The sequence below is a fragment of the Colletotrichum orchidophilum genome (assembly GCF_001831195.1).
Source record: "Colletotrichum orchidophilum strain IMI 309357 chromosome Unknown Scaffold_58.1, whole genome shotgun sequence".
NCBI classification, from domain to species: domain Eukaryota; kingdom Fungi; phylum Ascomycota; class Sordariomycetes; order Glomerellales; family Glomerellaceae; genus Colletotrichum; species Colletotrichum orchidophilum.
Genome location: NW_019173014.1, coordinates 1 through 139,145, shown reverse-complemented (window position 1 = coordinate 139,145; position 139,145 = coordinate 1). Strand labels below are relative to the sequence as shown.

At 43.8% G+C, this 139,145-nt stretch overlaps 36 protein-coding genes across 36 annotated transcripts; 18 read left to right on the top strand and 18 right to left on the bottom strand.

Annotated features, from left to right (window-relative positions):
- Positions 1-35,702: 35,702 nt before the first annotated feature.
- CORC01_07312 (uncharacterized protein) lies at positions 35,703-35,852 on the top strand (the record flags this gene model as incomplete). Its single annotated transcript, XM_022618949.1, has 1 exon — positions 35,703-35,852. A coding segment is annotated over one exon (150 nt), but the record flags the coding sequence as incomplete, so codon positions are not given.
- Positions 35,853-36,305: 453 nt separating this feature from the next.
- CORC01_07311 (uncharacterized protein) lies at positions 36,306-36,509 on the top strand (the record flags this gene model as incomplete). The annotated part of the gene is made up of 1 exon (XM_022618948.1): positions 36,306-36,509. A coding segment is annotated over one exon (204 nt), but the record flags the coding sequence as incomplete, so codon positions are not given.
- A 2,187-nt stretch (positions 36,510-38,696) lies between these two features.
- On the top strand, positions 38,697-40,948 carry CORC01_07310 (ubiquitin family protein; the record flags this gene model as incomplete). The annotated part of the gene is made up of 2 exons (XM_022618947.1): positions 38,697-38,981; positions 39,038-40,948. 2 exons carry the CDS (start codon positions 38,697-38,699, stop codon positions 40,946-40,948), a joined length of 2,196 nt encoding a protein of 731 aa, XP_022474559.1.
- Positions 40,949-42,099: 1,151 nt separating this feature from the next.
- CORC01_07309 (uncharacterized protein) lies at positions 42,100-43,032 on the bottom strand (the record flags this gene model as incomplete). The annotated part of the gene is made up of 1 exon (XM_022618946.1): positions 42,100-43,032. The coding sequence occupies one exon, from the start codon at positions 43,030-43,032 to the stop codon at positions 42,100-42,102; it is 933 nt and encodes a 310-aa protein (XP_022474558.1).
- A 4,129-nt stretch (positions 43,033-47,161) lies between these two features.
- CORC01_07308 (ssh-4) lies at positions 47,162-48,738 on the top strand (the record flags this gene model as incomplete). Its single annotated transcript, XM_022618945.1, has 3 exons — positions 47,162-47,417; positions 47,473-47,778; positions 47,849-48,738. 3 exons carry the CDS (start codon positions 47,162-47,164, stop codon positions 48,736-48,738), a joined length of 1,452 nt encoding a protein of 483 aa, XP_022474557.1.
- Positions 48,739-50,468: 1,730 nt separating this feature from the next.
- Positions 50,469-50,657, bottom strand: CORC01_07307 (uncharacterized protein; the record flags this gene model as incomplete). Its single annotated transcript, XM_022618944.1, has 1 exon — positions 50,469-50,657. One exon carries the CDS (start codon positions 50,655-50,657, stop codon positions 50,469-50,471), a length of 189 nt encoding a protein of 62 aa, XP_022474556.1.
- Positions 50,658-51,936: 1,279 nt separating this feature from the next.
- Positions 51,937-53,326, bottom strand: CORC01_07306 (FAD binding domain-containing protein; the record flags this gene model as incomplete). The annotated part of the gene is made up of 2 exons (XM_022618943.1): positions 51,937-52,966; positions 53,031-53,326. The coding sequence occupies 2 exons, from the start codon at positions 53,324-53,326 to the stop codon at positions 51,937-51,939; spliced, it is 1,326 nt and encodes a 441-aa protein (XP_022474555.1).
- A 2,303-nt stretch (positions 53,327-55,629) lies between these two features.
- Positions 55,630-57,168, top strand: CORC01_07305 (uncharacterized protein; the record flags this gene model as incomplete). The annotated part of the gene is made up of 7 exons (XM_022618942.1): positions 55,630-55,769; positions 55,929-56,011; positions 56,138-56,292; positions 56,354-56,391; positions 56,454-56,591; positions 56,644-57,063; positions 57,117-57,168. The coding sequence occupies 7 exons, from the start codon at positions 55,630-55,632 to the stop codon at positions 57,166-57,168; spliced, it is 1,026 nt and encodes a 341-aa protein (XP_022474554.1).
- Positions 57,169-59,317: 2,149 nt separating this feature from the next.
- Positions 59,318-59,572, top strand: CORC01_07304 (uncharacterized protein; the record flags this gene model as incomplete). The annotated part of the gene is made up of 1 exon (XM_022618941.1): positions 59,318-59,572. One exon carries the CDS (start codon positions 59,318-59,320, stop codon positions 59,570-59,572), a length of 255 nt encoding a protein of 84 aa, XP_022474553.1.
- Positions 59,573-60,802: 1,230 nt separating this feature from the next.
- On the bottom strand, positions 60,803-61,255 carry CORC01_07303 (uncharacterized protein; the record flags this gene model as incomplete). Its single annotated transcript, XM_022618940.1, has 1 exon — positions 60,803-61,255. One exon carries the CDS (start codon positions 61,253-61,255, stop codon positions 60,803-60,805), a length of 453 nt encoding a protein of 150 aa, XP_022474552.1.
- A 714-nt stretch (positions 61,256-61,969) lies between these two features.
- On the bottom strand, positions 61,970-62,080 carry CORC01_07302 (uncharacterized protein; the record flags this gene model as incomplete). Its single annotated transcript, XM_022618939.1, has 1 exon — positions 61,970-62,080. One exon carries the CDS (start codon positions 62,078-62,080, stop codon positions 61,970-61,972), a length of 111 nt encoding a protein of 36 aa, XP_022474551.1.
- A 3,534-nt stretch (positions 62,081-65,614) lies between these two features.
- Positions 65,615-65,929, top strand: CORC01_07301 (uncharacterized protein; the record flags this gene model as incomplete). The annotated part of the gene is made up of 1 exon (XM_022618938.1): positions 65,615-65,929. The coding sequence occupies one exon, from the start codon at positions 65,615-65,617 to the stop codon at positions 65,927-65,929; it is 315 nt and encodes a 104-aa protein (XP_022474550.1).
- A 502-nt stretch (positions 65,930-66,431) lies between these two features.
- CORC01_07300 (uncharacterized protein) lies at positions 66,432-67,037 on the top strand (the record flags this gene model as incomplete). The annotated part of the gene is made up of 1 exon (XM_022618937.1): positions 66,432-67,037. The coding sequence occupies one exon, from the start codon at positions 66,432-66,434 to the stop codon at positions 67,035-67,037; it is 606 nt and encodes a 201-aa protein (XP_022474549.1).
- Positions 67,038-67,653: 616 nt separating this feature from the next.
- Positions 67,654-68,087, top strand: CORC01_07299 (uncharacterized protein; the record flags this gene model as incomplete). Its single annotated transcript, XM_022618936.1, has 2 exons — positions 67,654-67,759; positions 67,795-68,087. Coding segments are annotated over 2 exons (399 nt in total), but the record flags the coding sequence as incomplete, so codon positions are not given.
- Positions 68,088-68,721: 634 nt separating this feature from the next.
- CORC01_07298 (uncharacterized protein) lies at positions 68,722-69,327 on the bottom strand (the record flags this gene model as incomplete). The annotated part of the gene is made up of 2 exons (XM_022618935.1): positions 68,722-69,045; positions 69,286-69,327. 2 exons carry the CDS (start codon positions 69,325-69,327, stop codon positions 68,722-68,724), a joined length of 366 nt encoding a protein of 121 aa, XP_022474547.1.
- A 4,503-nt stretch (positions 69,328-73,830) lies between these two features.
- On the top strand, positions 73,831-76,156 carry CORC01_07297 (uncharacterized protein; the record flags this gene model as incomplete). Its single annotated transcript, XM_022618934.1, has 6 exons — positions 73,831-73,940; positions 73,988-74,287; positions 74,338-74,565; positions 74,625-74,661; positions 74,728-75,713; positions 75,853-76,156. The coding sequence occupies 6 exons, from the start codon at positions 73,831-73,833 to the stop codon at positions 76,154-76,156; spliced, it is 1,965 nt and encodes a 654-aa protein (XP_022474546.1).
- A 5,703-nt stretch (positions 76,157-81,859) lies between these two features.
- CORC01_07296 (uncharacterized protein) lies at positions 81,860-84,797 on the bottom strand (the record flags this gene model as incomplete). Its single annotated transcript, XM_022618933.1, has 3 exons — positions 81,860-81,961; positions 82,015-84,630; positions 84,696-84,797. 3 exons carry the CDS (start codon positions 84,795-84,797, stop codon positions 81,860-81,862), a joined length of 2,820 nt encoding a protein of 939 aa, XP_022474545.1.
- Positions 84,798-87,527: 2,730 nt separating this feature from the next.
- CORC01_07295 (uncharacterized protein) lies at positions 87,528-88,021 on the bottom strand (the record flags this gene model as incomplete). Its single annotated transcript, XM_022618932.1, has 2 exons — positions 87,528-87,773; positions 87,842-88,021. The coding sequence occupies 2 exons, from the start codon at positions 88,019-88,021 to the stop codon at positions 87,528-87,530; spliced, it is 426 nt and encodes a 141-aa protein (XP_022474544.1).
- Positions 88,022-88,833: 812 nt separating this feature from the next.
- CORC01_07294 (tRNA (Adenine-N(1)-)-methyltransferase) lies at positions 88,834-90,293 on the bottom strand (the record flags this gene model as incomplete). Its single annotated transcript, XM_022618931.1, has 3 exons — positions 88,834-89,823; positions 89,909-90,144; positions 90,203-90,293. The coding sequence occupies 3 exons, from the start codon at positions 90,291-90,293 to the stop codon at positions 88,834-88,836; spliced, it is 1,317 nt and encodes a 438-aa protein (XP_022474543.1).
- A 1,620-nt stretch (positions 90,294-91,913) lies between these two features.
- On the top strand, positions 91,914-92,918 carry CORC01_07293 (uncharacterized protein; the record flags this gene model as incomplete). Its single annotated transcript, XM_022618930.1, has 1 exon — positions 91,914-92,918. The coding sequence occupies one exon, from the start codon at positions 91,914-91,916 to the stop codon at positions 92,916-92,918; it is 1,005 nt and encodes a 334-aa protein (XP_022474542.1).
- Positions 92,919-93,475: 557 nt separating this feature from the next.
- CORC01_07292 (uncharacterized protein) lies at positions 93,476-94,237 on the top strand (the record flags this gene model as incomplete). The annotated part of the gene is made up of 1 exon (XM_022618929.1): positions 93,476-94,237. One exon carries the CDS (start codon positions 93,476-93,478, stop codon positions 94,235-94,237), a length of 762 nt encoding a protein of 253 aa, XP_022474541.1.
- A 315-nt stretch (positions 94,238-94,552) lies between these two features.
- Positions 94,553-95,140, top strand: CORC01_07291 (uncharacterized protein; the record flags this gene model as incomplete). The annotated part of the gene is made up of 1 exon (XM_022618928.1): positions 94,553-95,140. The coding sequence occupies one exon, from the start codon at positions 94,553-94,555 to the stop codon at positions 95,138-95,140; it is 588 nt and encodes a 195-aa protein (XP_022474540.1).
- Positions 95,141-95,738: 598 nt separating this feature from the next.
- On the bottom strand, positions 95,739-96,712 carry CORC01_07290 (uncharacterized protein; the record flags this gene model as incomplete). The annotated part of the gene is made up of 2 exons (XM_022618927.1): positions 95,739-96,178; positions 96,250-96,712. The coding sequence occupies 2 exons, from the start codon at positions 96,710-96,712 to the stop codon at positions 95,739-95,741; spliced, it is 903 nt and encodes a 300-aa protein (XP_022474539.1).
- A 932-nt stretch (positions 96,713-97,644) lies between these two features.
- CORC01_07289 (ubiquitin carboxyl-terminal hydrolase, family 1) lies at positions 97,645-98,699 on the bottom strand (the record flags this gene model as incomplete). The annotated part of the gene is made up of 3 exons (XM_022618926.1): positions 97,645-98,565; positions 98,611-98,624; positions 98,678-98,699. The coding sequence occupies 3 exons, from the start codon at positions 98,697-98,699 to the stop codon at positions 97,645-97,647; spliced, it is 957 nt and encodes a 318-aa protein (XP_022474538.1).
- Positions 98,700-99,182: 483 nt separating this feature from the next.
- On the bottom strand, positions 99,183-101,362 carry CORC01_07288 (permease; the record flags this gene model as incomplete). The annotated part of the gene is made up of 8 exons (XM_022618925.1): positions 99,183-99,507; positions 99,555-99,679; positions 99,726-100,206; positions 100,252-100,719; positions 100,773-100,866; positions 100,920-101,007; positions 101,055-101,144; positions 101,195-101,362. The coding sequence occupies 8 exons, from the start codon at positions 101,360-101,362 to the stop codon at positions 99,183-99,185; spliced, it is 1,839 nt and encodes a 612-aa protein (XP_022474537.1).
- Positions 101,363-103,823: 2,461 nt separating this feature from the next.
- CORC01_07287 (uncharacterized protein) lies at positions 103,824-104,340 on the top strand (the record flags this gene model as incomplete). Its single annotated transcript, XM_022618924.1, has 2 exons — positions 103,824-104,107; positions 104,235-104,340. The coding sequence occupies 2 exons, from the start codon at positions 103,824-103,826 to the stop codon at positions 104,338-104,340; spliced, it is 390 nt and encodes a 129-aa protein (XP_022474536.1).
- Positions 104,341-104,367: 27 nt separating this feature from the next.
- Positions 104,368-104,709, bottom strand: CORC01_07286 (uncharacterized protein; the record flags this gene model as incomplete). The annotated part of the gene is made up of 1 exon (XM_022618923.1): positions 104,368-104,709. The coding sequence occupies one exon, from the start codon at positions 104,707-104,709 to the stop codon at positions 104,368-104,370; it is 342 nt and encodes a 113-aa protein (XP_022474535.1).
- Positions 104,710-106,654: 1,945 nt separating this feature from the next.
- CORC01_07285 (uncharacterized protein) lies at positions 106,655-108,679 on the top strand (the record flags this gene model as incomplete). Its single annotated transcript, XM_022618922.1, has 4 exons — positions 106,655-107,060; positions 107,118-107,382; positions 107,433-107,944; positions 107,994-108,679. 4 exons carry the CDS (start codon positions 106,655-106,657, stop codon positions 108,677-108,679), a joined length of 1,869 nt encoding a protein of 622 aa, XP_022474534.1.
- A 4,516-nt stretch (positions 108,680-113,195) lies between these two features.
- CORC01_07284 (G-protein coupled receptor) lies at positions 113,196-114,629 on the bottom strand (the record flags this gene model as incomplete). The annotated part of the gene is made up of 3 exons (XM_022618921.1): positions 113,196-113,997; positions 114,042-114,308; positions 114,355-114,629. The coding sequence occupies 3 exons, from the start codon at positions 114,627-114,629 to the stop codon at positions 113,196-113,198; spliced, it is 1,344 nt and encodes a 447-aa protein (XP_022474533.1).
- A 5,781-nt stretch (positions 114,630-120,410) lies between these two features.
- On the top strand, positions 120,411-121,196 carry CORC01_07283 (uncharacterized protein; the record flags this gene model as incomplete). Its single annotated transcript, XM_022618920.1, has 1 exon — positions 120,411-121,196. The coding sequence occupies one exon, from the start codon at positions 120,411-120,413 to the stop codon at positions 121,194-121,196; it is 786 nt and encodes a 261-aa protein (XP_022474532.1).
- Positions 121,197-121,602: 406 nt separating this feature from the next.
- On the bottom strand, positions 121,603-122,787 carry CORC01_07282 (fibrillarin; the record flags this gene model as incomplete). Its single annotated transcript, XM_022618919.1, has 4 exons — positions 121,603-121,661; positions 121,723-122,383; positions 122,440-122,555; positions 122,619-122,787. 4 exons carry the CDS (start codon positions 122,785-122,787, stop codon positions 121,603-121,605), a joined length of 1,005 nt encoding a protein of 334 aa, XP_022474531.1.
- Positions 122,788-123,546: 759 nt separating this feature from the next.
- On the top strand, positions 123,547-124,444 carry CORC01_07281 (ribosomal protein L22; the record flags this gene model as incomplete). The annotated part of the gene is made up of 3 exons (XM_022618918.1): positions 123,547-123,549; positions 123,818-124,219; positions 124,286-124,444. 3 exons carry the CDS (start codon positions 123,547-123,549, stop codon positions 124,442-124,444), a joined length of 564 nt encoding a protein of 187 aa, XP_022474530.1.
- A 618-nt stretch (positions 124,445-125,062) lies between these two features.
- On the bottom strand, positions 125,063-127,729 carry CORC01_07280 (F-box domain-containing protein; the record flags this gene model as incomplete). Its single annotated transcript, XM_022618917.1, has 1 exon — positions 125,063-127,729. One exon carries the CDS (start codon positions 127,727-127,729, stop codon positions 125,063-125,065), a length of 2,667 nt encoding a protein of 888 aa, XP_022474529.1.
- A 1,398-nt stretch (positions 127,730-129,127) lies between these two features.
- Positions 129,128-130,048, bottom strand: CORC01_07279 (malate dehydrogenase; the record flags this gene model as incomplete). Its single annotated transcript, XM_022618916.1, has 3 exons — positions 129,128-129,182; positions 129,236-129,788; positions 129,841-130,048. The coding sequence occupies 3 exons, from the start codon at positions 130,046-130,048 to the stop codon at positions 129,128-129,130; spliced, it is 816 nt and encodes a 271-aa protein (XP_022474528.1).
- Positions 130,049-131,892: 1,844 nt separating this feature from the next.
- CORC01_07278 (uncharacterized protein) lies at positions 131,893-134,212 on the bottom strand (the record flags this gene model as incomplete). Its single annotated transcript, XM_022618915.1, has 3 exons — positions 131,893-133,823; positions 133,870-134,037; positions 134,089-134,212. 3 exons carry the CDS (start codon positions 134,210-134,212, stop codon positions 131,893-131,895), a joined length of 2,223 nt encoding a protein of 740 aa, XP_022474527.1.
- Positions 134,213-134,798: 586 nt separating this feature from the next.
- On the top strand, positions 134,799-138,479 carry CORC01_07277 (uncharacterized protein; the record flags this gene model as incomplete). Its single annotated transcript, XM_022618914.1, has 3 exons — positions 134,799-134,964; positions 135,018-135,427; positions 135,477-138,479. 3 exons carry the CDS (start codon positions 134,799-134,801, stop codon positions 138,477-138,479), a joined length of 3,579 nt encoding a protein of 1,192 aa, XP_022474526.1.
- Between the last annotated feature and the right edge of the window lie 666 nt (positions 138,480-139,145).

Genomic DNA, 139,145 nt, shown 5'->3' with positions numbered 1-139,145 from the left:
ATTTATTATATAAACTTTAGCTTTTTAATATTAATTATTTTAGCCTGTTAAAGGCTTTGTATAATAAAAAAATTGAAAAGATAATACGGATATAAATTACGTATATTTATTACGACTTAATACGTATTACTAAACCAAGGCCTTGCTTTATAAAACTTACGGCGGTTACTATACTATATATATAGTAGTAACGGCTCTCCTTAGGATAAAAGAACTATAAATAAATTATATAACTATAATCGTATAATAAAATAAAAAACGGACGCTTATAAATAAATAAAACGGGCGATTATAAAAATATAAGATGGATAACCGTTTAGTAAACCGTCGGATAATAAATAAATAAAATATTATAAAAAATATATTTATAATTAAAATTTATATATAAAATAGCCCGAGCTAGGCTTAAAAATAAACTTTTATAACTTTTTTAATAATTAATTTTTATATTAAATCTAACGATCGCTTTTAACTATTTTTATTAAGAACTTTATTAATAAGATTATAATTAATTACCAAAGCTTTTTTATTTAATAATTTATAAATAATAGTTTTTTTAAAACTATTTTAATAACGACTATTATTTATAAATATCGTAGCCCCGACTTCTATTAATATAAACCTTATTACGATTAACTAATTATAATATTTTAATTATTTTTATTTAATAAGTCGACTTTATAAAAACTTATTAAATAATACGAATAATATTTATCGAATCCTTTTTTAATAAAAATAAAAAGCCCTAGGCTTTAAATACCGAGCTAACTTAAGCCGAAAGAAATATAAAAATACCCGATATTAAATATAACTCTAATAAAAGCGCAGTCTTTAATAAAATAATATATATTAAAATACGCCGCGTCGTTAACTAAAATATTTAATATAATAAAAAACTAACGGACCTTTTTAATATTATTATTATTTAATTAACGGAAGCTTAAGCTAAGAACGATTATAATATCGCTTATATATAAGGATTATTTAATACTACGTTTAAAAGACTCGATATTAAATATAAAAAAACTTTAAAACTTACTAAATAAGTAAATACGCTTCAAAGCGCCGTTAATATTATTATTATCCTTTTTATTAAAGGATAATAAAAGCTTAAATTTAACATACTTATTATTTTTAACAATACTTTTAAAACCCTAAAAGGATTTTTAATTTAAATTAAAAACTTTTAAAATTTTTATTAAAAAGATTTTAATAACGAAATTAAAAAAGTTATATACGCCGTTAGCTTTTTTAAAAGACGAGTTTTTAAATAGTTCGAACTTTTTTAAAAAGAATATTTTAAAAAGGAAACCCTTAATAAATATTTTATTAAAGTATAAAATATTTATTATAATTTTAAAAGATTTAAAAAAGTTTTTAAATTGCTTTTTTAAAATTTAAATTAAAAACGATAAGCCGAACGCGATATATTATAACTCCGATAAATTAAATTAATAAAAGACTATTTAGTTAAGTTTAAATAACTTAGCGTTTAATTTAATTTTATTAATAATACTAAGGTTTTTATATTTTATTAAGGATTAAAAAACGAAGTTAAAAACGAAATTATTAAACTCAATAAGCTAAAAGATTTTTTTTAATATACTAAACTCGTAATTAAAATCGATAATCGCTTTTATAAAAAAAAAAAAAAAAAACGATAATAAAAACTTAATTTAAAACGTAAATATTAATAGCAACCTTAACATAACTTTAATTAAAAAAACCGTTATAATAGGAATAATAATTTTTAATAAACTACTATTTATAAATAATATAACGGATATTACGATCGGCTAGTTGTAATAAGGTTTATGTTAATAAAAGTCGAGGCTGCGATATTTATAAATAATAGTCGTCGTTAGAATAGTTTTAAAAAAGTTATTATTTATAAATCGTTAAATAGAAAAGCTTTAGTAATTAGTCGTAATTTTATTAATAAGGTTTTTAATAAAAATAGCTAAAAGCGATCGTTAGATTTAATATAAAAAGTTAATTATTAAAGAAGCTATAGAAGTTTATTTTTAAGCCTAGCTCGGGCTATTTTATATATAAATCTTAATTATAAATATATCCTTTATAATATTTTATTTATTATTATTTAACGGTTTATTAAACGGTCGTCCGTTTTATATTTTTATAATCGTTTATTTTATTTATTTACGAACGTCCGTTTTTTATTTTATTATACGATTGTAGTTATATAATTTATTTATAATTTTTTTATTTTAAGGGGAGCCGTTTGTATTTTTATTATTATATATATAATATAGTAGCCGCCGTAGGTTTTATAAAGTAAGGCCTTAGACTAGTAATGCGTATTAAATCGTAATATCAGCTCCTCCCTTTAAAAATCTAATCCCTAAGCTTATAAATAAGTTATTCTTTCCTAAATTAAGGAATTATTAAATATTTTTATTAAAATATATTAACGCTATATTAAATCGAATTAAAAAATTAAAATCGTAAATAGCTATATTTTATTACCGTTTATTATATATTATTCGTTTTTTTAATAAAAGTATAAAAATAATACCGTATTTAAATTATTATTTTTGAAATATTTGTTATTTAGTTTTTTTTAATTCCGATATTTATGGAATATGCTATTGTTTAAGTATTTTATACGATATTTTTATTAATATTATTTATATTTATGAGTTTTTAAGGACTATTTCCTATAGGTCCCGATTAATAAGTATAATAAATCGTTTAATAATAGAGTCCGATTATTTTAATTATAAAAAATAAGTAGAGGAGTCGCGGTTTTAAAAAAGAGTTATAAAGCTATAGAAAAAAGCTAAGGCTTATTAAAAAACTTAAATTAAATTAAATAAATCGTTATTTAAATTAGAACGCTTTTGTTTTTAAAAATAAATAGTGTTTAAAAAAAGTCGTATTATATTAAAGGAATTTCCTAAGGATATTAAAAGCGTTTCTTTAGTAGCTTGGGAGGCGTAAGTTAATAGTGCTTTTAGCGTTATCGATTAAGACGCCGTAATAGTTAAGAGTTTTAGGTTTGAGTTTAATTTTAATATTTTTCGAGAAGTTATTAAGAGTTTTAGAAGTTTGTAACGGGTTTTTATATATTATTTTCGTATCTATAATCTTTTTATTTAATAAGGTACTTTTTATATCTTTTTTTAATTCGGTAGTCGATAACTCGTTCGACTTCGTATTTTAATTTATTAAGTTTAATAATAATGCGATTTTTAATATATAAACCCTTAGGTATCGGCTCTAAAAGTAAGATATAAAAAACCGGGTAATATCGTATCGTATTTAGGAGTTTTAATTTAAAATTAATTAATAAAACTTTTTCGATAATTTTAAAGGGTTTAAGTTTTTTATAATTTAATTTATTACTTAGTCGTTTTATTTTAATATTATGGCGAAGGAAATATATGCTATTTCTTTTTTTTAAAATTAGTTTATTAATTTTTAATTTATCGGCGTATTTTTTTATACGCTACTATATAAATTTAAAGTCTAAAGAGGCTTCTTTTTAGATTTTTTTAAATTTATTTACGTCTACTACGGCTTTTATAGCCTATAGTCCTTCGCGTGCTTTTCTATATATAATTAATTAAAATCCATAGTTAAAGTAAAAAGGGGATTTTTTTATATTTTCGCTAACTGCGTTATTATATATAAACTAAGCTATTAGTAATAATATTATTTAATTATTTTGGTCGTAATTTATATAGTAACGGAGGTATATCTTAAGAATTTAGTTAATCTTTTTTATTTATTTATCGGTTTATAGATAGAAAAAGGTTAATAGTTTATAGTTTATACTAAGCTATAAGATTAAAAATTTTTAAAACTTAGCGGTAAATAGTTTATTTTTATCGGAAACTATTTCCTTAGGTAAACCGTAGTTAATAATAACTATTTTAAAGAAAGTATATATTAGTTCCTTAGTATTGCTTACTTTTTTATATAATATGAAATAGGCGAACTTAGTAAGTCGGTTAATAATAATTAAGATATTATCGTATTATACGTTTATTAATAGTTCTTTAGACTTTAGTAGTTTGACGATGAAGTCTTAGGAAATTAAATGCTATACCTCTAAGGGTATTAATAGTGGTTATAATTCTTTATAAGGCTTATAAAGGCTATTTTTATTTTTTTTATAAATATTATAATCCTTAATAGCCTTAGCAACTTTTACTTTTATAGCGGTTTTATTATAATATTAACGAATCCGTTTCTATATTTTTATAATATTTTAGTGGCCGTATACTTAAGTATTATAAATTTTTATAATAAGTTTAGGAGTTATTTTTCTAAACGGGCTAGTATTAATTTTTTTAGTTATTATAAAGAGTTTTATAATAGGTATAAAATTATTATTATCGTCGTACTTAAAGATTATTTATATTTCTTTAAGGATTATAACTTCGTAATTAAGCTGTCTATTAAAAACGTCCGCTCTACCGTTTTCTAAACCTTTTTAATAAATAATTTGGAAATTAAATTTTAATAAAAATTCGTTTTATTTAATTTATTATTTATTTAGATTTTTATTTATCGTAAAGTTCGTAAGGTTTTTATAATTTATATAAATAATAACTTCGTATTTAGTTCTTAAGAGCTATAGTCTCTATTTTTTAAAAATTTTAATTATAATTATTAATTTTTTGTTATGAATTTACTAATTTAGTTCTATTTTATAAAACGTTTTAGAATAGAATATATAAAAATAAAATACTCCTTATTAATCTTATTATTTTAAGATAGCTCTTATAATAAAGTCCGAGGCGTCGATCTCGACTTCGAACGGTTTCTTTAAGTCCGGAATTATAATTATTAATTCCGAAGTAACTAAGTCCTTAACTTTATTAAAAGCTTTTTTATATTTTTTATCCTAAATAAAGGTTATGTTTTTCCTTATTAAGTTATTAAAAGGTTTAATAATATTAACGTAGTCCTTAAGGAATTGCCGATAAAAGTTAACGAATTTTAAAAATAATTATACGTTTTTGATGCTAGTAAGTATAGGCTAGTCCTTAATTATTATTATCTTAAATACTTATATATAGATTTATTTTAATATAATCGTATAGCTAAGGAAATCTATTTTCTATATATAAAATTCGTATTTATTAAGCTTAGTAAAAAGCTTTACGTTTTAGAGTTTTTAAAATACTATATAGACGTATTTTTTATATATTTCGAAATTAAAGGAAAAAATAAGGATATTGTTAAGATAGACGATTATAAAAATATCGACATACTCTTTAAATACGTAATTAATTATTATTTAAAATATAGCGGGTGCGTTAGTAAGTCTGAAAAGTATAATTAGGTATTTATAAAGTCTTTTATAGGTTTGAAATACCGTTTTTTATTCGTCTCCTTTTTTAATTTTAATTTAATTAAATATTCTTTTAAGGTTTATTATAGTAAACTATTAAGCTTTATATAACATTTCTTTAAATTTTATAATAAAGGGTAATAAATAGTAATTTTTTTTAATAATTTCGTTAAGTTTTTTATAATCGATTATAAGTCTAAGCTTTTTCTTATTTTTCTTAAATATAAAAAAGATTAGTATTCTTATTAAAGAGGATAATAGTTTAATATAACCTTTTTTAAGTTTATTGTTAATATATTTGTTAAGTTCGTTACGTTTGAATTGATTTATAAGGTATAATAGATAGAACTTAGGTTATATTCCTTTTTTTAATTCGATTTTTATATCTTAACTATTATATTTTAATAGCCTTATTTTTTCCTTTAGGGTAAATAGTTTTGTATAAATCCGGTACTCCTTAGGTATAGTTTAGAATAGGTCCGATCCTCGATCGTTTATACCGGGTACAAATATCTTAATAAGTTTTATCGTTTTAATAAAAGCGATATATTTAGTTTGTTTTTATTTATTAGGTATTACATAAAACTTATTTAAACCCTTTTTATTAAGTCGTTTAGTAACTAGGTTTATTTAATAGAATTAGCCGGTTTTTTAATTTATTTATAGATTATATTTTCGTAACCATAAGATTCTTAAAATAACGTCGGTATTTTTAATCTCTATAATATTGTATTTTAATTATTTTAGTTAATTATTAATATATGTCGTGAGGTATATAATCTCCTAGTTAATATATCTATCGTTATAATTAACTTATTTTCTTTTTATTATTCGTAAAGTATATAAATTCGTTTTTTATACTTATAATAATTTATATTTATTTACCGTTCTTAATAAAATAAAAATTCTTTAAACGCTACTATCGATAATAGCATTTATATTATATTTATTTATTTAAAATTTAAATTATAAATATTCCTTATTAAGGAATATTATAAAATATAAAAACTTATTTATTTTAGCCGCTTTTCGTCGTTCCTTTACGATTAATATATTTAGTTTTTTAATATCTTAAAAGCTAATACCTATCTTTTTTTTATAAGCCGTTCGTAATTAGCTACTAAATCGGGATACTTTTATTTTTTAATAAGTAAATATAATACGTTAATAATATCGTAAATATCGTTTATTTTTTTATTAATAAGTTCTCTCCTTTTAAAAAATAATTTATAATTTTTAAATGTTTTAATATTAAATTATATATTTAGAATATATCGATTGTATAGGTAGTTTTTTAGGTCCTTAGTAAGCTAATTTAGTTTTTTTTAGAAGCTTATAGATTTTTATTATTTTAATTACCTATTTAAATCGGTTTCCTTTTTAATAATAAAATCGTTAATATTAAGTAATATTTTATAATCGATTTCTAACTAAGCACGTCGTTAAGCGACGTCGTAAGGTTCGTCCGAGTTATAAAGTAATTATTAGCTTATTAACTATTCGTAATTTAATATATTAATATTATTTAAAAAAGGGTCGTAATCTAGTCCTTTAATACTAAATTCCGTAAATATATCGTCGATAATTCTTTTATTTAAGTCGTCCGGTTTAATATTTTCTTTAAACATAAGGAAATTTTATTTTAAATAAAATATATCGTTCTTCGTTATTATTTCGAATTATTTATATATTCGCTATTTTAAAATAATAAGGACTATTTTTATAATTAAATATTAAAGAATATAAGCGTTTATTATATAATAGGCCTCGTTTAGTTTTTTAATACGTTATTAATAACGTTCTTTTAATATTTAAAGTTTATAAACTAGATTTATTTTTTTATCGATTTTATTCTTTAGCTGGAGGAGGTTTTTTTTTATTTTAGTTTTTAGCCGTTTTTAGAGTCGTTATTAGAATAGGGCGAGTATTACTTTTACATTTAATCGTTTTTTTTTTAATAATCGGTTAGTTTTATAATAGCTAATTAAAATATAAATATAGTTTTTATTATAATTTTTTATTATTAAAAGGCGTTATTTGTGATATTAAATTATTTTATTAAGTATTTATTATATTATATAAATAGATTTATTTAGAATCTATACTTTACGAGCTGGGATTTCCTTTTTTAACTGAAATAGGTTATTTTTGTTTTTAATTATTATCCTTTTTTCTAATTTACTTTTTATTATTATAAGGGTTTGCGCTCGTTTAGGAAAATTAATAAGTTATATTTTAATTATTTTGTATATTATTAAGAGTATTCGGATATACTTTTTATTATAATCTTCGATAGTCTTAAGGCGTTGAGCTACTTTTTATTTATTTATTATAATAAGGGTTCTACTAAAGGGCTTTTTAAAATATTATCCTAATTATTTTTTATTATCTCGATAGGTAAAGTAATTATTGTTATAGTATATAGTCTATAAAAGCGATTTATAGGGTACTTTTTTAGAAATAATATTAATCTGCTTTTTAGGGATAGGTCGTTATTAAATTCGTTTAGGTTATTTATAATTTTTAATTATATATCTTAACTTATCGTAATTATAATATTTAAATTTTTTTTTTTAATAGGATTAGTTTTATTTCGCTATATTAAGGTCTATAGGTCTATTATATTATTTATAAATAATAATTTATTAAAGATTATTATTTTTATTATAGCGGTTTTTTTAATTAAAATTATGTTAAGGTTATTATTAATATTTGCGTTTTAAGTTAGGTTCCTATCGTTATTCTTTCTTTTCCTTTTTTCTTTTATAAAGGCGGTTATCGATTTTAATTACGAGTTTAATATATTAAAGGAAATCGTTTAGTTTATTAATTTTAATAAGTTCGTCCTTAACCTTATTTTTTAGTCTTTAATAAAATATAAAAATCTTAATATCGTTAGTAAGATTAAATTAAGTACTAAGGCGTCTAAACTTAGCTAAATAGTCTTTTATTAATTTAGTTTATTAGAGTTATAATATATTACGCTCGGTTTATTATTTTTTATTTAGATTTTAGAAGAGCGATTTGAAGGCTTTTTTAAACTTGTCGAAATTATAATAGATATTTTATATTTCGGTAGAGTATTTATTAAAAAACTTTTTTTTAAAATATTCTTTTTAAAAGGGTTTGAACTATTTAAAAACTTATCTTTTAAAAAAGCTAACGGTATATATAACCTTCTCGATTTCGTTATTAAAATCTTTTTAATAAAAGTTTTAAAAATTCTTAACTTAGATTAAGAATCCTTTTAAAGTTCTAAAGGTCCCGTTAAAAATAATAGGTGCGTTAAGTTTAAGTTTTTATCGTCTTTTATTAAGAAGGGTAATAACGATATTAATAATATTTTAAAACGTATTTATTTAATTAGCGAAGTTTAAAGCTTTTTAATATTCGTTTTTAAATTTTTTAAACGTAGCGTTAAGTATTTTTTATATTTCGGTAATATCGCGGTCGTTTTTAATTTAAATTTTTATTAATTAAGTAATAATAATATTAAAGAGGTTTATTAATTTTTTATTATATTAAATATTTTAGTCAATGACGCGGCGTATTTAGGCGTATATTATTTTATTAAGGACCGCGTCTTTGTTAAAGTTATATTTAATATTGGGTATTTTTATGTTTCTTTCGGCTTAGGCTAGCTCGGTGTCTAAAGCCTAGGGCTTTTTACCTTTATTAAAGGAGGATTTAGTAAATATCGTTCGTATTATTTAATAAGTTTTTATAAAATCGACTTATTAAATAAAAGTAATTAAAATATTACGATTAGTTAATCGTAATAAGGTTTATATTAATAAAAATCGGGGCTACGATACTTATAAATAATAATCGTCGTTAAAATAGTTTTAAAAAAACTATTATTTATAAATTGTTAAATAAAAAGGCTTTAGTAATTAATTGTAATTTTATTAATAAAGTTCTTAATAAAGATAATTGAAAGCGATTATTAGATTTAGTATAAAAAGTTAATTACTAAAAAAGCTATAGAAATCTATCTTTAAGCCTAGCTCAAGCTATTTTATATATAAATCCTAATTATAAATATATTTTTTATAATATTTTATTTATTATTATCCAACGGTTTACTAAACGGTCGTCCGTTTTATATTTTTATAATCGTCCGTTTTATTTATTTATGGGCGTCCGTTTTTTATTTTATTATATAATTATAGTTACGTAACTTATTTATAGTTTTTTTATCCTGAGGGGAGCCGTTTATGTTTTTATTATTATATATATAGTGTAGTAGTCGCCGTAGGTTTTGTGGGGCAGGGCCTTGGACTGGTAATGCGTGTTGGGTCGTAATAATGGACTTATAAATCTTAATATAATAAATCGAAACTAATCCCGTTTAAAAAAAAATTTAAATATTATAATTACGATAAGCTAAAATATATAGCTAAGGATTATAAGTAACCTAAACGAATTTAATAATAACCTATCCTTAAAAAGTAGATTAATATTACTTTTAAAAAAGTATTTTATAAATTACTTTTTTAAACCGTATATTATAACGATAATTACTTTATTTACTAAGATAGTAAAGAATAATTAAGACAGTATTTTAAAAAACCCTTTAATAGGACCTTTATTATAATAAATAAATAAAAAGTAATTTAATATTTTAAGATTATCGAAGATTATAATAAAGAGTATATTTAAATATTATTAATAATATATAAAATAATTAAGATATAACTTATTAATTTTTTTAACTAAACGTAAACCCTTACGATAATAAAAAATAAATTAAAAAAAAAGATAATAATTAAAAATAAAAACGACCTATTTTAATTAAAAGACGAGATCTTAACCCGTAAAGTACGGATTTTAAATAAATCTATTTATATAATATAATAAATATTTAATAAAATAATTTAATATTACGAATAGCGCCTTTTAATAATAAAAAATTATAATAAAGATTATATTCGTATTTTAACTAGTTATTATAAAGCCGGCCGATTATTAAAAAAAAAACGACTAAACGTAAAAATAATATTCGCCTTATTTTAATAACGACTTTAAAAACGATTAAAAACTAAAATAAAAAAAGACCTTTTTTAATTAAAATACAAAATTAATAAAAAATTAAATATTATATACTTAATATACGGACTTTAAACGTTAAAAAAACGTTATTATTAACGTATTAAAGAACTAAACGAGGCTTATTATACGGTAAACGTTTATATTTTTTAATATTTAATTATAAAAATAATCTTTATTATTTTATAATAGCGATTATATAAATAATTTAAAATAATAATAAAAAACGATATACTCTATTTAAAATAAAAATTTTTTATATTTAAAAAAAATACTAAACTAAATAATTTAAGTAAAAAAACTATCGATAATATATTTACGGAATTTAATACTGAGGGACTAAATTACGACCCCTTTTTAAATAATATTAATATATTAAATTACGAATAATTAATAAGTTAATAATCGTTTTATAACTTGGACGAACTTCGTAACGTCGCTCGACAACGTACTTAATTAGAAATTGATTATAAAATACTATTCAATATTAACGATTTTATTATTAAAAAAAAAGCCGATTTAAATAAATAATTAAAATAATAAAAATTTATAAACTTTTAAAAAGAATTAAATTAGCTTATTAAAAACCTAAAAGACTACTTATATAACCGACATATTTTAAATATACAATTTAATATTAAAATATTTAAAAATTATAAATTATTTTTTAAAGGGAGAGAACTTATTAATAAAAAAATAAACGATATCTATAATATTATTAATATACTATATTTATTTATTAAAAAATAGAAGCGTCCCGATTTAATAATTAATTATAAATAGTTTATAAAAAAAAGACGGGTACTAGCCTTCGAAATATTAAAAAACTAAATATATTAATCGTAAAAAAATAATAAAAGGTAATTAAAATAAATAAATTTTTATATTTTATAATACTCCCTGACGAAAAATATTTACGACTTAAATTTTAAATAAACGAATATAATATAAACGCTATTATTAATAACGGCGTTTAAAAGTTTTTTAATTTATTAAAAACGGTAAATAAATATAAATTATTATAAATATAAAAAACGAACTTATATACTTTACGAATAATAAAAAGAAAATAAATTAATTATAACGACGGATATATTAATTAAGAGATTATATACCTTACGATATATATTAATAATTAATTAAAATAATTAAAATACGATATTATAAAGATCGGAAATATCGATATTATTTTAAAAATCTCGTAATTACGAAAATATAATCTATAAATAAATTAAAAAACCAGCTAATTTTATTAAATAAATTTAGTTATTAAACGATTTAAAGAAAAAGGTTTAAACAAGTCTTACGTAATACTTAATAAACGAAAATGAATTAAATATATCGTTTTTATTAAAATTATAAAACTTATTAAGATATTCGTACTTAATATAAACGATTAAGGATCGGACTTATTTTAAACTATACTTAAGGAATGTCGGATTTATATAAAACTATTCGCTTTAAAAAAAAAATAGGATTATTAAAATATAATAACTAGGATATAAAGATCGAATTAAAAAAAAAGAATATAACTTAAGTTCTATTTATTATATTTTATAAATTAATTTGAATATAATAAACTTAATAAGTATATTAATAATAGATTTAAAAAGGGTTATATTAAATTATTATCTTTTTTAATAAGAATACTAATCTTTTTTATATTTAAAAAAAGTAAAAAAAAGCTTAGACTTATAATCGATTATAGAGGACTTAACGAAATTATTAAAAAGAATTATTATTTATTACTTTTTATTTTAGAACTTAAGGAAATGTTATATAGAGCTTAATAGTTTATTATAATAAATTTTAAAAGAGTATTTAATTAAATTAGAATTAAAAAAAAAGACGAATAGAAAACGGTATTTCGAACTTATAAAAGACTTTACGAATATTTAGTTATACCTTTTAAATTTATTAACGTACCTGTTATATTTTAAATAATAGTTAACTACGTATTTAAAGAGTACGTCGATATTTTTATAATTGTTTATTTTAATAATATCTTTATTTTCTCTTTTAATTTTAAAACCTATAAAAAATATATTTATATAATATTTTAGAAATTTTAAAACGTAAAGCTTTTTACTAAGCTTAATAAATACGAATTTTATATATAAAAAATAAATTTCCTTAGTTATACGATTACGTTAAAATAAATCTATATATAAATATTTAAAATAAAAATAATTAAGAACTAGCTTATACTTATTAATATTAAAAACGTATAATTATTTTTAGGATTTATTAACTTCTACTAACGATTCCTTAAAAACTATGTTAATATTATTAAACTTTTTAATAACTTAATAAAAAAAGATATAACTTTTATTTAAAATAAAAAATATAAAAAAGCTTTTAATAAAGTTAAGGATTTAATTATTTTAAAATTAGTAATTATAATCCCGGACTTAAAAAAACTATTTAAAATTAAAACCGACGTTTTAAATTTCGTTATAAGAGCTATTTTAAAATAATAAAATTAGTAAAAAGTATTTTACTTTTACGTATTTTATTTTAAAGTATTTTATAAAATAGAACTAAATTAATAAATTTATAATAAAAAATTAATAATTATAATTAAAACTTTTAAAAAATAGAGACTATAGTTTTTAAATATTAAATATAAAGTTATTATTTATATAGATTATAAAAACCTTACGAATTTCATAATAAATAAAAATTTAAATAAATAATAAATTAAATAAAGCGAATTCCTATCCGAATTTAATTTCCGAATTATTTATTAAAAAAGTTTAGAAAACGGTAAAGTAAACGTTTTTAATAAACGACTTAATTACGAAGTTACGGTCCTTAAAAAAACATAAGTAATTTTTAAATATAACGATAACGGTAATTTTATATTTATTATAAAACTCTTTATAATAATTAAAAAAGTTAATATTAGCCCGTTTAAAAAAATAACTTTTAAGCTTATTATAAAAGTTTATAATACTTAAGTATACAATTATTAAAATATTATAAAAATATAAAAACGGATTTATTAATATTATAATAAAACCGTTATAAAAATAAAAGTTACTAAGGCTATTAAAAACTACGATATTTATAAAAAAAGTAAAAATAACCTTTATAAGCTTTATAAAAAACTATAATTACTATTAATACCCTTAAAGGCATAGTACTTAATCTCTTAAGACTTTATTATTAAATTACTAAAGTTTAAAAAGCTATTAATAAATATATAGTACGATAGTATTTTAGTTATCGTCGACCGACTTATTAAGTTTATTTATTTTATACTATATAAAGAAGTAAGTAATATTAAGGAATTAATATATACCTTTTTTAAAATAGTTATTATTAACTACGGTTTATTTAAAAAAATAGTATTTAATAGAGATAAGCTATTTACTATTAAGTTTTAAAGATTTTTAATCTCATAGCTTAGTATAAATTATAAATTATTGACTTTTTTTTATTTATAAACCGATAGATAAATAAAAAAAATTAATTAAATTTTTAAGATATACCTCTGTTACTATGTAAATTATAACTAAAATAATTAAATAGTATTATTATTAATGGCCTAGTTTATATATAATAGCGTAGTTAGCGAAAATATAAAAGAATCCCTTTTTTATTTTAATTACGAATTTTAATTAACTATATATAAAAAAGCACGCGAAGGACTATAAGTTATAAAAGCCATAGTAAACGTAAATAAACTTAAGAAAATCTAAAAAGAAGCCTTTTTAAACCTTAAGTTTATACGGTAGCGTATAAAAAAATACGCCAATAGATTAAAAATTAATAAACTAATTTTAAAAAAAAAAGATAGCATATATTTCTTTTATTATAATATTAAAATAAAACGACTAAGCGATAAGTTAAATTATAAAAAACTTAAACTTTTTAAAATTATTAAAAAAGTTTTATTAATTAATTTTAAATTAAAACTCTTAAATACGATGCGATGCTATTTAGTTTTTTATATTTTACTCTTAGAGCTAATATTTAAAAGCTTATACACTAAAGATCGTATTATTATTAAATTTAACGAATTAAAATATAAAATTAAGTGAATTATTAATTACCAAATTAAAAAAGGATAGGAAGAATATTTTATTAAATAAAAAGATTATAAATACGAAGATAATATATAAGAACCCGTTACGAACTTTTAAAACTTTTAATAGCTTTTTAAAAAGTATTAAAATTAAATTTAAATTTAAAACTTTTAGTTATTACGACGTCCTAATCGATAATACTAAAAATATTATTAATTTACGCCTCCCGGGCTATTAAAGAAATACTTTTAATATCCTTAGGAAATTCTTTTAATATAATACGACTTTTTTTTAAATATTATTCGTTTTTAAAAATAAAAGCGTTTTAATTTAAATAACGACTTATTTAATTTAACTTAAACCTTTTAATAAGCCTTAGCTTTTTTTTATAACTCTATAGCTCTCTTTTAAAACCGCGACTTTTCTATTTATTTTTTATAATTAAAACGATTAAACTTTATTATTAAACGATTTATTATATTTATTAATCGGGACTTATAAGAAACTATCTATAAAACTTATAAATATAAATAGTATTAATAAAAATATCGTATAAAATACTTAGGCAATAATATATCCTATAAATATTAAAATCGAAAAAAACTAAGTAACGAATACCTTGAAAACGATAATTTAAATACGGTATTATTTTTATATTTTTATTAAAAAAGCGAATAATATATAATAAATAGCGATGAAACGTAGCTATTTACGATTTTAATTTTTTAATTCGGCCTAATATAATATTAATATATTTTAATAAAAATACTTAACGATTCCCTAATTTAAAAACAAATAACTTATTTATAGGCCTAAGGACTAGACTTTCGAAAAGAGGAGTTAATATTACGATTTAATATATATTACTAAACTAGGGCCTTGCCTTATAGGACCTACGGCGGCTACTATATTATATATATAATAATAACGGCTCCTTTTAAAATAAAAGAATTATAAACAAGTTATATAATTACGATTATATAATAAAATAAAGAACGGACGCCCGTAAATAAATAAAATGGGTAATTATAAAAATATAAGACGGACGATTATTTAATAAACCGTTAGATAATAAATAAATAAAATATTATAAAGGATATATTTATGATTAAGATTTATATATAGGATAGCCCGAGCTAGGCTTAAGGATAAATTTTTATAGTTTTTTTAATAATTAATTTTTATATTAAATTTAACGATCGCTTTTAGTTATTTTTATTAAAAACCTTATTAATAAGACTATGACTAATTACTAAAGCTTTTTTACTTAATGACTTATAAATAATAGCTTTTTTAGAGCTATTTTAACGACGACTATTGTTTATAAGTATCGTAGCCCCGACTTTTATTAATATAAACTTTATTATGATTAGTTGGCCGTAATAATATTATTAAGGACGACTTTTTTTTTATTTTTAAAGTAGCCTTTTTTATTTTAATAAGTAAAGAAAACGTATAAGTTAGTTTTAAATAGGCTAGAATTATACTTTTTAATTTAAAAATAGTTATTTCTTACCTAGATTTCAAGCTAAAAACGCTAATATTATTTAACTTACGTTTAAATAATTAAGGCTTTTAAGACCTAAAAATATTAATTATAATATATAACGCCGTACGAAGCTCTATTTTATTTAAAAAACGGATTTATAACTATTAATATAGCTTACTAATATATTTATATAAAGTTGTTAATTTATAAGCTAAAAGTATTAATAAGTTAGTGTATAAACTAGCTCTTATTAAAGCTAAGTACCGCGGGCTTCGTACGGTAAATAAAATATTAAATAAACGCTAAAAAGCTAAAAAAAACATAACTACGTTTTAAAGGCTTACTTAATATTACTAAGGCCGAAGTAATCCGAATAAAAAAAAGGGTTATTAATATTAAAAGCGAAAATATATATTAAAAGGATATTTATATAAAGGGGGTTAAATCGCGCGGGCGGTAATATAATAACTACGGAAAGACTAAATATAATATATAAATATATTAAGTAATTTAAAAGACTTTTAAAAAAGAGGTTGATAAGTAGTTTTAATTAATTTTGTACGATATAGCTCAATTAACTTATATAAATAGTAGGAGGGTATTTAAAAGTAGGCGACTCGCTATGATAGGCGACTCGCTATGTATATACGTTAATAATTTTTTATATTAAATTTTATAATAACATTATAATTATAATCGTTATTATCTTTAATACATAATTTTCGTCCGTAATATTTTAAATTATTACCTTAAAGACGTTTATAAATTCTTTAAAATTAATATTTTTTAATTTATTTTTATAAAAAAACCGCTCTATAAAATCGAGTTTTTTAATAAATAGTCGTAAAAGCGTATTTAAAATAACGTTAAGCTTTTTTAAAATATAAATAATTTATAATTTAAATTAAAAAAGTAATTTACCGCGTTTATAAATTTAAAGTTAGCTTTATTAAAATTTATTATTTATAATAAAATATAAATAATAATTTTTTTATAACGGTATAATTAGTTAAGATATTTATTTTATAGTAATTAAATTATATAAATTTCTTAAATTTTTTAACGGCCTATACGATTACGGCTATTTCGGCCTTTATAACGCTATATTATTTTTTAATTATAGTTATAAATTAAAAAAAGAATAATACCGGCTTAATATATTTTTAAATAAGATTTTTACTAAGGATCTTTTTTTTATTTTAATTAATATTTAATTAAAATATTATTAAACCGAATTTTAAAAAATACGTATCGATTTTAAAAAATAACGGTTTTTTTAAATTATAATAAATCCTTTTTATTTAAATATAAAAAAAGTATTATAAAAAGTTTTATATTTTGATCTCTTTTAATATAGGTTTAAAAGTTTTTTTTATAATAATCTTTATACGATAGGCGCGAATTTATTTATTTTTTAATTAATTTTATATATAAAGGCTAGCGTTTAGGTATATTTTCCGCTCGTTTAAAAAGTATAATATTATATTATATTAAAGGATCTTAATACGTAGCTACTTTATTATATTAAAATATATCTCGAAATCCTTAAATACATATAAAAAAATTAACTTTTTAAATATTTATATACGGTCGTCCGTTTTATAAATCTTATTATTATTTATAATATACTTAAGGAATACTACTTTAAGAAATTTAATAAAAGATTTAACTATATTAATATAAATACGGTTTTTATTAAGGATATCGATAACGATTTTAAAATATTCAAGGTATTTTATTTCGTTATCGCTAAAAATTACAATATTATTAATATATATTTATATAAAATACCGGTATTTAAAAAATAATCGATTTATAAATCGTTAAATATATATTAAAGCGTTTTTAAATCTTATTAATATTATATTAAAATATTTTAACTTATAAGGGCTAATTATAATTATATAATCGCGGTATTTTAAATATATATTTAATTAATAAAAAAACCTTAATACGTTAAATATAGATATTACCTTCTTTCCATATAATAATTTTATAATATCGTCTTAATCCGATAGGAAATAAATATCGGGTATTATTTATTTATTAACCGGCCTTATATTAATTACGATATACTTTTTAATTTTATTCCTATTCGCGTTATACTTTTAAATAATAAAAAAGAAATAAATAATAGCCGCGGGCCTTATTATTTACTTAGCTTTATTTAAAGCATATCATTTCTTAAGCTTAATATTAATAAACGCTTTATCGATAATATTTAATAAAAACTTCTAGACCGGTTATTTTTAATTTTATTATTTATTTAAAAAGTTAATACGTATTTTATTTTTATTTAATATAAAGATAACCTTATAATCGTAATAAAAATCGACTTTATTAAATACCTTAATAAACTCGCTAACGTAAAACTAATTTTAATTATATACCTCGATACCGTATTTATTTTTAGTCGTTAATATTAATTTTAGTTTTAAAATCCTATATATTAATACGTCTTTTTATTACTTAAGTACGTTATAGTTAGCTTTATTTATAATTAAAAAAACGTATTTTTTTATTAATTTATATAGTTTCTTTCCTTTAGTATATATAAATAAAAAAAAGATAATATTATTAATTATTTATATTACTTCTTCGCTATCGTTATAAAGCACAATACGGCTAAGTTTTAAGCCTTATCTAATAAAAATTAATTTATTAAATTAATTAAATATTAAGACGGCGTATAAACTAATATAGTCATAAATAGATTTTAATACCGTAAGATATATTAAATATAAAATATATTTTATATTTTCGCTATTACTATTTTTATATTTAAGTAAGTTAATAAAGTTAATAAATATAATTTTACGCTCGTTTAATAGAATTATATAACTATTTATTATAATAACTCTACGCATAATAAAAAATCGTTTTTTAATAAATACGTTTAAAATAATATTATACGCCGAGCGGAGGGTAATTATCCGTTTATTAAAATTTATTATAAACTTATATATATTATAAAAAAGAATATTAAATAGTACCCACACCACGAGGTTATTAACGATCCCGGTTATAATTAATAAATAAGTTTTAACTTTTATTTTATAAATAAACTTAAATAAATAAAAGTTAAAAGTAGCCTTTTTTATAACCGTGAATTCTTTATTAACTTTTTATATTTTTTTTATTTTTATCGGCTTAATTACCGGCTTTTTAATATATTAAATAAGCTATTATTGGTTAATAAAAATAATTAACGCCTCGGTGTTTATATATATAATATAGTTTTTTACGTTTTTATTAGTACGGGCTTAGATTTAAAAATATATCTTTTTTTTTTTATTTATTTTAATAACCGGTTTCGTTATAGCCTTAATTATTTAGTTTATAACGTATATAAAGTTAATATCGTCTTTATATAAAGTAGTTCCTTTATTAAAAAAAATAAATATATCTTTTTTAAGGATTTTTTTATAATCCGGGCTAAGGCTTTTAGCTAAAAAAATAAATATATCGACATTAAGATTATCTTTTTTATTTAAAATAAGCTAATCGATATATTTTTTTATTTCTTATTATTATATAGCTAAGTTTTTTATATTAATAATATTTATCTCTTTGCCCGCGGGGTTAGGTTTAGTATTTAATAATTTTAATACTATTTAATTAATTTCCGTTATTATTATCGTTTCTATTTTATAATCTAATATATAATTAAATATATATTTTTTATTAATAAGTTTATTAATATATACGTTAACGTCTTTTTTATATTCTTAAATAAGTTATATATTTATATCGTTTTAAGTATTACGTTTAGAGAATTAAGTACGTCGGCGCCGTTTATTACTTTATAATAATTTATTAAATAATCGTTTAATATTAATTTAACGCCGTGATTCGTTTTTATTATATATTTAGTCTCGGCGTTAAAAGTTTCCTTTTCTATAAGTATTTTAATTACGCCCACGTCGATTATTATAAAATAATTATAATAATTAATTAAAATAATTTTATATTTAGCAGTTAGTTTTTTAATATATCGAATCTTTATTTTTATTTTTTTTTAAATCCTTAGGTTATTTTAGGTAAGTATTATATACGTACTTAAAATTAATATTTTAAGGATTAAAAGCTTTTTATAAGGCTCGTCTTTTTTTTTTTACTTAAGTTATATATTTTTTAAGTATATTATTATTAATAGGCTTATATAATAAAATATATATTTTCGGAATAAGATTATAATAAAACCGTATAAATTATTACCGAAATTCAATATCTCTTTAAGTTTTAATATATTAAAAATAATTTTATATAAAGGTTTAAATCTTATTTATATTACGTATTTTAGCTATTATAAAATAGTTTATATAAAACTACTTTTTTATGTCGGTAAATAAGGCCCCGAACCGGCTCCTAAACTTTTTATGGATCGCTAGCTAGTTTTTATTATATAAGGCTATTTTTTTAAATTTTAATAATTAATAATCTTATTATATTCGTACGGCTTTTCGGAGGCTTAAGTAAAATTTTAAAATAACGGATTTTATAATATATAAGTCGGTTATAAACCTTTTTACGACTTAAATCTACGTTTTAATATTTTAATAAAAATTATTTAGGCTTTATTAAATATAAATTTCGTACTATACTTCGATTTTAATAGGTTTAATTAGAATAGCTTTATATCTTAAAGTAATATAGGCGTCGCTAAGGGCGTAGCCCCTCGGGCTCTTAAGTTAATACTTAATATTTAAGTTAATACTTTTATAAAACTATTAATAATATCTATATTATTTAATAGTAAAGGGGTATAATTTAAATAAAGGGTTAATTATATATATTATAATAAATACTCTTAGTAATAGGGGGGGTATATTAAGTTTTATAATAAATATAATAAGTACTACAGTTAATAAATTAGGTATTATAATAAGTATATTAAAAGCTATAGAATATATATTAAAAACTATAAAATATATACCGGGTATTATAATAAATATATTAAATCTTATAATAAATATAAAAAGTATAACGGTAAGTATACCGGGTATTATAATAAGTACGTTAAATATTAAAATATATAAATTAAATATTACGGTAAATATACTAGGTATAGCGATTATTTAGCTATTATAAAATATATTTTATATTAATATAGATATATAAGTTATTAATTTAAATACGATAAGCTTTTTATATTTATACCGATGGGACTCGTTTTTATTAATATAAATAACGGTATTATTATATTAAATTCTAAAAAAGTCCGGGGTTCCGATAAGTTTTTAAAAAACGGGGCTATTAAGGCCGGCCCGGGCATTTAACTTATAACTTATATTATTTATAAAGCTAAAGTTTTATAGCCGGCGTATTTATAATAATCTTTATAATATCCGGGATTTAAAAATAATATTTTATACCCCCGGTTTTTATTAAAATATAAAACCTTTTTCGCTATTAATAATAATAATATAAAAAGAATAAGTCTAAATATCGGGGGTATATAATTTTTAAAGAAAATAATAAGGTTATATATAAAGCTATTAAAATAAAAATTTTTTAATTTAACCGCTCTTTTACTTTTTAAAAGCCCCGCCTCCCGTATATTAAAATATTTATTTAATATATTATATAATATTATTATAACGAATTATATAATAAATTTTAATTTACAAAGCGGTTTTAATAACGTAATTCCGTAATTATTTAATAATATAGCCGGGTTTTCGTTTTAATTTAAAATAATTAATTATAATCGCAAAATTAAATCATAAAACCTTTTAATAAAAATAAAAATATCTTACGCATACTTAATAGCTTATTAATTAGTTTTAATTTTAATACGTAGCGTCGACCTATCTATTTTTTAATATTTAAGATATACTTTCGTAATCTCGACTCTTTTATTATTATAAAAAGGCCGGTAATTATCGTTTTAATCTACATAATAAAAGATTTTAAAATTATTAATATATAATTACTTAATTAATAAGCGGAATAGTATAAAATCTAAGTATTTATAAAACTATAGTATAAAGCATTAATATATTTTTACATTTCTAAATTTAAATAATATTTAATAAGCTTATTAAAAAGTCGTATAAAATAAGGTATTTTTTATATTCTTACGTATATATATAATATTCTTATAAATTAAAAAAATTTATCTAGATTATAATATAATTATATTATTATTTAATATAGTCTTTCTAATAAAGGGCACCTTTAATAAAAGGGGTAAAACTATAAGCTAGCTAGGTAAGTACACGGGCTAAGTATATTAATTATAAAAAATAATACGATTAAAAAGTAATATAGAAAAGTAATATAAAAAAGTAAAGCGAATAGTAAGATAAGTATTATAATAAATATATTTTTATTATTATCTTTTTTAAATAGAGGGATACGGCGAGCCTGTTTATATACACGGGGTCGTTTTAATATATAATTAAACTACTAGGTAATTATAAGGAAATGTTATACTATTAGTAAATTAAATAATAAAGGACGACGGTTATTTTATTATATTTATATATTTACTAAATTAACTATCCCTAATCGCTAAAAATAAAGCTAAGATTAATAATATGTTCTTTATAATAAATTAATATAAGTTTATATAATAAATTATAATTAAAAAAGGACTGTTTACTTTAAAGCTATATTTTAAACAGTTGCCGGTATTATAAACTAAATAAAAATAATAAATAATATATTTACGATAAGCTAAATATATTATTTAATATTTTTAATATTATATTTATTAAAAAATTAATTAAAGCCTATTAAAAAAAAAAATTTTAATTTATTTAACGGATTTAAAAGCGGGATAATAATATTTTTAATAATAGTTAATATTTATTTAAACGAAATATTTTTATATAATTTAAAAGATATTATTAAGTTTTTTTTAAATCGCTTCGAACTTTTAAAAAATATAAAAATAAGATAAGGCTAAATATATTTATAAAATATTTTGAAAATTATTAAAAAGTAAAGAAATAGACTATAATTAATTAACGACACTTTTATAAAAACCTAAAAAATAAAAAAATAAATTATAATATATAAATCGCCTCGTCCGTTATATTAAATATAATAATTACTTTTTTTAAAAAAGTATATATAATCGAAAATCGGTATATTATCGGTAAGGGTTCTACTTTCTTAGCGGTCTTTATGTTTAATTTTAATATAATATATATATAACTAAAGGGATTAATTATAAGTAAACTCTAGACCGGGGTTAGGGATCTTATTAGGATTAAAGTCTATATTATTAAAAATATTAAAGCTAATTTATTCCTTTTCGCTAATATTATTACGGACTTTTTATTTAAACTCCTTTTTATTTTAACGCTCTTTTTAATTATTATTATTCGCCTCGTTCTTATTATCCTTTCGGTTAATATTCTTATTCTTTTTATTATTATTAATATCGTATATTTTTTTATTATTTTAATATTTATTAAATCCGTAATCGCTACGCTCTTTTTTAAATATTAACTTTTTATTATTAATTTAGTTAAAAAACTTGATCGAATTACGTAAAAAAAAGGGGCTATGTTTTAAAAAGCCTTCGTTTTTTATATTAAAAAACTTTTTAAAATCGTCGTTATAACTATAATAAAATATAATAACGTTAAAAATAAAAAATTAAAGAATCTATTAAGAATTATTATAAAAAAAAGAATTAATTAATTAATAAACGAGGCTAAGGATATTATCGTAAAAGGTTAATAAAAAATATTAATAAAATAAAAGTTTAAAAAAAAAAGGCTATAAAACAAAAATATTTATAAAAAAAAGATTATTTAAAAATATAAAATAAAAAAGAAATTAAAAATATCCCCTTAATAACCGCTTTTGAAAATAAGATTAATAATTTAAATTATTTATATAAGTTATTAAATAATTAAAATATCTAATGACTAAATCCTAAAAGATTAATTAACTAACTAAGGGATTTTCCGCTATATTAAAAAGTTTATATGTTAATTAAAAATAATTACTATAGGCGAGTATAGTTATTATAAGGTTAATATAATATAAAACGCTATAGACTATTTAAGCCCTGTTTTAGCTAAAGGGGGCTCCTTTTAACTAGCTTCTCGCCTCTTAATAACAGAAGGCTAAGATTTAGCTTCTATTTAATATTAGACCTACTTTTAGAGAGCACTATTTTTATACTTAGTTGACCCGCCCGTTACATAAATCGCTATAATTTAATATCGATAACGATTATTAAACGTAATAATAATTACTTATATAACTATTTTAATTATTATTTTTTATTTATAATAATTAATTAAGCGGCGGAAAAAAATTAATTAGTATATTTTATTTTTATTAATACCGCCTAAGCCGATATACCTTAAGCCTGTAATAATTATTATAATTACCAATTCTTTTTAATAAAATTTAAATATATTATTTTATAATATTTTCCGGCTAACGAAGTTCGAATTTATTTATTTAGAGTAATAATTTAAAAAAAAAAGTGTTTTAAAAAATATATAATATTAAACGGTTAAATAGAAATTAATAATATTTTTATATCTAATTACTTATTCTATATCGTAAAAAAATACTACTTATCGGTTTTAAATAGTTTAAAATATTATATTTACCGTTTTTAATAATATATTAAATAAGATATATATTTTTTATAAAGATTTCGTTAAGTTATTTAATTTAGCGTATATCTCATTAAAAATCGAATTTTATTTTATTAAAAGTTAATTTAATAAGTATATTAAAATAATTAACGGTATTTATATATTTATTTTTATATTAAAAAATGATTAAAAGAGATTTTATAATTAAAAAGGTTAAGTATTTTAGAACGTATTTATAATAATAAGGTATAATTATACTTTTTTATATATACTTATCGGTATAGAAAGATTAATAAATAACGTAAGTTTTTTATATTAAATATTAAGCCGGCGGTTCGACGTATTATAAAAGAAGTAATACTTTATAAATAATAAATTTAGTAAAGAAATTTAAAGAATCGCTATATTTTTCTTAAATAAAAAATATTATTTAAAAGATTTCGAAAAGGGCCCGGCGCCGTAATTAAAAAAAAAATATATAATTTCCGTTATATAAAATATTAATATATTATTAAGAAAGTTTTTAATATATTAAAACGGATATAACCTATATTAAAAAGCTCGCCGACTAAATATTTATCTAAAAGCTAAATTAAGTTAATATATACCGTTATAAGCCTATATAACTTCGTACGGATTTTATAAAAGGAAGAGCTTAAGATTAATAAGCGAGAATAAAATATTTTAGATTAGGCCGTGTCTTAAGTAAATAATTAAGTTTAAAAAAAAGCTAATAATAAGATTAAGTATTACGTAATATAAATAAACTAAAATTAATAGTAATCTTATTTAAAAAGCCGTAATAGTAAGTAAAATAAAAAGTTAGTTAGCTAATTAGTAATTAACAGTTAGTTAATTAAAGTTAGCGAAGTTAAAATAATTAAAAATATTTAAAAAATAATCGACTATTTTATTTATTTTAATAATTATTACCCTTTTACCCCATAATTTAATTAATAAAAGAGCTTTTATTAATAAAAAATTTTAATTTTAATTATAAGATTTTAATTAATTTAAAAAATTCTTAACGTTATAATAAAAAGTTTAGTATTAAATTTAATTAGTTAAATTTTATAGTATTTATTATTTAAAAAAAGACTTATTTTTTAAAAAAAAGATTACTAGCTTTATTAAACTTTTTATGGCTTTATTTTACTTACTTTTTTTATTTTTAATTATTATTATATCGACTTTCCTTTTTTAATAATTTTACTTATATTAATAAGGTCTTTTTCGTTATTTATAAATAAATATTAAATAATTCTACCTCTTCCGGCTTTTTATTAAAATAATTATTAATTTTAATTAATTTAATAAATAAAATCCAATAGCTTAGAAAAAGCTTTATATATAAAATAATTATATAATAAATAGGGTTTTTATAATAAATTTAGCTACTTTAATTATTATCAGTTTTTTAATAAAAATAATAACTTTTTTTATTACTTTTTATATATTATTAAATCGTTTTTTAAAACGAAATAGGGACTTTTTATTATTAAACCTTTTTTTTTATATACGGTTAATTTTATTATTTTTTTTTATAAAAGTAAGCGACGATAAAACGATTTTATTTAAAATTTCTATTTTTAAATATTAATTTAAATCGAGACGGTCCTTTCGCCTCTTCCGCGCGTTAAATTTAAATTTAGCCGGCTCTTTTTTAATATTATTAATTTCGTTTTAACTTTTATTAATATTATTAATTTCGATAATATCTTTATTAATAACCTTAGCCGAGGTTTAAAGCTTATTAAAGATATTTTTAATTTATAAAAAGCCCTCCGATTAGACTTATTTTATATTACTTTATATAAAAATAAAATAAGTTTACTTTTTTTTTATTATTTTAAATAGCTTAGTTTTATTATTATATTTATTATTTAACCGCTTTTATAAGTTTAAAATCTTTTTAAACTCGGTTTATTTTTTTTTATATTTAGTTTATAAATTAATTTTAGATTATAGTTAATTTAGAAATTTTAATTATATAATAAGGACTATTTCGGCGAGTATTAATTAGATAATAAAATTCTTATAATTAATATTAAATATATAGCCCTTCCGTTTTAAATTTAAATATATTTTAAATAGCTTTTTTTTTTTATTACGTATTACGACCTAATACGCATTACCAAACCAGGGCCCTGCCCTATAGGACCTACGGCGGCTACTACACTATATAAATAATAATAAAAACTTAAATAACTCTTTTTAAAACAAAAGAATTATAAATAAATTATATAACTATAATCTTATAATAAAATAAAAAACGGACGTTTATAAATAAATAAAACGAACGATTATAAAAATATAAAACGGACGACCGTTTAATAAACTATTAAATAATAATAAATAAAATATTATAAAAAATATATTTATAATTAAAATTTATATATAAAATAGCTTAAGCTAAGCTCGAGGATAGACTTTTATAACTTTTTTAATAATTAATTTTTATATTAAATTTAATAATCGTTTTTAGTTATTTTTATTAAAAATTTATTTAATAAGATTACGATTAATTACCAAAGCCTTATTTATTTTATAACTTATAAATAATAGCTTTATTAAAATTATTTTTATAATAATTATTATTTATAAATATCGTAGCCCCGATTTTTATTAATATAGACCTTATTACGATTAGCTAGTCGTAATATTTTAATTACTCTTATTTAATAAGCCGATTTTATAAAAACTTATTAAATAATATAAATAATATCTATTTAATCTTTTTTTAATAAAAATAAATAGTTTTAAATTCTAAATACCGAACTTTTTTAAACTGAAAGAAATTTAAAAATACCCGATATTAAATTCGATTCCGACGGAAACGTAATCCTTAATTAAATAATATACGTTTAAATACGTAAAACTATTAAAAAAAACGTTAAATATAATAAAAAATTAAATAAACTTTTTAATATTAATACCGCTCGATTAATAAAAGCCTAAATTAAAAACGACCGCGATATTATTAAAATATAAAAAATACTTAACGTTACGTTTAAAAAACTTAAAAATAAATATTAAAAAGTTTTAAACTTTATTAATTAAGTAAATACGTTTTAAAATATTATTAATATCGTTATTACCTTTTTTTATGAAAAATAATAAAAGCTTAAATTTAAAAAATTAATATAAAGGTATATAGAATTAATATAAAGGCATATACTTTACAACGGTATATATATTTACTATCCTAATTAGTTTAAAATTTTATTATTAATATATCTAAATTTTACTAATCTACTTTTATATATTTTTTTTATTTTAAATTTCTTTTATTATTATAGTTTTTATATTTAGTATTAATATATATTATTTTTAATAACTAAACCCCGGCGCAATTTACGCCGCCGAACTGCGGAATATAGCCTTAATAACGTAATATATTTTCTAAAACGCTAATATATAAATATATTATTATCTTTTTTTTTAATTAATAACTATTTTAATATCGACTAATTTTATAAAGTTAGCGATTTTTAATTATATAGTAATTTAATTAGCGACTTATTAACCGAGCTATTATAAGAAATATAATTATTATTTTATTATTAGCTTTATTATTTTAAAATCGAATTAAGATTTTATTTTAGGCGCCGTTTTTTTAATAGAACCGACTCTTTTTAATTTATTATATTACTTCGACTTTTACTTAACCGCAGCGCCCCCCCTCCTAATACTAAGTATTTTAAATTTATATTTTATTTTATATACCGTTTTCTAAAAAAGATATAAAATATTTAACGTATTATTTTTTTTTATATTTTATTAAAGCGGAATTTATCGTCCTTTAATAATAACTATTAAGACCTTTAATAGCGTATTTTAAAGTATTTTAATAATATTTTTAAATTTATTTAATAAGTTATTAATATTAATAAAAGGTTAATAACCGCCCTTTTTTAATAATATAAACTAAGCCGCTATTAATAAGAGACGTAAAGTTTTTAAATAAACTTATTATTTTTATATTTACTTCTATAATAAAACCTTCTTTTGAGTTTATTATCTTTCTAAATTATAGCTTTTTATTATATTTAATTTAAGAAATCCTCCTCCCCTTTTTTAAACGCTATCCTAAACTTATTGATCTTAAGCAGCCTAGAGCCTACCATAAAGGCCCTTTTTAACTAACTTAATATATTTATAAAGGCTAACGGATTCAATATCGTAAAATAATATAAATATACTTTTTAAATAGGTCGGCTTATATAATACTTATTTTAATATAATCGATTTAATAAACCCGGTCTTTTAAAAAATATAAATATCCGATAACGAAGGTCTTAAAAGTACGATTATTAATAATAAGTGATTATAAAAGCGTAAAAAGAAAAAAAATAGCTTTTACGTTATTTACTAAACCCTTGTTATAATTAATATAATTATTAACTAAGCTTTAAAGTATTTACTTACCTTTTATATCGAAAACTTACCTAGCCTATTAAGGATTTTATTAAAAATATAAACCGTCGTATTAATATTTGGGTACGTAACGTCCGTATTATTATATAAAAATAATTCCTAAATTTTATACTTACTTAACGCAATATTTATAATGTTAAAGCACGTTTAAATTAAGAAAAGCTAAATAGTTATTTACCGACGGCCGTATTAATTAAATTATTTAATAAATAATAAATTCTTTATATTATTAAATAAGCTAATAATAAACCGGACCGCCTTATTAAGCTTATTTAGACCTTTCCTTATTATTTTTAAATATAAAAGCGATTTCTAAAAGTAATTAGCTTCGATAATACTTATAACACTAATCGCTTTAAGCTTTTACTATTCTAAATAATTAAATAGACGTACTTTAGATTTATTTATAATATAATATTTAGTTTTATCGATAACGAAAAGTTAAAAAGCTTCCGATTTCTTTTTAAAAATATAAAATAATTAATCGAGTAATATTTAATTCGTCGCCCTATAATTATTATTATAAATTATAATAAATAAATAAAAGTTATATTTAACAAAGAGTTTTTAAATACTTAGTAATAGCTTTATATTTATTATATTAATTTTAACATTATATTTAAAACTAAATAGAAATAAATTAAAACCGGCGGTAATAATAATAATAATAATAAGTTTAATAAAAAAGATCCTTATTTAATAATATAAATAGTAACGGAGCTTAATAAAAAAGACCGCGCCTATATTAATATAATAATAAATTAAACTATTTCGTATACTTACCGCGGGGTATTTATTATATAAAAGCTTATTATTTTTATTAAAATAAAGTAATTTTTTAAAAAAATATAAAAAAAGTTTTATAATAAGTTCGACGATTAACGCCCGATCTTATAATACTTATATTTAATATACTTATTTATAAAAGTATAATAAGCTTATTATTTTATTTATTAATATTAAAACTTTAATATTCGTATTATTTTTAATATTAAGTTAAGTAATAATAATATTAAGGGCTATTTTTTTAACAGTCTTAATTATTTATATTAGCTTATCGACGTTATATAAGATATAATTAACGATTAAGAGCTATACTTTTATTAAACTTATATAAAAAACGAGGTACTTACCGACCGGGATTATCTCGGCCCCCGTTTAAAATATTTTAATAAATTTCGAATTATAATTTCATTAAAGTATTTTAAATTAATTACTAAGTAATACCGGCTTATACGTAAAATAATACTTTTTTAAAAAAGGCCGTTTTTATCCCTTATTAAAGAGTATAATAATAACTATTTTATATCGATTAAGCTAAGTATTCTATGCTATTATAAAAAATTTTTAAAAATAATAAAATCGTCGACTTTTAATAAATAAAAGGTTTATTTACGGTAACGGTTTTAAATAACGTTTTTTTTTAATCCTTACCGTCGGATTTTAAACCTAAAGATTATAACGTTTTTTTATAATAAATTAAAAAATATAATATAATAAGTTCTTATAAAGCTTACGCTACCTTAATAAAACTAATAATTTTAATACTAAACTATTATAATACGAAATAGCTAAAGCTCGACCGGCCGTAAGTAAGGCCGCCCGCCGGGAAGCTATAATAAATTATCGTTAGTTAAAAGCTTATAAAAAGCCGGCTATTTAATTTCTAATTAGGCCCTAGACTAATCTTAACAATAAATAAAAAGTTAATTTAATATTTTTAATAAAAAAAATTAATAAAGGGTCGTATAAATAAAAAGCCATTATAACTTAATATTTAAAAACAATAAAATAAATAAAAAATAATATTAATTAACGGCGAATAAAAGAATTTACGACTATATTATTCTATTTATTATTTAAATAATTTATTATAAATTAACGTTAAAATTAAAATAAAAATAATTATTTATTTATTTTTTTATTACCCCTAAGGACTTTATAAATACCTTATAAAGAATAACCTAAGGTATATACTATTTAATAAAAGTTTTAGAATTATTAAGTTATTAAAATATTATTATAAATACCTTTACCGCCTTTACGGGAATATATTATAATTTTAAGCTAATTATAATAGTAGATATATATACCGTTATAAGGTGTATACCTCTATATCAATTCTATATGCCTCTATATTAATTTCCTAAATTTAATATATTTATTATTTTCGACGGGACTTTTAGAACTTTAAAAAGATTTTTAATTTAAATTAAAAACTTTTAAAACTTTTATTAAAAAGATTTTAGTAATAAAATTAAAAAGGTCATATACGCCGTTAATTTTTTTAAAAAATAAGCTTTTAAATAATTCGAATTTTTTTAAAAAAAATATTTTAAAAAAGAGATTTTTAATAAATACTTTATTAAAATATAAGATATTTATTATAATTTCGATAAATTTAAAAAAAATTTAAATTGCTTTTTTAAAATTTAAATAAAAAATAATAAGCCGAGCGTAATATATTATCATTTTAATAAATTAAATTAATAAAAAACTATTTAGTTGAGTTTAAACGCTTTAATATTTAATTTAATTTTATTAATAATATTAAAATTTTTATATTTTATTAAAAATTAAAAGATAAAGTTAAGGACGAACTTATTAAAATCGATAAACTAAACGATTTTTTTTAATATATTAAATTCGTAATTAAAATTAATAACCGCTTTTATAAAAAAAAAAAAAAAAGAAAAAATAACGATAAGAACTTAATTTAAAACGTAAATATTAATAATAACCGTAATATAACTTTAATTAAAAACACCGCTATAATAAGAATAATAACTTTTAATAAATTATTATTTATAAATAATATAGCGGATTTATAAATTTTAATATAGCGAAACGAAACTAATTTTATTAAAAGAAAAAATTTAAATATTATAATTACGATAAATTAAAATATATAATTAAAAACTATAAATAGCCTAAACGAATTTAATAACGACTTATCTTTAAGAAATAAATTAATATTATTTCTAAAAAAAATACTTTATAAATTATTCTTTTAGACTATATATTACGACAATAACTACTTTACTTATCGAGATAATAAAAAATAATTAAAATAGTATTTTAAAAAACCTTTTAATAAAACCTTTATTATAATAAATAAATAAAAAGCAGTTTAACGTTTTAAAACTATCGAAAACTATAATAAAAAGTATATTTAAATATTATTAATAATATATAAAATAGTTAAAATATAACTTATTAGTTTTCTTAAACGAGCGTAAACTTTTATAATAATAAAAAGTAAATTAAAAAAAGGATAATAATTAAAAATTAAAACGACCTATTTTAATTAAAAAACGAGATTTTAATTTATAAAATACGGATTTTAAATAAATCTATTTATATAATATAATAAATACTTAATAAAATAATTTAATATTATGAATAGCGTTTTTTAATAATAAAAGATTATAATAAAAATTATATTTATATTTTAATTAATTATTATAAAGCCGGCCGATTATTAAAAAAAAAGCGATTAAATATAAAAGTAATATTCGCCCTATTTTAATAACGATTTTAAAAACGATTAAAAATTAAAATAAAAAAAAACCTTTTTTAATTAAAATACGAAATTAATAAAAAAATAAATATTATATATTTAATATACGGACTTTAAATATTAAAAAAACGTTATTATTAACGTATTAAAAAACTAAACGAGGCCTATTATATAATAAACGCTTATATTTTTTAATATTTAATTATAAAAATAGTCTTTATTATTTTATAATAGCGATTATATAAATAATTTAAAATAATAATAAAAGATAATATATTCTATTTAAAATAAAACTTTTTTACGTTAAAAAAAAATACTTAATTAAAAGACTTAAATAAAAGAATTATTAACGATATATTTACGGAATTTAGTACTAAAAGATTAAACTACGACCCCCTTTTAAATAATATTAATATATTAAATTATAAATAATTAATAAACTAATAATTACTTTATAACTTAAATAAACTTTACGACATTACTTAACGACGTACTTAATTAAAAATCGATTATAAAATATTACCTAATATTAATAATTTTATTATTAAAAAAAAAGCCGATTTAAATAAATAATTAAAATAATAAAAATCTATAAGTTTTTAAAAAAAATTAAATTAGCTTACTAAGGACCTAAAAGACTACCTATATAACTAATATATTTTAAATATATAATCTAATATTAAAGTATTTAAAAATTATAAATTATTTTTTAAAAAGAGAAAACTTATTAATAAAAAAATAAACGATATTTATAATATTATTAATATATTATATTTACTTATTAAAAAATAGAGGCGCCCTGATTTAATAATTAATTATAAATAATTTATAAAAAAAAGACGAGTATTAGCCTTCGAAATATTAAAAAATTAAATATATTAATTATAAAAAAATAACAAAAAGCGGTTAAAATAAATAAATTCTTATATTTTATAATATTCTTTAATAAAGAATATTTATAATTTAAATTTTAAATAAACGGATACGATATAAACGCTATTATTAATAACGGCGCTTAAGGAATTTTTATTTTATTAAAAACGGTAAATAAATATAAACTATTATAAATATAAAAAACGAACTTATATATTTTATAAACGATAAAAAAAAAATAAGTTAATTATAACGACGAATATGTTAATTAGGAGATTATATATTTTACAATATATATTAATAATTAACTAAAATAATTAAAGTATAATATTATAAAGATCGGAAATATTAATATTATTTTAGGAATTTTATAATTATAAAAGTATAATTTATAAATAGATTAGAGAATTAGTTAACTTTATTAAATAAATTTAATTACTAAACGATTTAAAGAAAAAGGTTTAAACAAGTCTTATATAATACTTAATAAACGAAAATAAATTAAATATATCGCTTTTATTAAAATAATAAAACTTATTAAAATATTTATATTTAGTATAAACAATTAAAAATCGGACCTATTCTAAATTATATTTAAAAAGTATTAGATTTATATAAAACTGTTCGCTTTAAAGGAAAAAATAGGATTATTAAAATATAATAGTTAAGATATAAAGATCGAATTAAAAAAAGGAATGTAACTTAAGTTTTATTTATTATATTTTATAAATTAACTCGAACGTAATAAATTTAATAAATATATTAATAATAAATTTAAAAAAAGTTATATTAAATTATTATCTTCTTTAATAAAAGTATTAATCTTTTTTATATTTAAAAAAAATAAAAAGAAATTTAGACCTATAATTAATTATAAAAGACTTAATAAAATTATTAAAAAAATTATTATTTATTACTTTTTATTATAAAACTTAGGGAAATATTATATAGAGCCTAATAATTTACTATAATAGACTTTAAAAAAGTATTTAATTAAATTAAAATTAAAAAAAGAAACAAATAAAAAACGGTATTTTAAATTTATAAAAGACTTTATAAATACCTAATTATACCTTTTAGACTTATTAACGCACCCGCTATATTTTAAATAATAATTAATTACGTATTTAAGAAATATATTAATATTTTTATAATTATTTATTTTAATAATATTTTTATTTTCTTTTTTAACTTTAAAATATATAAAAAACACGTTTATATAGTATTTTAAAAATTTTAAAACGTAAAGCTTTTTATTAAATTTAATAAATATAAATTTTATATATAAAAAATAGATTTTTTTAGTTATATAATTATATTAAAATAGATTTATATATAAGTATTTAAGGTAATAATAATTAAAGACTAGCCTATATTTATTAATATTAAAAACGTATAATTATTCTTAAGATTTATTAACTTTTACCGGCGATTTTTTAAAAACTACGCTAATATTATTAAACTTTTTAATAATTTAATAAGGAAAAATATAATTTTTATTTAAGATAAAAAATATAAAGAAGCTTTTAATAAAGTTAAGGATTTAGTTATTTCGGAATTAGTAATTATAATTCTAGACTTAAAAAAGCCGTTTAAAATTAAGATCGATACTTCGGATTTTATTATAAAAACTATTTTAAAATAATAAAATTAATAAAAAGTATTTTATTTTTATATATTTTATTTTAAAACGTTTTATAAAATAGAATTAAATTAATAAATTTATGATAAAAAATTAATAATTATAATCGAAGCTTTTAAAAAATAAAAACTTTAGCTTTTAAAAACTAAATACGAAATTATTATTTATATAAATTATAAAAACCTTACGAATTTTATAATAAATAAAAGTTTAAATAAATAATAAATTAAATAAAATAAATTCTTATTAAAATTTAATTTTTAAATTATTTATTAAAAAGGTTTAGAAAACGGTAAAATAGACGCTTTTAATAAACGATTTAATTATAAAATTATAATCCTTAAGGAAATATAAATAATCTTTAAATATAATAATAACGGTAATTTTATACTTATTATAAAACTCTTTATAATAGTTAAAAAAGTTAATATTAGCCCGTTTAGAAAATAAATTCCTAAGCTTATTATAAAAATTTATAATACTTAAATATATAGTTACTAAAATATTATAAAAATATAAAAACGGATTCGTTAATATTATAATAAAACCGTTATAAAAATAAAAATAATTAAAGTTATTAAAAACTACGATATTTATAAAAAAAATAAAAATAGCCTTTATAAGCCTTATAAAAAGCTATAACTTTTACTAATATTATTAAAAATATAATATTTAATCTCTTAAGATTTTATTATTAAATTATTAAAGTTTAAAAAACTACTTATAAATATATAATACGATAATATTTTAATTATTATCGACCGATTTATTAAGTTTATTTATTTTATATTATATAAAAAAGTAAATAATATTAAGGAATTAATATATACTTTTTTTAAAATAATTATTATTAATTACGGTTTATTTAAAAAAATAGGTTTTAATAAAAATAAGCTATTTATTATTAAGTTTTAAAAATTTTTAATTTTATAACTCGGTATAAATTATAAATTATCGATTTCTTTTTATTTATAAACTAATAAATAAATAAAAAAAATTAATTAAATTTTTAAAATATACCTCCGTTACTATATAAATTATAATTAAAATAATTAAGTAATATTATTATTAATAACCTAGTTTATATATAATAATATAATTAGTAAAAATATAAAAAAATCTCTGTTTTATTTTAATTATAGATTTTAATTAACTATATATAAAGAAATATATAAAAAATTATAAGTTATAAAAGCCGTAATAAATATAAATAAATTTAAAAAGATTTAAAAAAAAACTTTTTTAAATTTTAAATTTATATAATAATAGATAAAAAAATACGCTAATAAATTAAAAATTAATAAATTAATTTTAAAAAAAGGAAATAGTATATATTTCCTTTACTATAATATTAAAATAAAACGACTAAGTAATAAATTAAATTATAAAAAACTTAAACTTTTTAAAATTATTAAAAAAGTTTTATTAATTAATTTTAAATTAAAACTTTTAAATACGATACGATATTATTTAGTTTTTTATATTTTATTTTTAAAATTAATACTTAAGGGCTTATATACTAAAAATCGTATTATCGTTAAACTTAATAAATTAAAATATAAAATTAAATAAATTATTAACTACTAAATTAAAAAAAGACGTAAAAAGTATTTTATTAAATAGAAAAATTATAAATATAAAAATAATATATAAAAACTTATTATAAACTTTTAAAACTTTTAATAATTTCTTAAAAAGTATTAAAATTAAATTTAAATTTAAAACTCTTAATTATTACGGCGTTTTAATTAATAACGTTAAAAATATTATTAACTTACGCCTCCCGGGCCGCTAAAAAAATATTTTTAATATTTTTAAAAAAAAAATTTAATACGATACGACTTTTTTTAAATACTATTCGCTTTTAAAAACGAAAGCGTTTTAATTTAGTTTAAGCTTTTTAATAAGCCTTAGCTTTTTTTTATAATTTTATAACTCTTTTTTAAAACCGTAACTCCTCTATTTACTTTTTATAATTAAAATAATTAAATTTTACTATTAAACGATTTATTATATTTATTAATCGGACCTATAAAAAACTATTTATAAAAAACTTATAAATATAAATAATATTAATAAAAATATCGTACGAAATATTTAAACGATAATATATCTCGTAAATATTAAAATTAAAAAAATTAAATAACGAACGTTTTAAAAACGATAATTTAAATACGGTATTATTTTTATATTTTTATTAAAAAAACGAATAATATATAATAAACGATAATAAAACGTAGCTATTTATAATTTCGATTTTTTAATTTGATTTAATATAGCGTTAATATATTTTAATAAAAATACTTAACAATTCCTTAATTTAAAAATAAACGACTTATTTATAAGCTTAAAGATTAGATTTTTAAAAAAAAGAATTAATATTACGATTTAATATATATTATTAAATTAAAGCTTTATTTTATAAGATTTACGGCGGCTATTATATTATATATATAATAATAAAAACTTAAATAGCTCCCTTTAAAATAAAAGAATTATAAATAAGTTACGTAATTACGATTTTATAATAAAATAAAGAACGGACGTTTATAAATAAATAAAATAAATAATTATAAAAATATAAAATAAACGACCGTTTAATAAACCGTTAAATAATAATAAATAAAATATTATAAAAGATATATTTATAATTAAGATTTATATATAAGATAGCCTAAACTAAGCTTAAAGATAAATTTCTATAGCTTTTTTAATAATTAATTTTTATATTAAATCTAATAATCGTTTTTAATTATTTTTATTAAAAACTTATTTAATAAGATTATAATTAATTACCGAAGTTTTATTTATTTTACGATTTATAGATAATAGCTTTACTAAAGCTATTTTTATAACGATTATTATTTATGAATATCGTAGCCCCGACTTTTGTTAATATAAACTTTATTACGACTAGCTGGCCGTAATATTACGGTTTTAAAAAACTTTTAACCTCCTTTTTAATTTAATTAATTTAAATATTTAAGTAAGGTTTTACGATATTATTTAAAACTAAGTTATTTAGGTTTTTATTTTTACGTCGTTATTAAAAGTATTATTATTATTAAAATTTATATTTAATACCGACGGCGATAAATAATCTTTTATATTTTTAATAAATTAAATAGCGATTTCTATTTTAAAAAAGAAATTATTAATAGCGTTATTAAAAAAAATTATTTTAATAATAAAATCGATAATTAGCGATTAAAAAAGGTTTTACGATAATAAAAATAATTTAAAACCTATAGGTTAATTATAATAAGTTACGGAATTTTTATTTTTATACTATTTTTTATTATATAAGCGAATATAAAGTATAAAGGCGATTAACGCTGACCCTTGACTAGCGTTATTTATACTATTTTGTACCTAAATCCCTTTTCTAAATGCTTTTTGAAATCGAGCCGATCAGGCCCTTAGTTAGTGTCACTAGGCGGTTCAGATGCATCCAATCTTTCCGCTTATATAATCCGGCTGTCACCACCCGCCCAATTGGGACAACGTGCATGGATCGGGCCTTCCGGTTCCCAGGGACGCACTACGTACCTTACCCACACTTTTAGTGAGGCCAGCGGGTCTGTACCTGAGCTGGAGTCTGCAGTCGGAGAGCAACACATGTCCTAAATCTCCCCGTCTATGAACGACACTGTGACATGAGCATCGTCTTCTTGTGCATACACCACCACCCGCTTCCCGCGGATCTTTAGACGAAGCTGCCGCGCCGCGCTCTGCGTGGCATGATCGATAGGCCTCATAATGGCTTCTGAAGCCTCCTCTTCGACCGCGCCCTCTGCGCCAGAGGCCACTTCTGAACACCTGTCCGTAAACCTGCAGGTCTTGTCGCCGTCGACGGCGGCCAGTTCCAGCCGACCCTTGGTTTTCCCCGGTCTCGCGGCCACCACGACGATTCGACAGCTCAAGGAGAGGATAAGACAATCTCTCCCTCTCAAGCCGACCGACGCCCAGCAGCGATTGATCTATAGGGGAAGACCTTTGCAGCAGGATGGGGACACCCTCCTGACCGTCATCGGCGAGGAAGTCGTGAGTCCACGTGCTTTGCTGACAATTATGCCAGTTGCTGACTGATCTGTGAATAGATTCGCACTATCGACCAGCAGACAATTCACCTCGTGCTTCGAGACATCGTTGAGCCGCATCGCTCTACGACGCCGACACCGGCGCTTCCTCGAGGGTCGAGCCCGGCGCCGCCCACTGCCCATTTCCCGAGCCCCTTTGGCACGACCGCCCACCCCCTACAAGGCCATCACCATGGTAATCAGCCTACGGCCGCAGCTTTTACCAGACGAACCCCGCTGCACCCGACTTCGAATCCTCTGCCGTTCCCAACACCATCCCAAATACCCGCGAACTTGACCCTGCAGCAGCTTCAGCAGATGCAGGCGCAACAACACCAGACCATGACGGCATGGATGAATGGACTTCAACGCGAGGCCATGAACAGGGCCATGGCCCACCAGCAGATCAACCAGAACCAGGCCATGAGAGCATCGATGGGCATGCATGGCGTCGGCGACACACCAGCGCCGGCCCCCAATCCTGCGGACCCCACTCGTGGACGGGCCAGCCCGCTTAGCAATCCTGAAGGGCACACGTATGTGAGAGAAGGGCTAATGCCGAACGGACAGACGTATCGCGTTACGGTCAACGAGACCTTCCTCGGGGGTCAAGTGAACGTTCAGCAGCCGGGTGTTCAGGGTACCACGACGCCTCTGTCCTCTGCTGACGTCCAGACCATCTTGAGGGCAGCTGATAGCAACCAAGCAACATTGGCTATAACCAACGCAATGCAAAGGAGCGCCTCGAGCACATCTCTCGCGAATGGAGGCTCATCTGTCGGCGTCACTACTCCCTACTACCCAACGCCTGGATCCAGAGCCAGCAGCAGGCGACCTACCCCCGACCCCACTGCTCGCTCCGTCAGCGGTGGCAGCAGACAATCTTCGACAGCTCACCAGCAAGCGCAGTCCGGCCCCGAGGTGTACATCCTGTCCTCTCCCCAAGGGCCCCGTGCTCTACTGATCAACAATGCCACCGACTCGTACTACACTCCCAGAGCGCAGCACCCCAACACCTCAACTCTTCACCAAACCGCCTCTACGCTCGGGAGAATGAGAGGTCGTCCTCAATACGTGGCCTGGCCGGGAGCTTTTGTAACCCCGCCGGTTCATCACGAAGACCAGCAGCCCGTACAACACGCAGAACCTCAACACCAGGCGCAGCAGCAGCAGCCAGAGGCGCAACCCTTGCATCAGCCTCAGGGGCAGCCACCCGCAGCAGCAGTGCCAGCCCACCATAACAACCCGGGCATCGCTCCGCTGATTGCGCAAGTGTGGCCGCACTTCTGGCTGGTGGTTAGGCTCGCCCTCTTTGTGTGGTGGTTCACTTCGCCCAACGCGGGCTGGTCGAGATGGATCACAGTTATTTCAATCGCCATTAGCATCTTTGTTTTGAACACTGGACTGCTAAATAACTACTTCGATCAGGCCGTAGGACCAGTCAGACGTCATATGGAGAATCTGCTACCCCTTGCCGCGCCGAACAACGCCAATGAGCCTGTCCGTCCCCGAGACGATCAGGCGGTTGTTGGACGAGACGGCCAACCTGATCCGACCCGAGCAGCTGCCAGGCTGGTAGCTCAGCACAGACAAAATAATGCGAACTGGCTGATGGATCAAGTGCGGCGGCTTGAGAGAGCTGGTCTCCTATTTCTGGCTAGTATTGCACCAGGTGTTGCGGAGCGCCACATTGCCCACCTTGAGGCCGAAGCCCGCGCTGAGCGTCAGAGAAGGGAAGAAGCGGGAGCTGCTGCTGCCGCCGCGGTAGAGGCTGCCGCGAATCCCGAGAATACGGAAATCCAAAACAATGAAGAGACAAACGAGACTTCAGGACGCAACGACACAGATGACGGCGGAAACGAGGCTCAAAGAGAGACGCACGGGGGAGATGAGCGGCGAGCGGAGGAGCAGCAGCCGTTGCTGGCGCTGTAGGGGGGACAGACCTAAGGATCGAATGAGATCAGGATCGTTGTAGAATACAGATTACCCAGTGGACGCTCCAAGGACGTCCCTTTGCGAATGAAGTCGGATGCAGAGCGTTGGCATCGAGACTCAAATCAAGGCATATTGCTTTCGGTCAGCATCAAACCATTTTGTGTTCTATCTACTTCAAGGGAGTTTCTATCATGACCAATATTCGCCGTCGATGCAGACACCCACACCGTCCCAATGTCCCCCATTGTATCTATGAACGACGTGCTAGGTTATCCAGGGCTAAGTTCCTAAGTTCTTAAAGGGCCGACACGCTTGTGAAAGCCGCCCAGTGCAACCAACCCTCCTTTCGACCCCCTTGAGTGCCCCTTGAATACCCCTGAACATCAGCGAACCTCGCCTCAGTCATTTTTTTCCCTCCCAGTCTACAGTTCCGAAATTTCGGACGCAGTGGAAGGGTCGTAGTAAGTATCAATTTGAATAGCCCTTCTGTATGACCTCTCTCCCTTTTGATTCATGTCCCCAATTCTCATGAGTCTGGGCCAACAGCTGGCCTTCTTTCTAAGCTGGACTATTGCGACATTGGAACAAGATCAAGAAGACGCTCGCTACCCCTTTCGTTATATGCCATTTTCTTCTTCTTCTTCTTCTTCTTCTTCTTCTTCTTTTTTTTTTGTGTGTTATAGGTATCACACTTGGGCCCGGGGGCATGGCGCGTCAAAGAATTATCCCGAGACCGACCTGACTTACAGCATCATGTGAAGCGCCGAGTCGCTATATTCTGTTAATGGAGACTTGGCCTACGCATTTGGAGTTATGCCTCCCAGGCTCGAGATCTTGACCATGATTGCCCTGGCTCGGAATCCACGTCGTAACGGTATCTCCAGACGCCTGATCGGGCCTACTTTCCTCGTCGTCATTTTTCCGGCCCTTGCGTTTCCAATCGGCATTATCGCAACAGTTAGAAACTCCCCTCCATAATCTAGATCTCATACCGAGGTAATGTCGTAAATGCTATGCTTACCGCGTGGGTAGTTGTAGTAGCAGTAATAGTAGTAGTAGTGGTGGTGGTGATGGTGTCCTTTACCAATCATGGAGCGGTCTAGTCCAAGGTACCGCAGCGTTTTGTACGCGTTACCGCAAGGAAGAAATCAGGCGGCCGCGGACGTCCTTGCATTGGTCTTTCCCCAGACGCTCCTGCCGTCGACGACCAAGGGCCCGCATCTGGGCTGCGCACAAATCTCCTCCTCCGCGGGCCGTTGCCTTGCTTCCTCCTCGAAGTCCTCTGGAATCTGCTCCTCGGGGGGAGGATGAGCGATGATTTCGTTCTCCGCGGACGTCGACACCTGTGCTAGCGATGACGCCTCGCTGCCAGTCGCGGAAGACTCTTGACTTGCGCTTACTTCACCGTTGCCGCTACTGCTAGACGTGTTGGACTGTGAGGTGTCGTGCCGGTACCAGCAGTCCGGCTTCCTGCAGCTGGCGCCGTTCCAGCATATGGTGTTGCTTTCCCGGCGGGTCATGGGCTGGACGGGCTGGACGGGCTGGACGGGCTGGTGAAGGGGGACTTGAACTGGTACGGGGAAATAGGAGGGGCCAGGGGGTTGGTAGGGATGCCCGCCCATGCCTACAGGAAACGGCGGCATGCCGAGGTTGCCCCCGTGAGCGGGATACATGTATCCGTTCTGCTGGGTGTTGAGGTGCTGGGTGTCCCGTGGCGCTTGGGATGAGGGTCTGGGGGGCGACGGAAATGGGTGGAACTCCTGTTGACCGCTACCGGAGTTCTGCCTCGTACCGTCGGGCGAGGTGTTGGGGATGTAGTATCCCAAGTATTCAGACGCGTGGGTCTCTGCGCCGTTGTTGTCGAGTGGACTGGATCGAAAGAGATTCGATCCCGATACCAATGCCCTTATCTTGGGAGATAATTCCTCTTCCCGATGCGCATAATTACATTCTGCTGCTGTATAATAGCAGCGGCCCTTTAGGTAGTGTCGGCAGGTACTTCTCTTTTTCTTGGGGACCTTGCCGCGGTAGGTCGGCGGCGGTTGGTAGGAAAGCATCTGCTCAGCGGTTTGAGATACCATTTTGGCAATTGCATCTTTGAGAGGATGCTATTGTAGGGGGAAGTTTTGGAAATGGAAGAGGTCTGAGGGATGGGTAGTGCCATGAAATACATGCTGGGAAGGGGTATCGGAGATGGGTTTTCAAGGAAGCTTTTTCTACCTGTGGTCTTGCGGCGCTGGCGGCGTGGGTTACTGCGGTGAATATGTTGCGGAGATGGGATAAAAATGAAGCGAGTTAATCACTGTATCGGAAACAGATTGGATGACTCTAGGAGACAGGCATCTTGACATATTGACTGTGAATCACACTCCTAATGACGGCTTGGAGCCTTTAAGTGAGTAGTTTCTCCTTCACTCTCATATCAATCTTTCCGGTGACTACTCAGTGGCCAGCGGATTCACAATTGTCATTTTCAAGGTGGATGATTCGTTGTGCTTAAAAGCAAGCGCGGCTTGGCCTGGTTGGTTGTTGGTCTCGCTACCAACAAGGTAAGAAAGTTTACCGCCAGAACCGAGATGACGTTGAACACCGGCTTGGGCAAACAAACACAGTGACAGATTGGGAATGGGGAACTGTCATGGTGAATCTAGACGGTAAAAACCCTCGTCACATGTATGCTGTAAAAGAAATATGCCAACGTGGTGATGAAGATTTTGCGGGCGAAGTGATTCCGGGAGTAAAAGTGGATACAACATGACCGCCCGGCCGATCTCCCGCACCGGAGCAAAGTGGAGCAAAAGGACATGGGGACCCACCCGGCCCTACGGGCGGGGGTGCCAAACCCCAGTTGACGTGCTGAGTACCTTAGTATCCCAGATGGGTGCGCACCACCCGCCCGACCCCGATTAGCGAGAGTGCGCGCCAGCGAAGCGGCGTCCGGGTGCGGCGCCATCGAGCGACTGACACAACTTGACAGGTAGCCGTCGATGGTGGAATGCTACGATGCAATGACGGGGTCTGGCGGCGGGTCGTGAGCAGTGGTGTTTTCTTTTTTCTTTCATCCCCCCCCCCTTCCGGTCCTCGAAGCTCTCATGATGAAGGTCTCGGACCCGATCACGGACAGGAAGAGGGTATGGGTCATACCCACTCAGTTACTTTGACGATGCCGGTGCCGGGTAATACGAGAGGAAGGACGTTTGGTGCGTGGGCGAAACCGTGTCTCCCGGGCGCTGGGAGGAATGGGGACCGGGTTGGATGGTCGGTCGCAAGCATGAAGAACCGGATACGAAAGGGGAAATACGGCGCATGAGGTTGGCCTGGGCGTTGCAGTGACAGGATGGGGATTTTCTCGCTGGACGACCGCGGCCAATGGGAAACCCCTGGGGGAATGATTCTTGAGTCGTTGATCCCCCGAAGGCAAACAAAGATGGCCACTAATGACCGCGATAGTTAGTTAGAACTTGGTCGAGAGATAATGAGACACGCAGATTCCCTTCTTCACCTAGGGAGAAATTGCGGCTGAGCACGGCCGGCGGCTTCGAGACGAGAGGGGGGAATACTTTTGGTGGCTGTGGTAGTGGGAGAGCGTCGTCCCGGTGGACCACAAAGGACGGCCAGAGCATGAAACCCCATGCGAATCCTGTTGAAACTAGCGGGCTGCGCCAGGTCTACCCAGCCACCCTGCCATTCCAGTGTCACCCTCCATCTCTCTCGTCGGACCTTAGACCTAGGGTTCGCGGGTAGGCGAGTGGGTGGTCCTTGACCTAGCATGGCTTAGGCTTAAGCGCCCGGACGGATGGTTAATGCACGCCTAATCTGTTTTTTTTTGCAGTGTCCATCGTTGTTCCCATTGTTGCGTCTTTTGATTAGACCGCGGAACAATGGCATCGAGGAAAAAGGGGGCTTGCCGACGGCGTTGGATGTTCGATGGACGGTCCAGGACGGCGGGCAAGGAAGGGATATGTCCCCCCAGAATGTCATCAATAGTTGATCGAGGTTGCACGAACCCCCGCAGAGTTATTGAGTCGAGGGACTGGACTGCTGCAAGAGAAAGGCCAGGGCAAGAAGAAGAAAGTATGAGGTCGTGAGCCAACGTGAGCCAATATTGCTAGCGGAGCCCATTTATGCACTGGTTGGCTGATGTTTTGCCAGCCTCCGCACGCTTGGCTGCATCCTCCAGTCAACCAGTGAGAAGAGGGGAAAGCTGCTGCTGCCGGCGACCATGGTCCAAGTGGGCTCCCGTCAGTCTCCGGTGGTTCCAGAGCTGCCGGACGGACGATTGCTGCAGATTCATCGGGCCCCTCGGCGTGGGTGCGTCTTCATCCTCCGCCCACCCAGAAATGGGCGTGCACAATGAGGAGTGAGCGACAGAGTTGTTACTACCTATGTAGACAGCTCTTGACAGCCCACTTTTCTTTTGCGGTGCAGTACACCGTACAATGTACACGATAGTTGGCGGGTGGGGTAATAGGAGGGCCAAGTATCGGACCTGGAGTGACCAACAAGGCACGAGATGGCAAGATTTAAGATGGTCAGCGTCATCAGGGCGTGCAAGGGTTGCAGCAAGTGTGCAATGTAAGAAGGACCCGACGACTGGGTGCGGCGACTCCGCGGACGAAGCTGTCCCCGCCACCTGTTAGCATGAGGCACCGGAAACAGTCGAAACCTCTAACACGATCCGGACATGGCCCGTGTACCGCAGCCCCTGACCCGCTTGTAACTCGTCGAGCTGCGTGCTGCCTGTGGCCCTGTGTTGTGTTGCGGGTGGTCGTGCCGTCGTCTCCCGTACACCTTTTTTTTTTTTTTTTTTTTTTTTTTCTTGCTTCCGAGTCGTCACCCCGTCTTCCTCGTCCTCCAGTCCCGGGCGGTGCCAGTGGCCAGTGACCTCTTCCCGGAGCAGGCAGTTGTCGATGCAGAACATCTCGGCGTTCCGTCCTTGGTCCTGGTTCTAGCCGGTTCTGGTCCTAATCAGGCTCTTCCTTCTTCTTTTCCTCTTCTTCTTCTTCTCTGTCTCTACCTCATTCTAGATTCTTGATTCTAGATACAAATCCACGCCTGACACATCGATTGACGAAGACCGGCAGCGCCCAAGCCCTCGCTTGATTTCTCATTGCCTTTTAGACCTTGTCGTCCACGGTCCAGCTTTGAACCTCCTTGCGCATCCTCTCCCTTTTCGACCGTACGGAGAAACCTACCTTTGGTGCTTCCCTCCACCACCACGAACCAACGAAGGATATACGTATTCATTCACATTATCCGTACTTGGTACCAAACTACCGGATCGCTTGTGCAGCCTTTTGCTCACACCTTGCTTTTATTTTATTCGTTTTTTCCCTCCCCCCTCCTTTTTTCATCTCAACTCTGAATACTGTCTCTTTTGATCCCTCCCTGCGCTGCCTCTACTGCATCGTTCGGATACTTGATCCCCGGGTCCAATGCTCCCTACGTGACCGGCCTATCTACTACCATACAATAAGGTAGTAAAAGGTACCTAGTACTCCGTCGCCTTTGGACAGCTAGGCCAGCCTGGGCAGCCAACTACCTCACTTCGCGCTGCTGCCGACGGAAGCCTACCTTACCTAAAGGTACTTTACCTCAGGTTGCCTGCGCCGCACGCCGCACGCCCAGCTGAGAGGGGGACCCGCCACAAACAAGAGCAGCCCGCCCATGCCCCATCCACCTGCGACTTGGGTCAGTCGGAGAACTGGGGCAACGCAACCACTCGCGCTGCTCGCTGCTCGCTGCTCTTCTACTGTCCTGTCGTAGCGGTACGCAATCGCCCGACCACCAAAGCCTACCTAGACGACGACAACGCTCGTCTGACCCTACCACACGCCGCTACCTTACGCCTACGCTCACCTTGCGCTCACGCCTACGCCGCCTGCCCGCGCCAATTCAATTTGTCCCAAACCATCAACTCTTCCGAATCTCCTTCAATCCCAGCTAATCTCTCTCTCTCTTCGCACCGTCCGTCCGTCGACGGCGACCTTCCTTTATTCTTTTACCATTTCCAACTTTTCCGACGTCACTTGTCTTCTTCTCATCACCTGCTTCACGAGTGTCGAGTAGCCCGCGTATGCTGCTTTCGCGGCGGTGACGCCAGCCGTCCCTCCTCTCGATCGACCGATCCCACCTCACCACTCTTCTCTCCCCCACCGACGACCGACCGATTGACCGGATTACATCGAAGAAAGTCGCCGCCTGCTCGCCATGGCACCGACAACCCCATCATCGGCGCTGAACGGCGTTGTCATCGGCTTGCTATCGTCCTTTGGTTCCGCCGTCCTTATCGCTCTCATCTTCCTCGTCATCTACTTCTTCAGATACACGGCCAGCGGTCGCATCTTTCTCGATCGCATCGGACGACCAGGTGAGTATGACGACGAGCAGGCTTTCGCCCGCGAAGAGGCCGAGGCCCTCGAGTCCATGGACGATATGCAGAGGACCGAGTATCTCAGAGCAAAAGGTAGGCCATTGGTTGCCGTTACCGTGATATTCGCACACGACTGACCCGGTTGTAGCATTCATCCAAGCCAATCCCCCGGAATCGGTCCAAACCGACATATCTCTATCGCAATATCTCGCCATCCAAGAAAAGGGTGTTTCCGCCTGGGAGTTCGAACCCGAACTGGAAATTGCAAACTGCTTCGTCGAGGGCCGCACCGAGATAGAGTTCTTCGACTCCGAGTGCACCGTAATGAGCAATCTGCCTGTACCCAAACAAAACGAGGTCTACTACTGGGAGGCCAAGATCTACGATAAGCCCGAAAACACCCTACTCAGCATCGGCATGGCCACCAAGCCATACCCGTTGTTTAGACTACCAGGTATGACATTCCTGCCCCTCGCTGCAACCGTGCCACGCTAACCGTCCAGGCTTCCATAAACATTCCGTAGCATACCTGTCAGCAGGCCATCGCCGTTGTAATCAGCCCTTCGCTGCAACTCCCTACGGCCCTCATTTCGTCCAGGGCGATGTCATCGGCGTTGGTTATCGTCCTCGGACGGGGACCATTTTCTTCACCCGCAACGGTAAGAAACTGGAAGACGCCGTCCATGGTGTTAAGTCGCAAAACTTCTTCCCTGCCATTGGGGCGAACGGGCCCTGTATCGTCCACGTCAACTTTGGTCAGGCCGGCTTCGTTTTCATCGAGGCCAACGTGAAGAAATGGGGCCTCGCCCCAATGACGGGCAGTCTGGCCCCGCCGCCACCGTATGGCTCCGAGCAAGGCGACATCCTGCTAGAGGCCGGACGTAAGGACGGGTACACGTCCGGTGCCGGCGGGCAACAGCGGGGGCCTTCCCAGACGCAGTCCTACTCGCAAAGTGGCTTGGGACCTCAGCATGGGCGGACGAGAAGCGGAAACTTCAGAGTACTACCACCGAGGAGCCCCGGTCCCGTAAGAAGCCCGACTGACATCTCCCTGACGCACTTTGTGCCCGACGATGAGGGCGGCGAGCCAAGCAGCAGCATCAATCGCGGGCACGAAGGGCAAAGCGTCGTAGGGCTTGGTCTTCAAGACGCCTTGAACCCGCCACCCGAATATACGAGCCCCGACCACTCGGAGGCCGGTAGCCGCCGGAACAGTACAGACAGCGAAAACACGCCGCTGATCCGCGTCCTGAATCGGAGTCGAGGCGCCTCAGCAGCCGCCGCGGCCGGACCATCGCAACCCCCGATACCCAGTTACACCGATGCATTGAGAGCCGGCGCGGGGCGGGAGGGAAACAGCACTCCGCGATCCCACCGACGCGGCAACCGGTCGAGGTCTCAGAGCGCGCAATGATGTTTGAAACTGAATCTGCTGGGCAGGACGACACGGCACCATAACCGAAGCATCGCAGCGGCCTAGGCACGGAGTTGAGGTCGGCGGAACGGGGCAAGCCGTCATAATGTGGAGTTCGGTGCCTCGTAGACAAAGACGAGAGCCCCGAAACCCGGCGATCTTGGAGTTTGGCATTTTGGAATAGACGGGACGCTGATTTGGTTTTCACGAATGGGAGCACCGGGAAAGGAAGGATTCCTTTGATTTTCTTTTTGCTTTGTTTTTGTTAACGAGGTTGGTCCCGGCCACGAGCGTCATGATACCTTTGGACCAAGCCGCATCGAATTGACGCGCATCTACTCTCTTTTTTTCCGTTCAGTTGCGGTGTGTATGGTTTAAGCCTACCACCCTTTCTGTTCCCTATCCGTGTTGTACGAAGAACATCCCCCCAAAAAGCAGGAGTCGCAAGGAGAGTCTTCCGCAGCCATCAAAAGGCCCATGGAGAATATACATGTACACAGGCATATGTTGCATCAATCATAACAGTTTCGTGCTGTCCAATTTTGTGTTTCCGGGTTGTACGCTGCTGGCCATGATGACCGATGAAGAGAGATGCGACAAGTATCGTCATGGCTGTGTAAGTGAGCAAAGTAAGTAAGATCGAGATGTTCCTCGAGTCAAGTTCATCGGAGTGGGACCACCGTTCATGACGCAAGGTTGGAATTTAGACTTTTGGTAGTCCCTGCCGGTGCATGTCAGCAATGAACGTGCACACGTGCAACTAACACCTGAAGGGCAGCGCTAAAAACCAATACCAATAAAGGCCAGCGCTTAATTCTGATTCGTCATTCAACGCTGGAAAGCAACAGCCATCAAAAAAAATGTAAAGAGTCAACCACCATCGTGAGATGCGAGTTCCGACAAAAGCAAATCGACAAAAGACATACAGCACCAGGTATTCGCTGGTCGTCACCGACCCAACTACTAATCCGGCCCTCATTAGCTTATCTATGGGAGAGCGGACGGGATCCCGAGTTTTCCAATGGGTATGGTCGTATGTGACAGACGGGAGTCAGGAAGAGGTACATGTTGTACAACTGTAATGGGAGAGTGAAGTTGTGGAGGCAAGGGGGAGATTCATGACTATTTTAGACTATCTAAAGCAGGTGCGGACCTGGTTGTGGATGTGTTAGAACTAGGTGGGCTTTCAGTTTGTTTTTTGTTAACTGTAGAACCTGGCGGATGGTGACAGGGCGATTTGATTTAGCCAACTTGATGGGTTGTTAAGGTGACGGGGAGAACCAGGAGGAAGGATGATCGACTTTTAGGGTCATTCTGAGAGCGTTAGAAAACAAGGTTGTGCTATGGCAGTATTTCTTCTCTTCTATGAGCGGCACGACGGCTGTTATACTTTTCCCTTTGCCCATTATGGCGAGACTAATGTCAGGAGGCCGAGAAATTGTGAATGGTCTTCCAGTGATTTGATGAGGGCGGTTAGATGAGGGCTCATCTGCATCGGAAGCAGAAGCGATGGTTAATGCCATGACGACAACGAACTACCCGGGCCGAGCCGCCGAGCCAAAGCTAATTGGTAGTTACCTTTGAATTGTAATGTCAAACTGGATACCTATCAGCCAACCAACCTGACGGCGTCTCTTTAAGGATCTCTGACACATCTTGTGTATGCTGTTATCGGGAACTCATCCCGCCATCGGCTCAAGGGCCGCCGCCAACTACATCCTCTGCTTCTGCTAGGCGCCATCCAGCGGTTGATACCATGCGGCATGGCGACAGGTATAGATCTCGGCGGCGGGCCTTAGGTGGTCTAGCGCGGCAAGGTCGTCTAAGACGCCGGCCTTGACGAAACTTGAACGGGGAGGACGCCCCGTCGGCCCAGAGCATGACGCCGCATTTTCCGCAACAGTGGTAGACGACTTCATTTCCGCTGTCAGACGTGCTGGAGTAGTTCTTCGAAGTGCGCTGCTCGCATGTGAAGGCGGCAGCTGGCACGAAATGGCTGAGATTTTGCGGCAAGTGAGGCAGTAGCAGGCGGCCTATGCCATGATTAGTTTATGGTGTTCGTGATGCAGGGATGCGTTATTCTAAGTGCTGGCGGCCTGTGGTTATGGGATCCTCTTTGAACGATGTCTTGAAGTTACCATAGCAGCAGCTTCCGTAAGACGAAGACATGGTGTTGAGATGAAAAAGGTAGACGCAACTGGGGGGATAAGAGACGGAAACGAGCGAAGAGTGAAACTTAGTCCTTGAGAGTATGTATATAGGAGAGTGCAACTATCCAGACCATCCAACCCAGGAAACGACGTAAACCGATTGTCAGATAGTTGAGTCTACGTGTATCGATGAGCACGGCGACTTAATAAGACTTTCCGCTCCAGACACCTGAGTGGAATGGGTTACCAAAAGGAGGCAGGTTATCCGCTCGCCTCCGCCTCCGACGTGGACCAAGGTTCGGCGGTGTCACGTCCGGTTGCTTTGGTTTACAACCCAATTACTGAAGGCTACAGACTGCAGATCGAATGATGGCTCGGTAAATGTGAGGATATCGTTCTCAGCTACTTGCTGTCGGACTGTCAGCTCCACTTCCCAAGCTGCTCCTGGGCTGTCGTCTTACACCATACAAGCGTTCCAAGTCATCGAGGGACCAGTTCACTCATCTGGCACTTGTTTCCTACCTTTATTTCAACGTAGACTTATGGCAAAGTCCAAGTTGGTTAATTAGTCGGCACGCTAACTGGCTTCTTGGTCTAACAGCTACCGACTTTCAAGAGTCACTCGGGTCAATCAACTAGAGTTTCGCGTAATGTCGCACGCTGAACTCAAGAATAGAAGTGGGTTGCGGATCTTCGCCTTGATTCAACGTCTGCGAGAAACCAGCAAGTTTGAGATATACTGTTGTAGGTTCTCAAGACGACTGTGTGTCGCAATCTTCCAAAAAGTTGCGGAGAGATCAGGCTTACCGAGATTCCTCGTTGAGCTGGCAACATTGGGTTCATCGCATGCAACTCGAAAAAAACATGAAGAAATGACACTACAAGTCACTGGGCGGCGACACATGGCAACTCGAAATTGCGGTTCCTCTATTGCTGCTACTTGTACAAGTTCTGCATATTCTAAATTGTCCAACTCCTGCTTGGTACTGAAATTATTCCAATAATGTAATAAGTTGGAATGAAAGAATTTGAACCATCACAACTCGATCTACTTCTCGCACGGGAAAGGGTATAACCACTGGTATTTGCCCTTGCAAACCTCCGTAGCCGGTACAAAGTCCAGCACCTTGGCCTTTTGAATGGACGGAGACCTCTTCAACGTGAAGAAGATCCTCTCCACGAACGAGAACGCCATCACGTATCTCGCCATGATCCAATCCCAAGTCGATGCCCAGGCATGCATCCTCGTCAATCGAGCCGACGCATCCAAGTCTTTCTCCAGGAGCTGGTGTCTCTCCTCACGATAGTCGTCGAAGAGCTTCTGCAGTTCGGTGGGCGAGGGCGAGGGCTTGTCGCCATTGGAAACGAGCTTGTGCAGCCTATTACAAACGGCAACAACATCCTGGAGGCCATTGTTGAACCCCAAGCCGGCGTTGGGCGTGAACTTGTGCACGGCATCGCCGACGAGGACCATGCGGCCGCCCCAGCTCCAGTTGTTGCAAATGCCCTCCTCGAGACCGGCTCCACCCGCGCTGTACCGCTCCTTGAAGACGTCCTTGACCTTGAGCGTCTCTGTGACCGGCCAGTCTGCGAATCGTTCGGCGTATTCCTCAAGCTGCTCGGGAGTGAAGGAGATTCTTTCAGGAATAGGCGCAGTCAACTTTTCGTAGAGGAAGATCCACCCCCTTTCCTTGCCGGTAAGGTACATGATGGATCGATCTTTGCTCTGTGTCTCGCAGCCTTGTCCGGCCGCGGTGGGTCGCGGGAAAGACGCCCACAAGCATTGGTATTGGATCTTGTAAGGGTTGACGGGGTCCCATGCGCGGTTGGGGTCCTCGGCGAGGGCGAGCTCGCGCATCTGGCGTCGCGTCGTGGAGTGGACGCCATCGGCACCGATAATCATGCTGCCGGAATACTTTGAGCCGTCTTCGCAGGTCACCGTGACACCCGTCTCGGTCGAATCAACATTTGACAGCTTCTTTCCGGTGAAATAGCGCGCTTTTGCTGACTCGGGGAGGGTGTCGTAGAGGACTTGGATCAGGTTGGCTCGGTGGAACGTGGTGAGTCCTGCGCCGTGACTAAATGCAGCAGCCGTTAGCATGAGATTCCATGAACTCAGCATTAGAAAAGCCAACTACTTACTTCTTCATCATATAATCACCAATCAAGCTTTGCTTGAAGATATGGCCGTCGGCGGTGAAGCCCATGCCTGATGATAACATATTGCCAATTTCCATCAACTGCTCGAGGATCCCAAGTTGATGGAATACACGCATGGACCCGGGGCCGAGGACCAGGCTGGCGCCAGCATCGCCGACAATACTATCCCTTCTCTCAAGGACGACGAAGTCGATACCAGCACGTTGCAAAACGTGCGCCGCCGTGATGCCGCTCGGCCCACCGCCGACGATAATGACCGTGAAGGGTTGAACAGTCATAGTCAAATGTCTTCCAATCAAAATGTCTTTAGAAGAATTATATTTGAGTGTCTGTGATCTCTGGACACTCTGGTGGAAAAGTCACTTGCATCATCGTGAGTATTTCAATGCAGTACCAATCCTAATGGCTCGATACCGAATTACCGCTTTAGGTTGATTAATTGGAGCGATTTCCGCAGTCCGCAACGTCAGCTGTAGAGCCGGTGGCGTCGCGCACTCCTGAACTCTTCTCCTCTGTGGTGGCCTGGACTCAGCTCGCCTATTCGGAATGTCCGCCGGGGTATGAATTCTTTCCGGCTGACGCACATCATGAGAAGAAGTGCGATCTAGGCACATGGACGAGATTCGGAGCCCTCGGACTCTCACGATGGCGCTCGCGAGAAGTTCCGTTGACATGTCCAGGACGGTTTGGTCTCAAGATACACAATCTGGGGTAAGTAGCCACCCAATAACATTTGGTAGGGGCTGTCGAGGGGCGATCCAGGTCAGAGTTTCGGGAGCTTCTTTCAGGCCGACGGCACGCTCCGCAGCCTTCGGCAAACCAAGTCCACATTGGGAAGTCTTCTCCACTGTTCGCCACCCCAACCTGTCGAGACAGCACGCCGACTGCCTTTTACAGGGCGTTATATCTCCGGATGAACTTGGTCCAAATCTTGAGAAGAGCTCAGACTTTTGTCTGTAGCTCAGTAACGCAGGCTGCGGTTCGGACTGAAGGGACACGGGGTGCTTGGGACGCAGTGCACTTGCAGACTCTTCATATGGCAACGCGGCTCGAGGAGCTGCGAGTGACACTCGTACATCAGACTTTTCCTGCTTGAACGCTGCAACCATACCAAAAGAACGCCGTTTAAATTAATTCGGATTAAGGTAGAAAAATCCCTAAGTCGTAAGCTGTAGCGAATTGCCGTCTTGTCAGTGGTCGGTCGTTGAACCGGACCTGGACTGTGGATCGGTCCGCGGAAGTGACAGACTATCTGCTCAACCGATTGTCCTTGGTTTATTCTACGGGGAAATACAGCGACAGATGCGTGAGAGAGACGTTATCGTCATCTTGAACGTTGAAAGTGATTCTAGGTTTGAGTCGATTGGTGGAGACAAATCTGCTTTACGTGCTTTGCGTCAAAGTCCTTGTTTACCTTGGATATAAACCCTCCCCTTTCCATCTAAGACTATCGGAAACTTTCACTTCCCTTCACTGTTGGACTAACTGAACTTCCCAAGCTGAGGGGCAGTAATAGGTCAAACTGCAGTGAATCACAGGGATGCTCACAATAATAATGTCTAAATGCCTTACCTAAGCATGATATAGAATCACAAACAAACGAATAGATAATTCATCGTAAACGCTGAAAGCTTAACTGTTCCTCAGTGAATCGCCGCGCTGCTCAATACTCTCAGAGTTCAGAGGGGCGCACAGTAAGAACCTTTGCTGCACGTGGCCATTCTCTAGAAAAGCACTGCAACTAAATACCGGTGTTTTAGAAGCAAATACCCTGCCGCATACTAATCAAGATTCGTCATAGACATGTTGGAGCCTAGAGCCAGGGTCCAAGAACTTATGAAGTATCATGAGCAATGTAGAAAGATCGAACCGAGTATCTAGTATGCACTACCACTCCAACTAGATATCTTCAAGTTTGACCAGTCAGTCTCAACTACTGCTGTTTTTTTTCGATAGATGAGTAATACTAGGTGCCGAGGTCTGAGCCAAAAATCAAAGTCTTGCCGATATGTTTGCTCACCAGTCCGTTTTGAGTGTTGGCGCGTTATCAAATGCTACATGTAAGGTAGGCAAACCAATTTATCCGTAATGGATGAGAAGACCTAAATGCTGCAAGCGAATGCAGCGGGAGCGATGCCCGAAAAATTGTGGGCTATCAGATGGGGAAGGTCTGCAGTCTGCAGTTGTGTTGGATCTTTGGCTAGGAAGCAAGGCTCTTTCATCCTAGCGCTGGCGAGGCATGCGTGTCCCAGATGAATTTTTGCCGGTCAAAATCCTCCACGACGGCCATATGACCGTCGTTGGAAAGCCTCTTGTCGGCCTATTGTCTCATTCGGGTGCGCGGCTTGCTCGGGTTTGCAGGGAGCCGCCCCCCACGCACCCAGATCCATGTCGCGAGAGTGGCCTGTTGGAAGCAAACCTGCATAATTGTCTCCAGCGAAAAGGAGGGGTAACAAGACTTGATTGATCATCTCTCAGACCGATAAGTTGCCAAGTACCGCTGAGCTGGACCACCGGATAAGTCCGAACTAGTTGCTGCCAAAGTTCGCAATCTTGGAATTTGACCCCCTCAATCGCAAACATGTGTCCCGACGACAGCGCCGTAGACCAAGCACCAGCTGCTTCTTCGCCAGTCGCTCCATTGCCAGCTGCAGCCGCCGCCCAGTTAAATGAAGAAACCGAACAGGGCGTCTTCATCGCAGCCGATGAGGTACCACTCCTGTAAGAACCAGAGAAAAACGGACCTCTGACTTTGTACAGACTACCGGTGATGATGCGTCCGTGAGCGAGGTGTGTAGCAAGTTCCACAACCCGTATACTCAAGGAAGAAGCTCACCAAAAGTAGCAAAGCCTTGCTTCATCCACGACGAGTTTGAGCAGCTCCATCCTCGATTATCGAATCGAGAATGGCAGAACGTACCACAGGTACAAGGATGGCAGTCAGTTCAAGGACTTGGCAGATGGTATGTTGTACGGAACTGACAAAACTAGAATATTGGGTGCCCAATGATGAGAGAGAAAACGATAGACTTGGTGTGTATCCTGTTCCTCATTTTCGGCTGACTTCAAAACTGATGAAGTACTGGTAGACTTGCAACATAACTTGTTTATTCGCACATTCCATGATCACCTGGGCAATGCTCCGCCTGCAGATTTTGACGCTAAAGTTGGACGAGTTCTCGATATTGGAACAGGCAGTGGCATTTGGGCCATTGACTATGGCGAAGAGCATCCCGAAGCAGAGGTAAAGTTCACGAAACGAATTGATTATCAGACTTGTTGGCACTGATTTATTCGTGCCCCAGGTCCTCGGCGTTGACCTCTCTGCTGTTCAACCAGAGTTGTATGACTTCTGATCCAATTAAGTGTTTACTATGTTAAGTAAAGACTAACTGTTTGTAAAAGTGTCCCGCCGAACGTAAGGTTCGAGGTCGACGATATTGAGGAGCCTTGGATCTTTTCGGATGCTTTCGACTATATTCATTGCAGAATGATGACGTGGAGTATCACCGACTGGAAGAAGCTATTCAAACAGTCTTATGAGTCAGTCTTTCAACGGCGCCATTAAGTCTGACATACTAATTCTTTTTGACAGTAATCTGAACCCTGGAGGCTACCTGGAGGCCAACGAAGTTGACCTCATTCCCCTATCGGATGACGGCACTCTCAAGGAGGACTCCAATCTCATGAAGAGTGTTCGATTATGGGGTTCTGCAGCAGAAATCTTTGGGCGTCCCTTCGCAGATACACGTCGGTTAAAACAATTCATGGAAGAGGTCGGTTTCGAGGACGTTCAGATGAAGAGATTCAAATGGCCCACGAACAGCTGGCCGAAGGACCGCCATTACAAAGAGCTCGGCGAATGGAATCTCGAGAACATCTCACCTGCCTGGGAGGGGTTCCTAATGGCTCCTTTGACGCGCGCCCATGGATGGACAAGGGAAGAGGCGATAGTTCACATCATGGAGGCCAGGAGAGACATTGCAGACAGGAGTATCCATGCTTACTTCTCAATGTGAGCATTCCTTGAAGACCTCTACGAACATTTTCTTACTGACACCCTTCTAGCTGGTCCATCTACGGAAGAAAACCTGCAAAGGCTGAAAACGCTGAGAGCTAGGTTGAGTTACTGTTTCCAAGGGGCAACCATTGGGGTGGGTGATTCCCTCATCAGCAGCACTTGAGACGGGATTGATGGCATGCCTTATCTTTCTTGAGCCTACGCATGAGCAGGCTACCGTACACTCGACCAACATGAGTAGAATCTAAGACAGTTCCTAGGTATGAGGCCCGCTTCTTCAAGTGACCTTTGGCCCGCCGGTCGGCGGGGGTTTAAGATGGTTTCTTAGCTGCAATGTTGAGCTACTCATTAGCAACTTGGCACAGCTCTTACAAGCGAAGCTGTTGGTGGACATAGCATGCGTCTCACGGTATCTACTTAATCGAAGGCAGAAAAAGCATATTGAATCGGATGCCAACTGCGGTGAAAAGCCTGGAATGCTCGAAGAATATACTCCTCACTGTGCGTTTCAGTTTCAACCAGATGGTGACCGTGAGCGAGGATATACCACTTGAACCCTCGTCAACTTCAAGATCTTATTGCGGATAGTAAGCAAAATGCACTTGAGATCCCTGGCAAAGCATCGCCTTTCCTTCTCAAATTGATTAAATACATAGAGGCTAGCTAGCTAGAGCGTCTCGGCGGCATGAAAAAGAATTCTGTGAAGTGATTGAATACTACTAGTCTGGATCGTCTTTATTGGGAAAACTCAGGTGCGGAATGCAATAGTGGAAAGACGTCTTCAAGCCTGCGCACTCCCAAGTGATGTTGGCAGATCATCGAGGATTTAGGCGTGCCAGGGGTGCTCAAGTCTCAGCGCGGACTGGCTGATATAATGAAGCTTTGCCTATCATTCACCGCAAGGCCAGCCTACTACGGACTACCTATCCATCCCTAAACAAATTAGATACTAAGCTGTTGCGTCTATTCCACCCCAAAAAGTGAGGCGTCTTACACCTGTGCGGAGTGGCAGACATAATATAATGACCTTTCTTTGTTCAATACGACAGACAAATGGAAAAAAGTACGGCTAAACTGCCCATCACATTGAAACTGACATAAAAATTGCTCAACATTGAAACGGAATTGAACCGCTGTTACCTCCCCGAGGTGGGCTCGAACCACCAACCTCCAGATTAACAGTCTGACGCGCTAGCCAATTGTGCCATCGGGGATTTGAGCTGCCGATATCTGTGAAATGAAATTGTGCACTTATGTCTGTAGACTGCAGAAACTCCTTGCAACCTATCCGAAGGCGAGGTAGGTTCCCCACGCGACGCTATGCCGTTGCCCCCAGCTTCTAAGAATAATTCCCCGTGCCAAAAAAAACCCACCAACAATGAACAGAGCACAGAGAAAGAGACAAGGCGATTCATATTGCCTGCCCAATGTCGCACACGAAGATCTCAATTTCGACCGAGTTCAGTCCTTTTCTTATCCTTCTCTCCCTACCCTTACGGATGAGCTTTAGCGGGGCGGCGTCTAGCGGAGATGCCAAAATGACTGGCGCAGAAACAACCCGTGAACATCTTGTCGGTGTCATCCATCCATGAGCCGCCCCCTCCGGAGGCTTCCTCTATTGTCGTCCCATCTGACAGACGCGCCCGCTGCGTCGTTTCCTCGCGCCTTGCCAAGGAGTGGGAGAGTGGGCGCTGAGTAGGCATATGCCCCTACAGACGGTCTGAATTTCCAAACTTGCCTGAAGTCGGAAAAGGGACTGACTGTTGCTCTTTAGACTTTCATGGTTTCCGAGTGAGCATCATTTCTCACCTATCAAAAGATGCATCATGGTTCGATTTCGCCGCATTCCCCATCCTAACGAGATGAGTCTAGCATATCAGTTGTCAGCGGAATTCCGTCCGTTCACCAGATAAGCCGTCAGCGCCTCGCATTTAACTCGCTTCTTTCCCATCTCAATTTACCGCCGCCGCCACCGTCGAGAAGTGCGCCCACTTGCAAATTGCCAGGCTGGCTAATTTTATAGAGTTTGACATCGATTCAGTTTGGGGAATGGACCTATTATCTGTAGGTGTGTGTATGTGTGTGTGAGAGTGTGTGCGATGCGTTCTTGCTCACAGTGAGAGGCTATGTCTGCGCTAATATCGATCGGATTCAACGGCCCCCTTTCGCTGCCGTAAGTGCCGAGTGGTTGCCTTGACCGGCGAGAGGAGGCCATCGAACCCCTCAGCTTGATCCGAAGTCGAGGAGAATGACACAAGACGGTTTGGCGTACGGTGCACCAGACGGCGCTGCCCTCAGGCCCGTGATGCTTAACATCGCCGGGTTGATCGCCGTTGCCGCCCCCTCCCCCTCCGAGACCATCCCGGTGGACGGGATGCGACAGTTGTCGGGAATCAGCCAAGGCTCACACACAACCCTCACTCAACTTCAAATTTTCCGAAAGTCTGAGGACTGGGTAATGCCGGCTCACGGCGGATACCAGATTCCCGGATGCCTGGACTAGCTGCGGTGTGTCGGCACCCACAAAGCTGCTGTCAAACAAAATAAAAAAGTGTCTAAAAGCTTCATGGAATGAACTCCGGATGGGAGAACTGACTCGCGGACAAAGTGTAAATGCGCCCCCGACTGTGACGACCGCAACGACATCGCAGGTCTAGCCATCCGGTTATTAGCCACAATTGGGCGATTTGGCGAGGGATGGACGATAGAGGCACATACCCGTCTCAGAATCAAGGTTTTCATGTCCGATAGTCTGTCAGACTTTCCAGAAACCCTGTGGCGCGTGTCAGCCAACCTGACTGGTGCGGACGACAAGAACAGGGCGTTAGTAACGCGCCACACCACTGTCCAGCGTCAAACGTTGGAGCAAGCCTCAAAGGAATCCGTTAGTTGCATGCTGTGGGACGCCAGACGCTCTCGATATGACGACCAAGTCATGCCATCCCGCAATGGCAACCAGGGCAATCCACCACTTGACAGACCAGCCAACCCCCATTTCAAAAATAGATTGGATATTTCGAGTGGACATTCCCGTGACGCTACTAACAAGGTTGCCACCAACCCGGGCCGCTACCAAAGGGGCACTTCGCGACACTAGGGAGTGAAGTCTGCAAATCGCTCCAAAGCATCATCATCCAGATTCGGTTCGCGGTCTCTCACAGTGCACTTCTCCTGAGCAAGACAACGGGACTAAGAAAAGAGGCCTTCACGCCACTCCGGATTCTCACCGGGTGATCCGTACGCCTATCAAACACTAGCTTACGGGTTGAAGAACGGCAGAAGACCCGAGGTGGCAAACGGTTGGACCCTTCTAACGGAAGTTTAACTACATCAAGCCCTCCCAGATGGGGATCGTGGGAGATTTCCCGAGCCAGTGTTTAGGGCTCAACTCCCATTGGGCAACTGTCCGAGATGATGGTCATCGAGACTCTTTGTGAAATGCTCTCGGAGGGACTAGCATGGCGGGACGACTGCGGACGACCATCGACGGGGTTCCGCAAAGGTCACACGCAAATGACACAATAGTGACAGGACTGGTGACGGTACTCCCTCTCGTCTGGCAGCAGCACGTTGTCAAAACTGAGAGATCGCGATCTTGATGCTGATCAACGACATGTCGCCGAGGTACACGGCTTTCTATCCAGAGAGGGGAGGTGATGGGATGATCCGCACTCTATCGGAGACACAGGGCTGCATCCCAAGGATCGAGGCATCAAACGTCTCACACTACGCTTCATTTACTGACAGGAAGCGAAAACTTACGCAGCGTGATCATGGCGAGCGATGATCTCGCCAATCTTGGGCTCGGGGCATGCGGAAGTTGCAGCTGTGGATGCCAGCGTGCAGAATACATGGTATAGTGGTAAAGTAGCGGAGCGGTGGGCATCTTGTGCTCAGGAGCTGCGCCTGTGCTGAACAAGATACCAATAGTAATTGGACCGGGCGTGCTGTGGCTTTTGCAGCACGGCAGAGACCGTCCAACGTTGCTTGATGATCTGTAGTCTTGGGTGCAAGAAGCCGTCGAGAGATCGGGTGAGGCGTCCCGGCCGGGACGTAATGGCCAGAGTGGAGGGTGCAATCCAGAAAAAGGGGGCTCTATCCGTAGTGAGGGAGGAGATTGACGAATGGCGGATGCTGTGACAAATGCTTGAGGTGCAGCAGATGGAAATGCCGTTCGACCCAACATCAGGAACTTTTTTCCGTTTGCACGCGTCGAAGACCATGGAACCGTTTACAAGCCCCCCCGGGAAGTTGGGGACGGAGCGACTTGACGGCTAAGCAGCCAACAATTAAGCGCACAAAGAAGCCCAAGCTGTGTTGTCGAGCACGTGGAGGCAAGAGGGTGATTGACGGCTGGCAGGGCGGGCCCAACTCAGACCTGTTGGGGACTAAGTTGCGTTCAGCCACAGACCGAGGCAAGCGATGACCTTCGGCGGCCGCAGGGTGCGCTTGCTCTGCGGTAAACCATGTGCCTGGAGCAGCGGAAAAGCAGAAGGCGTCCTGACCTAGCCGTGCCGAGTAAAGTGTCGATAATGAGCGCGGGTCGAGTCAGAGAGGCACAGCGTCGATCAGGTTCGATCATATCATTGACGGTCAGAGAGGCGCTTGACGTTAGGCTTTGGAAAACGAAAGCCAAGCCGAGTTAGGTGCCAAGAGGTTCGTTGCACTAGGCCAGCAGCTGGTTGCTCTTAGCTCGCAACGCTTGTCATGCTGTGAACTGTCAGAGCCCTGGTCACGGGTCAGTGGTGGAGTTCCTCTGCGAATCGTCTAGCAGTGGCTTTCTGAGCCTTTGTCTTGCAGCACACAAGTGGCCTGCATGTAGTCAGCCTGTAGCCAAGTAAGAGAAAGTCCTCAATCATGCGGTATTGCTAGGGAACAGGCATAAAGAACCGGGATTTCGTTACTGTGCCTCGGGAAGGACGAGCGACCTGCGGCGAGAGTTGAGCAAGAGCCATCGGCTCGAGGAGAGCGGAGCCAAGGTCGAATGCGCGGGTTGAGACGGCGATGACATCCGAAGGGTTGGCTAGGATCGAAACCAAAGGTTGTCGTAGGGCCGGGGGTTGGGCTCGAGACATGAGCTCGGGGGGTTTCGGTGTCTCATGAAATGGCGTTTGTAAAGACGTTGGAGAGAGCTCAGGGGTGGGCACTGGGCACGGAACATGAAAAGTCGGACTTCGGGCTCAAGACCCCATGAGCGATGGGCGATAGGCGGCAAGGTGATGCACCATGGCGAAGCAAGAAGCTCCGGGATTGGTAGAAAAACTTAACAAGGTCAGGCCAGCTTAGGTCAGGTCCACGGCGGTGATGCTCGCTCGGTGTGTATAATGTAGGTAATTGTGGGAAATCGAAGTCTCCAGTGCGAGGATGGGCCCAGGAGTCGGGTAAAGACCGCAGATAGACAAGCTGTCCGTTAGGTAAAGTGTCTCTGTACGGAGTACGGAGTACGGAGTATTACCTACCTTGCAAAGTTGCGAGTGGCAGATGAAGGAGGCATTAGGGCTGTCGTTGTTCGCTTCTTCCTGCCAGGTAGGAGGACCTGGGCGAGGGTACCACGGTTGGTCTTGCTGCTGTTGGCATTGCCATTGGAGACTCGGAGGTGCAGTTGTTGCAGGCAGGAGATGTGGGGAGGTCAACCAAGGACTGGAGCGCGCTAGAAAGAGAAGGCAGAACGCAGGCTTGGTTTGACACCAACCTGAGGTAGGCAAGACCTGTGAGACTGATGCAGAGGCAAGCCCGTGGCAGGTGCACACAACACTCACCTGTTCCTGCCCCCGGCTACTACTGGCTAGTGTCTCCCGATCAGGCAACTTAGCTGTTTCTAAATTTAGGCATTGCAAGGCAGCCATCTGACCGGGGTAGGAGAGGCCAATCACCTGTCACCTGCCATCCGCTTCCTGCCTTTTTTTTTTCCCCCTTCCATTCTTTCCAGTCTCCTCTCTCTTTTTGACCAGTGACCAACCACCACTGGCACCACAAAAAAGTATTTTGGGTTTCCACAGCTTTAATTCAAAGAAGAGGGCCAGGCGGAAAAAAAAAAAAAAAGAAAAAAAAAAAAAGCCACCAGGATCAGATTGGCTCGGCAAATCGGCTCTTTGCGCTGCTGGGGGGGCACGGCGGAACTAACCTTGTTCAGCCAGGGAAGGAACCTTGCAGTCTTCAACCCATGCGGTTGCTTGTCTTTGCCTTAGGTAAGGTGCTACCTACTTCGCATCTTCTGTCTCAACTGCCCGCGCTTACCTTAGCAATGTTCATGCCCACTTAAGCTTGAAAGAGGAGGATTTAACGAATATTGCATTTAGCCAAGAGACGTTACCTCGGGATTTCCCCTCACAAAGTCGGGAAGCCACGCCGCGAGACGGGTGACGCCAAGACTTCGGGGTAACGATTAATCGAGACAACACAACTTGAGCAGTTGCCAGATATCGTCCCTTCCTTACCTACCTTACCTAAAGTGTCCTCCCCCCGATGGCTAGCTGCTAGCATCCACAGACACAAAAGTCCTGGATTCCCCAAGTGCTTGTCGCCTCAGCCCAAGAAGGAGGAAAGACGTCATCATGGGGCCATGTTCCAAGCAATTCTTACCTAATCTGACCGGGCAAACCACTCGATGCCTTCTGCCTCTCTCTCAATCTCCTCTACCTCATTATCCAGAACGAGTCGGGTCATGAACTTTTGCGTTTCTCGGCCTCGCTGCACTTGAACCGAACCCACGCTAGCGGCCGATTGGACGACATGAGACGACGACTTCTCGCTTCAGTTCTCTCCATGGATATCTCAAATGTTGAGGTGACAAATCCACAACGCCGCACCAGAGTGGCCCGTCTGGCACCGCGCAGTTGGACATGATCCTGTCAACATGCACATCATCCGCCTTCAAGACAAGGTTTGTCGTCGTTCAGGCTCGCTCTGTTGCTGGTCCAGTACTCCATACCGACGACATAGACTTCCACATTGTACTATACTTCCCCTAAGCGTCAGTCTATCCATTTTTGCCAACAACCAGCCAACCATGTTTGGCACTCAAACCCATCACAATCACCAAGCTTCCACACACACCTACACACCCCTCCCTCCATGCAAACCCCTATCAGATTCCAACCATTCATAGTGCTCATACGCCCCCCCGGTCATTGGCCTCCCTCGACGTTCCTCTGCTCCGCTAAGCGGTGGAACTCCGACGCTTCCCCTGCCGAATGTGCCCGGTATGCCGTCCAAGACATGGTGGGGAAGGGTGGCCCTGCCCATTTTCCAGAAGCCCAGTAGAAATGCCAACAATTTTACAGCAATTAACGACCATTAAACGAGACTGGCCGCTGTCGTCCACGACGGAGACGGACGGAGCAGCTTGAGCGAATTACTCATATGACATTCTCCGTCTCGCTGCCGACAGAGTGCGTATCGTCTATCCTCACGCTTTCGTCTTGGACCTACAGACACTCCCAGCCCCATCGAATCGACATCCCATGCTCTGATCAGTCATCATCACCCTCGTCTCCAAGCCCCCCCCCCCCCTGTTGGACAGCAACGGACCCCTTGGAGATTTTAAACCTGGCCGGCGAAAAAGATCATCGGCAAAGCAAAATCTGCTAATGACTCGGCCGACGAGACGCTATATAGATTGGCATCTGGCAGCATGGCTGCCCGTCTAAACCCCCCGAGCCCGTGGCCATCATGCTCGCGAGTCGCCCATGCCTGTCCCCGGCTCGGACTCGCAGCGGATAAACTACCTTCATCAGCAAAAGTCCATGGCAGAGTCGCATCTTCTCCGCACCGAAGAGTTCTCGACGTGAAGCAAAGCTTGGAGACCCTGGCCAAGCCCATTGTCGAATAAAGGCCCAGGATACTTGAGGTCATGCGCCATATCAACATATCACCGCCATCCACTCTGCTGATTGGCATCGCTTGCATGCGTCTCTGCGTCTCTGTGTCTCTGTGTCGCTGCATCTCTGCCTCTGTCTCTGCCTCTGTGGCTGATCAATGTATACCCACCGACTTAACCGCTGCTCGGATGGCAACTGCTTTCTGCAGTCGGCCACTAGCTCGGCAGTTTGCCCTTTTCACCGCCTCCCGCCCATCGGGTCTATGGACACCAAGCCTTGCTTGGTTTGAGGAGTCTTCCGCTACCAGAAGATCAGGTAGCGCTTGACAAACATGGCGGGTCGGGGTGGACAGAAAGCTAGCCCCGAAACTCCGCTAGCTCCGTGGCGAACTCACAGCTGGACTGACTATCCACAGATCTTGAGGGAGCCTCACGGTCTCACCGGGCAGCCGGACTCGTGGATTCTCAAAGGCTGCAAAAATATACCGGGCAACTTTGTGTGTATGCGTGTAAAAAAAAACAAAAACACTCCTTTCTGTGGGCTCCATCGCACGAATATCAGTGTTGGAGAGGCAGATCTCTTCGCCTAGCGTCGAGGCTTCCGGGACACCCCATGCATCGTCTGCTCACCGCGCTCGGCCGTCGCGGCTCGCACAACGTCCAACTCACATATGCGGGTCAGTGATGCGCACAGGGTTCTCCTTTGCCCTGTCGGCCGCAGAACCAATGGCAGCTGGTGGCCACAATGTTTTCACCATCACAGCGATCAGCCCGCGCTGTGCCCGCGCGCTGGAAGAAATTCCACCATCTCGCCGTGACGGCGGCAGTGGAGACACGTCAGATCAGCTAGCTATCTGCAGGGCCGATTTCGAACCCAACATATCCCCCCTAGAGGCTTCTCTGATTGAGACTTTGACTCGTCCCGAGCGTGAGATCGTCTTTGCGCCTAAATCAAACGCGACGGCGGATGTCGATCACCAACGAGTCTACCGGAGACGGAGCGAACGGCGTGCTTCAAGTCGCTGCCTGTCGGCGACTTGACGAGTGAGGTGACATTCCAATGCTACGCATCATCGACAGACCGCCGGCGTGCTATGGAACGTTGCGTCTCTCAGCACTAGTCGACGACGCACACGCATGATATTGCTGACGTTGCCGCATATGGCGAAGACAGAGGAGGAAAAAAAGAATTTTGTGGCTCCAGAGCAGCAAATGCCGTTGCCCAAAGGACCCTGAGACGTCTCTCCAAAGCAAAAGTGCGCGCGGTGCGAATATGACCGAAATCTCGCAGACAGCAGTGAAAGAAGGTTATTTAAGAATAGAAACCCGCCTTTCCGGATACGGCAAAATCCAGACGCCCTCAACCATGCTTCTGCATGGATATTGGGATGAGGGCACCATCTCGGAGCCTCAGGCCGTTGGTCGTTATTCGCCGGCCAATCGACTGAGACACACAGTGACTTCGGCCGTCGACTGGGAGGGAAAAAAGTGCCATGATGTGGTGCTTTTGTTGTCAGAGGCTCGCTAACGCTCACATCACCGTATGGACCGAATTACGCAGACGGGCCGAGAAGCGTATGTTGATGTCAAAATGATGCAGGTTTCTTTCGAATCTCCTGCACCACCGACCTCTGAGGCCTCGTGTGCTTCTCGTTCCTGCATTCCTGCACCGAGACTTCGGATGGTCGGGAGATCACGTCCGGCGGCCGCCCTCCGATCGCCGTCCGACCGCCTTCTGACCAAGCTCCCTCCCGTTTGCCTCGGTTTCTTGGACCCCAGGAGCGAGCGCCCCCATCTCCAAGAGTCCAACATCCCGCCCAGCAAGGCCCAACCCACTCGTGATGTCTCTTCGGAAGATTATCTCGCTGCTACTGCTTCACACCGCTGCTGGCCAACGAATGGCAGACTCCATATCAATGTTTGGTGTGCCGGTCCTGGTGTGTCCTGTGTCATGAAAGGGCATCCCTGGCAGTTTGACAGGGTTGGCAGGAGAGCCACACGGGGCGGTCAGGCACAAAGAAGCGGACCTCACGCGGACCCGGCCAGAGACGGACGGCTCTTGACGCGCGCGCGCGCGCTCGCTCGCTCTCGTCGGCCTGTGTGGAAGCTGACTTGCTGGACATTGATAACAGCCACCGCCACCACATGAGCGTCACACCCCCGACGGCCGGGACAGACAGGTTGATGATTCGTTGCTAGCTGCGCTAAGCGGTGACACCAGCTGCCTCGTGGTTTGCGACGGCTATCTAAGATCTCGTTGACTATTCGGGAAAGCTGCCTCTGACGAGCCCCCCCCTTCATGTTTCTCATTCCAGGGCTGGAAAAGCAGAGCATGGGTAAGATACCCTGGCAGGGCACGCCAAAAATGGACACGAGAAACTGCTGTTTCAGCCAACCAGAACCAGAAAAACGCCCTGCAACTCCGATCTCCCAGCCCCTTGCAGATTGGTACAGGCATGTTCAAACAACGACAAGAGCCAAGAGCAGAGATGGAGATCCTGGAAAGAAGCGACCCGCGCCCAACCCCAGCGCGGCGGAGCAGTAAAGGCTTCGGAGGAAATGCGACTAAGCCTCGAGGCTCGGGAGACAGAGATCCCCCAACAAGATTCGTTCTACTTGAGACGGAGCTTCAAAATATCACGTCTTGTTCTTGCTGGGGTGGGGTGAATCGAATTAACGTTTTTTTGTCTTTGAATTAGTCTTCTCCACCGACTTCTCACTATGACTCGCTGGGCGACGCACCCGCCTACGGATTTTGATACCAAGCAATAAGGCAAAGCTGCGCTAGCGAACCCACCTTGGTGAAGCTGGACGCCAAAGCAGAGCGGGGAAACGATCGTGGTGTACTCTTTTTTTTTTTTTTTTTTTTTGGTCCATTCACCCAATTTTTTTTCTTCCTTTTTATGCCCCCCCTTCTTCCTTGCTCTTCTCCAAGCCTTTGGCCGAAGGGTCTTGGGCGGAGAGTTCCTGCGGGTATGACCTAACAGCAATAACCTCAAACCTTAGTCCCAAGATCTGCCCGAGTCGCCTTCATGATTTGACATTTGGTTGGCTCCGGCACTCGTCTGAAGTGCATCGGAACACTGACGAGGGACAGGCTGTCAGCCTCCGGAGACGAAAATGGGATCATGAATTGTTTCTCAGACTCGGCAGGGACTTTGATCATAGACAGGGGACAACCTCAAGGGATCGACGTTGACGCGAGTCGGAGAAATAACACAAGGCAGAGATCACAGGCCCCCAAACGTCGCACCGAGATGGTTGGACGCCGTGTCATTGCTTACTTGCTTCACCAGAAAAGCACAAACTACCAAGCACTTTTGATGGTTTATTTTGGCAGCGGCAGCATTTCCTACTACCTAGATCCATACCATGCCATGGAGGATGGCGGGTATGGCTGGAGTTTGTCAATCAACCCCCTGCCTCGGCATCGACCCAGGTCCTGGTAGGGAACTTGTGTGAGTGCTGTGGTTCGAAAGCTCGGACGCGACGGCACACGCTTGAAACCATGTCTTGAATGACCGTCAGGTCTCTCTGGCTGATGTAACCTGGCTATTCCTTGACCGTTTCTAGCGTCGCGGAGAGCTGTAGCTTGGGCCAGGAGAGCTCTCACATCGCCAGATGTTCCTCGGCTGTTCTCTTCAGGACTGTTCACCAGCTTGGCCGCTCGTTGGTACTCTGGGCGCCTTCATTCTCGTTGTCGCCGCGTCACGCTGGCGCTTCTTTCGGCATAGTATACCACGGGGCAAGGTCCGCCTGGGTGATGGGGAGCCCTAGAGGGAAGTACGCACGGATGCCCATGATCCATTGCCGCATAAAGTTCGCCGGTCGTTCTAGTGGACTAGGAATGGGAACAGGGTCCTTCCACTTCCGGTCGGGATGGGAAAGGACACTCTCTCTTCATTAGTGGACAAGGACCGGGGCGGGGCACCAGCTGAGAGTTCGAGCTTCTTACCCTCCAAGCTTGTGGCATGACGGGAGTCGAACTCTCCTGCTTTTTGGAAAGTTCTCGCCGCGGCAATGTCAGCTTCCAGAGATGTCGAGACCACGATAGCAGAGAAGCACTCGTCATCAGACTTGGGACGATTGCGTGTGCAACTTCGGGACACGGAAGCTTCTGTTCTCGTGGGATCGAACTCTGAACAACCACGCAAGAGCGAAGCAGAAGGAATTGTACGAACATTGGCGATGCAGACATATTATGGAGGCATGCCGCACGCCACCAGCAACATACCCATGCCCGCAGAGGCTATTTGTTGGACCCCAGTGCTAGGGCCGCTCGATTGGGGTCATAGGGCAGGCGGTAGGTACAAGAGAATGGGCGTCGGGTGTCGTTAGGAATGGAGAGAGCCACTCGCTGTGGGCGTACGGATACACGCGGAGAGAACCGCTTTCACTGCGGCCATGGGTTCTGACACTGGCGACGGACGGTACTGCATGTCACCACACCAGCAGAGAAGCAGGCCGGGGCAAAGAAAAAAGAAAAAGGTGAGCAAGTCCACATGACGATGTTGGCCTCCTTGTCGGGCTCTGACTGGATGCATCTTGAAGAGCACCCTCTCAGGTTCTCAGCCCTGGGGGAGACTAGTCGGACGCAGACCACGCAGGTTCAAATGGCGAATGCCGAGGGTAGTGGATTGTTACTCTGGGCGGTGCTCAACTCATGGTCGCCTCCTGCTATTCACATACTAAAGGTCCCGCAACCCAGTTGTCGACGCTATTACCTAAGCCACCTGAGGTGGCCAGCCGGGCGACGGTGGTCAACCGAGCCAGGAGATGACCTTGGTCACATCTTGACAGAGAGGCCCATTAAGGAGGGGCCCACGGAGAAATTTCCATCCGCAAGACCCAAACATGAAGCTTCTGGCGGCTATGGAGATGTTGTCCGGGGCCGCGGAGTCTGTATGCCCCTTAATTCATCTGTGTTCGCCTTCATCTCAGAGTCTATAGTTGGGACGGACGAAAAAAGCAGCGGATACTGCTTGCCGCCCGAGCTTCGGTCTGACAGGATGCTTTGGCTCCTGCTCCAACATTGACATTGCCTAGATTTCCTGCTGAAGGGTCTCCCGAGAAAGGGAGGGCACAGAGCCAAACTCGCATGAAGCTGAGCCAAGTGGCTGTCCGAGACTGGACAGCGAGCGGTGCTCTGTCATCGGCTGAGTGGACGCGTTGCACGAGCATGTTTGCATGAGCATGACCGGCGAGGGAGGGCGAGAGACCGAAAGGGGAGATGGGATGGATGGACTGGGGACGTTGCCCTTGGCTGGCTCGGCAGCGTCGCAAAGAGTCACCGGCACAGACGCTGGCACAGACGAGCAGCGATGCAATACTCGCTGACTGGCGATTGCTTCGCCTCCATCGTGTTGACTGGCTCCCTGCCGACACCTTGCCCACAACGTGTCATTGGACTGGATCGGGACAAGATTGGCCCCTGCCCCTATTCTCTGACCTTTGAAGCTCATTCAGCTTCTCGGCCGGTGGTCGCGAGGTTCGTTCAAGCGAGCATCGAAAGAGGTTGTACGGAGCGGTAATGGAACACTATGGCATGGCATGGCATCAGCGGCGCGATGCAGTGATGCCATGATGGGCCGGTAGCGGGTACAGCAAAGGTAATGAAGCCATCCCTGAAGGAGACAAGCAGCAAACGCAGCCGCGAGACCAGCGGCAGAATCACCAACAGCAGCTGCTGCGAGGGCGCCAGGAAGGCGAGGGTAACAGAGGCAACGGCGCCCTGTGCCAGCGCCCGAGGAGAAACCAGCCACACACAGCGGATGGCTAACTGGGAAGGGCATAGCAGAGGAACGCGCTAGAAAGTCGCCAGATGGAGATGGTGCGGCTTATCTAGCGCTGGAGAGGATGTCTCTCTTCCGGCGAACTCAGGTGGGACGTGAAAGCAAAAAGCGAAGCAAAGCATGAGGCGCAGCAAACCCAAGGGCCGTCTCCCAGTGGCCGGCTGGCTATGGAGGGGGGAGTGCGAAAGGAGGTGGAAATTCGGCATGGGCACGACGTTAGCATGAGAGACGGCGATTCCCACAGCTGTTCAGCCCGTTGCGGACTAGATTCATCAGCCCGCGGCGTGGGGAGAGAAAGTCTCGTGAGGAGAGGGCCAGGTGAGGGCCAAAGAAAGTTCTTTCGCCCTCTCACAGTGTCACTCATACTCAATTACCTACTTACCTATTCATTTCTTCTCTTACCCCCCCTCCTTCTCTCGCTCACCCTCCCGTCTCGACCCCACCGCCTGTTTTCACTTCTAGGTCACTCCCACCGGCGGCCCCCAATGAGTGGTGGCTCTATTGCCCCGGCCCCGGTCTCTCGCTCCCTCTCTGCCTTAGTTTTTGCCAGTGAGAATCGCCGCCGCCTTTGGTTGGGGCCCAAGAAGCCGGCTCACCCACGGGAGGAGGGGCCCGGGGTTATTTTTAATTTTGGCTCTCTTGGTTCGACTTTTGGCGGGTGAACGGGGAGTTTGGCGGTGCGGTGGACAAATAGCACACTGCCCGGTATCGGTACTGCACAAGATTGACATTTTGGGCGTAGTCATGTCTTTACACTCGACACTACGACCCTACTACGGCCGTCTTTGACAGATACCGACCTTGATAGACACGGTAGGCGCGGAATAGCGCAGAGTCTCTGCTCGTCTTGCTCGTCTAAGCAAATCCCAGCCTACGACTACCGGAGACTGGAGCGAGCTGTTCGGATCTCGTGTCAATACACGCCCGAACAACGAGACATAATGATGGCCGTTGATATCAAGCTCATCAGACATGCCTTCGAGTACCTGAGTAAGTACCTATCCACCCGTGCCGACGGCGTCGACAACGACCCTTTCTCTCTTCTCTCAATCTTATTCAACCCCCATTCCTCTAGCATGTATCTTCTTCCGCCTTGCCAGCTCCTCGATGAAAATAATTACTCCTTCCACCTCCCATTCTCATTCTCTCGTCTCCCCCCAGTCTCCACATGCATTAAAGTACACGCACGCGCCTGCGTTACCTTCTGTACGGACACACAGCCAACCCTTACCATCCCTCACCTCACTTCTTGGATTGACCAAAGCCAGGATCCCTGCTCTTATCCCCCTTCCCATCTTAGAGTCCCATCTCCTTCCTGCCCATCTTAACAGGCATCACGATTCACTCCTGCCCCCCCTACAGACGACAACGGTACAGAGCGAAGAAAGAAGAATAAGCTCCGCGACACACTAATCCTCACCGACACACTCCAAGCCTCTCTATTCAACAGGCTCAACCCCAGCCGCGGACAAATCTGTCGGAATCCGCGAGAACCCTGTTTCGTTTGGACCCGACAACCTTCTGGATCCGTCATTGCTGAGGTACTCACTCGGCCTCTTATCACCTTTGGAGAGGCATCCGCAGTTGGCGAGCAACGACATAGTGTATGCACACGAAGACACACACAAATACATAGATACATCCCGCCCACCGTTGCGAGAGAGTTAATGACCCGGTATGTACGGATTTCACACCTTGCCTAGTCCCAGCAACGATCCCAGCACGGACGGCCCCTCCCCTCCACAGTCCACACATGTCCCTGTCCCATCCAGTCTCTCTCTCTCTCTTTCTCTCTCCTTACATAGCCCTGCACCTTGCACCCGCACCTACGCCTGGGGTCTGCGCACCTGGACATCTCATCCACATCCACACACGCGCACACCCTCGCCAGATGGAGGAGCACGGCTGCAGCAACCTGCACAGCACAGCTGTTTTTCTCTTTGCTTTTCCTCTGCCATTGCTCACAGGCCGTACACCGATATTTCCACCCGGTTGTCATGCCTTGCCCGATTAGGCCGAAGCTGGTGTGGCACTTCTCAACCGTGTGTGCCGCCCTCTTCCTGAGAGCCTGTGTGTGAGTGGTGTGTTTCCATGTGTGTGTGTGCTCTTGTGCTGTGCCTGCTGCGGCCACTGTCTCTCCTCTTGGGCCGTGAGGGTGCCATTATTTAACTGTATCTATCCCCCAGCTCATCTGCCGCCGCCTTTGCCCGTCTCCCCTCCCCTCAGACTACATCAAACATCAAACCTCATCAGCCTCGTTGAGCTGCTCGCGCTGTCCTCAATCACATTCGCTTTTTCCTAACTCTACTCTTAGGAAGTCCTCGTTGACTCCTGTCATTCGCTTTTGCGTTCTTGTGTTTTTCCTTCTTCCACCAAAATCTCAAAACCACCCTCCTCGAAGCCAACCTCCTCCCGCCCTCTTGTTTTCCCAGCAGGACCAGAAAAGGGAAAAACAAAACTGGAAAAGAGAACTGGAACCCCCTCCCAAACCGCGCCCAGTCCACCCCGGCAGTTTCGAAGCATCTATCGCCAAATACCCTGGTCTCCAGCCTCAACAACCTTTCGGACAGGCTAGCTTACAACCCCGCCTCTCCCATAAGCCGGCCTACAACCAGCAAATGCTTCATCATTGAAAACCGGTCTTCTGATCAACCACACTCGCTTTTTCGGGAACAGATGACAAGAGAGATACGAAGGAATTTGAGAAACGCAGAACCCATCGCCCACCCACGATCGCTATTAGTATTAGGAACTGGGAAAAGAAGAAGAGAAAAGCAAGGAAACCAGGGACAGAAAGAGACGTGAGAGGAATCCGCCAAATCGATTACCGAGCACAGCGGCCTTCTTTAACAACTTTCTTGTTGTCACCTCGCACCAAGCGCCTGACCAACCTTCTCCCGATCGCTTGCACATCCAAGGAACCATTTGCTCCCTCGCGTCGCCTGCCCCAGTCTATCGACGACCTTCTGCAGTATTGAAGTCAAGTCTTGGGATTAAGCCTCGCGCTGCTTTCTCAGTAACGATACTCCACTCGCTTTCCACACACGGCCTTCTTTCCGTGTGTACTTCCGATGTGCGTCTTGCCTGTCTCTGTCTCGCGCTCAATACTGACATGTCTAGTTCTTTCGTTTAGTTCATCCCACGCTTACAATGGCCGGTCCTGGTGGTGGTCCTCCCCGCCGCAGTCACACCAAGTCCCGCAAGGGTTGTGAGACCTGCAAGCGCCGTCACATCAGATGCGACGAGAACTTTCCCCAATGGTGTGTACCTCTTGCTTCGTTCTCGATCCACCAACTGACACAGCCAGCCGCAACTGCACCAAGCACAAGATTCGCTGCCCTTACAACGATATGCCCGTCCCAGAGGACAGATCAACGACGCCGGACAAGGCCGACCTCATGTGGACTCCTGAGGTCGAGGCAGAAATCTCGCAGTGGCAGCAGACGGGAATCTTCCCGTTCCCCTCTCTCAACATCTACCCGGCACCTAACCCCCAGTACTTGTCCGTCGAGGATCTCAGATTGATCTACCATGTGGCATCCATCTGCAACGAGTTGGCGGCTTTTGATGCCAACGGCTTCACACTCTGGACACGTCAGATTCCCACGTAAGTAGCAGTCTGCCAATCAGACGTCGAGCCGTACTGATCCAAAATAGAATCATCAAGATTGGAGCGACGAACGCATACGTTATGCATGCGCTTTTGGCCTTCTCAGCTACGCATATTGCCTTCCTCACCGACTGCCCCCTGGTGGGCAACATGGCATACGAGCACCGCGGCGTTGCCCTCAAGGGTCTGCAGGAGGCTATTGGCATGTTCAATCGCGAGACGTCGGATGCCGTCTTGGCGGCCTCTCTTGTTCTGTCGTGGCAAGCCACGGATTGGTAGGCAGCCCACAGCGATTACCCGATATGCAGTGCCGCGCTAACACCAAAATTCGCAGGCGGAGCTGGACCCAGCTCATGCAAGGAACCTCATCGGTATGTTGTACACAGGAAGCCGTCAGGGTTGAGGAACGAGGAACGTTATTAACTCGCATCGTGCAGGTCATCGAAGCCATGGACTCCTGGAAGCACGAATCCCAATTTGGCGACTTCATCGCCGAGAGCTGCACGTTCCCAACCGCTCCCGCCTCTCCCAGTCCGGACCACAAGCCGAGTCAGCCACGCAAGGAGGACATTGACGCCTTCAACCGCACCCTGGTTCAGCTCCAAAAGGTCGAGGCCCATCTCAAGCACAATAAGGAGGACACCAAGTCGATCCAGCAGTTGATCAGCTTCCTCAAGGGCGCCCGCAAGGTCAGCCCCACGTTGTCCGTCTCCCAGCAGTTTGAGCGCCTGCGCCCCCTGCGGACGTGGCTCTTCTGGCTGCCGGTCATGTACCTCAAGCAGACGGGCGGCTCGCCCAGCGCACTCATCATCATTGCCTATTATTACACGGTGGCCCTGATCATGGAGCGTCTGTTCACTGAGATTGGCGCCGCCTACTTTGGCAGCCTATCCATTGGCCCCGTCGAGGAAATCGCTCGCCGCCTCCTGTCCATCAACATTTCGGCCAACCACGACGGCGACCTGCAGACCCCGCTGACGCTCATGGAGTTCCCCATTGACACGGTCAACGAGTTCCGCTCGAGGATGGGTTGGATCCAACCCGCGAGGACGCCCTCGTTCCCGCAGTTCAACCCTCCCAACTTCTACATGAACGAGCCGGTTCCCCTGCCGCCCGTCAGCGAATCATATCTGTCGTACGGTCACAACCCTGCCTTCAGCTACAGCGCCGAGTCCCTGCAGATGCTCAATGCCGAATCGGCGCCGCCCAGCAACGTCTCCCCCTTGGTGTTGTCGTCCCCGTACGTAAACTCGCAGTACCTCAACATTCCCAGCCCCAATTTTGGCGGCTACAGCCCGGCATCTTCGACCTTTGAGGGCTCCGTTGCATACAGCGACAACGAGGAGTACGGCTCGTACGAGAGCTATGACATGAGCGGCGTGCCTACCCCCATCGTCGGCGGTTCCCACAACTTTGGCGTCGGGTTCGTCTCTCCCACCACCCAGCAGCCCGTGTGGATCTAGAAAGGCCCTGCCCCCCCCCCCTCCCATGGCACCCTCGATAACCACTACGGCTCAAAACAATTGTCGCTTGGAAAGAATGCCGGATTGACCGCCGCTCAGGATGCCAACCACCCCTACCTACCCGCCACCGGAGGATTCCAACGTCCTCGCATCATCTTCGCTGAACACGTTGCCTCCCTCCCCGTTCCTCCACCCCGAACTCTTCGGCATGCTCCCCCTTCCCGAGTCACCCGTCCCTCGCGGCATACCCCTTCCGCGTCATCGGCACACCCCGTCATCGTCTGTCACGGGCGAGTCTCCCCTGTCAGTCAGCACACCTTTCCCACCGCGCAACCAACAGCGATTACCATCGACGCCGACCTTTCAGTTCATCAGCGAGAAGGGTAAGGAGCGAGAGACATAGGGATTCTGTCTGCCCTCTGCTCCCTTACACAAGTTCTTTTTCATCACCATCGTTTGGGACCCATTTTGATTTCTTAACACCCTTTAATACTACCTACCTGCTGCATCGACACACTACGCCAATGTACACCACACTCCTTTTGAGAGAATTCACCGGTGGATCCGGGGCGCCAGCCGCCGTCGCATCGCCACAACGATCCTTTTTCACCAACTATACACGAACTCCACGGCGACAACTGCCATCACATTAATCTACGACGACATTCCTTCCTCACTATCGAAGATGATACCCCCGATCCATCACAACCAAAATCTTAGACGTTCCCTACTCTGCCGGCATCGGATGATACCCAGTGCATCACACTCCTTTTTATGACTTTACGATCCTTGAACAGAGAAAAGCATCTCGAACTATAGAGAGAGAAGACGGAAGAAAGAAGATACACCACAAACACACTCCTTACGGATTACATTGGCATCTACAATCCAAACTTGCATAGCGATTTGTTTTCGTGTTTGATGCAAAACACATACACACACACACAACCCACACTCGGCGTTTTGAAGGAGTTTTTATCACAACACAAGAGAAATACTGGATGGATGGTTCGTCCTCCACTGCATTGGGCGGAGTTATAAGTTTTTCTTTTTTTGTTTTCCACTTGAGATTCATCTGACGTACCGCGACGAAGGCTTGCCTCTCGCCGGACTTACTGTAACCGAGGGAAAAAGAGTTTTGGATGTAATGAGTTGTTTGCTCAATTGGGAAAAGGATGCTTTTGAGCGTCGAATTTTGGAATGAGTTTCAAGGTCATCTGTAGCTTGCAGACTTAGCTTGGGTCTTGCTGCCGCCCCCTTCTGAGCAGGGGGATAGGCTGTTGGTGCGTGGAAGAATATGAACCAGTTTGACAATGCGCATTAATTCCGCTCTTCGTTTTTTCCCCTTGCTCCTATTCAACTCCCAATTTGTGACATGTCACTAGCTGGATCGAGGCAAGATCCAGGTAGTTGGGAGGTTGGAATGTTTTTCTTTTCCCACTTCATGAACCAGGCGGCGGCGCGAGAGGGGGGCCCAGTAAGGGTGGGCGAGCGAGCCTGTGGAAGGAATGGTGCCGGATCGATCTGGTGGAATTATGATATGTTACGGCCGACGACTGATGCATGTACGGGGAGGCCACGAGATTTGCTTTTCGCGTTGACGAGTTTAGCGTTTCGTTGGCGTTGAAGTTTACATGCGTAGTGTCGCTTTTGCTCATATCCAGGTGAGCTGTTTTTTGCTTTTCCTCGCGCCGTCGGAACCGGATTTTGTCTACCTTGCCTACATTTGAGCATATGTGTCTCTCGTCTGATTTAGGAAGTCGAATGCGAGGTCTTTTTCTCACGCTTGCTACGGTGCCGTGGCATGGTTTTGATCGCCCCGGGCCTTGCATTGTTTCTCCCTGCAGTCCTGCGGGCTTGATGAAGGCCAGCATCCTCAGCTCCTTTGGGGGATCAGAGGGGGGAGGGATCGTCGTCAGGGGTTTAAATTTCCATCTTCGTGAGGTGTGTTTCTTTAAAAAAAAAAAAAAAAAATTCTGCTTGCTTGTCACCTTTCTTATTCCTGTGCTTGCCTCGAAGGGGCAGCACGGCGGTTTGAGGATGGTTGAGGGACAAGCTTGGGTTGGCGTCCGGGGTTTCTGTATAGGGATTGGTTGGTGGCTGAAGTTGCATATGATCGGCCAAGAACTGGCCTGAGGAAGTAAGGCGAAGCGGGGCGAGGTGAGGCGAGCTGAAGGAGGCTAGATGGGGGTTGGCTCTGTGGTCGGTGTTGGGATCGGGATTTGACGGGTTGTCGATGATGGATGTGGATGAGGGTGCGATTTACGACGCTGGAGTCCGATGCATGATGCTAATGGCGGTGATGACCTCGGGGCTGTAACGGCCGTATAAATGAGATTGGTATCTGAGTAAACATAGGCTGAGGAACTCGGCGGAAGAGATCATTATCAATCTGACTAGTCCTAGCCCATTGGGGTGTCATCGACTTCGGTGTATCTCGTCCTTCCGAGCTAGCTGTGATTTTCTTCTGCATGGCTTTCTAGTTGCTGCATTCTCGTCTCTATCGACTCCTTGGATTATACTCAACTCTCAAGGTGTTGTCTGAGAGTACGGGTGGAGGGATCACCGATCAGGTAGATTCTCCAATGGCAGTGCTCAAGAGAGTTTGTGCCGGAATGAACTTCGACATGTTGTATTCCGATTGGTGACGGTTTCGTCGTCCCGCGTACCTTCAATGTGACAGGCCGTCTACTCTGGCGGGCTTTTTCCCGAATAGACTCCACTGCACCTTACTCACGCCTTGAAGTTAGCTATGACCTGGAAGCAACCTGAAGAGAACCCAGAGAGCCACTGCGTATACCGTGAATAGCCTCAAGATAGATATTGTTACTGATCGTTTTAGTAATGACCGCAAGATGGGCTTCGCTGACTAGTATCATCAGACATCCGGTGTACTGGCCACTGGTCTAATGGCAAATAAGGCGTCGATGAGGCACCTCCCTTGACGACAATCCTGGATCTTCTCTAGTCTGTCGTCCAAGTGCTATGGATGAGCTTCTAGGAAATGTCAACTAGTGACGGACAGTTCAGATTCTTAAACTACATATTCGGGATAGCAAATCACAAAAACCCCTTTCGAGGCACAAAGGGGTAGCGTGGCTTCGGGGGGCTGATCTGCAACCCTCTTTCAGTGCTCGGGATCGATTCATGTGATCTGACGAACGGATTGAACTCCAAATGAGCAATGCAAGAGAAAGGACCAGGCCATCTTCGACTCAATTTTTGTTCCAAGGGGAACAGCGGCATCCGGGTCTTGAAGCCTCTCATCTGGTGTCAGACAGCATGTATTCAGCATACTCCGATGACATCACGAGCGAATATGTTGCTCGATACTCTGTCTCAACAGAAACCTAATTCTCCTACTCTCTGTCAATGTAAAGTTGCCATCCTCCGTGCACTTGAAATTGCGATTATGGCCATTGACGGGTAGTCACCAGCTTTTCGTCTCCGAGAAGGCCGCAAACCACTCGCCTACTCGGAGTCCTCAACCCCCCCAAGGCCTTACCGTGCCTAGCCACATAGTGGTCTCTCTGTCTTGTTCTTTCCTTCTCCTGTGACTTCTCAAAATAGGAAAAGATGAAGGACAACTGCGTTGGGCACGCACACCGCAGTCTTTCTATTCAGTGTCTAGTCGGTGTAGCATTTACTACAGACGTCTGATTTGCCAGCAAGGTAAGTTTATCGATGTAACTCTCTATATACATGTACATATAGCGAAGCCGAACATGAAGCTTGTCAAGTCCATCGCATTGCTTGGTTTCCATCCTGCACGACGGATCATCTGGGCACGCTGTAGACTTTTGTGCTGACGAGCTGGATTCCTCGCTCTCATCAGCCCAACCCAACCCCCTGCGTTCTTGGATATGCCCTTCGACGTACCAAAACTTATAGCACCTCCTTGTCGTTAGTGACAACCCCCTAAGTCTTCTTTTCCAATACACTCCAACTGTGGCCTTCTCGCTGGACGACGAATCAGCCTGCAAAGACGGCTTTAGACTGTGTTCGTCGCGTTAAGGCACCTTTGCTTAGCCAACAGCACACGGAATGGTCACTTTGATGGTAGATATCAAGAACATCGGTCGATATCTGGTAGAATTGAGGTTTTCCTCAGGCTTTCTATTTGATGCCATTATTGAGCTACCTGATATATTAGGAAAGTAGTGTGTCTATTCAAATATTGATAACATACTAATGAGAAATTGACCTTCTCAAAGCTAGACGTAGTAACTGAATGACTTATTGCCATGCTCTGAATCGAATGCTCGGGTGTGATCGCTGTCTGGTCTGTCGTCTATCTATAGTACCGGGACCCTATCACAGTCGTACAGCATCCAAATGTGAAGAATGAAGGAAGGGCTGCCTATACCTAGCAGAAGAGTGGTTGTCGTTCGTGATGGTCCCCTCTTTTTCTCTCTGCATTGCTCTGGCTTCTGTCCGGGCGTTTAAGCGGGTTGGAACAAGCATAATAACCCCAAATAGTAGTCAAATCTCTACACACCCACCAACTCGAATGCTGGGTGTAACATCATGAATTCTTGAACAAGAATGTAAGCGATGGCTAGCTCAGTGGCGCCGAACTGGCCGTGGAGCCTATAGGCTCCTTTTGCGCCACCCTACGTAGGCGAGCCGCGATCACTTCGTGAGCAGCTCGTTGATCGTATGAAGGTTGCTATGGGCATGGTTGACTGGATGGACAACCGCGTTGCTATCATTGTGATCTCAAATTTTAAAGGTCCCTCTCCTGAGGTACTCAAAGCTTCCTCCACCAGTCATTATCGCTACTTCGAAAGGTATAAGGAACGAATATGCCAGAGACTAATGCGGACGAAGCAAGCGCGGCGGCCCTTAGTACGTCGAAAGTTCAAAACATGCGGAATGAATACTTCGCAAGAGGGGTCCTAAGAGTGCCAAGCCACGCGGCCTCTTCGAGGCAGTACGCGAGGAAGCTATGAGTATCCACGGTCTCGTCATAACAAGTCGTGGGACGGCTCACTAGACTGCAGCTAGAGCCTGCCCAAGCTCTTCGTGAGAAGGTACCAATGATACTTCGCCACAAGGCTCAACCTGTCAGCCAGTCCCGCCGTCCAGCCCTCCCTCTGGCATCAGACAAACATAGCTTAGTGAGGGATCGCATGCTTGAACTCGGAACCATGCCTAAAATGGTCAGTTCGAAGCGCATCCAAGCATAGTTGACTTTCACTTGTAACCAAGCCGAGACGGGCGGCGAGAGGGCCATCACAAAATTGCCAGCAACAAAAGAACCAACAGCACAGCTCGCCACTATCATCTTTCACGAGGAATATAATCCATCAAAAGACACTACATAATCTCAAGAGACCAAGACTCCATTCACGCGGCGCCCCGTGGGGACAGTTGGCGTGTAAACCCTATGCTAAAGCTATCTACCCTATCTACCTATCTACGACGGTCAAGCCCATTTTGGTCTGTTTGCATGCATCGTGACGCCTTCGCTACTCTTTAATATCGGCCGTCTGTTTGTCCCGCACATTGTGTCCAACATCCAGTTTCTCTCTGATTGTTCTTCACTCCATTGGAACACAATGACGACTTTCCCTGCCGCCGAGCAACTTTGAAGCTCGTCTGGTTACCGAGTAATCCCATTACTTGACCTTCCACCATGATCCACGGAAGCAAACGGCTCGTATACTAAAAAAGAAAGCAACTTGTCTCCAAGTTACACTGCCCATAAACACCCCGTCACATGATGCTGGCTCCGTCGGTATGCTGTGTAAAAAGAAAACGAAGGAATGATCCCTCTCAGCTCCCTTCCAATCACTTGTGTCGCAGGAAAAAAAAGCCAAAGTGTTTGTTTCACGTCGCAACTCCATCAGATTCTTTCTTTCGACTTGATCTTCTTCTCTTGCGACCCAATTACAAGCCTTTTTTTTGCTCCCTTGATATGTTTCTTCCTCTCTTCTCTGCTCTTTCTCTCAAAAAGCGTCGTCATTACTCATTCGTAAAGGACGCCTCGGTGGTATTTTCCTCCCCAAGTCATATCATGAAAGCTCGCTTAAAATGGGCCCATTTTTCTTCATTTACCATCGTCTTCATATGCGCACGTGTGAACTGTGTCCACATGCTCTCGTCATGTAGAGTAGTATGCGCGGAGTTGCTGCTGATCCTCGGGACGCATTTGGTTCACAAAGTCGTTGAACTGGGGAATCATTTCCCGATACATGTTTATCACCTAAGGCATGTTAGTGAGTTTCACAGCACGTGGGGAGAGACAGAGATACTGACCTTCTGGAAATGCTCATGCAGTTCGTGCTTGATCGGGTTCTTCAGATTGATGTCACGGTACCTTGCAATAGCAACGAAGAGCTGGGGAAGCGCCTTCTCCATGGCCTGGGGGTTCTGTCCAACGACCAGGGTAAAGCCTTTGAAGGCAGTGGCCTTCTCTTCCAGGAACTCGACGTGCTCCATGGCTGAGAGGAAGTCCTCGGCAAAGGTCGGCAGCAGAGGTGCTAGGATTTCGGAGCTGTGAAGGCCGAGACGGCCGAGAGCAATGGCTGCATTCTCAGTGACGGCGGGCTGTACGCCCGGGTTCGAGATAATCTCGACGAAGCGCTGCAGGAGCTCGGGGACAAAAGGAGAGATGGCCTTGCTGTTGATCATGACAATCTCACCGGCTGACCAGCAAGCGTTGTTAACCACACTAAAGCCGCTGTCAATCTCTTCGTCGAGGATGTTGTCCAGATCCAGCTGCTTCAGCAAGATGGGGAAAATAGAGCTCAAGTGCTTCTCGAGCTGGGGAAAAATGTATTTAGCGCAGTCTCCAAGCAGAGCGTACGCCGACTGCCGGACATCATCCTGAGGGTCCTCCAGACAGAAGCTGAGGAGCTCGAAAAAGGTTCCCTCTGAGCCCCTGACCAGCTCCTGCTTCTTGTCCTCCTCCAGAGACTGGATGATGGCGCTCAACAAGTCCAGACTGGTGACTAGGAAATCCTTGTCTGGGGAGTCTAGTGTTGGGTTGTTAGTGGTCTGCAGACTTTGCTCGAGGTTCGTATGGATAATGTTGACGCATCTCGCGAAGATTGGCTGCGCATAGGGGGTGAAGGCTGAGCCGAGCGCCATAGCCACATAAGACAAGCACTCTAGCAGAGGGAAGAGCTCGCGCGAGTCGTCGCTGACCTTCTGGTAGCGTTCAATCAAGGCAGGCATCAGCAGGCTCATGGCGTTTGGCTGAGCAATAACGGGACCAATGTTCTCCGCCAAAGTTTGGACGCAGTCGTACAGGATGTACATGTTTCTATCCTTGTACCGAGCAAAACATTGGACGAACTGCTGCAGGATAGGTATGCAGTAGGGCTCGAGGACCTTGCCGGACTTCTCTTCGAGGTTGGCGAAAGCGGATGCTGCAGCCTCCTGGACCTTCTTGTTCTTGTCGAGCATCTTGCGGAGAATGCCTTCCATCATGGGTTCAAAGTAGGTAATCTTTTGGTTCTGGTCGAGGTTCGCGGCCCACTGTGAGTAGCGGCCGAGAGTCCAGCAGGTGATTTGCCTGACGATGGGCTCGTTGTCTCCAAGGAGTGAGAGGAGATAGGGGACGAGCTCCGGCAGATGGGGGGTAACGGCGTTGATGGTTCCTTCGGCGACCGCACCGAGGGCGAGGACAGCAGCCTCTCTATACTGCCACTCCTCGTGCTTGAGGTTGCTCGTTAAATACGGCAGAATAGCAGTGAAGACGGGGTCGGAAAAGTCTCGCGCAAAGACGTCGAGGGCAGCGGCAGAGCACTTGCGGATGGTCCAGCGTTCGTCGGGATTCTCGTCGCCGTCGTCAAGGTCGTCAATTTCGCCCTCTTCCAGGTCATCATCCATGCTGGCCAGCTTCTCGTAAGCATTTCCGTTCTGTGCGGTGTCGGCCGAGGCCTCGCCGCCCTTACCCCTGGCTGCCGACTTCTTGGCGAACTGCGGCTTGATATCCTCCTCGCGGTCTTCCTCTTCCTCGTCGTCTGATGCACCACCGAGAAGGGCGATATCTTCGCCGCTGTAGACCATGCACTCCAGCAACACTGGGATGATCTTGTCGAGGTAGGGCGTCAGGGAGCGCCACAGGTCCTCATGTTCGCCCACGGCCAGCCAGAACTCGGCGGCCTCGCACGCCAAATCTTCGTCGTCACTCTTTTGCTGGGTGATGATGTAGTCGACGAGGCCAGCAATGTGCGGCTGCAGCTTGTCGGGGCGGGTCTCGACCAGCTGGACGAAGGCGTGGCACACCTGGCGGCGCACATCGGGGTGCTGGTCGCCGGCCAGGATGAAGAGGTGGTTCAGTAGGCTGTCAATGTTGTTGAGCATAGCCTGAGACTTGCGTGGGGTGAAGACGTTGATGGCAGTCAGGGCCTTTGCGCGGACCTTGGGCAGCTCGCTCTTGGTGGCCTCGATGAACTTGGGGAGCAAAAAGTTCAGGGGGCGTTGGCCGTTATGCTCACGCTCTAAAACCTTGACGTTGTCCTCGCAGATCTTGGCCATGGCAGACATGGCGCCCTCCTGGCCTTCGTTGGAAACTTGGCCGTTCTCGTTGGAGATGAGACTGAGCAGCTGGGGTAGCAATTCGGGCCAGCTCAAGATACCGCCTCTCCTAATGATCTCGGTCGCAATGTTGCCGGCGTAGTTGCGGATCTGCGAGTTCTTGTCTTGGATACCGAGGGGAACGGCCATCTTGATGAAGGCCAAGCTGCTCTCGGGGATCTGCTTGTAGCCGGTGCGCACATTGTTCTTCAGCATGATGGCGGCGGCGGAGCGCACGAGGTGAAAGTCTTGGGCGGAGCATTGTACACCCTGGGGAGGATCGGCGCTGGAGAAGAGGTAGGCGAGATAGTTATTGAAGTCGGGGGAGGCCTTAGCCTGTGTGAGCATCTGCGCATCAATGGCGGTTAGCAAGTGTTGCGATGGGCAAACGGGGTGGATGGTGGGCGGCTCACGATCTCTGCCTGCTTCTGCGCATTCTTGTCGAAGCCGCTGAGCGAGTCCTTGAGGCAAGCAGCCAGCTGGCTCAAGGACTCCGGGGCCGGCTGCCAGGCCATGACTGGCGCCTATTTGAAGGTGGTGGAGAAGAGAGGAGGTCAAAAAGACTGGCGACGTGCGAGGTGGTCGAGAATCGGTGGAGGATTCGAGCGACGGAGCGGTGGTGTGAGATCGGTCGACCGGGTGGTTGTCGAGCACGGCGGGAGGGTAGAGAGGGGCAGTCGTTGAAGTTGTTTAGCCAGGCCACAGTTGGTAGTGAGGGCAGTGGGCGTTGACATTGGCGACGGGCTGGCAACACTGACTGGCGAAATGGTGGGGTCGCCCTGTCAGCTTTTTTTTCGCGATAACTATGGTGCGGCGGAGTAGCGGGTAAGGTACCTCTGGACGAGACCGCTTCCTAGCGGTACCTTGGACATGGTATCTTGGGTGGGCAGAGAAGGGCATATGCGACCTGAGGTAAGGTACCTCGGGCAGGCGTGGACGGTGGGATCAGTTGAAGTCCCCGGCCAAAAGTACAGAGTCGCAGCGCTAGTGGTCCGTCGTAGTGCATCTGGGCCCGTACGTTAAGGTCAGGTAGCGAGGGTGCGAGGGCACTGCACCGCTCACCTCAGTGTCATGTTACCTTGACGCAAAGGCAGATGTCTTGGCCTCCCAGATGGCTGCCCTGTGGGAGAGACATGGGCAGCTTGAGGCGTCTGTTCTCCCGTGGAATGACCTGAGCAGGTGAGGCGAGAGAGGTACTAGTAGTCAGGAGGGTTGAATAAGCAGAGGGAGATGCACATGTGCGAGTGAGAGGCACGGGAAATGCCTAATTTTAGCCATGCCGTGCCGTCTTCTCTGAGGTTTCCTTCCCGTCCCAACACCGATTGTGGCGATGAATACCAGGTACTTAAAAGTTTAATGAGTCGTGTTGTGCGGTGTAGTGTGCCGTGTAAGTATCAACTGTCTACGCGCTCTTCAATCATCACAAGCTTTTGGCCATTCGTTTCCGGTACCTATGTATGTGAATATATTTACAACTCGATGCTGTGAACAACAGGCTGTGAGGTTGAAGCTCATAAAATGTTGGATGGGCATCTAAACGGGGTCAATTTGGGGTTAGGAAAGGGACGATGCTCAGGAAACCAAATAATGACAGGTAAGGTAAGGCAGGCGCGGAATCAGGAGAAATCCGATGAGATGAATGGAGGGGGCTGGAAACTGGAAAACGGTGGTGATCGGGGAAGCCAAACGGTTGGAAACGGCAGACGGCCGGTGGAAAAAGGGACCTGACAACTGAGCTGGTCCTGCTGATCAGTCCTTCCGCCGATGTGTCTCCGTCTCACAGTTTGCACTGCTACCCTACCATGAGAAAAAAAATCCTGAGCTACTGGACTGTGCCTGTGCAGTGTCGACATTTGGATTCATCCTGCGTGGCCCGTGCTCCTCTCTACCCCTCGTTCCTTCAGGGCAGGTACGCAGGCTCACAACGCCATGTCGATAAAGCGTCTGAGCCTGTCGTTCTTGCCAAGATTCAATCTTTTCTCACACAGCACGTGGAACACGCTTGCGATTGCCGCCTTGCTGCAGCGCTGGAATCTGACTGATGCATGCCTTCCATTCTCGGATCTTCTGCTTGCCAGATCTGTGGTGCGATTTTCAATATGCTCATGGCGTTGAACATCATGGTCTGCTACAAAGATATGGCCTACGCTGAGTTCGAGAGCCTAGTGTAGGATGGCTGACATGGAACACAAAAGAGACACGTTGACTGACCCCTGCAACGGTCAACTCCTTGAGTCCAGGCGTTTGCTTGCATCTTTTGACGTTGCCATAACTGCGGTGGGACTCTACAACGTCGCACAGGCGTTAGGAAACCTTTCTTCGTGCACTCCGCAAGTGACGAGATCGATCGCCATTAGTATGCAGTAAATGAATACCGTCCTCTTGACAGGTCCGGTTTCTTCAATGCCCATGGTAATTAGGTCTCCGTTGAATCTTCAAAAGAAGCGAGGAGCAAACCCTGAGGGTCAACCTGTAGTCCCAGGCCCATCCATTACCCAATCCCCTTCGGAGGCGTTCTTGAAAAAAAAGGGGAAAAAAAGGAATGAGCCGAACTTCTATCACGAAACAGGACCAAACAATCTTAAATGGAAAACCATGTGTTCAAAATCAACGGACGACTGCAGCTCAGCTTGCTCGGGCGGGTCTTAGCCACGTTCTAGCCTCAGACAGCAAACACTTCCAAGAAGGCAGTCAAAATTTCTGGCACGGGAGCCAATGACACCAAATCAGAAAGAAGAAGAAAAGAATTCAAAGAGGTCAGATGCCATATGGCCTGCCAAACTCCCCATCCGGGTCACTCGCATTGTTTGCGCGCTTTGTCATAGCAACCTCGAGCGCAGCCTCGACAGACTAGAGATGATGTCCTTGTTGTCTATGACGTTGGGTATCGCCGTCTTTCTCCTTAACACCCTTCGCGCTGTACAGAATTCTCGCCGGTTATCTCAGCCCGGCAACCCCGTAGTTGTAGCCGACGGCCCGAAGCCACATGTCGACGTTATCGCTCGGTCCGCCGCGCAAACCCCGGGCCCCCTCGTAAGCCCGGCACGCCGCATGCCACTCACAAGCCCTGTGTGACTGTTACCCGTCCGCTTCAGGAAGTTGCAGGCAGCGAGGCCTCGTCTTTTGATCCGCGCTCTCCGAACATCGCAAGTAGCGGTCGACAAATGCGGTAAACAAGGAAATGACTGTGTGACGGTAGACCGGCTCCCTTGCGCCAAAATAATCCCCTGTCAGCTACGGCATGTTCAAGCACCGTTGATCATGGGCTCTCCCTTGAGCTTCGCCGTGACGACGTCGACGATGGCCCGGAACGCCTCCATTTCTTCCTCCACCGAGAGACTCATGGCCGCGCCGCCAAGGTTGACCGAGCAGCCAACGTAGACCGGCATGCCGGCCCGCTTGGCCAGCAGCTTGGCCATCCTCGTCGTGAACTCCAGCGTCGACTCCACCGAGTAGATGGCCGTTGAGATGGGCTGAGCCGGGTCGAGTCTCTATTTGTGTGTCAGCACAGAGCTCGTATTCATGGGCTTGATATTTGGTGGCATGTGGGATAAAGTACGTTTGGTAGTGCGTATACGAAAGACCCAAGTGCCGCCGGCCCTGACTGTTCGTCTTGCGTCACTGAGGTCAGGAAGAGGGTCGCCACCTTGGCCTTGGTGCTTAGGTGAATATGGATGCGGGTGTCGAGAGAGCGGGGTAGCGGAATGGAGAGCTGCGTGACGGTACTTGTAAAAGCCATCTCGTAAATTTCTCGTGAGATTGGATTCAACTTGGGAAGAGGCGTTGTTTGAAATTGGTCCAGTGAGGATGGGGATGTAGACGCCATGGAGTGTGGAGGGTAGGGAATCGTGCCAGATATTGCATGCGCACTGTATTTACACTGTAATCTCCAATACCACCAAGAAAACACGCAGAACGTTGGGATGTTTAGTTCGCGACGCCATGCTCTGCTTCATAGGACACTAAAAATTTTCTGTTCACTAATCCGTCTATATAAATCATTCAATGATGATCTATCAAGACCTCCGACTTGCAGTATAGGTGGAACAGAACCAGCCTTGCGATAGGAAGGTAGCTTGCTCTGGGATTGCGATATAATTAGTTTGGCTTAGCACTCTTACCACATACGACCATACCCATTGGAAAACTCGGGATCCCGTCCGCTCTCCCATAGATAAGCTAATGAGGGCCGGATTAGTAGTTGGGTCGGTGACGACCAGCGAACACCTGGTGTTGTATGTTTTTTTCGGTAATCTTTTGCCAGAATCTGCATCTGGGGGTTAAACGGCAACATGGAGTAGGAGGACGGATGTTGCACGCACTTTTGTGGTGTTTTAGCCCTTCAACTTGCACCAATGTCGGGGTCTCATTTGACCTAGCTCTATTCCTATATCGGCACATCTATTATCTCTATGTAGTTGGTCAAGAACGCCATATTGTACACGAGTATCGTACTAGCCAAGCACATGAACAGAACAGGTCCAGGCGACTCGGAGACCGTAGCAGCTCGCCTTATTCTGCTCGCTTGCTTCCGCATTGATGACTACGCCCCTATGAGCTTGGTGGCGCTTCCTTCTCAAGCAGGACCTCAGTCTCTGTGACAGACGCAATCTCATCCGGATTCTGCTTCGGCTGGGCCGCCGTCAGAAGCAACTTGCTGAAGACTGCAACGAAGCCGCCGCCAACAATCCGCGACCCGACCTTGGGCCGGCAAACAATTCCCCTCGCCGCCGCACCTGTCTCGCCCTTCTCGATCGCCTTGCGAATGTTCACAACCTTGACGTCCCAGTTTCGGCCGCCCGTGCCATCCTGGAACATGTCATCGCCTGACGTCGAGGTCTGCAGCTCCACGACGCGGTCCAACACCAGTGGCTGCTCTGTGTCCTTGGCCCATACCACAAAGTCGAGGATCTGCGTGATGGACGGGAAGAAGATGATGACCTTTCCGTCGGGTTGGAGGGCCTTGACGGCGATGTCCGCGTAGTCCTGTGACGCGGGGAGGTCGAGGATCACGTGCGAGAGGAACGCCTCGCCGTCATTCTGAGATAGACGTGATGAGAGGTACGATCGGATCGTGCAGACGTGAAAGTCGACGTCGGAGATGTACAGGCCCCTCTTGAAGTGCCTCACGAGGCCATGAGCCATTCTGCTCGACGTCGGGTTGACGTCCAGCGTGTGTAGGATCACCCGGCGATTCTTCAGATGCTCCTTGTAAAGCGCCGCAAGCTCCGGGTCTTCTATATCGATGGAGTGCGGCACAGCCTTGTGCGCCTCCTCCTCCTCCACCTCGTCTGACGCGATTTCCTTCCGTAAGGTGTGTCTAGCGTACGGAGCGGTGCATAATGCGTCGCGCAGGCGAGGCGGCAGGGGCGGGTTCGCGCCGTGGATCGCCCGCGCAATATGCAGCGTCAGGGCACCCATGCCCGTGCCGGCCTCGAAGATCTCGACGGGCGGGCCGGCGTCAAAGTCCGGGTCCTCACCGGGCACCGGGAGGTTAAGATCGAGGAAGGACACGATGAGGTTGGCGTCCTGGGGATAGATCTGCCCAAATGGTCGCGCGCGCGTTTCAGTCTTGTGGGCTTCCCTTCTATAATATTTCAGGTCCTAGGAAGAAGCCGTTTCATACCGGTGTCGCCACGCGCGGGGAGTTGGCGACGTATTGCCCAAGGGACGCCTCGAGGAATCGCACATTGCGGCCGCTGCTGTCCTTGATCGAGTCGGAAAAGGTCTTGCCAATGATGTCGGAGCCGTTGACTTTACTGCCGTAAGAGAGTTTGATCACTGTGTCGGTTCGCAGAGGGGGCGAGAGGTGAAATTTGGGCTCCTTGGTCCCTCGTTGGCGTAGGATAATCACATCATGTTCTACACAGAGGATTAGGTTGACACGGTACGATGCAGACGGGTTTGGTTGGTAGCGCACCTCTGATGGCATGGCCAGAGCTGTAGGGGCGTCGCAGCGACGGTTTGGTTCGCCTCAAAAGACTCAATGGCACGTGTCTCGGCAGCATCATGTTTGAATTGTCTTTCGGCTTCTGCTTGTCGTTAAGGCGAGCTTGCAAGGATTTTGGGAAGCTCTTATCCCAAAGTCGCATTGATGAATATATCCTCGTTAACGGATAGAGAGGTGGATTTATCTACATATCCGTGTCTCCATCCAACCACACTCTACCCTCTAGGTAGCATGGGTAGGCAATTGAGTTAAGATACATCAACGATCTGTTGCCCTGATCTGGATTCACCATTACCGCTGGGCCTGGTGAATTACGCCATATTCATGCCTCTGATGACTGCTTTGGTTCAGGGCATGAGTAGCAACTGTTTCCTTCTCGGCATTTCCACTCCTTCTCAGAGCTCGAGAGCGGTTTGGGGTGTCTATGGCAGAGTCCCTCCATTTTCGATCTCAGCTTCTGCAGTATGTCCTTCCGTAATCCATCACCTTTTACTCCTGCCTATTCTGTCAATATTTTGATCGAATTGAACCTGTTTCAACATCCTCTTGCACTGCGCCTCGTATGGGGGCCACGCAACTCCTAATGTCGGTCCAACTTTTTCTGCCTCGAAAGGACAACTTCCTTCCGCTCACCGTCGCCATAAGTGTCCATCCACGCGATTGGATCCGAAAGCTTGTGGAAGGCAAATACGAGCTTCTCTTCCAATATAGATGCTCGTTGGGGACCAGGGCCATCGGCAACAGCGACGAAGGGTGCAAAGTCGAGCGCTGGACCTGGGCAATAGCCGCTTTGAATAGCGCCCTGCCAGATTACCGTGCTCGCGCGGTGATCATAAAGAATCCTGTTGCTGGTTCCGTTAGCTATTGGGGCAAACCCTCGGATTTCTCAAACACTTTGGCGATGTGGAGAAGAACTGGCGGGGAAGGCCTTCAATCTTTATTATGGCATCGACTGAGGCGTCAGAATTAATTCTGACCTTTAGAAACCCCCAACTTACCGCTTGATTGATTAATTTCAAAGGATTGGACAAGAGATTGTGTGATGCTATGTCTGATGAGATAAGGCTGAAAGAGGACCGAGCTGGAGTAGTTGGGGGGAAATAAAAGCCTCGCACTGAACGACCTGATGTGGTAGGGTAGCTTCGAGTCGAGTGTCAACATGAAATTGAAGCTAAAGGAATGAGGATAAAGTGCGTAGATGGGCGAAAGTGAGTTGACGCTATGTGTCAAAGACTTACGATGAGATGTGCCTGAGTCGACCACAAGACAAGGGCAATCGGAGATGCTGGAGACGGACGTGACTAGTTCGCCCACCTTTTAAGTGCGAATGCTTGTATACTCCTCCTCTCATTTGACTTTTCAACAGCCCATGAATTTGTTTTCTACGCAAGAACCTTGAGCACTCTCACTCCTGACTGTGACTTAGCTCCTGGGCTAATACCCTCCCTGTTCGTGTAAGTTTCTGACAGCCTCGAGGAAATGCAAAGGTCGGCCAAAAGATCAAGGAAGCCTCATTACGCCACTTCCAGGGCACAATCCTAACGGAGATGCCCTGCTTCTCTTCTTAAAGCAAAGGCAGGTTTCTCCCTACAGTGATCTAGTTTTCAAATTTCCCATACAAATTCTTTCTTTCTCAGAAATATTCAGTACTTGACAACAGCTACTTTTCAAATCCATTATAATGTCTTCCCAGAATAACGACTCCGTCTGTTTGAGCAACATCAAACATCTCGCAATCACCCTCTCGTATACGCCCCAAACATCGAGATTCCTTCCATCATCAAAGGCTGCAGAGACGGCAGATTGGCTTTCTCACATTCTCTCTGAAAATGAGTCCGGCCAATACATGAGCACCGAAACGCAAGCCCGTGCCGAAAGCCTTCGCTACATATGTTCTCTGTCTGTCCGTCAACCTCTGGCAGATCTCTGTATCTCTGCCCTAGGCGCAGTCAAACACGGCCGTCATGAGATCGAGTCCCTCATCCGGATCGATCGACGTAGAGACACAGCGGGCCTGAAGTGGCTCTCTATGGCCGAGGACTACGTCCTCACTCGCTACGCCCCGTACTCGAAGAAGATTGAGGCCAAGCGCAAGAAGATGGAGGAAGAGAAATGGATACACCTCTTCAACGGCCGCAAGTCAGGCGGTCCCATAATCAAGTGTCCCTATGAGACCTCGGCCGTCTTTGCGGTCATGGACTGGGTCGACATTGACCGCATCCTCGACTACGAGACGACGCGTGAGGGCGCAAGATGGACCGATTACCCCGGTATCTCAGCCTTTGTCGACTTCTCGACCAAGCTGCCAGGAAGACAACCCCCATCGAAGCTGACGGCATACGTGGAGAGCGTAGCCAAGTCCTGCGGCGACGAGAATTGGCGGAAGGTACGGAAATTCATCAAGACGTACATCGCACACCGATACCCAGCGTCTCCCAACTTATACACGGAAACGAATTGGTTCGAAGCCCCCTTGCTGTTTCTCGACGCTCCCATGGTAGAACGCGAGATGCAAAAGAGCAAGCCGAGTACAGTGGGCGGCAAGCCCGATGGCTCGGAAGAGATCCAGCGCCAGAGACGCCAAAAGTTTGAGGAAGACTCTCAAGCCCTGTCGGAATGGACCCCAAGTTGTTGCGATGATGATAAGATATTGGCGAAACGAGAGATGACTGCCTTCAAGGCTTAATCCATATGGTTACGGATGTCGATATCAGCAGGGTTCTCATTACTGTGGTTCATTGTGGAAACACGAAGACGAATGCAACGCTCACAGCGAGTGGTATTGCTATTGTTGACGAAGTTTCCACTTAGATAGTCTGTAAATTAGGCGTATGATGCATTCTTCCCACGTATCTCTATGAAAAGCCTTGTAGCCGTGACACTTGATAGAATCCATGTCAAGCCCCTGACTGAAATCCCCGGGATTCAATGAGTGGGCAAGAAAAGATTGGAAAGTATGATGCCAAACCAATAAGACTCACGCAGTCAGGTGACTGCAGACCGCGAGGGGCAGTTGGCTAAGGAGTTCCTTCCTAATAATGTTTTTCCAAACTGCTCCTTAGTCGCCTACCATTTATTTCTCGTGTCACGCGTCACAACGTTGAATTCTCCCCCATTTCTTTTGCCTGGGATCACTAGGCCTCTCCCTCATTCGCCTCTCACGCAATCCGAATCAATAGTCCAAGATCAACAGCAAGATTGACCTGAAAGATGAGAGACATACGCGAAATCACAGACTCAAGGATGATCCAAGATCAACTCCTTCTCAGCAACTGGCCCGAGGGCACTCTGCCCTTGTGGGCGCTGGACAAAACCTCTGGGCTAGACTGCCTCACTGTCATCATCAGGCTCATCAACTCGCACCTTACATTGGAAGAAAGATCAGCCACGCATCCCGTACGACAATTGGAGGAACATAATCAGCTGTTGCGTCATGCCTGGTTAGATTTCTGCCCTGGCGAAAAGGAGAAGCATGTGAGAGCCAAAGTCAGTGTTTTCGAGGCTTTGTCGTTACGCAATGGCCCATCATTCAAAGAACTGGTCTCCTCAGAATCCTTGAATTCGACAATCTGGGCTAGATGGGATCACAACTTCAACTTTTTCCCCATTGCCTCTGAGTTGGTTTCGGGAAGCCATCGGACAGCAAGGAGCGCCTATTTTAGCATCACAAGATCGAACACTTCAGCCTCTCTAGATCTTGGAGCTTTGATAGATCAAGATGTCGACAAAGGAACGCCAACTGATAGTCTATGCTACAATAACCCTGACTTTCTCCGTCTATATTATACCCCTGCAGACGGTGATGAGGCTGGACTCGAGGAGCTGCAGACTATGAGCATCAGGGACAGACGTTCCATCACCCAACATTTCGGTGATCCAGTCAGCCACGGCCGTGTCAGATACGTGCTTCGAGCAGCAGTCCGTCTTGTACGAAATACAGGGGCCTCTTGTGATTGCATCCAAGTTTTTTCTAATTCCGGAGAGAACTCGTACCCTGGATCCTGAGAACCATACGCAAATAATACGTGGACCATTGGAGCGCCAGGATACACGTACTTCCTGCTTTACGCGCAGAATAATTTCCCAATTGCGATGATTGACCCCGAAACGAGGAAATTTCAGCTATCTTCAACTTGGTCTCGGTACATGGAAATGAGCAACCGCCGATACTTTAATTGGATACGAGAAGGTATCGAATTGAAAATCGAGGAGAACAGTCGGAAAAGGGGCATTCAAGATGTTTCCAGGTTTGCAAAGCCCTGATGAGAAAGCAAAGAGTCAATTCACTAACCACATGCCAGCCAAATCGACGAATCCGCAATGAGAGGTGGACATGAGAGCAGGTCACCGGAACAAGATCAAACAAGCTCTGTCGAACCGAATCAGCGCATCTCAAGTGGTAACCATCAGATCCCCTGTCGTCGTCCGCTGTCGGGCTGGGCACCGTCAAGACAAACCCCCGACACCGCCACCCACATACTCATGGAAGGAAACGAATACCTCAGGCGAGATGGCATGAACGCTAAAGTCATCTGCGGACATTGCTCGGCTCGCGGCCACGCGTTGATCGATTGCATTTGGCCTGGCCCATTCGGCGACATTGACGGATGCCCTCTGCGCAATACCACACAACATCGTCTTGACAATTGCCGATCATTACACAAGTCCAATTCAATCGCTGAAGAAGAAGACATACTTCATCATGTACTGATTGTTCGACGCGCGAACAAGCCCCCGATATTGACCAAGTACGCTTGGGTCCTTCTCGAAGACTATTTCCAGGCCCTTCATATCTTTCCAGCCCACGGACGCCCAGTTGGATATCCCTGGACAAAATCTTTCTCCACGGAGGTCTGGAAAGACACATTCAAAGACGTGAACAAGCAGTTTTGGCTCACGTACGACTAGTCCAGGGACTCTGAGAACCAGCGTCATCTACAGGTGGATCCAATCACGAAGGATTGGCAAACCGTACTCCAGAACGAGGACATGATCGCCAAAGACCAAGGACGCTTTGGTTGGGTCGTTAGGGATGGTTGATGAGGTTTTGTAGGTAATAATCTTATACGTTGGTGGATAGTTTGGACTCTATGCCACCGGGTTATGAAGTGCTGAGACGCTGGAAGTGTCTTTCAATCCGAAGATGGCGAGCGATCTCCAGAGATAAAGTCAAATGGAATAACGCAGCGATCGAAAGACTGCCCAAGACGCCACATTGAGAAAGGATGAGGTCGAGTCTCACTGGGAATGGCATCAAGGTCTCACTCACAGTGGAATACGCAGAAAATTAAAATCATCATGGTATTATCATTGATACTCGGAATCTCGTCATTCGTTTGCTACCCTTAGACATAATACAACTCATCCACCATGACCGCGACCAGATTTGACAAGGTTGATCTTTCTCACATTCCTCTGCCTTCGCGTCGTTGTTCATATCCACTCCAGCGAAGAATATAGACCAACCAAAATACACATCAAGGCCAGGGTGCTCTCACGTATCAACTTAGTAGTAGGTCAAGGGAGGACGCTGCTGAGCTCCGGGAAGATGCTGAGCCGAAGCATACAAGTGGCTCGCGGGGCCGCCATGAGCGATCGCCTGACCCATGCCTCCTCCCACCATCCAAGTTCCCTGCGAAGGCATCGGGACGAAAGAGCTTCCATGGCTAGTATGAAAGAGCCCTCCATGAGTGGGAGGAGGTGCCATCCAGGTCGTCGGCATGCGCGTCTGATCTCCGATGAGATAGGAACCGGCGGCAGGGACTGACGACATTGGGGTGGTTGTCGGAGCAGCGCCCGGGGTGCGAGATCGCTCGTATTTCTTCAGGTAGAAAGCGTACTGCATATCCACCGGACCGCTCGCGAACGAACGGAGCTGCGAGTAAGTGTAATCGTACGAGTACTTGCGGTTCTCAGGGAGATTTCTCATGCCAGTTTGGGCCTTGTCTGTAAGATTCCAATGTCAGCCACATCATTAACTTTACACCAAGCCTCTCTCTCCCACGATTATAGCCTACTCATGATGATCCACAAGGCCTCCAGGATGAACCAGTCGCTAGCCTCAAGACTAAGACGGGCCTGCGCCTTGCTCGCGAAGTGATGGTAAACGTGCTCCCTCGCCTCCTGCGTCTTCTCGTAGAGCAGGGAAACGGTCGCATCGGGCCACTTGAGCGCGATATCGGCAAGGACGCGGTCCTCAAGTGAAGCATAGTGATCAGTGTCGAGGCCCCAATTAGCGAGCGTCTGATCCGGGTTTCCGTTTCTCATCCACCGCTGAAGGCTGAAGTCGAGATTTCCAAGGGAAACCCAGGGTTTGGAGGCGGAGGAGGGAGGTCCGGCTGCGAAGTCCTGAGCAAAAGACCAGTGGGAAGGAGTTCGATGCTTTCGACCGTGCCGGCCACGTCCACCCCGCTGTCGCTGGCCTCGACCGTTCGGCTGCGCCTTCTTTCCCGACTGCTGCTGTGGTTTGACTTGACCCATTGTTGCAGCGTGTGAGGTGTAGGTAAGTTAATAAGTTGGGGGTGGTGGTGCGGAAGTTGAAGACGAGTTGACTTCGCAAGAATCGGATTGTAATAAATTGGCTGCCATCGATGAGAATGCAGAATACGCCTTTCGCGTGCCAAAGTATTATGGGAAGGAGGAACGGATGAACAGGGCTGGCGAGTGTGTCGACCCCGGAGACAAGGTGAAGGTGGCAACCCCTTCCTGCTGAGTGGCTCACGAATGTTCCCGTGAGGTGGCATGGCAAGTCAAAATAAAAGATGCTCCCACCTCACCAGCTTGCCTTTTGGCAGATGCTAATATACAGCAAAATCATACCATATAACAGCATACATCAATCCACCAAGTACCTTTCCACTGTACCGTCACTACTATACCAAAAGTACTATGACTGCGAAGGAGTTCGCTCGTGAGGTAGAGAAGACTCGATTGGGCAACAAGGGCAGCGGCTATAACGAACAGAGTTACTACTGCGACTTGCTGCTTATCACCATGTTGGGAATGGGGCCAGGAGACCGATGAAGACGTGGACAGGGACAGATAGACCCTCCTCAGCCCTTAGAGCATGATTAAGGTCCGGATAGGAACAGACATTCTCAAAAGGCGACGATGGTTCGATGCCGGCCATATCGGGTCAATAAGCTCTCGTTAGCCACGAAATTGTTCACCAAATATTGGGGATAGAACGATTGGGTACACCAAAACGGCCCATATCCCACAGTCAAGTCCTCTTTGTGATTCGTTGCCCGTCTTTTAGTGGCCGAGAAAAGCTGGCTTCCAGGCCATGCTCAAGCTGCGTTTGCTGCATTTTGGTGGCTTCTTCATTTGCTTTTGCATTTCGTAGACACCGATACCTTACCCAGATCAACCCAAGCGTAATCCTGCTTCTATTCATGGTATCATTGACACGCTTAACTGATCATCTCTTCATCCTCTTCACCACCGCCACCCATCTTCCGTCTCAGCCTTAATGCGTCCTCGTCCCGCTTCCTCCGCTCGAGGCCCTCCTTGATCCAGGCATCGTACGCCGCCTCGCCGCCCTCGACTTTCTGCGCGACAACGCCCTTCAGCACCTCGCCCGCGAAGCCAACAAAGTTGTGTCGACGCAGGGCATTCTCGAACCGCCAGTTGCGGCGCTTCTCGTTCTCTCGCTCCAGAGTCTCGGAATCGCCAATCTCCTTGGCCGCAATCCTCGGGTCGCGTACCATGGCCAACACGTTGAACCGAATCTCAGAGCTGGCGTACGTGAGCATGCGGTCCTGCAGAACCTGCGTCACCTTGGTCGGAAACTCTTCGGTCGTGCAGGTGCCGTGTGAGATGGGCGCGGGCTGCAATCCGTCTAGCTCGTATAATTTGCCGTCGATAGGCGTGTAGGCAATAAAATGGAAGGCATCCTCGGCCTCACCCGTCTTCTGCGTCTCGTCGACAAAAGGACTGCTCTTGGCGAAGCTGTTGTGTACGTCGCGAATAAGCTCAGAGTTACTGAGAGCCTCGCCACGGAACTCGGGCGGCAGGACCATGGTGAATTCGCGGAACTCGCCGAGCTTCTCCCCAATCTCCACCTCGTTGGTCTTGTTGAGGACGACGCTCAGCAGCGCTTGTGTGCCGCAGGCATTTTGGATCGTCTGCTGAGCGAAGAAAAGACGCTCGGCGGCATCGCGGTCGTATGAATCTGCTGGTCGCGCTGGCAGGCCTTCGGAGGGATAGCGGAAGAGGAAGATGATGCCATAGATTGGCTGCAGCGGCGCCAGCTCATCGGGGGAGAGCGTGAGCAGCTCTTCAAACTGAACACCCTTGACACCGAGATTCTCGAGCAGGTAGGTGAAGACGCCCTAGGCGGTTAGCTTGACGACATTCAGGTCGGCAGCGTCACATACTGCGTCGGACTCGACTGCGAGGGTTAGCAAAGGCCACGCGCTATGGGTATTTAGGAGAGCCGCATACTGGTATTCCATCCACCACTCATCTTGGAGGCGGAGGAGGGGTGCTTACTGGCGAATGTCGTGGCGATTGGTCGCAGAGACGTTCGAGTGTTCCGCGAGGCGTCGTGATTGCTTGAGTGGTTCGCGTCGCAGTCGAATCGGACTACGAACTTGAATGGGACTTGGTAAGCTGTAGAAATAAGCTGTAGAAAGAAGCTTGAACGTTTGCGGTCGAAGCGTCGGACCGTTGACGCAAGGTCGGAGCTGTGGTGGGGCGCGGTAGGACGGGACCAGGGTCAAAGATTCGCCGGGGCACTCACCTGGCCAACAACACCACTCACTGGCCACCAATGTCACCGTCACTGCACAGGAATTAGGTAATTCAAAGCTGGGGTCTCATTGCTATCTACGATCATTGACAGCTGATACAAGTGATATAGCCAGTAGACCTGGCACAATATTCTCGCAAAGAAAATCGCCTCCCCGGTAACAGAAGTGAAGAATCTAACCCTAGACCAAATGATTTTTTAGTGCACGGAACGCGGCGTGACAGCCCGCTGTGGGATCGTCACCATATGAACACCGTCCTCCTTTTGGTCCGATGAACCCATGCGCGAACCCGGAGTGTAGGAGCTCTCATGTTCGTCCTGCATGTTGAACTGGCGCTTACTATCGTTGTCACCGTTTCTGAAGCAGCTGTTATGGACAGCGCGCACGAACCAGGGCTTCTTGCCGGAGCCTCTCCAGGACCAGTATTCCTTCGCGTCGTACTCGCGGGGCTCGATTCTACCTCCAGAGAGCCAGACAGTCAAGGCGATCAGGCCATTGAGAACGGTGTACACGAAAACGCCCCTGGTATGGTCAGTTGTGTTCAGAAAGAGGCCATGTGATGAACATACGCGATAAGGCCGTAAGCGACGCTGTATGAGAAGGGGATGAAAGTCATGACGACAAAGGATGGGAGAACATCGCCGATGTAGCGCCAGTTGATCTGGGTAATCTGGCGAATCATCATGCAACCGACCTGCGACAGTTAGACCAGAAAAGCTATCGAGACCTCGGAGGCTTACTAGGATGAGCGTGCAGCCGGTTGCCCAAGGCGGGATTGACGCAAAGATTGGAGCAAAGAAAATGGAAATGAGGAAGCAAAGACCAGTAGTCATGGATGTCAGCCCGGTGCGGCCACCTTCTGCGATGCCCGCGCCACTCTCGATAAATGCCGTGACGGGAGAACAACCGAGCAGCGAGCCAATGGAGATGCATGCCGCGTCGCAGCAGTAGGCGATGGTGGAACGAGGGAAGTCGCCATCCTTGGGGTCGACAACGCCGCAAAAGCGGACCATGGAGTACAACGTGGCCGTGGCGTCAATGATATCGACGTATAGGAAGGTGAAGAGTGCCAGGGCGAACTGCGATCCGTTCTTTGTGACATCCCAGTCAAGGGCGTTGAGGGTGTGCTCGATTGGATGAAACGTAACAACTTTTTTGAAGAAGATGAAGCGATTCTCGCCCTCCTCATTGTAGGGAAAGTAGGTGATGGATGTGTTGCGTCTGAAAAGGTCAGCGGGATCGCGTCACGGGCTGTGGATGACTTACGGCCACGACAAGATCGACACCAGGGCAATACCCATGATGAGAGCATATTTCACCCGGAACGACATCAAATAGGCCGTAACAAGGCCGCCGGCGAAGATTGCCGTCCACATCTTGGGGCTTGACATGATACCTCCAGCACACATTTGCGTATCGGGGTCGATCATCTCAACAGGGCATCCCGCAATGGCGAGTGGAGTAGATTTCCAGCCTCCGGTAATGGCACCGATGCCGGCCGAATAAGAAAGTCCAATCTCCGTCAAGTAGAAGCCGATACCGACGCCGGTTGCCGTCTTGATAGTAGCGGGGATGAGCTTGACAAGCCACTGGCGCATTCCTGTAAGAGCGAGGACGATGAATATAAGACCCTCCACGAAGACTGCCGTCAGGGCGACACGGTACGGAATGTGGCCAGAGCCGTTGGGGCCGACGACCTGGAAAGCGAAGTATGCGTTGAGGCCCATGCCAGGTCTGTACGGCCAGGTCAGTTGGGGGCCATATTTGGATACGAGGCGAGCACTTACGCGAGGGCTACTGGTAGGTTGGTAAAGAAACCGAAGATGAAACTGGCGAGGCCGGCGATGGCAGCAGTCGCGGTGATCAGGTCAAGTCGAACATCTGCAAGATTAGCCGGGCTCATTGCGGGATATCGTCCGACTCACTCTCTTTACAGGCCTTGTAGCTGTCGATATTGTCGCAGTCGGCTCTATTTACCAAGTCGCACTCACAAGTGCCGCCCGTCTGCGAAAGAACGATTGCCTTTCTCAATCAGTACTCGACCGTCACGACCGAGAATAGGTGCTCACATTGACAGCGATGATGTACGCCATAGTCGCAAAGGTCGTAACGCCTGCACGAATCTCCCTGAAAAATGAAGTATCGGGGATCTCCTCAGGCTGTCCTGCGGTCAGGAAATGCGGCCACGGAGGCAGAGGAAAGAACATACATGACCGCTTCCCTCGAGTCTGAAGATTCGTCCAAAGGTGGACGTGGAGATTTGCTTGTCGCAGCGATCAACAGCTTTCCACATAGCGTGGAATTTGCGGCCGACGGTAGATCGACGAACGGGCGACTCGACGGGTTCCAGGCGCTCCATGTTGGAGTGAGTCGACATGTTGCTCATACCGGGCGATGGAGGAAGGAGAGTCGGTGGACGAGCGTCCAGACGACTCGGAATGGTAAGTGATATTGGTAAGGAGTGGTGAGGAGGTTGTGGCACAGGACTCAGTACAACAGAAGAAGGTTGAGATGTCTTAGACTCATGTACGAGGTGAGGCGGGAGGTGGTTGGCACACAATCGGCGACGAGGCAGGAGAGAGAAAATGAGGAAAGCTGCAGGATCCTAGAAGTGAGGCCCGGTGGTACTGGACCCAAGGTGGGAAGGATTGGATGGAGGAAGAAAGTAACGTAAGGGAGGGAACTGGCAAGACCAAGTTCTACAGGAAGGATCGATGAAAGAGCTGTCTTGGGAAAGAGAAGAAAGGGAAGGCAAATGCACCGTTGGAGAAGAAAGTGAAGGTGCGTTGTTGGAATGCCTGGAGAAGGGAAGGATCTGGAAGTGGAAGGGGCGAAAGTGGCAGGATCAATTATATCCTTGCTCGCTTCTGCCCATGTATGCTGCACAGCTGCAATCCATCTGCCTACCCTTCCTACCTTACATCTGCATCTCCAGGACGACATGTCTCCCCCCCGCCCCCGCCCCCCTTTTCGAGTAGGATGCCTTTCCTCACCGAGTTGACCCTGCTTTAGTCTGCTACTACTTGAGATACGCCAGTGAAAGAGGGTGTATCAGTCTTTCTTTTCCACAAGTATACCGCGCCAATGCCGCATGGAGGTGGGGACGTGTTGCGGGAAGTCCACATCGTGGGCTCAGGTAGGCGGGACGTGGCGGGAGAGAAGGTCCAGGCCGCCACTAATAGGTACCAGGCGCAGCTTGTCTCTTCCACATTGACGCGAGGCGCTAGCCTGATGGGAGATCTTCAATCGCCGACCGGAGGTGCGCATGCCATCTACCGTCAAAGAACATTTGCTGGAGCTCGCCCCAAACCGGCCATCTCTTGACGCCCGAATGCTCATAAAGCTCGAGTCCCCAAAGCTGCACGAGGAGGCTTTTCAACGCGATAGACGCCTTGTCCATTGCCTCACCAATGCTTCACCGACGGGCTGTGAGCCGGCTCTTAGCATCAATGGCGACGCGCCAAACTCTAAAACCACGACTGATATCGAGTCCACGCTCTCGTACGAGTTGACAGGCTTTCCGAATAGAGACGAGGCCATCCATCTCGCTAGCTCGAGTCTCTCAAGAGACGAACTCCATCTGTGCGCAACGCCCCATGAACTTCCAACACAGCTGTCAGGTTAGGCGCGCTTTAGTCTTGTCCGTCAATCGCTCAGACTGCCGAAAGACCACGCCATCGCCCGAACAAGGCACTAGAAACGCCTGCTTCCTGGCCTTATCGTCGATTTCGGATGTTGTCGCGATAGCTCTCATCATTGGAAATCAGACAATCGACCTTCGTACCAAGCTCTCTGTCGTGCAGGCCTTTCCAAGAGCGTACACCATCACAAATCCTATCCCCGAATCATCTAATAAGCCGCAGTCAATAGCCTATTCGACCATCCCTTTATACGTATGGCCGCTCAGTTTTGCCGTATTTCCAGATAATAAACCAATGACAACGGCAAATCCGGCCATGAACCAATTTCGAGCCTGTAGGCAGCCGCTGCAGTGTAGACCTTGGCAAGCGAGACATGTCTCGAAGCTCCTTGATAGGACCGCCAAGGTCGGCCACCGGTACTTTGCATCATGTGCGGGAAATTCGTCCTTCTACCGAAATTGAGCTTGTGGCAATGTTCTGCTCTCGCGTCAGCCCCTGCTGACCATTGTCTAGCTGTTTGCTCTCGCGGCTGACCTCGCGCGTCCTACAGCCGTCATCGGTCTGACATGAGGGCCTCTTCACTGGTCGGCTATCAGAAGACTCAGACATACGCACGTCGTACCTTGCCTACGCGTCATGCACTGCTACAAAACCCGCTCTTTTCCTCGCTCGCTCGCTTCTTTGTTGCTCAGCATAACGGAGAGTTAAATGTCGGTCCAAGGCCACGCTCATTGCATCCCAACCAAACCACGTGCTTGAGGTGCCCCGCGCTCGCTGGAATGGAGCTACCGTGGTCCGATTCCTCTCGGGTTGGCCGTTAGGAGATGTTGGGACATGTTTGCGGTAAAGCCCGTTGGCAATTTTGAGTTGGTAGCGTTTTGTTTGTCGTTCGGTAACGTTGGGGGTGGGGAGGGGGGGAGGGTGTGCCGCATCTAGAGATGGCTCGAGAAACTCTTTTCAATGGCATGAATGGAAAAGGGACTGCAAAGGCCCTCTGACTGGAATGGAGTTTGGACCTTCTTTGAGACTTCGTTTGGATTGGCCTTTGTTGGAATAAGAAAAAGGAAGCATGTTTGCTTCCTATTGTCGTTGGTTGGCAAACTTGCTTAAACTGACCTAGTGAGCCGCGAAGCGGCCAGTGGAGGGTGGCATTGATCGCTCCGCGGCGCGTCTGGGCTTGCTGGGCTTGGCTGGACGATGCATCGCTGGGCTGTGACTGGTCCCTGGCCACTAGCCGATATTTACGGCCGCCAGGACGTGCCCCGCAGACTGCAGTCCCCTGACACGGCCCCCCTAGCGGCGCCGCTGCAGTGGGAATCTGGAACACGACCACTCACGAACCATTCCATCCCCCAAGACGGACTAGATCTCGTAGAGCTCAGGGGTGGCCCTGCCCCGGGTCGTGGTCTCCCTGCAGATCCACCCTCCGCCCTGAATCCATTCTGTGATCCCAACTCTCTCGCCTTGCAGACGACATCCCGGTTCCCCTCTTACCCTGCCTTGCACTCCATCTCACTCTTGCGAGGCTTCCGACGCCAACAGCACACAATGGACTGCGATGCCACCACTGTGGCTTCACAGTTAGCCACTTTTGTGACCCCTGCTCAGTGTAGACGTTGCCCAGACCAAGGGCCCCTCGACCCCATCACACATCATTATCTCCCAACAAGCGGTCTGCCGGTCCGAGTCTCTGGAATCCGCTTCGAGCGGGTAATACTGTGTAGGCTGCAATACCACCATATCACCCGGATCCCCCGTTCTCGCTGGGATCATGGTTTCTCCGGACGACATCGACCGATGCCTCCCGCAAAACGGTCTGCTGGGACGGCGACCTATAGAACCGCCAGACTGCAGAGTTGACAGCTGAAGACAACACGACCGTGTCTGTCATGGACTCGTAAGGAGATTCTGTGCGACAGCCTCTCCGCCGGTCTTGCTGCTGCGCTGCGGATCGAAAGGAGCACCACCTTGGGACGAGGAGGCAGCGTGCAGCTGTCTTCAATGGTGCGAGGGCACTTTGTAAGGACGGAGCAAACACGGCCCCGATGCTCCATTTCATGGCTAGCTCGGTTCCGTCCAGCATGAGTGGTATGCACCAGTCGATTTGGATTCCAAAGATACGGCTAGCTCCCACCAATCGATAGCCCAAAGCCCCAAGGATAGGATGTGTTTTGCCATGTGGCCGGCAACGTAAGCTTCGCGCCGACCCTTTCTCTGAAAGCTTCCACGGGGGCCATCGTTATTGTATGCGGCAGGGCAGGGCGCGGCCTTGTCTCCCAGCCCTTTTGCGTTCCATACGAGCCAAGAATGAGGGTCGCAACGTGCGTGGATTAGAGGGAGGCCGGGCATTGGAATTCTGCTGTTTGAGAATGCAGAACCCGTTGACGATTCAGAATGGTTCATGAAGAAGGGTATATCATTTCAATTTTCCTCCACCAATGTGGCACGGCGCATTGCGTCCCGTCGACGTTGGCTTCCACAAGTCGCCGCTGCTGTGCTTGGTGCAACTGACAGTCCGGGCACACAGTCACCTCAGTCTGTGAGCAGCGGCGAATTGACGATGCCGGTTAGGACGCCCTTGTCTGGGGGCCGAGGAATAAGCAACGCGGAGCAGGACGGATTGAGACAATGAAAAACACTTGCCGATCAATATCCAATGATTCTAAACCAGATGGATGGGCGACCAGGGCCATGACCGGCAGGACGCCACAAAATCTCAGATTGACTGCATGGGCTATCGGCGAGATTGAGAGGGTAGCTGGAGTCAAGGCCAAGGGGGTTTGAGGGAAGTCGGTTGTGTTAGTCCCAATTCGATATGTGGACGAGCCGGGGAGCACAAATTCATACTGGAGCTGGATCGACCCCCGAGTCGGCTTGCTAACCAACTGGACCTGCTTGCCCAGCAGCAACTGGCGTCCTGATCCTGATTTTGGCACGGTACATAACCAGACCGATGCGCACGATCACACGCTGTCGAACCCGGTCTCTGTTGGGAACAGAAAGCAATTACCCTTTGGTACAAATACAATCTCTCGGAACGGGCCACCCACTCCTCTGACGCAGTCTTCCAGCTCTTGCATCCCTCCCCCTCCGTCATTGCACTTCTTGATCAAGTACCGAGAGACTGGCCCATACCTAGGTTGCGCACTAGACTTGTTGCCGTCGGCCGCACCGGATCTCGACCTAGAGTTGTCAACCCTCACGTTACATTCACATCTGCGGCGCGTATCGAACCTGCTGCAGCTGCCTCACAAGCACGACGACAACCGGAAGTGACACTCGCACACGTCAATCATTAACTGCCATCTGCCATCTGCCATCTGCAGCCCGCATTGGATACCGCATCTCTGCGTCCTCGTCTCCAGTCGGTCCTTCCTTCCATCGGCTTCTTCTACACATCGTCTGCCTTTCAATTGTTACAGGATTCGCGTGTTCCTCCTGATACACTAGCGCTTTTCTCAACCAGAGCTGCACCTACCTATTTGTTGTCGCTGTATCGTGACTGCCCTTTTTTCCCCCCTCCGTATCTTCTCAACCACCACCTTTAACCTTCACGCAACAACACCTGCAGACGACGGCTTCCCTTTTGACCTTGTCAAACCCTCCCTCACCTCGGGACGGCGCTCTCGTCAATTCGGTTTCTTGCATCTCTCAACCTATTCAAACTCCACCGGCTCTCCTCGATGGTTCAGCCTGTCGGTCATCGCAGCTGTTTAACCTTTCACCTTTGCGACTTCCTATCGCCGACCGCAACTGTATCTTAACCTCATCATCACTCACTCGTACGACACAAATCATCGGACGAACTACGTCCTCGGGCATCCACGAGGTCTGACCATTCAACAACACGCCGTTTTCTGAATTTCGGGCGTGCAATTGATCGGCCGGACCAAGCTCACAGTTTTGCGTCTCGACCTGCACCAAAGACGACTGGCCGTATATATCCAGCATCCCTAACGTCTCTCTAGCCACTCGGTTCCTAACAACAACGTACAAGTCTTGTTAGGACCGACGAGAAACGGCTCACAATGTGGGAAGTCGTGTGGACGGACCCCGACAGGGAGTCTAGGAAGGAACACCGCGAGAGGAAAGCAGTTGAGCGTGAGCACAAGGACAAAACCAGGGCGTCTAGGAGCTCCATGTCTACTCGCAGCTCTTCGTCGTCCGACAACAAACCATTCAGCTTCTTTGGATCCAGGAGTCTTAAGAGGACACTGACACCATCGAGCGCCAAAACGTCCACAGGCCACGCTCTCAAACCCCCGAGCATCGACAGCACATTCAGAGGCTCACTGTTGTCGGCTGTCTCGGAGCCACCGCCACTACCCACGGAGCTCCCATGTAGCCCGGTCACCACGGTCGATCGCACGTATGTGCCGCCAGAGCAACATTCTGTCGAGTCACAACAGAACTCACCAATTTCATCCAATAGAGGTAGACTAGCCCATTTCCACAAACTTGCCACAGCTCACTGATATTCAGGCTTCCTAGACTCTGTTTTCTCTAAGTGGACAGACTCCTCTCTAGGTGGTCCGACATCCCCATGCAACACGTCGGTGGCCGAGTCGACGTCGGCAAAGAGAGAGCATTACGTCCAGACACTCGGCCCAACTTCATTTATTACTAAAAGCACTGAGGTCACTATCCTGCCTCGGACGATAGAAAATGACATCGCAGGCATGATCTCGCATATAACCATCACAGCTGAACCGGTTAAGGAGGAACCCCCAACGCCTCCACGTTCTCCAACGCCACAGTCAGTACTTCATGATGTCTCCCACCAGCATTGTCGCTAACACGACCTAGGCCCGCGGCACCAGCCATGATCTCCCCGGCTATGCTTGATTCGCCTGTCAATTTATTGCCTGGCCAGCCTAGCCCGCAGCGCTCATTACGACGGGTTCCTTCATGGTCGATGGCATTTAAGCCCAATAACCCGGACTCCTGGAGACCGCCAGATGCGTGGGATTGCGGTCCACCACCGGAAGTGCGAACGCCAATGATTGAGGCGGTTGTTGAAGAAGCACCGGAGCTCGAGGCCGCATTTGCAATGTCCATGGATCTTAATGGGATGCAGCGTGAAATCAGGCGGATGGCCGCTGCAAGCCACAGCATCCGCCTTTTGCGGCTGAAAGAGGTCTGGGGCGAGACCACTGACGCCAGCCTCTACAAGGAGCTGGAGATGGAAAAGAAGAGATGGATGCTTTCTTCTTTGCACAACATGGATAAGCCGGCGGAGGTGGACCAAGCGAGGGCTCACCCCAACAAGATTACTCCGGCCAAGGCGAAGAAGGTCCTCGCGCTTTACGAGACTCAGGGTAAGTGGAAGCTTACTCAGGTTTTGATCATTCCGACTAACTTGTACAGCGACCACATCATACCTAGCCGCCATCCACTTCAATAAGCAAGTCTACCATCTTTCTTCGTTGCCGCTGTCTCACACACTCTTTCCAAATATCCACCCGGTCAATGTGCCGGCCATTTCACCGTCGGCCTTCCCAGTGGCCCCGTCTCTTTTTGGCGTCGTCTACTCGTTGGCACTTCCGGCGCTTCTGCCATCACCTGAAGTTCCCAGTCTCCTCAAGAATGTTCACCGGTGTCTCGCTGCCGGTGGCACCTTCCACCTGACGTTGATCGATCCTCTACCAGTTACGAGCACCTTAGGCCCTCTAATGCGATCGTGGATTGAGGAAAACCTCATCTTCAATCTTGAGAAGAACTTCCGCTGCATGAACCCAAGCAAGCTCTTCCCTCTTTGGTTGGCAGACGCCTCCCTCCGTGCTGAAGGCAGTACCATCACCACTGTGAGATTTCCTGCCATGCCACCAACAGATAGGCCAGACACAGCTACGACCGATGCCGCGCAGCTTGCAGATAGGGCTGTCAAGCAGGAGCTTCGCAGTATTGTCGGTCGTATGCTCTGGAGGGAAGTATGGGGACAATACATCACCGCAGATCAGTGGTGGTGGGAGAAAGCCAGAATCGTTGAGGAGTGCGAGCAGCTTAAGACGGCATGGGAGTACAGCATCATCGAGGCAGTCAAGGAAGCGTGACGACAGTCGCACTTTCAGGAAACAAATTGGTTTTCTCGCGAATCACAAACGGATGGATGGTATGATATGTTTTTGTCACTCGGAGGGAGCAGAGACTGTCTCCTCGGCACGGCGTTGGAGGCCAAATTTCTTTCACAATACCCCCCCTGGATGGCCGAGAGAGCCTCTTGCTTTACATATTGGCTTGGGAACGGATCCAACAGGACACGGTGTAGATTTCTATGTATGCCGCGGTGTTTTCATTTATCGGGCTCCTTGGGACTCCTGAAGGGTCGGATAATCCCGCAGCGTTACGGAGGACTACGCTGCCATTACACGTTGGAATTAGCTGTCGGAATATGTCGGCGGCAGAGTTACACAGAATGGAACAAAGTGCCATCATGGTAAAATCAATTTCTAGTCGATATTTACCTATAGAGGTGATTTACCAACCTTTGATGATGGTAAATTTGTGAGTGCAGAGGATGAGGATCCGGAAGCTTTCACAGCGCGTTCGGCCAAATTAAATGCATGACGCGAGAACCTGGATTTGAATTCGAACCTTCCAGATCGGAAGAGGAGAAAGAAGAACGTAGGTGTTTGGTTTATCTTTGGCTGTGGAGTCCATGACATGTTTCTGACGAGTTCGGATCAGTCGGGCAGATGATTTCCAGCATCTCCCAGCCTTTCATGTCTAGGGAATCTCATCTTGACATGGTTCCACGAAGATGGAAACCTGGATTCCGAGGAACCGCCATTTGGTGACTGATCCGAGCCATATTCCCCCACACTATCCACACATTTTTTGCACATTGCGGAAGAATTTGAATCCTGTTTCTGTGAAACAACGATAAGGATACAGTTTTTCTTCCCTTCTTCCTCGAACTAAATGTCTCTTTGTTGGAAATTTTTCAGGCAGCCTCGGTGGGATCTTGTCGTTACAAGCACATTTGATATGGCACTTGGTTGTAGGCTTTCCACTACATGAGCAAAAAGTCTTATCAGACTTGGAGAAGTTTCGGGAGGGATCAAAGTACCTTGAACCTAGTTTGACTTCAGCTTTCCACGCGACTGTATCGTTCGTTACGGTGAATTCGTCTTCTTCCCAGCTCATGAGTGTTGCGCCGGCTCCGATGTAGAGCGCGACTGATATCACCGCCAGAGTCGCCAACAGCATCATATCCAGTGTGCAAGGGGGCTAGGGAAATAATATGGAGGGGGATTTTTTTTGTTTTTGTTTTTTTGATACGGGATAAGATGTCTGTCCTTTGCGGAATCGGTTGGAGAGAAGCGCTCTATTGTTTGTCGAGACACGCTGTTTCGGGTCAAGTTGACATTTATTTTCTACACAAGCATTTTTATGTTATGTGCGACTGATTTGCGACCATTTGGTAGAAATTCTACATCGTGGCAAGGTTCTGAACTTACTCTACTCGTCGTGGACCATGACGGCCGTCGACCTTTGAAGCTGGAGAAGTTGCCAACCTGGACAAGGTACCATCCCCAGAAAATGCAGAGGTTGCGGAGTACCGTGGAGTCGTTGTAGTCTGTAACCAGCGTAGTTCTTACCGCTATAACACAACAGAGTCATGAAGTCCCATCTCGTGACACTTTCCATCAATATCCCTTGACATAAAAGGCTACATAGAGATTGAGAAGTTCTCACACAATATGCATTTCATCCGCCAGAATAAGATGAATTTTAGAATGACTCATACGGCCTAGAGTATCTTGGTATGTTCATGGCTCGATTATCCATACCCTTCTCTATTCCAGTCCTGCTTTAGAGGTGCCCTCGTACCGTCTATTCCAAGACGTTGGGAAGCCTCATCTCCAAGAGACGGTATGTACCCGCCGTCCCAAATCCTTCCGCGCTTTGACTCCTGGCGCACACCAATGCAAGGAAGACTTACGGCCATCACGCCTCAGCTTTATTGTTACGAAACAAGGCTTGCTGAGGGAATCCCATCCAGGCAGTTGAAGCCATTGCCGTTGAAGAACGCCTACATATCATACCTTGTCTACGTCGAGATGAGGGACGGGAGTGCCGAGTGATAGGAATACGGCCAGGCTGATTTGACTCGACTTGATGGGTAGCCGACATTGCTTCGGGAGACAGAAAATCACTCGACCACTTCATTTCACCCGAGCTGGCTGTCTCTGAAGACTGGAACTATCTGCATCTTGTGATGGGTATTTTGACCGCGGTCCGCGGCTGCCTTTACTGTATGCTGCAGGCGGCAAATCCATGCAGATTTCCCAACAGGCCTAGCCCCATAGCATACTTCAGTCGCATCGTCATTATCCACGAGAAGCAATACCTAGCAGATTTCGACAAAGTTCGGCCATATGCTGACAGCGGGCAATGCAAGGGGTTCGACCAGGCACTGACGTGCCACTCCTGCCTTGCGTTAAACGCGTGGGCCAGTCCGGATGCTCGGCCTGCAAGTACGGGAAAAAGGAGCACGTCATATGTCCGATCGTATCCGTACCTAGCTTGATAGGTATGTACACACGCGGTCAAAATCGGGTGAATCGGGTAATCCCAGATCCTAAATCAAACACGCCGAAAAGCAACCATGACATGACGGTGGACGAAACGGGATCGTCAGGAGGTTTAACAGGGAGTGCCCTAAAAGTTTCGCCGGGACTTTGATTGCTGGCAGGCCTGTTGGGTCCAATAGTCGCTCTCGATGAGGGTCAGATTCTCGATGTGGCATTTCGTTGTTGGCCCTTTTATTTTCTGGGTATTTCTCGACGGTCGACCTAACAAGCCCATAATTGTGCAGGAGAAAAGTCCCATTGAGGCACAGGATGACATGGAAATCAATGTCTGTCAAGTCGTTGCCACTGATCAGAGCAGAAGAGGCGGACGATTAGACCCAACATCCCAAAGCTAGAACAGCTTCTTGCCAATGTGCTCGCAGAATTCGTAGTGTTGCGAACCCATGATAAAGATGAAAGCCTCCGTAGTGCAACAAGCGGCCAGGGCAGATGTTTCCCCCCACCCTCAAAAAAAAAAAGCTTGAGTTTGTCTGCATTAGGCCAAGATTCGGGGGAGGAAGCTTGGCTCCGCCCGACGTATCGATACCTCATCGTCTTTGTTCATCCGTCTGCCATTGTCAGCGACAAACCACTTCCCTGTATGCCCCTGCATGGGGTCGCCAAGTTTCCCCCCAAGTTGGCATTGTGGGATTGGGCCATCTTAAGTTCTCCAGAAACCCACTGGGCTGGGAGAGTAGGTGCGCCGATGCGAATACCTTCACTCGGACGCTCCACACTCCCTGCAAACCCCGACTAGACTTCGTCCCGGAGAAATAGGGGCGACTCGTGAACTCACCACTATCTTTCTCACTGACTGACTCTGTCCAGGGTTTGCAACCTATCAACATGTCCATCAGCAGCACAGTCGAACTCAAATAGTCAGCTCTGACTGGAATTACCCCCCACCCCGCGTACCTACACAGTCTTCGGCCAGGATCAAGAGGAATGCCCCTGAAAAATCCAGCCAGCCACCGGTACCAACAGCATACCCAGACGACTGTAACACAGGACACTAAAACGGAGGCAAAGGCATGGTAGAAGCCTGTCACAGACAAGCCGCGTCCTTGCAGCCTTCCGCACAATCAAATGGCATAGGTGAGGAGGTGCGGCGTGTCAGAGGGACCACGACTTGTTTGCTCTTGCGTCACCCTTCCCCCCTTAATCGTTGCAGTTGTCTTTGCCCAGGCATTTCCTTTGTCAGCATTGCGCTGCGGGCATACTCGCCCAATCACCGCCACGAGAAACGTGCGTAGGGATGATTTTACTCACGGACCGTTGAGTGCCGATCATGACGCTCTCGTGTGAAGCGGGGGTACGCTTAGTAGGTTAAGTTGGGTTCGATTCCTATCGGCGTCAACTGGTGTTTTGGCCGAACGGCTTACTTTGCTCTGCGGTGGAGCCCAGGGCACACGGCACTCCACTTACACGGCATGGCTACTGCGCGCCGGAGACTGAGATGAGACCAGACGAGACTAGACGAGAGGAGGAAAGTGCAGACTTAGACTCCCGAAAGGAACGCGCCGTCGAAAAAAATGCAGGAACCCATCTTTGTCTTGGGACGGCACGTGGAAGCTGATGCGTTTTTTCTCTCTCTCTCTGTCTTTGAAACGTCAGCCCTCTTTCGCGCCGTTCCCCAACCGCGTCTTTGTATTGTATTGTAGGCTAAGTACGTTAGGTCTGCCAATGGGCGCTATATATTGGATCAAGCAGATTTCACATGGCGAAAACTTTCTCGGAGCCTTTTGAAATGACAAATACACGGTGAATGCTGCTATCTACAACCAAGAATTATGGCAGAAAATGATCATTGGAATTCTCAAGCTGGGGTATGCCGCCGCAATCGATAAAAGCTCCCCAGAAATCATCACAAAAAAAAAGAAAGAAAAAAAACCAGCCTCCGCGACAGTGCCTCCCAAAAAAACAACATGGCTTCAGGGTATCATGTACAAGAAAACGTTTCGCTATCGTTACAAGTGCGCTTCTCCATCATACACTACGACCGCGATGCCTGTTCATTCGAGGTCGGTCGGCTATTCGTAAGCCCCGTTATGCTTTCGCCGTCGTAGTTCTTTGTTCTGTGATTCCGGCTCAGGATCTTGAATTGGTCGCTGTGCCGGAAGCTGCCCACTATTTCCGTCACGTCTGGCCGCCGAGACGCATATTTGATGTCAGTCCACAACGTCTTGCAAGCCTTCCAGGAGGTCACCACGTAGATGAGCGCATTCCAGAAGCCCTGAAGAGGGAGAACAAAGGCGCTCATGAATTCTAGCGGCGTAGAAGACTCCCCTGCATGAATTACCGAGTAAACGCGATTGGCGCTTGACGGGACCCAGGTGATCAATATGACTGTGAAAAACAGAATCGAACACTTTGTATAAGACCAAGCCGCGTTGTTGAGCTCGTAGTTGCGCCTTCGGGCAGAGTTCATCGGGCGCTGAGCGGCGATATCTACTGTGCTACTTTCGGCAGGTGGGGCGGCCGCTTCAACCTGTAATTCATTGCGGTGGTGGTGGTTGGCAGAAATGCTAACAGAGTATGCGGCATTGGGCACCCGTGGAACAGGCCCAGCTTCCGATCCACGTCTTCCCACGGCTGCAAGACCAATAGAGCCTTGGGGCTCCATCATCGCTTCCGAAGTGACGTAAACTTCAGTTGTCTTCATCGACGTGAGAACGTCGTGGTACGAGTTCATTGGATCGTGGTCCGAGGAGCTGAAATTCCGAAGCTGCTTGCGTTTTTGGTAAATTTCTCGTCCCGCGCGGATGTAAATGAAGAAAGTGATCAATATCGCGATCCTGGGAAGTTAGCAAAGGCCACGTCAAGTCAGAAATGAGCTCACCAGACAGGTCCGTAAAATGTGAGAATACGCCAAATCTCCCATTGGGACCTGACCCAGCACCATAATGTCGCATTTCCGTAGACCCTCAGCCCGTTGCGGTTCCTAACAAAGACGTAGACGAGGGCAGGGATGAAGGGGATGCCGTAACAGCATACGAGATACGGTATCTCCATTCTCCGTAACCTTTCAGCGTCGAACTTGTAGTAAAAAGTCAGGTAGACATTGATGGCCATAGTGAGCGTCCAAAACGCATCAGCCGGCATGAACCTACGTTACGTTAGTTGCAAGTCAGTTGGGGGTTCGATGTACCTACATTTGAACGAGAAATGCCTGAAGCTGGCAGCCTGGTGAGTCCGGAGAGCCGATATATGACCTCGCCATGAGCGTTCCGACGTTCGTCATCATGTTGCCAAAGGAAGCAAAGAATACAAGCCGGTTGATGGGCTTGTGAAACGCTCTAGACGAGCAAAACGTGACGATGATGAAGACACATCCCAGCAGCGAGAAGACCGAGCAGGTCCGTTCTATGATACTGAGAAGGTCGAGGTCTCCTTTGTCCAAATTGGCCTTCTCTTCAGGTGTGTCCATGGTGCTGGTAGTGGTAGATGGAACCGGCAGAGACCCGTTGTGTAGCCGGGTCGCCTTGTAAAACTCGAAATAACGTCGGATTGATGTATAGGTCAAAGCCCGCCAATAATGGCTTGAACTAATGGAAGTGATTGCCGACGCAGTGGTTGTCGTTCTTGCTCGAAATGTTGCAAGTCGGTTTCTAGAGGTGGTGGACGGCCAGTCGTTCAAGTACGCAGACCTCCCTCACCAACTTATCCCAGCCAACGAAAAGTGGTGATGGTTCCGACGAGCAGCGGGTTCATGAGGCGTTGCCCAGCGTAATAGGGACGGTACAATATGTCGACTTCCTACCAAGACGCTATGCAGACTCCTGACCGGGATGGTCTGTAGAAGAGCACAAGCGGATGTGCTGAACCAGAATCCAGAAGCCGACCTGTCAAGAAACAATAATCAAATTGGTCCGGAAACGACGTAGGAGACGGGACGAAAGTTGGTGGCAACTGCAGTAAAATGTAAGAAAAGAGGAAGAGAGCGAGTCAGCAACTCTTCGGGGCGCCGTAGGCCCTAGGCCGTCGCATGGCTTGTAGCAGGGGTTGTGTAGGGCCGGATTTGCCAGGACGCTGTCGAGACCATGTTCCATGTTGGGACGGGGCGCGGTGAGTACGTTAGTACCCTCTTAGTTAGAAAGCGGGAGAGAAGCCGCCAAAGAAACTTGGCAATTGCTGGAGATTTGGTGTGGTCCCCATGTCCGCGTGAAGCCTGAAGGGGGGTTAGGAGGAGGGATGGTTGTCGAAGCCGGAACAGGCCAAGTGAAGGACTTGCCTTAGCTCGCCGCATGTGGGTCCACAGCCAGCTTGGCGCGGGGTCGGACGAACCTGGGGACGCCAGGGTGGCCCCAGTCAATTCCTCCAGCAGCACCGTTACAAGGCTACCCTGGGCCAAAGTTCTCCGTTCGTTGGCTGTCAAGTTGCATTGCAGGCATTCCGCAGTGGCCGTATTTGTCGTACGAAATTGCCTTCAGTTTCCGAACTTTCTGACTGATGGCCGTCACCATCCTCCCTCACCGCATGGCCTCCTCTTGGTTTTCAGATACCCCTGAGCTGGCGTTGAGTTCGTAGTCTGTCATCCCAATTAATCTCGTCAGCCATGCAAGCCAGGCCGAAATGTTCTGTTTTCTCGGGGAGCTTGGACATGCAAACTATGGTCAAGGCGGTGGCGGGATGGTCAGCGGGAGAGTACCACGGTACCAAACTCCACGCTGTCTGGCTTCCAGGCACCTCCTGGCCTGCCGCTACCGATGAGTCTCGGGGAACCATCGACTTCTATTCTCCTGGTGAAACCATTGTCAAGCCACCGCAAGGCAGGGATCGAGGGCTGTAATTTAGATATGTCGTCTTTGAACCAAGGGCAGCTCGTGTTTGCTGACTCCATCAACACTAGCAGGGTAGATAGTTATGGTAAAACGATCTGGACCACGACTCGAGGAAATTGAAACTCAAATGTCGGCCTTCCTTTTCACGAAATGCTCAAGCCGCAGTAAGGTCTCATTCTGCAACCCTCTGATGGTGCTGAAGGAAACGGGCCGTGAGCGCTGATGCTTTGATGCAGGGTTCCGTGCAGAGCCATCCAATCTAGAGCATTGCCACGCTGTAGATAGCGGCAGCTAGTCAAGACTGACGTCCACGTTGCCTCACCGTACCGTCAGATGTGGTGGTGACACAGCGACCATCTCGAACATCAAATGAACAAAACTTGCTCTCTGACCTCGGTATGGAATACCCATTCCGTTTCGGGACACAACGGTCAATGTGCAGTCGCTGTATGGCGTAGGGCCGACAAAGGACATCATTATTGGGATGAAAATAGATTGATGGCCAGCCACAGTGACTTGAGCTGTCGTCGAATGTGCTGAAATGTGCTTTGATCCAACATCTCCTAGACCGGCTGACGGCACTATGCAAATTTCGAACACGTGGATGGCGCCACGATCAACGATGTCTCCAAGCTGACGGCGAACGGGTGTTCGTGGACAGGGTTGGAACTAAGACGAAGTCGTCGGCGGCGTGATGTCGCCTGGAGTATTGTCTGCTGTGAGTTTGAGATGAGACAGAGCGAGACCTTCCAGCGCCATGCCGTCTGCAAAACCGCAGTACCGACTGCTCGATGCCAAGCCACACGCCAGACATGCATCTGTGGGGGATGGATGTTCGAATGACTTGTTGGACGGGACGAAACGAGATCAAGCGGTGGTGAGTTGGGCCTCGGTGGCGAAGATTCGATCCAGTAGGACCGACTGCAGTTTCAGACATCCACCTAACAGTTTAGGCACAAGCTGTGCCGCCGTTTGAAAGCCCAGAGGAGATAGTACTGCCGTACCGAGGTGTCTGTTGGAGGTCCTGAACGAGCGCTGATTAGCTACGAGGCCTGCCAAAGCCCGGAGGACAGGAAGCTTGAAATGCATGAAGACGGCGAAGTCTGGGGGAGGAGACTCTAAGGTACTGTGTCGTGCTCTGCAGAACTCCAGTGCAGGCCCCAACATGAACTTCCATTGGTTGGTTGGATGACCGAAGCGAACAGCAGGAGGCCACCTCAGGAGCCAAAGAGAAGGTTTCTGGTCACGACAATGAAGGGTGGTGACATTACAGATGGGGCCAGGACCCGCATTTATCCAACACAGCACCAGCCACTCCCGACCCCAGGACCCAGGGCAGGCCCCCAGCGAGTCCCAGGTGCCTGTCCCCAGCGGGGAAAGTGGGGTCCTCCTCCGGGTGGTAGGTATCTCTTGTGGGAGATGGCAACCACAAGCTTTCCAAGTCAAAACACGCCGTCCCTCCAAAGGTCCATCCACGGAAAAGCCAACACGCGGGTGTCCCCATCTGTAAGGCCTAGTCCAAGGTGGAAAATTTGGCCCTGCATGTCTTCCTTCAACAGCCTAATTTACCAGGTTATGCCGCGCCTCTGCGCGCTGCTTGCCCATCTCTCTTTGGGCCTGTCGTTGGGCAGCCTCGATCCGCGGTGCCAGAATTGACTGTACGGATAGCTAATCAAGAATTAACCAGCTCCTTAATCTATGACCTCTGCAAGAAACCTTTCAATGAAACATGAGGTAGACAAGAGATGTGTCGCCTCGCCTGCGGCTGCTCGCCACTGATGGCACCGAACCAGGTTCCCTTTGGATCCGACGTCCTGGTACTGGCGGCCCGTTGTCTCCAGAGGGAGAGAATTGCGTTTCATTGATAGCGGCACACACAAGTTGTTATGCCGGGCGGGCTTCGGATCGTTGTCCTAGCTGGCCATAACCCCGGAATCAACACTTTTGCCGTAAGCCCAAGGGCTTCTCGACCAGGTCTCATCTTGGCTTTTTGTGGGTGCCAGGTGACCGAACTCTAATAGATTGGTGGTAAACTACCCGCCACGTCAGGGCGACGGATCTTTGAATCTGATTGCCTTGATAAAGCATCGGGCCCTGGGTTTTTTTTTTTCCAATAATGCTTACGGTCTCAAACCCCTCATTTGCTGTGGTACGAGCAATGAAAGCAAGTCCAGACCACGCTAGTAACAAAATGCATACCACCCCTCTTTCGACAACCTCAAAGTCTTCTGCTCTAACGGTCTGCTTTCGATAGGTAATCTGCGTGATCAGTAGGAGCTAATCCTCTGTGAACCGCCACAACGCAGCGTAGGGGATTTTCCCCTGTCACTTCGGGCGGGGGAGATGTTGTCGACGCCCTCCGAGCCGGGATTCTCGAGCATATCCCATTTTTGAAATACTTCGTAGTCATCTCTATCGTCTCATGGCGATTTGTCCCTACCCGCGCCCGGTCTAGGCCTTCGCTCGCAGCAACCACCCTCGTCCTTGTCCGCGACCACTCTGGGCCCAGCCAACAACCTACGTGTAATGGCAAAAAGAAGGCATCGCTTGATCCTTAGAGAGAAGCGGTCTCCAGAGCCACCATCTCGCCAGGCATGCGGGGTATGATAGACTCTTGCTTCATCTCTTGCGAGAATGTCCGTACACAGCCACGTATCATGTTATTTCTCCTGGCCGGACCCTGGAAACAACCGTCATAGGAGTGCAAGACACCCGAGCCAGCTGCCTCTTTGGGCGTGGGTAATTAACGTGCCGCTTCTTGACAGCGCTAGGGTCCGGGGTAATAGACTTAGCGGTTCTTTTCCAGCAGGAGAGCCGTCTTTCGTCAGGGATGTACGCCACCACGGCAACATCACGAAAATTGACTATTCCTCCGAACAATTCGATAGACGCAAGCTGAATCGGTATGTTTCTGGGGCACAATCCAGCCTTGATTCTGATGCAGACACGCGGGACAGACAGGAATAGTTACTGAAAGAGGCTAGATAGAACAAGGCCGGTTGAAGGGATACAAAATAAGCCGGATCCACCCCAGGCGGACCGCTGTCATCACACTGCGGCGAAGAGCATCAAGTTATTAGGTGTGTCTTATCAAGACAAGTCTCAAGGTGCATCTTGTAGTAATACAGGCTATTATGAGTTTCTTCGGCTTGCCGTCCCGTAACACCCAACAGCTTCCAGGACAACGCAGCTTGGCGTTCGGACCATTACCACTGATGTGTGACTAAGATAGAGGCATGGTTTGGTTGATTAGACTCGTCCGAATCAGATATACGAGATGGACAATTTCGTTCGCTGTATGAGAAAAAGTGACGAAAAAGGCCAAACAAGAAGCCTGACACCTCATCTCGGACGTGTAGGCCGTTTGGTTCGTTTACAACTTCATCCAACGCTACCGGGTCTTCTGAGTCAGCCGCATACAAACTTCTCAGGGACGCATGATTCCTAATGAACCTCGGTATTTTGTCGGTAAATGTTGACCAGAGAGGAATGAGTTGGTAGTGCCGTGATGGTCGGATTATGCGTCGCTTGTGCTGCAACGCTCGCTGCGAAAGTCGTGATCAATATCTCCGACAACGGCGAAGTTCTGCAAAAGCAAAGGCAAAAAGCACTCACATTTGTCAAATCTTTTGGCTTTACTGGGCAGTAAGTGATGGTGGAAAATACCAAACTTATATGTTTCCAATGTAAAGGCATAGGGAAAAGATGATAAAAATATTTTCTACTCACAACGCCGATCTACAGTCACCGGGTCTGAGCTACATCCAAACTCGAAGTACGCCCAACAGACTATCTAATAAGGTGATAGCTGCTCGAAATTTCCCCCTTGATGATTCGAAATGACGGAGTGGTCTTTGTTCCATCAGCGCCATAGGTCTCATCCACGACCACCGAATCGACAAGGTACCGTTTCTTTGCGGCCTTTGGTGGAAGAGGGTAGAAATGACCTGTTCTCCCGAACCTTTACGACCAGAGAGGAGCCTTCATCAGCACTGACGAATCTTTGTGAGGTTCGACGTTGTCTCATTGTTCGGTTTCGAGATCAAACGAGGGCGGCCTCGATAGACACCTTCCAGTAGATTGTCCATCGCACCATGAAGTCTCTACTCCTTGGCTTCTAGAAGCTCGGTCCTTCTATCGGCAGGATGTAGGCTCTGGGCAGTTCTATTTTTGTTTAATCATCGAAAGATGTCGACGGCCATAAAACGCGCGAGCGAAGCTTGTGAAGACACTCAAGATAAAGTCCAAGAGGACTTCATCAGCGATACTTCACTCGAACACCCGTAGTCTGCGGACGGTCGAGGTTTGAGCACTCTCGAAGCCCCCCCCAGATGGCTGATCTCAGCCCGCGCATCTTCCACAATAGTATCTTCATATCCGTCTTGGACATCACGCCCAGAAAAATCTGACCGCTTCACCGGGCCACAATGCCACGAAGACACAGGTCGTCAAAACGATCCCCCAAACACAGGCACGCAAGCCTAGAGCCAGACTTTAGTCTCACAGGAGTAAACCCCGTCACCAAGGTCCGTCGCCGTTCGCGAAAAGACGCCGACAATGCAACAGGGAGACATCGACCTTTGCACGACTCTTCCCGGTCCCCTAGACGCTACCGACATAGCAACGAATATTCCCGCCACTTCGAAGCTAAATCAGACACAGACGGCGATCAAATCGTGCTCCCCACGCCCCCAGCGTTACCCAACACCTCTCTCGTCATCAGAACCACATCACCGAACCGCAAGGGCGACTACACCGATACTGCAACAAGACGCCAACAGTCTGGGCTCGAGCGAAGGAACGTGATCTCCAGACCCCCCAAATACCACACCAAAGAAACCAGATGCGACCAGCAACCGGACGAGTTCGTTGTCAACAACTACCGTTTCCGCAACCACATCTTGTTTCTCCTGGAGGAGCAACGCACGTCCGTCGAGTCGTGGGCACACAGCGTCGGCGCAGGTGGGCCGGCTGAGCCGATGGACTGGCAGCCCGAGCAGGAGCGGGTCATCTACATCGCCCGCGACCTCGTGGAGTACGGCTGCTACGAGGACCGGTGGAGAATCGGGAGTGGGCAGCAGCAGGAGGATAAGCCAACGAAACCGATGGTGCAGTCAGAATTAGTGTCGTGGGCCGGTCAGCCGCAGAAGGATGGGTCGACGATGTGTGGGGCGCCGGCACTTGCCTTAGGTCTGGTGGATGGGATCGAATGAAGCGGGGGCTGCACGAGTCTGGAGCCACTGGCGGGAATCAGTGAAATCTCATCAGAACCAGACGGAGTGGGAGTAGGCGTATCACGACGGGCGATCAGTCACCGCGAGAAGAGTCTGAGACAGCAAATGGTCAACGAACAACTACTCCTATTCCAGTCTATAAGCCCATTAAACATGTCATTTTCACCGCGGAGGACTTTTGATACCTATATGGGTTAACATGCAAGTTCTGAACTAGACCAGTCCTTAATTCCTAACGCCTGTCCAGATGAAGTCCGACCGACCGTACCCATTGAAGCAAAAGTCAAATCTCGTGGGAATCTCGCAAATGTACAGATTCAACCGCTCACCCACCACTCTTCTTTACGCAACGCATTCAATACCTTTTTCTCCCTCCTTCACACATTTATTTCGCATAGCGTGAGTACTCGGCAGCGACGAGGCAATGATCACGCTCGAAGGGTTCTGTGAAGCATTAGCGAGGAGTCCTTTCGCATAGCAAACCGAAATAGTAAGGGGTACCAACCTAGCGTAAGCTGCTCCTTGGGGGTGATGCGCTCTCCTCTCAGCTTCTCGACCTCCATGGCGAAGACCTTGTGAGCGGGGGCAGTACTGTCGATACAGTTGGCCTTGATGGAGATGAGGATGCCACCGCCAACCTTGAGGAATTGGTGAGCGTTCATGGCGACGATACGGGCCTGGTCGGGTTGGGCAACATCGGCGAAGATGCAGTCGACCATGGGCATAAGCATGCGGTACTTGAGGGGTTGGCGGGCGTCCTCGACAATGGGGACAACGTTGGTGCGCTTGGCAGCCATGCCGATCAGATCACGACCGGAGCGGGGAGAGAATTCGACGGCGTAAACGAAGCCAGTAGGACCGACGATATCGGCAACGTGGGAGACTGAGGTACCGGAAGCACCACCGAGGTAGAGGACCTTGGAGCCGGGGCCGAAGTACAGCTTCTCAAGACCACCGATGACGGCGGCAGCGAGCTTACTGCGGAAGGGGTTCCACACGCGGTACTCGATCTTGGTGGTTGTGGTGGTGCCGTCCTCGTTCTGGGTTTGGTTGTCGACCGAGACGCGCTTCTCGCCGTAGACGGACTCTCCGGGAACGATGTTGCGGGTTGCGATAGCGTCCTCCTTGCCACGGACGACGAAGATACCCTCGTGACGGTGGGGTTCCTGCGACTTGTTAACGACAATCCTCTTCTCGAGGAAATGCCGATGCTACAACATACCACGATGACCTTCTGGCCTCCCTTCTGACCGCCAGCAGCACCTCCACGGCCGCCTCTGCCGCCCTTGGAGACACCTCCACGGCCACGAGCACCTCCAGGACCGCCGCGACCACCGCCTGCAGATTCTCGTTAGCACATCTTCCGCGTCGGCATCGCGAAAAGTAGTACTCAAAACTTACCACGACCACCACCGCGTCCACCGAAACCACCGCGGCCACGGTCACCACCGAAGCCTCCGCGGCCACCACCACGGCCGCCGAAGCCACCACGGTCACCACCACCGCGTCCGCCGCCGAAACCACCACGACCGCCGCCGCGACTACCGCCACGAGGAGTGAAGGGAGCCATTGTCTTTTGAATATGTTAGGTCGGGTAGTCGGGGGACTGTTATTGCAGGAGAAGAAGAAGACTGGCAGTTCCCGTGTTGCAAAAAAGTTCGAATTGGGCAGAGGCGCAGGTGCTAATCCTCTGGTGGCGGGTTAAGACAACTGGACACTGGACTGCGAGTTTGAAATTTTTCGTCGGACTTTTTTTCTCAGAGCTTCAAGAGGTACGCACGGGCCAAGCTGGTAAAAGATTGTGGGGTCATCAAGGTGATTGGAGAATGCGGAATTTCAGAGGTGCCGCTCTCCGGCAAGTTTTTTTTTGTTGCGATTAGATAACGAGACCCATGGACCACTTCAAAGTGGGGTTCACACTCGGGAAGCAGGAGCGTCAGAACAGGTGGTGTACCTGACCTGCTGCAACAGATTGAAGAACACTTGGAATATCATCTTGAGATTGTCTCCAACACCAGACCGCAATCGTATTCCAGAGTAATCAAAGCAGAGTTTCTAGGCCGTTCCTCAAACATATTGTGAGTCCTATCAGTTTTCCCCTGCAATTTTCCTTTGATGATGGCTGGAGAAAAACAGTCTTTTTACCCCATAGGGTTGCGGAACCCTAAGGCCGACCCCCCTGCCGTTTCCCGATCCGCAAGCGAGCCAACCCGGCGCAGGAGGGCTAGGGTCAACGAAAGTTGTGAATTTCTTCTAACCTCACTCTGACAGCCAGCCCACGACCGACCACCGACCGACCCCGAAACCATCACCACACCCAACGATCAAGATGGTAAGTCGCAACGCCGCTCCCCATCCGTATTCCTGTCGACGAAGAGGAGGAGTTGGTGAAATCGAGGAAATTTCGACCCTGTCGCCCCTGCCGAGACGATTCCCGCCCCTCGTCGAAAGAGGGTCGAAATTTCACGATGTCAAAAAGAAAACTGGACTGTGACTCTATTATGTCACTCGTGATTTTCGATGAAGAGGAGGACTAGGAACAACATGGAAAACGTTTCAATACCTCGAAAAATACTGACACCAACGTTCCCCCCCATCAGGTTCGCTACGCTGCTCAAGAGATCGCCCCCGCGAAGTCGGCCCGCGCGCGCGGTGCCTACCTCCGTGTGTCCTTCAAGAACACCCGCGAGACCGCTCAGGCCATCAACGGCTGGAAGCTCCAGCGCGCCGTCACCTTCCTCGAGAACGTCTCCGAGAAGAAGGAGGCCGTTCCCTTCCGCCGCTACGCCGGCTCCATCGGCCGCACCGCCCAGGGCAAGGCCTTTGGCGTCACCAAGGCCCGCTGGCCCGTCAAGTCCGCCGAGTTCCTCCTCGGCCTCCTCAAGAACGCCGAGTCCAACGCCGACGCAAAGGGCCTCGACACCGGCAACCTTGTCGTCAAGCACATCCAGGTCAACCAGGCCCCCAAGCAACGGAGACGCACATACCGTGCCCACGGTCGCGTATGTTTTCCCCCTTCGATACTTCGAGAGATGATCAGAAACTTCGGCGACTAACGCACATCGCAGATTAACCCCTACATGTCCAACCCCTGCCACATCGAGCTCATCCTTACCGAGGGCGATGAGGTCGTCCAGAAGTCCGAGGCCGTCGCTGGTCGCGAGGACATCCGCCTCAACTCCCGCCAGCGCGGTGCCCGTGTCCGCCAGGCCATCACCGCCGCATAAACGAACTCTCCTCTTTATTTAGACGGTCTTCGATTTTTGTGCGGTTCATGACGTGAGAAGGGTCGGCGCGAAGTGTGGACAAACGCGGAACACCTGGGATGGATGGTCTTGGGTTGAGGGATGCGTGGATCAATAAAAAGAACTTTGCGGCTTTTCATATGCTGGTGTACAGGAAGGCTATGGTCTCATGGCATTTAGGGATTGGCATGCGAATTCACACGCGCAACGGTCTGCATGGGCCACCAATAAACAAACATGCAAAAATGATTCCCTAAGGCGGTCCTAGCTATCATGATCGGCGTCAACGGTTTCGAGGAAATGCAATCAATTTTGGCCTGCTTCTGTACCAATCATCCAAAGTCGCCCTTGTGATGATGATGACGATGATGGCGCGTTTGAGCCTCGTCAGAGCCTCGATGTCTTCGTAATATAGGTACGGACGGCGTTGTGGGTCCCTCATCCAGTCATCATGCCGCCAATTGCCTGTCCTATTTTTTTCCCCGTGGTCCCGTGGTATCTTTTCCCAGAAACGCCGTAAACCAAAAACTCCAATGGCCCACCCAAAGAAATCCCAATCATTCATTATACAGTTCTTCTCGCGTAACCGGGTGGTCCAGCTCAAACCTGCTTTGCCGCCTTGGTAATCATTCCAGTGAAGCGTCCTTTTCCAGGATGTACGATACCATCCCTCTTTGCAGCCTCAATGACCTCCTCATCATACACACCAGTCCACTCCGTGTCCATGCCAAACGCAGTCGTGAGGTTGAAGTGCTCCTGATTGCTCAAGTAATTGGTAATCTTGGCCGTCAGTCTGTCGTTGCAAGTCTGCATGAAGGGCGCGAGCTCCCTCCGACGCGAAGTCACTTCCGAAGGTTCTTGCCAGGGTGAGTTGACTGGCAAGATACTATGATTGTCAATCGTGGCGACGTCCAAAACCGCGTAGCCGCACGACTTGAGCGACATGTGCTCGATGCCGAACGAGGTCTTCTCCCTAACGAGACTGTGCGGTCGCGGCATCAGTGAGAACCCCTCATCCTTGCGCACAAATTCGTCAACCCAATCGTCCTCGTCATCTTCATCACCTTGGCCAGCCAGGATCTCTCGAATCGCCGGGGCCGGTGCGAGACGTTCAACGATGCCAGCCCAGGACAGCAGTCGTGGCTGCCTTAGTCGCATCCTACCCCAACCAGAGAACGGATCGGGTGGAGGTGGAGGGGGTACTGCGTGATTCGCCACATTGGCGATTTGCGGAAGACCTTGCTGCATCATGCCAGCCATGTGGTTGACAGCCATGTTTATCGGCATGTTGCCAGGCGCAGGCGGTGGGGGCGGAGCGACCGCAGCCCCTGCCGCAAGCGCAGGTATAAACCCGAAACCCGGGTTGGCTTGAGTTTGGAGAGGAGCGGGCGGCAGCGGCGGTGGTTGGTTCTGGTGCGCGTGCAAATGTGCAATCTGTTGCAAAGCTTGGGGTTGGCCTTGTGCAAACGGCAGCACTAGGCCCGGTCCATGTACCGGCCCAACGATAAGTGCAGGTCCAAACGCGTTCTCAACATTGGGGTTTCTCGTGGGCGCGCCTGTGAGAGAGATGCTTTCGAGTTCCAACTTGTCTAGAGATTGCATTGCCATCGTCCGCAGAACCTGCAGAAAGATGTGAGGCGCCGAGTAGCAATTCTTGAGCGAGAGGTGCTTGACATGCGGCAGAGCGAGCACGGCGTCTGGCAACTTGGCAACTCCGGGCTGTACCATCTGCGCTGGCAAGCAGAAAGGGGCGGGAAGCACATATTGGTTCCGCTGGGTGATGCCAGGTGCGAACTCGCCGCCACACACCCACTCGAAGTGGAGGAATTTGATGTTGGGTTGTGTCGCAATATGGTCTCGCAGCAAGCGGTGGACCCTAGCCACCGCGTCCACGGGCGAGACGGGGTTGTCCTCCACGCAACCAGGAGCGACCTTGGATACCTGACGCCAGTCGGCTACAACAGCCAGAGCAACGTTAGTAAGGTTAGGCAGACTCTGCCAGAAATCCGCCCTCTGCAACATGTAGACGTGGCTGCTGGGAATCTTGGCGATCGTCAGGGTCGTCAGAGAGCTGAAGCTATTCATCCGAGCGTTATCGATGAGGGCGAGCACATATGACTGGATGAGAGCTCGGTGAGCCCATTCTAGCTCTAGTAGCATCTCTTTCTGAGCTCGAGTCAGATTCCTGGGCTGTAGTGCATGGCCCGCCGTTATCTCATGTAGCACGGCGACCGCCGCTCTCGCCTGAGCAAGGTTATCCTCTTGATCGTCGGTAATGACATTGGCAAAGACAGTATCGTTGTTATTGTTGGCATTGGCAATGAGGTTAGCGTTAGCGGCGGCTATGGAGGCGGCGTGGGAGGCGGCAGCGGCGGCAGCAGCAGTACGTTCGTCAAAGTCGATGTTCATGAGCGACACGTTCTCAGTGCTTAGAAGCATGGCTATGGCGTCCTTTGCCTGTTCCTGCGTATACCCAGCGTTCCTCACCATGGACTCCAGTACAGTATACTTGAACTCCCGAGGACTCTCAAAGGCAAGCTTCCGGGCATTCATTGTGTCCGAATCGGCCCGGGCAAGGCGTCGCTGCAGCGTTCGATATCGCAAGTTGCGCAGGCCAAAGACCGGGTGCGGCAGCGGGGGGCTCTCCAACTGTTGGTCGGGTCCCAAAAGGTAGCCCAGCCCAGCATCGCAACACAAGCCAAGCTCTTGAACCTTAACCAGACATCTCAAGGCCTCTTTCATAGACGCCGTCTCATCGGCGGTCTGCTCAAGCCCCTCAAGTTCCGTATATCTAAGGTACGACTCGTGAGGCCACCGGTAGATACCCCAGTACGAGGTGACAGCTTTCTGTGTCGGCTTGATGGGCGGGTAGGCGAGGCTCTCCTCGTCCAGCTCGAGTGACAAGGCAAATCGTAGAATGTGCTCGCCGAACGACTGGAAAATGCGCATGCCGCTGGAGAAGAGAGTATCCTTTCCGAGCTGACGCTGCACTCCGTCGTCTTCTTCCTCCAGGCAAGGTATCTTCTGCTTCCTCGCCTTGTACATCTCCGATCGGAAAGGAACCACAACGTTGCGGAAGTATTTTGAAGAGACCATTTTATCGAACTCGCGGTTAACCAAACGGAGGGTCTTAACATCCGATCGGGCGAGGTAGGTGGTGATTTCGTCGAAGATCTCAACTGGGACCATGGCTGGCGGCCAGGTGAGCTTGGAGGGGTCTGAATCCATGGCACTCTGTCTGCGTATCCTCCGTCGTTTGCGGGGCATTTCCGAAGATGCAGTTGCCCTTCTATTCATTTCGACCGTCGATTATTCAAGCATAGGTAAGCCTGTCTGAGCTTGGCGTCGATTCTCGGGGCTCAGTGTGAGAGTTGAAGGAGTTCAATATTCAGCGGTCGCCCATCAATCGGCCTGTCGGGTCGGGCAGTTCGGGCAATCGAATGGGAGACCGCGGTAGCTTGTGCTTGAAAGTGGCCTGTCCCAAAACAAGCGAATATCATGTATAAGGTAGACAGCAAAGGCTGTTTCGTGGGGGGAATTGCAATTCGTGGCTGCAGGAACACTCGGAATCGTCAAACGTCAAACACAAAAATCGATAAAGTCGAGGAATTGCCTAGGTAAGAGCGAGTGGCGACTGTGCAATCGTCGGAAGCTGCAGAATGTTGGGCTAGAGAGTTAGCAATATTCTGTGATGTTGAGACACTCTTCGCTGTTTGTATACCTGTGTTGATGAGGCGCAAAAAAATGTGGAAGGTCGGCTCAAAGGGAGGTTTGTTGCAAAGTTGAGGTAAGGTAGGTCAAAGTCGACGGAATTTCTCTTCAGAGCGTAGCAGGAGCCGAGTGAAGTCACTGGTGGCAGGTGCCCGGTTCGGAGGGTTATGAGACCACTTTTTAGCGTCTTCTCAGACAAAAGAAGCTGCGCTATTGGCTACCTTACCTCTGATCAGCATTTGGCCGGGGCGCCTACCTTAGGATCAGCAAGCAGGCGTCAACATGGGATTGTTTGGCGGTCGCGGTGGTCTTTGGCGGGGTGCTTGCGGCAAGGACAGGGGATAGGCGGTGGGGCCGGTCAGGGTCTATCGAGTCTACACCAATTCCCTACCTGCCTTGCACTTGCACCACCTGTCGCTGATTCTCCCATTGCCACCTCATTCTCTCCATACCTTCAGGACATGCCAACATTTGCTTTTCACCTCGTTTATTCACCTAGGTAGTGTATAGTGAATTGAACCAAAATCAGGGATGAAAAAAATCTTACCAGTTTGATTGGCTTTCAGAATGGTAAGATGAGTCGAAACAGCGACATCTCCCTACTCACACCTTCACCTTGCTGGTCTCGATCATGAATGAACCTTCAACTCTGCATGAAAACAAACAGCTCAATCAATGAATGGAAACCTTCGCCACAGCTCCACAAGACTCAACAGACAACGATTCCATTACGAGTGTTATCCAGCGGTTTCAGACTACTGGCCTACCTAATCTCCAGCCACGGCAAAAAATCATCCATGGATAATGGCCTATGGGTGCCGTGGGAATACATGATGGTATATAGAAGAGAATAACTGTGGCATATTTCTGCGGACCCAAAACACCCCAACGCCTCGAATCATAACAACTGTTTCCTTCCGCGAAAGAAAAAAGGGGGGGAGGGGAGGGGGCTGATCAAGGGGTAGAAGACTTGACGATTTGTTGGGCGGGTCCAGAAAAGAACCAGTATCTAGCTTCTTGTAAGCCATGGGTCATAAATATAGTGGAAGCAGTTTCACATACTGTGCAGCGTACTGGACTTCGATAGTCGCCGCCTGGCCCTTGCAAGAAGCCGGTGCGCTTCCGCCGACGGTGTGTATCCTGTAGACCTCCTGGACGTCTCCGGTGCTGGGCTCGACGGTACGGAGCCGGAGCCAGGGAACGGCCGCCTCACCGTGTTGGCCGGACTGGGCCGTGAGAGGCGCGGGCATGGACGCGTTCTTGGCGCAGTACGAGTCGCCGACGGACGCGCCGTCGTTCTCCAGCATGAAGAGAGGGACGCCCTTACCGGTGAAGAGGTGGTGTCCCGAGATGGCGAGGTTGCTCGGGCCCAGGCGGCGGCTCGCCTCCTGCTCTGTGAGGTTGAAGTCCATGGCCACAACGGGCAGCTTGTCGAGCAGGTCGGGGTACAGGGAGCCCACGCAGCTGGCATTAAAGAGCGTGGCGATGGCGCCGGTGGCGACGGGGACTGCCATTGCGTTGCTGGTGTCGCATGTGTAGTTTTGGGTTCCGCGGCCGATGGCGATGTGCGTGAGAGACAGTCCATCTCTGGGCTCGCCGAGAGTCTCGGTTGCAGCTGGTCGTGTGTTTTAGTGTAAGTATGCCTTGCAGGCTCGGGTCTCACTCACCCTCGGGCATCTTGGCCGTGGAGAGGTCGCAGACTGGTGCAGTAGATAGGTACTTTATGGCCTGGACCTTGGTTGCCAGCATGTTGAAGTACTCGGAGATTTGCTCGATGCTACCCGGCAACGCAGCTTGGAGGTTGAGCGTGGGGTAGGTTGGCGCAGCAAGGGCAAGGGAGGCCAGGGCTGGCACCAACAGTGTTGGGCAACGCATGTTGGTTGTTTGTGATAAAGTAGGTGTTGGTCGGCAGCGTGGAGTGGAGGCGATGTCGACCTGAAAGGTAGATGAGATGTCGGTTGTTGGTAATTATGCTCGTTCTGCGGAGGAATGAAATATCGTACCAAATTTCAAGCAAAAAACCCAGATAAAAACAAAGAAATCCGAGACTAGGAAACAATGAGAACCGGAAAACTCAAGAAAAGGAAAGTAGATTTGTCTCTCGATATATGAGATGAACGGTGGAGATGGGGTGGGCTTTACGAGTTCTGTAGTGCAAGCGGGCAGCCGTTTCTAATATACCACAGCATTATCAAACCGCTCCCCCCCGGCGGCAAAGAACGGCCACTAATGCTTCTCACTAGGACCCGAGGAACTGAACTGCCCAGAATGGTATGGTATCAAGGTTCACAAAAAGATGGCGGGAGAAGGATAGCCGGGGTGGTCTGCCGCCATGGTGTGCGACGCAAAGGCTCGGTATTCGCAGCGGCTCCATGGTCAAGACTGGCAGCCGCCATGCCAATACAACCGTACGACGGGCGGGAAGAGGACGAGGAAACGAGTGAGGGGTTTGACCGTCGGACGAGGGCGAATGAGTGGAAGGGCGAGATGCAAGTAATACCGGCGGGTGTGGATGCCAGGCGATCTTCGCCAGGGCCAGGGCAGATGCAAGCGCCCGGCCCGCTTCGATGGCCTCGCTGTGTGGTGACAGGTAGCGACGCGCTCCACGTTTTGAGGATCTAGTGCTCACTGCCCAGGAATCGAGGATCCGAGGCCGTGACCATATTGTTTCCATTCATCAACTCAAGTTGAGCCTGGGTAGCGGACTTGTTATTTTGTGAGTATATACCTTAGTCTACCACTTTACTTACCGGGACGAAGTGAACTAGGTACCTAGTTGGATGATGATGATGATGATGTTGACGACGTACCTTATCTTCGGCTGACATATCCGGACAAGGACAAAATCAAGAATTTCAGTACATTGCTTTACCTAGCAATGCCAAGCCTGTCTTTGTCTTTCTTCATCTGTATGTTCATTCGTATCACTGTGGTGGGGTTGGATGAAAGACAAGGCCTGCTCATCTGGTCTCTGACCGAGAGTGTGTGCGTGCCTTTTCGAAATAGCGAACCAGAGCGGCGAGAAACCTGAAATAGTAACAGATATCGCGTCAACTCTCACACTTGATAGGCCGACTGAGGTTGCCAGGGACGGTACCACATTGTACCAGTCTCTGCCCGGCGACGCGCCCACGTTGCATGTCCCCACTCTTGTTCATTGCTTTTGCCGCGCTTCATTGGGGCCGCGACGGTCTCCCATTGGTCGACGTGCCTCTACTCCATCCGGGCCGCGCAGACGGGCCAGCGCCAACCGGGGGGTGGTGTTCATCGAATCATCTGGCGTTCTTGACATTGGGTGGCACGGTGGCAGCTCGGCACTGGAGAACCCTAGGTACGAATATCGTAGGTAAGTCGATGAGAAAACCCCAGAATAGCATCGTGGTGGACCTAGTAGGTAGCCATGCTTCGAACGCTGCTTGACTCCATCTATGATCTCGCCTACAAGATCTCGGATCATGGAAGAAGTTCCCGTCCATCCCTGGTAGCTAGTATTCAGAGTGATATCGCAGATATCTGTATTCTGACGAGATCATTCAATAAGTTAACTTACCTTAGTGCCACAGTTCACACTACATGTCCCAACGCCCAATCGTACAGTTGCTGATAAAAACAAGTTTTATGCATACAGTCTTCGCCCACAGAGTCGTTCGTCGCTGGCCCAAATCAATATCTCGCTTCCCGCCTTCTTGTCAACCAGACGCTCACTCACTGGCCACCGACTAGTGCCCGTTGAACCCTTCCTCTTGCCAGTCGCCGTGGCCGTCTCCGGCCCCTCCCTTGAGGCCCCCTGCGCCCGCCGTGGCGGCTCCTGCTACCGATTTGCCAAGGTGACTGGCATGCTTCTCCACGTCCACCGTGCCGAGCCAGTATAGCGAGCAGAAAACGAGCAAATGCAACGCGACACAGTATGCCGCAAATAGATTTCTACTAGTCCGAGAGGCCAGCACCATTCGCGTTACTGAGTACACCACACGTTCGGGGAAGCTCATTCGCTTGTAGGCCCTGGCTGATTCCCGCCCTCGGAAAGCGGCAAATGGCGAAATATTCGATTCGTATGCCTTTTTATATCTGTCCATGGTAATCCCCGGGTTCCCGCTGCCTCCAATGGAAACGGTTGAAGGGTTCGGGTTAGATGAGAATGCCGCTGAGGACGACGTTGCTGAAGGCCCTGCCCGATTGTATGTCGAAACGTACCTCGTCTTCTCGTAAAGACTGAGATTGTCCTTTTGTAGAGCTGATACTTCTTGTCTCAGCTGCGAAACGGTGCGGTGGGTGTCCGACAATTCACTCTCCAGTTCTGCAATCCGCTTTTTGAAACGGTCACGTTGTGCAGTAATCATTGGCAGGATGCCTGAGCCGCCGCCCATGGGTTCTCCGCCACCACTCATACGGGGGTCGATTCCGCTGATGATGGACGATGTCGGGGACACTCTTCCTCCCCTCCGCCCCGGGGCGACTGATGGGGCGTAGCGGTTGAACGTTCCAGCCACGGACGCGCCTGATGGGAAAGCGTTGGACGACTCCGACTGCAGCGTCGCGAGGTCGTTCTCGAGTCGCTCGTTGAGTTTCTGCGACTTCTCGAGGTCCATGTTTGTTCGCGACATGTCCTCCTGGAGGTCGGATAATTTTGTCTGTAGGTCTTGGTGGGAGACACGCAAAATGGTCAGCTCATCGCCGAGCTTCTTGTTCCGTGCCAAGAGCAGTTTCTCCAGAGTGTCGCCATGGCTCTTAGACTCTGCAGCACTTTCGACAACATCCTTCACGTCGTCGTCGTCGCCCGTCGAGAACTCAATGCTCTTGAGCACCTCGAGCTCCTGCTTCACGTCGTCGTAGTCGCTCCATTTCTGCACTTTGGACTTTAGATTGTCCCTTTCTTCCTTAAGAAGGCCAACTTCTCTATCCAAGCTGCGCAGCCTGGAATCTAGATCACGCTTGAGCCCCTCCTTCTCAACCCTCGTAGCATCGAGCTTCCGAATAAGGGACGAATTCTCGGATCGCATGCGCATGTAAGCGGGGTCGTCCTCCAGCGATGCGGGTGTTTGAGTCGTCGCGGATGACTTTGCCTGTGCAAGTTCCAGTCGCAGTTGCTCGTTTCGCGCTTCGATCTCGGCCAGCCGCTGACTAGTTCGGTCAAGGTCTGAGTGAAGCATCTCGATTTCGGCACTAGTGACGTGACCGGCCTGACCCTCCGCATCTCCAACATCCGTCTTGCCCAAACGCTGGTTCACTTCGTAGCTCGCCTTGATCTCGGTGAGCAGTCGCTCCTGGTTTTCAACTTTTTCTTCCAGCGTCTTCTCCTTCGCGGCCCAATTGTCCTTCTTTTCGTCCAACACAGCCACCCAAGAAGCTTCCACCTCCTTCACCCTGCTTTCTAGATTGTTTTCAAGCTCCCTCTTCGCGGCAGATTCTGTCTGCAGTTTGCTCTCCGTATCCTCAAGCTGCGTCGTCAGCTTGGCGACAGACTTTTGCAGGTGCTGATTTTCCTCGGTCAGCTTCGGTAGGGTGTCTTCGGACACGAGCATCGAGTCAACCGAGGCCTCCAGCAGCGGATATGGGTCGGGCGCATCGGATAAGGATGTGTATGCCTGAAGGAAGGCCGAATTGATTGACTTTGAATGATTCGTGAGAAGGTCGATGAAAGTTTGGTACGCTATCCGTTTAGTAAGAGTAAGGCCTCGGCCACAACCATGCCATACCTTTTAACAGGCCCTTTATCTCTGCCAATTTCGTTGTATCATCGAGCTTTCTAAAGTCTTTTGTCTTCTGGGCCAGTTCCTTTCTCTGGACAGTCGAATCCCGCTGGTACGTGACAATCTCGGAGGCAGTGTTGTCGAGATTCGCGACGAGGTTCGTATAGTCGATGGCTAGCTTGGTTAGGATAAGCATTTAAAGTTCTATCCAAGGCTTTTGCTCACTTCTCCAGGCCGAGATGGCATGTTGGAACTTGTTGCCGCCCTCGGGCAGGTTTGAAGTGTCTGAAGGTACCTCTGCCTGCGGCGCGTTGGCATTGGCAGCTAGAACGGATTCAACGTCTGCCATTGTGAGTCGGGTTTCTCGGTCGTAAGTTGGGTAGTCACTTCATCACCGGGAGCCCATAGACATCCGAGAGGTCGAGGATGGTGGCGGAGTTGGAGAGTCGTTTAAATCCAACAGTGTCCGTGGCTGCTGGTGCCATTCGGGTGCAGATCGAAAGTGTTTCGACTGAGCTCGCTGATTCGGGGAACGTGTTCCCTTTCCAGGCAGCAATTTGATTGGCTGCACCCGACATGCAGGGGTTCACAGGTAGCAAGAGCTGGCCGTTTCCGTGCCTCTGGGGCCGCCCCGGGTACATGTTCGCGCCACAGTACGGAGTACGGCAACCCGGGACAGGCCTACGTAATCCGCCCATAGCAAGCTACCTAGGTACCTGAGGTATTGTACCTGTGGGAAGGGAAGCACACTAAGGATATCTAAGGTACCTGATTAGGAGCCTGGACCTGACGCTCCATATCATCAACTGATTGCCAGCTTCGGAGCTTCCCAGCTGCATCATACCCTCAGCAGAACATCCCTCGCGCCTCGAGACGGCCGTCGCAACATTTCGACAATGGCATTACGGCACTGATGATAGCACGGCTGATTTAACATGGCATCCGAGGATCCAAACGACCAGACCTCCTCTGCGTCTAGGAGCTCCAATGCGATCGCCCGCAATGACGGGCCCTTTGTCTTGCGCACATTGCTGGAGGATGTGCCCTTGTCGGCAGATGACGCTGCCGAAGGGACCAAGATTAATTGTGTTGATTACCTAGGTAGATATGCCGCCTTCCTTGGCTCATTGCGGTGCTGACCATCGTACCACCAGACCACAACCTATACATTGGCACGAGCGCGTCCGAATTGCTTCACTTTGTCCAAATCCCAGCCGATCCAGCCGATCCAGCCGGACGACCATCTTTCATACTTGCTTCCCGTCTCCGACCGGCCTTTGCCGAGACCAGCAACTCGCTTCCTGGCATTCAACAGATTCTTCTCTTGCCCAAAGTCGGAAAGGCCTGTGTGCTTTGCAACTGGACTGTCACCTTTTACTCTCTCCCCGAATTCAGCCCCGTATTCGGCACCACGCAGGTGAAGAACTGCAATTGGGTTGGCGGAGTAGACTTGAACGATCCCCAAGATGACGTTGACGAACCCGCTGCGGGGGTGTTCATTCTCCTGTCGTTAATGCGGAGGATTCAGGTTGTGAGGATCGGGGAGGTCGCAAGAGCAGTCAAGGTACGCAATGGTTTGGTCTCGGTGTAATTGGTGGCTAACGGCAGGTCAGAATATCGATGTCTCCGGGACTACAATATCAATCCGACGCGACTCCATTGCGTGCGTTGCTGATTCGCGGAGTTACTCCTTGCTCGACGTTGGCAGGCAGCTTAGGATTCCGCTTATGACCATTTCATCGTTGGACGACTCACAGCCCGCTGGAGAGATCGGCCAGGCTCAAGACATCGCCGGAAGTGTAGATGGCGGTATCTTGAGAAGTGCCTCGGCCGCTCACAACCGACCGCTCCTATCTGCCGGTGACCCGCACGGCCATGCTAGAAGCACGAGCCTGGGCGGTTTACTCAGTGGGGGACGGAGGGACCTCAGTCCTCGAGGAGCTGATGACCGCACACGACAAGGATCGTCACCACCAACTCCATCTGCAAGTCCAAGACCTTCGGGCGAAGGCCCCTTGCCGCCGCCATTGACAGATAAGCCCCTGCCAGCTGCGCCTGGTCCTGTATGGGCGGATAGCTCCCCAACGAAAACAGCTCCCGTCTTCCTCAAACCTCACATCGTCTCGCCAACAGCCGAAGAATTCCTCCTTGTTACGGGTACCGGACCGTTGGACCCCGGCATCGGCATGTTTGTGAACCTTGACGGCGACCCAACGAGACCGACTATCGAGTTTGACAGATACCCCCGGCAAGTGGTGGTGGACGGTGGGTCATCTAGCCAGTCATCGTCCAGGATGACACTGGGACAGGAAGAAGAGGGATATGTCATTGCATCCATGACGAAGGACTCGGAAGCAGGGCTTCGTCATGGCCTGGAGATCCAGAGATGGGATGCGGACGGGGCTGACCCAGAAACATCCAAATGGTGGTTGGAGACGGACACACCAGGAGGAGATGAAACGACATCTCTGGGTATTCGGTCGCTGATGGGCACCGATGAGACTCATTTCGAAGAGATCGTCGACAGACTTTGCCAAAGAAAATTCTCCCCTTTCCCTGGAGGAGTAGCCGAAAACCCGATATTCTCACCGAGGAGCGCAGATTCTCGCACCGCATCGTCTCTAGAGCAGTTGACGAAAGAAAGAGAACTGTTCGAACGTGATGTGGACTCCCAAGAAGAGGACGCATTGCCTGAGGGGTGGGAAGACAACAGAAATGGAGAAGAGAGGGAGTTTGCACGACGACTTGCGAATGCCAATTCAAGGATAGCGGTATGGGCGGCAGATCACATCTGGTGGGCAATTCGGAACCCAATGTTGCTGCGGCTGGAAGCTAGACTGGAAGCTGCGTTCGAGCAAGATGGAACCTCAGACCCAGCCAGGCTCAACCGACGTGCGATTTTCACGGTACTCAACTCATTCAGGGGGCAGGATGCCAAGTCGGAGCTGGAGTTCGTCACGTTCAGTTACCTGCGCCAGCGCGCTGGAGTCCTCCTCCTTACCAACTTATTGCATGCGACAGAGACGCCCTTCACAAATGTTGAGTTGAAAGCCTTGGAGGAAGTTTTGGTGGAGAGTAGTCTGGATCCTCGCGTTGTGCTATCTTTAATACCCAGTCTGCGGAATGAGATTGTTGAGAGCCGGAGAGGCATATGGATCTTTGGCGGCGTCAAGAGAACAACAGAGAACTACCTGGAAAGCGAGCATTTCCACAAAGACAGTCACACAATAGGGGACCTCGACAGTAAAGTCGTGCAGTTCCTGCGGCGGTTCCTGGCTGCGTGGAGGAAGAAGAAGGGATTTGGCAGCGTTGCGGACGAAAGCGAGGTGTTCCGGACCGTCGATGCCGCGTTGTTACTGGTCCTCCTTGAGCTCGACCAGAATTCGCCCATGGGCTTGGCGAGGAAGAGCTCGTCTGTCCGGTCGGAGCTATACGACGTCGTCGATAAGGGCGTAGACTGCTTCGACCGAGCTGCCTCCCTTTTGGAGTCATACCACCGCCTCTTCGTGCTGAGTCGGCTATACCAAAGCCGCAAGATGGCGGGCGACGTTCTTGCGACTTGGCGGCGCATCATTGAGGGCGAGGCTGACTATGGCGGCGAGCTGCAAGACGGAGAGCAGCGCGTCCGCGAGTATCTCACAAAGATTAGCAGCCAGGCCCTTGTTAGGGAGTATGGTGTCTGGCTTGCCAGCCGCAACCCGAAGCTGGGCGTGCAGATCTTTGCAGAAGACAAGGGCAAGGCCCCCGGATTCGAACCCGCGGAAGTGGTGGCCATCCTCCGTGAAGAGGCTCCAGATGCCGTCAAATACTACCTTGAGCATCTTGTTTTCGGCAAGGGGCACACGGGCTACGTCAACGAGCTCGTCGCATATTACTTGGACATTGTTCTCAGCGAGCTGGAGACGTCACAAGAAAGTCGAGACACGTTTGCCGGCACATACACATCATACAGAGCTCTGCAGGCCCCGAAACCGACATATCGACAATTCCTAACAGATAACGCCCCCGAAGACGACGAGGTCTGGCAGAGCCGACTGCGGTTACTGCAATTGTTGGGTGGTGCTCACCAGTACGACGCCGCAGCCATCAGGGAGCGCATATCGGCGCTGCCGGACGAGCTTCTTGTCCCAGAGACCATCATCCTTGACGGCCGCGAGAGGCGCCATGAGGACGCCATCCGGCTCCTCGTACACAAGCTGGGCGACTACGACACGGCTGTCTCGTACTGCCTGCGTGGTGGTTCGAGTATCTACACTCGCCCTGACGGCAGGCGGGAGAGCACGCCGACGCACGACATGCAGGCGCGGCTGTTTCGGGCTGTCCTCGGCGAGTTTCTCACCATACAGGACGTCAGCGACCAGATTGAGCAGACTGGCGCTTTGCTCGAGCGCTTCGGGGGCTGGTTCGATGTCGATGACGTTCTGGCGCTGATTCCCGACCAATGGTCAGTTGAAGTTGTGGCCGGGTTCCTGATGACGGCCTTACGACGCATTACGCAGGAAAGGCACGAGACAACGGTCACAAAGGCCCTCAGCTCGGCGGAGAACCTGCGGGTGAACCACGACTTGATTGTCAAGGTGGAAGAAAAGGGTCCGTCGATCGAGGTCCCCAACTAGCCCACTTGTCTTATCTTGGATCAAGGAAAGCCAAGCTTGATGTTGATATAGACCAGTCCGCAGCGGGAAAGATAGCAGCCCAAAAGCAAGTACGATAATGATGGGTCTCTTTATCGAGTTTGTCTCCATGTTCACGACAGCAGCTTTGTAGGGTGAAAGCGGAGAGGCGACTGTTTGGCCTTGATAACAATGGCCTTGGGGATACGACACTTTCATGGCTAGTCACAACGCTGGCGTGCATTATTAGAGAATCTCGCAACCGCCGTTTCCACCGGCTGAGCCACCGGCTGAGCCGCTGCCGCTGCCGTCTGAGAAAGCTGTGTAGCGTGGCTACTTCGGGTGGAAGAGCAAGATATACATAGGCATGGATTGGGAAAGGAGGCGCCTTGATCTGAAACCGGGGACTGGCTGCGTTCGCTCTCGGGAGGTAGAACCTCATCCCTTCGAGGGTTGTCAATCACGAAATGCCGAGCTCGACGCGAGGAGACGGACGCTAGCTAGTCTATATAGCACAGTGTATCTACCTAGCCCAACCTGCTTTCCTTTGGGTTCTCGCGAATGCGAATCCGAAAGTTGGTGGAATGGTGGAGAGGTTTTATCCCCAGCTGGCTCCCCTTGGACAGGTCGATACTCAAATGGCATAGTTGTCTTGGAAACCCCCCCCCC